The sequence below is a fragment of the Crinia signifera genome, chromosome 5 (genome assembly GCF_055691185.1).
Source record: "Crinia signifera chromosome 5, ASM5569118v1, whole genome shotgun sequence".
NCBI classification, from domain to species: Eukaryota; Metazoa; Chordata; class Amphibia; order Anura; family Myobatrachidae; genus Crinia; species Crinia signifera.
Window position 1 is genome coordinate 84179541 of NC_139221.1, and position 121896 is coordinate 84301436.

General features: G+C 45.0%; 1 protein-coding gene across 2 annotated transcripts; it reads right to left on the reverse strand.

Moving 5' to 3' along the window:
• Positions 1-8230: 8230 nt before the first annotated feature.
• Positions 8231-121453, reverse strand: LPIN2 (lipin 2). 2 transcript variants are annotated; one of them, XM_083187569.1, is made up of 20 exons: positions 121130-121453; positions 58098-58298; positions 55704-55799; positions 54971-55257; positions 48803-48910; positions 47256-47379; positions 46182-46494; positions 42762-42861; positions 41304-41494; positions 40587-40680; positions 38893-38962; positions 38708-38797; positions 38215-38291; positions 32965-33109; positions 26172-26320; positions 17476-17562; positions 16446-16598; positions 15300-15414; positions 12487-12590; positions 8231-10028 (listed from the first exon to the last, which is right to left on the reverse strand). In XM_083187569.1, exons 2-20 carry the CDS (start codon positions 58287-58289, stop codon positions 9884-9886), a joined length of 2640 nt encoding a protein of 879 aa, XP_083043695.1. In that variant the 5' UTR covers positions 58290-58298; positions 121130-121453; the 3' UTR covers positions 8231-9883. The 2 variants fall into 2 exon arrangements, with proteins under 2 accessions (XP_083043695.1, XP_083043694.1); XM_083187568.1 differs by lacking the exon at positions 121130-121453 and adding an exon at positions 100367-100508.
• Positions 121454-121896: the final 443 nt, after the last annotated feature.

Sequence of the window (121896 nt, forward strand, 5' to 3'; positions counted from 1 at the left end):
TAGCGCTTCTTAACCACCAACCACCTATCATTATCTGGACCTGGGACTATTGTGGACTTTGGACATTCAGCAGGAAGGACTCTGACCAGATCTAGACTGGATTGCCCTGCCGCTGACACTGCTCCGTGCCCTGCATTGCCCCGGGTTGTTGATATGCTTTTATACCCCCCCACAATTGTAAGTGTACATCTTTATTAAAACTGATCATTGTTTATCAGTCTGCACTATCTGTTTTTTTCTTTATATTGCATGGGACCGTTTGTGGAGGAGGAGTATACAATTGGACATTAGTACCTATCGCCCATGGAAAGGAATACATGGTGATATAACTTTGACATTCTATTCAATCACTTTTTTTTTTTTTTAACTTCAATAGTTTTTATTATATTTTTTCCAAGAAATGGGGTACAGAAAGAAAAAGGGGGGAGTCATTATCAAGGGGGGGGGGAGGGGTTGGGGAAGGGGGTAACAGACAAATATAAAATCACACACTTCGCTGCGTAGAGCGAACATTGCAGTTAAAATACAATTTATCCACTTAGTATTTATACAACACAATATTAGAATAACTTAGTCTAATCCGACAACAATACAATAAATGAGTCCAGTACCATAAATGAGAGGATGCTTGTAGCATCCCCCATACTGTGGTTAAACCCATTTATGTCTTTATTCTGGCTCTTCTGGTTCATTCAAACTAAACTGGCGGGGGTCTGATGTGTATGCGTGGGGGAACAATTTAGCTCCTTCACCCTCCGTCACATATGTGCGCCAAAGAGACCAGCTCTGGGAGGTATGAGGCGGTGGAGACATAGTAAAGGGGGGGCCATTCTCCATCAGAAAATGGTGGTTCGTCTTCAGGATCACTTGTAAAAGGACTGGAGGGGAGGGCTGCTTCCATTGTTGGGCCAAGTTGGCTCGTGCGGCTATAAGAATGTGACCTATTACTGATCTCTTCTCGGGGGGTATCTCCACGGGGAAAACGTGCAGTAAGGCTAGGGATGGGTCAGGCGCGACTGTGATATTGGTTACTGAGGATACTAGCTCGAACACCTCCACCCAGTATTTGAGGATTAGGGGACAGGTCCAGAAGATGTGGAATATGTCCCCTACCTGACCACACAGCCTCCAGCATTTGTTGGAACATGATGGCCAGAATGAGTGTAGGCGATCTGGAGTCATGTATATTCTATTTATGAGCTTGATATGCATCTCTGTGTGATTCAGGCAGCGGGACATACTATGGGAAGTGAGGAAGATTTGTCGCCATTGTGTGGGGGTGAACCGTCGGCCTAAGTCTGCCTCCCATTTCGCATGAGCGGAGGTCTTCGAGAAAACATGGGGCGTAACCAGCATTTTATACCAAAAGGAGATGTCACGTTTGGTGTGAGATAAGAAAGGTCTAGCAAAAACAGCCTGGAGTGTGGACTGAGGGGGGGGGGCAATATCGCTATGGTGGTTCTCCACCAGTGAGCTATTTGTGTATAATGCAAATATTCTGAGGCGGGGATGTGAAAGTTGTTCTGTAGAGAGGTAAAGGGCAAAAGGGTGTGCGAGTCCAGAATATCACCTAGGGTGGATATGCCTCGATCCCTCCAAACGTTGAGGTTTGGTATAAGTTTTGCTATGGTCTTTATGGAGACATCAGGTAAGTTGTTTGTAGTGGAGGGTAGGGTAGTTAGTAGTTTGTCCCAAGCTTGGAGGGATGCCTTGGTGGACGGGAGTAGATGGGGCTGGTGTGGGCGGACATGGTGGGGTAGTCTGACCAAGTCTGCCAGGGGTATGGATGGGGATAAAGCTTGTTCGATAGCAACCCAGCTCGTGGGGGAGTCAAGGACGGAATAGTTTTTAATTGGGGCCAGGAGGGAGGCCAAATGATATAAGGACAGGTCTGGTAGATCCAGGCCTCCGAATGCTCTGGGGAGGCACATTCTGGTTCGAGCTATCTTTGGGGGTTTGGAGGTCCATACATATTTTGTCATGATGGCTGAGCACAGCCGGAGGGATTTCTGTGGGAAGTTATAGGGGATAGTCCGAAATAGGTACATCAGTTTTGGCAAGAGTGACATTTTGAAAGCAGCCATTCGGCCCAACCAGGAGATATCGAATGCCGTCCAAGAGTTAGATAGGGCAGTTAGGGTCGCGAGCAGGGGGGTAAGGTTAGCATCAAAGACTCTGGATGTGTTGGCAGGGATATTGATCCCAAGGTATTTTATTGATTCTACTTGCCAGTTGTATTGGTAGCTCGAGTGTAGGTGGGGGATGGATGGGGAGAGGTTGATCGGGAGTGCATCCGTTTTGGTAGTATTCAGTTTGTAATAGGAGGCCCTGCTGTATAAGTCTAAGATATCGTGGAGGTGGGGGAGGGTAGTGGCGGGGTTGGTTATAAAAAGCAGGACATCGTCCGCAAAGAGGCTAAGTTTATGGTGATCTTGGCCTATAGTGAGACTGCCTATCCTGTTATCTTTGCGAATCTTAATGGCCAAAGGTTCGATTGAGAGGACAAAGATAAGCGGTGAAAGGGGACATCCCTGTCTAGTGCCGTTAGAGATAGTGAAAGTGTCTGAGAGGAATCCATTGCTGAGCACCCTGGCCGAAGGGGAGCTATAAAGAGTCAGTATAGACGTGAGAATGCGATCCTTAAAGCCAAAGCGACCTAGTACCTCCGTCATGTACTGCCAATTCAGCCTATCAAACGCTTTTTCTGCGTCTAGGGATAATAAGAGGAGGTCCTGTTCGCCCGATAGGGAGTCGATTAAATCGAACACCCGTCTAGTGTTATCGGAGGCCTGTCTTCCCGGGACAAACCCTGTCTGGTCAGGGTGCACCAGCAATGGCAGTACCTGGTTGATGCGTAGGGCCATCAACTTGGCAAACAATTTAATGTCACAGTTTAATAAAGCTATCGGCCTGTAATTTTGGCAGAGGGATGGGTCCTTCCCCGGTTTGGGGATAGTTACTATACGGGCTTCTAGTAGTTCTGATGGGGCAGATCCCGTAGAAGAAAGTTCATTAAATAGGTCCAACAATAGTGGGGCCAGTATATCCTTAAATGTTATATAGAAGTCAGTGATGAATCCGTCAGGGCCTGGGGCTTTGTTTCGGGGAAGGGATTTAATCGCTGCATATACTTCCGCTTGTGACCAGGGGGCGTTAAGGGCAGTGAGCTGTTCTGGGGTAACGGTTGGGAAATGAATACTATCTAGGAATGTCGAGATGGAGTCCGCAGATGGTTGGGGGGTGGAGGGGTCAGAGGACAGATTATACAGTTTTGAGTAGTATTGGGCAAATTGGTTCGCTATGTCTTTGGGGTTGATAATCTTGGCGTTGGTGAAAGTGGTTATATGTTTAATCTTGTTTCTGGCCTGTTGGGCTCTCAGTTTTCTAGCTAGCATTCTGCCTGATCTGTTACTAAACAGGTAGAATGTGTGGCGCATTCTATTCAGTGCCATTTGAGTGCGAGCAAGAAGGAGTTTCTGGATCTGACTACAAATTGCGGAGATCTCTTTTTTGAGAGCTCTGGATGGGGTTAGTTTATTTTGGGCCTCGAGTGCACTCAACTTGGCTTCCAGGTCTTGTTGGATCTTAACTGACCTCCGTTTAAGGGAGGCACCAGCTTGGATTGCGGCGCCCCTAGTGACTGCCTTAAAAGCACACCAGTGGGTCGTGATGGAGGTATCTTGGGGGGCGTTGTTTGTGAGATAATCTTTAATGGAAGTTAGGATCGTGGTCTTAGAGGTGGGGTCTTTAAGGAGATGTGGGAAAAGTCTCCAGGGGCTCGAGGGAGATTTGGGGGCGAGGGTATTCCACTTCCAGGTGACCGGGGCGTGGTCTGACCATGTGATGGGTAAAATATCCACATCCTTTGTGTGTTGCAGGGTCCGCTTGTCGCAAAGTATGTAATCTATCCTCGTGTATGAGTTATGAACCGGGGAGTAAAATGTGTATTCACGCCCGGAGGGGTAAGTGGTTCTCCATATGTCATAGAGGTCAAACTCCAAGAGGAGGTTTCGGAATGCTAGAGCTGGGCCTAATATATGCGAAGAAGAAGGAGGGGGAACGCGTGACTTATCGAGTTTTGGGTCGAGGGCTAGGTTGAAGTCACCTAGTATTATCGTATGGTCCTTTGGGAATTTTTGCAGTAGTAGAAATAGTTTACGCAGGAAGGGGACTTGGTTGGTGTTCGGTGCGTATAGGCATACAATAGTGGTCTGCTTGTCATTGAGCATGCCTGAGAGTATGATATATCTACCATTTTTATCTTGGGTCTGGGAATGTAGTACAAAGGTGGTATGTTTGCTAAACAGAATGGCAACCCCGTTACGCTTGGTGGGGCCATTGGCATAATAAACTGTGGGGAAATTCGCATCTTTAAACATTGGGGGGTTGGAGGAACTGAAATGTGTCTCCTGGACAGCAACCACGTCCATTTTCTGTTTATGGAAGGAGGATAGGGCTAGTCGTCTTTTGTTAGGGGAGTTCAACCCCTTCACATTCAAAGACATAAAGTTAAGCATTATATTTTAGGGGGGGTGGTGGCGGGGGCCATGTTTCAGCAAGTGGGTAAATTTGTGCCATAAACTGACACCTAGGTTGTCCGCAGGGAGTCTGTTAGGGGGGGCAAGAGGACAGGGGGGGAGGGGGTGGGCTATAACGACAGGAAGGGTACAGGGAAAGAAAAAACAAGAAGGCCCAGTGTATCAGGCCTGCATGACTACTGCAGGGGTAGAGGAAAAAAAGGAAGGTCTTGCAGTAGTGTGTGCAATCTCGGGGGTGGTGGCTTGGGTCTCACAGCGAGAAACCGCCACTCACTTTTAAACAGTATAACGACTATAAAGAGGCAAAGAAACATTGTAACATAATAAACAACTCTAAGTAAATGGGCCAAACCTAGGGTGCTCAAATGAGAATTATAGTTCTACTCCAACATCCCAATTGCCCAACATCCTGCACGCAGAAAAACAAAACAAGTAAATGTAATACTTAGCAAACACATCCCGTCCCGGTGGAAGGGATCACAGGAGCTTGGGCATCGGGTTCTTCAAACAGGGTAAACAATCTTCAGGGTCCGAGGTGAGATCTCAAGTAGTGGACCAGTTCTGTTGCAGGGTCTGCGGACCTCTTGTTTCCTGGGCGTTGGTGACCGAAATATCCCAGTCCATCAGGAGTTTAACTCCGGCGTCCAGAGATGATATGGTATAGGTGGAGTCCTCATAATACACTATCAGTTTGACCGGGAATCCCCACCGGTACCGGATATCATGGTTACGGAGTGCTGTAGTTATGGGGGCAAATGCTCATCTGTTGGCTATTGTAGCTGGAGAAAAGTCTTGGAAGATTTGAAGACCTCCTAGGGAATCTGTGTTTTTGGACTCCCGGGCGGCCCTCAGGATGCTCTCCTTAACAGTGTAGAAGTGTACGCGGAGGAGCGTATCTTTCGGTAGGTCCGAAGAGACTGTCTTGGGGCGTGGGAGGCGGTGGATGCGATCTATCATGAGATCTTTGGGGTCAGTGGAGGGGAGGAGTTTACGGAACAGGGTGATGGCATAATCTTCTAATTCTGCATTAGCAACTGAGTCAGGGATGCCTCTGATCTTTATATTGTTGCGTCTGGACCTGTCCTCCAGGTCTGCCAGCTTAGATTTAATTTGGTCGATATCTCGCTGTTGGCAATCATGGGATGTTATCAGGTCGTTGTGTGACGTTACAACCTCCTCCATTCTACGTTCTAGTTGATCTGTCCTGTCCCCAATGGCTACCAGTTCTGTCTTAACCTCATTAATAGCCGCCTTCAGATCTTTGGTCATCTCTGCCTGGAAGGCAGAGAAGACCTGGCATAGGGATTTCATTGTCACTGGTGCATCTGACTCCACATCGACCCCAGTTAGACCTGTTGCAGAAGGCGCCTCACTCAGCGCACCTCGGTAGTGGGAGGCCTGGCTGGAGGGGCTATGCTGAGCTATGGAGGGTAGTGGGGATTTCTTGGGGGGGAGGGGAATTTTTGAGGGGACGACTTGTTTTACCCTCTTGGAGGGCATGTTGGGAAGGAGAAGCACTCGTTATGGGGATAGCAGACTTCAAACAGACAAAGTAGGTAGTACCGGTGGGGAGAGTAATAGCACTGGTTTAATAAATCATATTCGCCTCAGACCGGGGTGCTTTTAGTGAGCAGCAGCGTGTCAGTGATTTTTCACATCTGGGGCCGTGAAGAAGAGGGCAGTACTGCTTTCAGGTAGCACCTTTAGTAGCCTGGAAGATAGAGGGGAGTGAGCAGCGGGGTGGAGGGCTGCTTCCAAAGGTCTGGTATGTGTGCTAGCTGACGCTGATGGAGTGGTTTGGGGCTGTATAGCAGCAGGGAGGGTCAGAGACCTGAGTGGGTGAATCGCCAGAGGATGGTGGACAGAGGGGTACCTCCAGGGCACGTTGTGGGGGAGCTTGGGTCTGGGGGTGGGAAGTGCCCCAGGCAAGAGCCCTGTCAGGGGTGGTTCACTCCGCGCGCTGGCGGGTGCTTGCTGCAGGATGACCCACTCGTGGTCCGCTGTTGTGCGGTACCAAGAGGCACTCACTTTGTCTGTGGGGCGTGCGTTTGCAGGTTCCTGGGCCGGGAGCAGCACCAATATCCTCTGCGGCGGTGGTCAGTGATGGCGGCGTCTCCGGTCTCGTGGCGTGCGTCTGCACGTTAGGCAGTGGGTGTCGGGCGGGATGACCGTTTCGCCGTTAGAGCTGGCTTGGGATGAGGAGAGGCGAGCAGAAGCTTCGTGGGGCCCCTTCAGCTCTTCCGTCCCCCGCTGCACGACCGCTTCGGCAACCGCGCCGCCTTCCGGACCAAAATCTAGGCCCCGGCTCCGGCCTCGCGCCTAGGCCGCAACCCGCAGAAGCGCTTAGAAGCGCTTCCCAGCTCCGCAGCAGGGGCTGCGTCCGACCGGAGCTCCAGGGGAGAGTAGAGAGTAGTCTGGGGGCACACTCCGGGGAGGGTTGCAGGTATTAAATGTGGTTTTGGCGTGTTTTAGGCAGGAGCTGAGCTCAGATGCGACCGCTCAGTCAGGCTGCCAAGCCACGCCCCCCCTATTCAATCACTTTTAAGGGTGATTGATACCACGAGAACCACCCTAGCGCTGGAAAACATTTCTTTTTTATTTCCTGTAGTGCCTGTGGTTGCCGTTACCCAGGAGAAGGAGGCTGTAGCTGGCAGTAGCCGTGCCCTTTGTTGGATCTCTGCCATGTGTGTGGTGCTCTCAGTCACACTCTGATGCCATTTATTCTCTTCTTGACACGCAAAATTTCATTAATGCAATGGAGATTTTGCATTATCCAGATATATATACAGCTGTCATGACTGACCCACATAGGACAATTATTAAAGGAGTTTTCACTATTTGCCTGATGAGTATATTGTCCAGTGACTGTTTACCGGAGATATAATTACGTGCCGCTGCAAGGACTGGTATATATTGTCTATATTTTCATTGGACTTAAATTTTATGTGATTTTTTGATAAACATTACTTTGTCTGCAATCATGGTTGTGCAGACTTCTAAATAAATAAATATCTGTAATCTCATCTGTTCACATGTACATTAAAGCCATCTTCCTGAACTGATACTTTTAATGTCAATAATAGTCTGTACTGAGCAACACCTGTATCTATTCATTCACTGCATATCATATTACATACATTTCAGTCAGCCATGCATCTCATTTCCTTGTATGGTGTATTTTACACATTGTAACCTTTGTGATGCACTCAGGTTGGCTGCCTCACCTGATATTCCTGTTGGGGGCATGAAAAATATCTGAAACAGAGCATCCTTTAAGGGCTCTGCCTCTAGCTGGAGTCCACTGCAACATCCTCATTTCATATAGTTTATTCTAGGCATTGCATAATCCACCCAGGGTAACCTATGTAGCGGCCCCTAAAATGCATGACTTGCCATATACCTTTTGTGGGCAGTTTTGTAACCTGTGGAATTTAATAACCAAGATGGCTGCACCAAACGTAAGCTTATTTGTCAGTTTATTTTTTTTGTGCTGTAAAACTAAACCTCTCTGCTGTATTTGATGCTTTTAAAGTGGGTAAATCCTGCTGGAGACAAGTGCTATATAAATAAAATTATTAGAATTATTATACTTAATAGTAAATAATGACAACAATTAATGTACCAGGCAGTCACACATCGCAGATGGACATCCAGCTGCGTCACATCACAGGACAAATCAAGCACCATGTACGTTTGAATTATATAAATATTTGAACGTTTTATTTGAATGGAGTTGAACAACATACCTACCACAATAAAATAGGTGTTCTGTCCCCAACGCTTTCATATTAAAAGGAGACTCATACCTTGTATACAACAAGTGCAAACTATTGGTCAGATTTCTATCTACAAAACAAATGCACAATGACTTACTGGATGTGCATGGAAGGCCAGTTACCAAATTCCAGCACCAGACAGGCAACTTGGTTTATAACTCTCTAACTGTAAAATGCAGTCTATGAAAAACTCAGTCATTGGCATTTTGGTGTAATATTTCCACAGAGTACTCCAGTTTTTACTCCACTAGTGATTATAAGGGACTATGCTAGCCCAGATACATTTATAGAATGGACAACTTTATTCCCTCTTCTGCAATAAGTCCATTTCAAAATACTTAAGGGTATGTATTTTCCAGAGAATAATAAGCGGCGTAGAAACCGCATTAAACAAGGATTCAGTATTTGTAATTATTGGATATGAAAGATGAATCAATTTAATAATTTGCTAGGACAAGGTGGTTTATTAAATCAACATTCTTTAAAGTACCAAATAAGCTATGGCAGCCTACGAGGCACTGGCATTCACTGTAGGACCTGGGCTAGGCAGATAATATGGTGGACTGGTTGTCGTGGTTACTGTACACATGTATCATTAGTAAACAAGCTTCAATATGTTTTAATTCAGTCACAGTCATGTAACTATAAAAAAAAACACATTTTTTTTAAAAAGGCTGAAATGTTGGAAGAGATGACCACAATTAAAATCTCCGGCCTCACTTCACAAATCACTTGCCAATAACATTACTAAAATGGCTTATGCACAAAAAAACTCATTGGCCAATACAATTTCATCTGCTGACTTTAGTGAAACTAGGAGGATTTCTTTTGCACTATGAAACTGAAATGTCGTTGTTAAGCATAGAGTTAACATTCATAAGTGAAACAAAAACATAAACAAAATCCAAAAAACAGCTGGACTTAGCCTTAAATAAACAGATTCCTAAAACAAAACTGCACAAACATATCTTAAACTGCATGTTTTAGTGGCTTGAAATCCATAACTACATGGAAAATAAATAATTGCACTGGTAAATCTATATATTTGGATTAAAGCATTTTTCACGGATGCTGAAATTAAACCACTCTTTTTTTCCTAGGAAATAAAACACACACATTGCGCTATTTCCACTATGTACTTCTGAAGTCTTCGTTGCTTGTGGGTCCTGCAGCGTATTGCCCTGCAATAGACACTGCTCCGTTGGCTCTTAAGAGGCACAGCATGATAAAGAAATACATTTATACTGGTCAGTTTGAATCAAGGTATGCTGAACACAAGCTAAATGTGTTTTATATCTTTCACAAAACAAAAAATAAAATGTACAGTGAATTAAGATATTGTAGTAAAATAAAATCAATTTCTTTTACATTTTCCCTGAATATAATCAATAATATACAATATCTCCACTAACAACAAATTACAAACTGACTGTAAGACAAAGTGGGGTAAAGGCATTGGAACCCAAAACAGAAATGTAGGCCTCCCACAGCAGTAATACTCCAGGTATACAATTGCTGACCAAAAAGATTAGAGGTCAACCAACAGTCTGAAAAAGTCCATGCCGTGATTTACGTCAAGTCTGCCATGTTTACTTCTGGGAGAGGAGCTCTCCAATAGCAAAATGAGCTGAACTCTGGGTATGTGAATGCAGAATTCTGTTCTTTGTTAAGCAGAGGAAAGACGTGTTCAACCAGCTCACTCAGCCTGCCATACCTGGGGAGAGAAGTATAAAACACAAAGATCCAAATCAATAAACCGAATGGACACTTCTTAAAGACATCGCTATTAGAAGCAGACATACAACTAATATTTGGAACTATGGATTCAATATGTATGGGATGTTTGCAAGATTATTACAAATTCTGATTCTCTAAAGTCAAGTCTTTTTATCTGAACCTAGATTATTACAAATTCTGATTCTCTAAAGTCAAGTCTTTTTATCTGAACCTAGAAGTGAACCTCGAGAAGTAACGTGAATGTTTATGAATCCTCTTTATCCTTATTGCAGTTATTTATATTCAATTTTGTACTTTATTTACAGATACTGGGAACTGCCATGGGCAGCAGATTTGCACCAAACTTTAGGCCTCATATCTGGAATAGCCAATTCAGAACTTGATGCTCTATGACAGATACATTGATAACCTGTGTAATTTGGGATTGGGGCTCTGCTTCTGTCTGTTTGTGTATCATTTTAGCACTAGCAAGGTTTAGGTTTTTTGACCTTTAGCACCTTCAAAATCAATATCATGATTATCATATTGGTTGATAAGAGTAACAGAAGCATTACAAAATAAGTGGACTATTATAAGCACCTTAATGATGAGAGGAATCATTAGAAAATATGGGAGTGAAAAATACTAGTTTCCATTTGGTTTCACAGTTCAAGGTTCCTTCAAGCAAAGAAACCTTTTCATTCATTGAGAGGTCATGCTGTCCTGAAAACTTATTAAAATAAGGCTTTATATGAAGTTTCTATAAAATCGACACAAGATCAAATAGATTGTTTTCACAACATAATCGTATGCAAGGAATATATAAAAAAAAAGTTTTCAATTATTAGTTAAAATTTGATTAGACCTCAGAACCATTTCAAACAGATTGAGGCCAGGTGGTCTTAGAAATCTAATTCAACAGGTTAAGCTCAGATGTTCCCAAATGTGGTCCTCAAAGCACCCCAATGGTCCAGGTTTTAGTTAGATCTACTGTATGCTTGTCACAGGTGACTTAACTAGTACCACAGTCAATATGCTTTAACCATCTGTGCTGAGCCTTGGGTTTACTTCAAACCTGGACCATTGGTGTGCCTTGAAGACACACTTGGGAACCTCTTGCTACCTCTTCCAGATTCTTTAAGGATGTGAAAAATAGAAACAAAAATAAAACCGAAGGTGTAAATGGTTACCATTGAAATCAAATATTGTAAAAAAAAAATTACAATTCTGTAGCGCTTCACAGAGAATATTTGACATAATTGGGAGCCAATTAACCTGACAGCATATTTTGGGATTGTGAGAAAAAAACAGAGTACCCGGAGGAAACCCCAGCAAGCAGAGGGAGAATATACAAACTCCACACAGTTAGGGCCATTTTTGGAATCAAAACCTTGACCTCAGTGTAGAACGTTATATATTTAAATCCATAGGACATTAAGTTTATTTTGTCTCTGTCCTTACAGTATATAACTTCATACTAAATTGTATTGTAATATACACTAAATATATTCTTTTATTGGGGGTTCATAGACCTTGCTTTATTAATCTTGAGACCGAGTTATCCCTTATATGTAGAAACCATACATGTGCTCAGTAACACAGACTATTTGATATTAAAGTTTATTTGTAGAACCTGATTGTACTTATTATGCTTTACATTGATTAGAATCAGGATAGGGAGCTTTTATATACTTGTACTTGCTGGTTCTATAAAGCGTGCTTAAAACAGAATATTAATAAAATATTACATTTGGATACATGAGCACATATTAGGCCTCATCGTTACAGCCCCGTGTAATGATATATGTTCTCACCTTGCACACAGCAGTGCTTGTTCTAAATTCTCTTTTACCACAAAATCAGTGGAATGACCTCATGTGGGAGGGCGTCGCCTAATAGGACACTAAATGGTGACTTAAAACCCAGCTAGCGCACACTGCTAACTACAGAGGTGTTCTTATAAACATTGTGGCAACATTGTTGTCCCTCTGTACAGAATTTCCCAACCCAAAGTCCACAATACTCCTCCAGAAAGTTGTGTTCTGAGCAACATGAAAGAATAAAAGCTCCATACGCACTAAACGAGTCCCCACCGACATTGGCGGTGGCATCGGGGACCTGGTGGGTTGCCCGCATCAGAAAGTGGATAAACACTTTCTGGTGCTGGGTGGGAAAAGGGATTGATTATGGGAGTAGTGATGATCATGCTGCGGCTTCAGCATGACCGTTGTTAACGAAGATTCCCTGGAGGATTTGTTAATAAAGCGCAGAGTTAACAATATTGAGTTTACACACTTGCCGATATTGTTGACAACATCGCTCAGAAAGGGCATTCTCAGCTATATTGTTAACAATATCGCCTAGTGTGTATGGGACTTAAGACCCAGCTTAACACAGCTGAAGCTTTATAACGTATACTAAATACTTTCCATGCTGCCAGATAAAAAAAGACTTACGATGTTTTGTTTCCTTTTGTCCTTTCCTGGATTAATTCACCTTTGGGATTGACAGTAAAAATTCGACAGTCTTGTAATCCAACTTTAACATAGGCAAACACATCCTACAATATAAATACAAATGCAATTACCACAAGTGAAACGCCACATTCAAAGTGCACAATGTCAGTAAGTAAGCAGCCGAGAAATAGTTAAACTAATAGTCAGTGATGAAGTAAAGAATTTTAAAGAGCGTCCAGATATAAACATTTCAACACAGAAGCTAAGCAGCGAGCCAGAAACCTGAGCTGCTATGGGCCTCAGGAATCACTGACTCATAGGGAAATGTTCCCATTGCAGCCATGCTCCAGGACAGCACACTTCCAGGGGGATCCCTTTGTTTGATAACCTTTTTGGATCTGTTCCACTTTTGTTCAGGGTAGAAGAGTGAAATAACCAACTCCCACAAAATACAACTTATGCTAACCTTCATGTAACAGACAAAAAAAACTTATAGAAAGCCATATGTGGGCATTTTATCCCAAATTCCAGCAATTCTATGTAATTATTTTTGCCGTTTGTGGGCTAACATGATGAGGTTTCTCCAAGTATATATCCTGAGATCAGAGAAACCTCTCAAAGCAAAGCATAACATTTTGGTTACCTTAAAGTGTATGATATGTAAGAAGGCAGAGGTCTACTGATCATGCTGCAAGTCTAGAACCTTGGATGTGGGAAAGACCATCACAGAAATATGCTAGCATGCAGTGGGAGCTTTGCTACATCTGGATGGCCCAGAAAGCATTTCGGATTGCTCCATTTGTGTCTGCTGCATCTAACTCCTACACAGTGGCTCCACTATATGGCAGAGTCTGGGCTTTTGGATCATCTGCTCTCACTACAAGCCCCAAAACAGTCATTTTAACTTTGCATTTAAATACCTTAAAAATATTCCACACACTTCCATCTGTGCATATCACCAAACCCACCTCCTGGAAGTAGTAGTACTTCCTCTGCCTTTAGTGAACAACCCTTGCTATATACAGCAGTATTGCAATAAATGCTAAGTATTGTAAGAAAGGGTTTGAAGTATATTGCCATCCTTTTTCTTAATTGTATAATTGTCGATTTGTCCCTAAAACATAGCAACTTCTTCATCCTTCCTTCTATCGCTAGCTTATTCCTTTCAACGTATTAACATTTAATTTACTCCAACACATGTATACAATAAAAATATAAATCTTTGCACATGTGCATTCAATTGACTACTAATATTATTGACGTCTCATTGTAGCAAACACACCAGGTCATCGCCTTGCACAGTTCCTGAAATTGCCACCCTATAGGGTGAATTGTGACATCTACAAATACTTTAAATTAATTGCACAAACTCCCCTGTTGATGTATTTCCCCATGAAATGGCAATGAGATATCCCTTGCGATAGCACTAGTATAATATGGTTCCACTGCAACACTGGAAACAAATCCGAAAAGGTGTGATTTAGGATCCATAATACAGAGATCACAAAATCAACATAAAGCCAGTTGTGATGTTAATAATTGGACAAGCCTTCCCATGGGAAGGTGGCCACCATATAGGATATGTTGGTAAATGGGCTGGCTCCATAATAATACTGTGTATACACCATAACTCATTATTTCAGGAGGGCCAAGCTGTGGTTCTCCAGCTGTTGTGAAACTAGGCCTGCTTTATGGAACCCTCATCTCACCATAAATAATGGGTATGAAGTAGATAGGTAGACAGTGTATAAGTCAACACCAAATGGTCAACACGCACAAGGTCAATATACACAAAAAGTCGACATATGAAAAGGCCTGAGTTTTTTGGGGACTTTATTATACTTCACCATCTATGTGGACTCAGATTGGGAACAGTTAAGTGAGCCAAGCGCACTGGCTTGGAGCATGGCGAGCTAAGTGAGTACGTGGTACACTAGTTTAGAGTCCAGATGATGAAATGTAAACATTGACACCAACAACATAAAAAACTGTAAACATTGACACCAACAACATAAAAAACTAATGTTGACCTTTTCATTTGCTGACCTTTTCGTATCGACCTAGTCACTGCCGACATAGACACGGTGTGCTACTTAGACCATAATCCAAAAATGTTGTGCTTGTTTGTAGTGGATAATATGGTAAACGATCTTGTGGGCTAGCACAGAGCAGTGTGATGTGCAGTTGTATGTACACAAGCTGTATTCCAGAGATTAGTTCTTGTCTGAATGCAAGGACATGCTAGCGCCAGGGGCGTAACTATAGCACCGCAGCCCCCGCCACCGCAGGGGGGGCGCTGTGCATGTGGGGGCGCCGGGGGCTGCGGTGCTATAGTTAAACCCCCCCTCAATCCCCCGCAGACTTACCTATCGCGCTGGTCCCGGCGGCTTCGTTCTTCTGCTGAGGACCACCACAAAATGGCCGCCCCCATATAGCACACAGTTCTCTGAAACTGTCTGCTGTATGGGGCGGCCATTTTCTGGTGGTCCTCAGCAGAAGAACGGAGCCGCCGGGACCAGTGAGATAGGTAAGGCTGTGGGGGATTGAGGGGGGTTTGCATGGGCGGCGGGGTAGGGGTGCTCGGCGGGGTGGGGGTGCTCGGCGGGGCGGGGGGAGCGCCCCCCCCTAACGGCGGGGGGGGGGGGGGGGGGACGGGACGCCCAAAACGTAGCTATGCCACTGGCTAGCGCTACTGAGATTTACAAGACACACAGACAAAAATAACGGATAGAAATGCGCATTAAACAAAAAGTAAACACATGCATATAAAAAGTCTTAGCTGGGGCTTTCTGAACAGGGGAAGCAGGACTTACATTAGGTCTGTTTCCAAAAGCAGCATAAAATGGTTCTCTGTGTGGACCAAACAGGTTTTTGATATCGTTGAGGCACTCTATCTTGAATTTCTCAGGTTTCTTTTCTATGACCTCCCTAAAATTAAAGTGCATCATGAATGTCTAAAAGATGAGACCTTTTATGATAATTTTAGTAATCTGTACATGAGATAGTCTGTTAGCTAAACACAGAAGAAACAAATGAACACAGCAAGCATTAACATTCCATGTTTGCTAGGTCTTGGATAGTTATTGGTAGATCAGGAATAAGCACCCTTCTTGTAAAGATCCACAGGATGTTGGAACAGTGAGTTATTTATACCCCTTTCACACCGCACAAATAACCCGGTCTGACCCGGGTCACTGGGCGGTGTAAAAGCACCAAAAGGAAAAATCTGGGTAAAGCAACCCGTCATTCCGACCTGGGTTAACAGAAGGGTTTTACTCAGGCTGGATCCAGGTTGCTGGGCATCATAAACAGCTAACACTGAGTCGAGGGACCCAGGTCCTATTTACACTATAGGTGTCAGCTCCAATTGCTGCCTCCTTCCTCTCCCCGACGATGACGCTCCTCCGCTGTACGGCGGCAGCGACCCGGCTTATTGCCAGGTGGCTGATGGTCGCTTCACCTTGCAAATTCCGGGTCACCCCCAGGACGGACCCATGTCAGAATGCGACCCAGCATTTGATATGTGAAAGTGGTATTAGTGAGCAGCAAGGGTACACACTTCTGCTTCATATATACTTCAGTGCACCGGTTTTCTAACCCTATCATCAAGGTCCACATATTGTTGAATAAATTGTAGGCTATATGATTTCTATACAGTACTTTCCATAAACCTTCTCTAATGCAAGTCATATGGACTTCTAGATTACAGATGGATCTGCACGCGGAGCACGTTGCATGCCTCCTGGTGCACAATGCCAAGTACTGGGGGAACTAGTAACTGCTAAACTCCACATAATGCCATTTAACAGGCAACATTATTCTAATAGGAACATGCACCATGGCTTACAGTAATTTAATGGAACTCACTGAAATGATTGGAAACACAGATTGCCTATATTTATAAGCTAGTGGCTGACATCATCATGTAGTGTTATTATGGTGAGAGAGAAAAGGCATACCTGTGGAACGCAGAGAATAAGCTGCTAGGAGACAGCATCAGTGGTCCTCTAGGAAGAATTGTGCCTCTGTCATTCACCCAGTGTAAGTAGCCTCTAGTCATGTCTGCCATGCCTATAGCACGGGCCGAGCAATACAGAAATTTGTACCCATTTCTAGAAAAGGGAAGAGCAAATTAAAAAAACGAAAACAAAACACTTACAATTCAATGTTAGAAATCTACAGAACGCATATTAGACAGAACTCCACATATAGAAGAACTGATGTAAAAGAAAACCTAATGAACAGGTACTTGGCTAAAACAGAAACAAAGCTTTAGCATTGCAGTGTCCACTGTAAATGTAATGATAAGGGCACAGGATATATAATCTGACTGGTGGAAAGAGCAAGTAAAGTACCTTCATTTCACAAAGAAAAACAATATGCATAAGTAATGTTAGGTGTAAATAGAGTATCACCTATCTATCTATATCTAGTGTCTGTCAATGAAACACTGCCATCTGTTGGCAGCAAGTAAAACTACATCTAGCTTTCGAAGCATTTGCTTCGAGTGGGCTTACACTGCCATCTGTTGGCAGCAAGTGAAACTACATCTAGCTTTTGAAGCTTACTAGTAGTAATAGCGGGTTTACTAGTAGTAAATAGCGGGTTTACTAGTAGTAAGTACTCTTGCACTAATATTACCCAGATAACTGCATTATACATTACTGGGTTTTCTGAACGGATTCCTTTGACACTACTTTAGTCACTGTAGTGGTCTGATCTCATATCTAAGGACCATCTGATCCATTATAATGATTCACCAGACATCTGATGAATGAATAATAAAACCTGGAGATACACTACAGCTGATGGAAATATGATATCACGCAGTTAAATGATATTCTCTCTAATCTCAAGGAAATTACTGTATCCACTGGAAAAATGATGACTCAAAAGGGCTCAGTATAGACTGATGAGTCTTCATAAACAGCATCATATGAAAAAATACATAATCAAATGCATACAGTTTGCTGGGACTCCGATACATACTCATGTATAGAATGGTAGAGTTTAGCAATGCCTTGATGTGTCCAATCTTTCCCGAGCTGAGGAAGAATCTGGCCTAAAGCATCTGACCTTAAAGTAAGAAGGACACCAGGATTTCATTAAAAAGCATTATCTAGAACTACATTAGCATATATTGAAACAAATGACGATATAGAGACCAGGGGTTTATTTACATAAAAATTCATGGTACTTGTGTATTTTGGCGGCGCCCATCGCATACCATAAGGCATTCGATGGGATATCGCGCGATATTGTACAATGCCATACAATGTTAAAATTGTATGGCATTGTATATGGCATACAATGCCATACGATGCGATGCGATTAAACATTGTATAAGCACCCTAATGGGTGCTTACAATGTTAAATGCACCCCCACGCCACCCCTCCACTATAAACGTGAACCCGAAGCGTGGCGAGCGCAGTGAGCCCGCGAGGGGCGGCGGTACGCGTCCTCCGACCTTTTCATACCCCCACTATCCACGTCGGCGTGGAGTTGAGAATAACAAATGTGGCGAGCGCAGCGAGCCACCGAGCCCGAAGCGTGGCGAGCGCAGCAAGCCCCGCGAGGGGACGCGGATACCTGTGAAGCCGCGAGGGGACTCCGATACCTGTGAAGGTATCCGCGTCCGCTCGCCTCGCTGCGCTCGCCACACTTTCTATTCTCAACTCCACGCCGACGTGGATAGTGGGGGTATGAAAAGGTCGGAGGACGCGTACCGCTGCGCTCGTCACGCTTCGGGTTCACGTTTATAGTGGGGGGGGTGGCGTGGGGGTGCATTTAACATTGTAAGCACCCATTATGGTACTTAAAAGAACCCTTTAGGGTGCTTATACAATCTTTCACCGTATAGGGGCCAAAAATCGCATCGCATCGCATGCCATCGGGTGCATGGCATGCGATGCGATTAAAACATTGCGCGATGGACCAAATTCATTAATAAAACCCGGCAGATCAAGTTTATATGTCTAATAATTAATAGGGCAATCACATTTGCTATCCATGCGTTGCTTGTAAAAGTGCTGCTCTTTTAAATACTGGGCTTAGTATCACAATTGGCAAATTTTACTACCTGACGCTTTGTAAATAACCCCCTGGAAGATATCACATTTTCAATGAAAAATGAGCACATTTCTGTTGGCAAACTGCAATCTATTAATATCATTACTGGAATGGCAAGTGACATGCTAAAAATATCAGCCATTCATTCAAATACCGTTCTAAAAATAGACATCACAGATGCCGCCCCCCTCCCCCCCCCCCCCCCCACTACCCACCAGAACATGTCAGTAGAAAGCAAAGCCATCCTTTTTTTTTTTTTTTTTTTTAAATGTGAAACTTTACAATCCTTTTGCTGAACAAAAAAGGGATTTTTGTAAGAACTTACCGTTCGAATCCCTTTCTCTGATATGGTCCTGGTGACACAGCTCAACACTGGGATGTAGGAGGGTCCGAAGGAGCCAGGCACCTATCCTAAAGTTTTAGAGGGTAGGCTCCTCCCCTACTGCATCCCTGGACTCTTCAGTTCATCTTTCAAAGCCACTGGAATACATTAACTCAGTACAAACGCCTGCACATATTATATGCACATTTTATAACAGAAAACTGTTAACTTTTAACCATTTTAACGTGAACATCATGAAACTTCTGGCATACTTACTGAGCGTAAGGGAGGGATCGCTGTGTCACCAGGACCATATCAGAGAAAGGGATTCGAACGGTAAGTTCTTACAAAAATCCCTTTTTCTCTTTCAATGGTCCTGGTGACACAGCTCAACACTGGGACGTTCCAGAGCCGGTCCTTTGGGAGGGTACGCTCAGGTCTGCAGCTCTCAGCACTGCTCGCCCGAATGATGCGTCCTCCGACGCGAACTCATGGAATCTATAGAATTTGGCAAATGTGTGAACAGATGACCAAGTGGCAGCTCTGCAAACCTGCTCAGCTGTGGCCCCATGTCGAACCGCCCAAGAGGTGGCAACTGACCTGGTGGTATGCGCATTTATTTTGGCCGGTACTGGTCTACCCACTTTGGTGTATGCAAAGGCTATCACAGACCGCAACCACCTAGCAATAGTCTGCTTAGATGCAGGCCAACCAATTTTGTGTACGTCATACAATACCAACAATGTGTCAGTCTTCCTGACACTCTTCACTCTGTCCACATATATGCGTAAGGCACGCACAACATCCAAAGTTCTCAACTTGTCCCTTTTCTTAGAACCCTCTGGGGGTTGAAACACAGGTAGAACTATCTCCTGATTTAAATGGAAGGTAGATACCACCTTCGGTAAAAACTGAGGCACTGTTCTTAAAACAGCCCTGTCATCATGAAAAATTAAGAAGGGAGATTTACATGACAAAGCTCCCAATTCTGAAACTCTTTTAGCAGATGCTACTGCTAACAAAAACCCTAGCTTCCACGTGAGAAACTTAAAGTCAGCCGACCTTAAAGGTTCAAAAGGTGCCTTTTGAAGGCATTCCAAAACCAGTGATAGATCCCAAGGTGCTACTGGTTGCTTGTATGGAGGTTTCAACCTGGATACTCCTTGTAAAAAGGTTTGAATCTCCGGCAAAATGGCTATCTTTTTCTGGAAATAGATGGACAAGGCCGAAATCTGCACCTTCAGTGACTGAAGGCTTAGGCCCGATGAAAAACCATCTTGTAAGAATTCCATCATTCTGGATAGCTTAAAATGAGATGTATGAGCCTTTCTTCTCTCACACCATCGAATGTAAGTCTTCCAGACTCTATAATAATTTGCCGAAGATACAGCTTTTCTGGCTTTTATCATAGTCTGTACTACTGCCTCAGAAAACCCTTTTCTTTTCAAAATGGTGGTTTCAATAGCCAGGCCGTCAAAATCAGTCGATCTGAATCCAGGTGATTGAATGGGCCTTGTCTTAGAAGGTCTGGTCTCAGAGGTAGACGCCATGAGTCCACAGACAACCTCTGAAGCCTCGAGTACCAGGATCTCCTTGGCCAATCTGGGGCCACTAAGATCACTGGAACCTTTTGCCCCTGTATTTTCTTCAGAAGTCTCGGTAACATTGGTACTGGTGGGAATGCATAAAGGAGATCTCCCTGCCAGTGAATAGTCATGGCATCCACTGCCTCCGCTAGTGGATCCCTTGTTCTGGCATAGAACCTGGGCACTTGACGGTTGATCCTGGATGCCATCAGGTCCACATCCGGAGTTCCCCACATCGAAGTGATTTGGTGAAACACCTGAGGGTGTAAGCTCCATTCCCCTTCCTTGAGCTCCTCCCTGCTCAGGAAGTCGGCTTCTATATTCTCTATTCCTGGGATGAATATAGCCGATACAGCTGGAACATTCTGTTCCGCCCATAGGAAGATTCTGGATACCTCCCACATGGCCAATCTGCTGCGTGTACCTCCCTGGTGATTCAGATACGCCACAGCTGTGGCATTGTCGGTCTGAATCCTCAAAGGGAGGTTCTGTAACCTGTCTCCCGCCAAGGAAATGACTTTCCAGACAGCTCTCAGCTCCAAGATGTTGATTGGTAACGCTGATTCCTCTGCCGTCCACAGGCCCTGAAGCCTGAGATCCAGGACTATTGCCCCCCAGCCCCTGAGACTGGCGTCGGTAGTTACTATCAACCAGTCCCAGGTCTGTAATGACCGACCCCACTGGAGGGAATCTACTTCTGTCCACCATTTCAAGGATTCTCGGGTGTCCGAAGACAGCACTATCATCTCGGATTTCATGGTCAATGTGTTTCGTGACCAAGCAGACAAAATGTTCCATTGGAACCTCCGAGAGTGGAACCTGGCAAATTGAAGCGTCTCGAATGACGCCACCATCTTCCCCAGGAGCTTGAGGCACCTCCATACTGAAATGCTCTGAGCCCTGAGAATCTCCTGGACTAGGGTGACCAGATCCCTGGCCTTTATCTCCGGGAGGAAAACCCGATGAAGATGGGTGTCCATTATAACTCCCAGGAATTGGAGTCTTTGTGACGGTACCAACTGAGATTTTTGCAAATTTAAAATCCAGCCGTGAGCCTGCAAAAAACTGATGGCCTCTGCCAAGTGACTCTGCAGCATGGCTGCTGACTCCGCTTTGAACAGGAGATCGTCCAAATAGGGTATTACTGTGATTCCCCTGAGCCTCAGCACCGCCGCCATCACTGACATTATCTTTGTGAATACCCTTGGCGCGGTTGCTAGCCCAAAGGGTAACGCCCGGAATTGTAAATGCAGGTCTCCTATGGCAAACCTCAACAAGGTCTGATGCTCCGGGTGTATAGGGACGTGCAGATATGCGTCCTGGACATCCATGGACGCCAAAAATTCTCCCTGGTCCAGACTCAGGAGTACTGACCGTAGAGACTCCATTTTGAAATGGTCTACCCATAAATGAACATTTAGAGACTTCAAATTTAGTATTGGTCTGAAAGACCCGTCTGGTTTGGGCACCAGGAACAGCGTGGAGTAAAAGCCTTTCTTCCACTCTGTCTTGGGGACTAGTGTAACCACCCCTTTTTCCAAAAGGGAGTGCGCTGCTCTCACAAGAGCTGTACGCAGCCGTGCCTCCTTTGGTAAGGATGTGGGAATGAACCTCTTCGGAGGTGGCCCTCTGAAAGGGATTTTGTAACCCTGTGTTATGATGTCTAGCACCCAGACATCCTGGCCTAGAGAAGCCCAAGCGTCCCTGAAGAGTGTGAGACGCCCGCCCACTTTTGTCACTGTCGGGCAAAGCCCCTGACAGTCATGCAGAGGGTTTATCCTCTCCTTTATTGGCAGGCTTCTTGTGAAAAGAGCCAAATTTTGACTTTTGTGTCTTGCCTCTAGAGGGCTGAAACCTTCCCCTGAAAGACTGTCCTCGAAAGGACGCACCACCTCTAGGGGAGGGCCGAAAGGACGGCTTAAAAGCAGAAAATCTGGACGTCTGCTTTGCTGAGGAGGCCGGCAGGAATGTACTTTTGCCGCCTGTGGCCTGTTTTATAATCTCCTCTAATTCGGTACCAAAGAGTACCTTTCCCTTGAAGGCTAATGTTTCCAGAGCCTTCTTGGACTCGTTGTCTGCTTCCCAGGCTTTAAGCCAAAGCACTCTCCTGGCATTAATGGAGACTGTGGACACTCTGGTTGCCATTTTAATAGCTTCCTCCTCTGCTTCAACTGCATATTCTGCTGCTGCCTTAATCTTTTCTGCAAGCAGTAATGCACCCGGGTCAGCCTGCAGCATGGTGCATAATTCACCAGCCCACTCTATCATGGCCTTAGAGACCCAGGCTGAAGCAATAAGGGGTCGTAAGGTAAACCCCACCCCTTCAAAGATAGCCTTGAGGTTTCCCTCCAGCTTTTTATCCACAGAATCTTTAAAAGCTGCACCGCCTTGTACTGGTAATACAGTAGCCTTGGACAAACGTGCCACTGAAGCGTCCACAACTGGGACCCTTTCCCAGAGCTCCGCATGAGACTCTGGCATGGGGTACAGATTAAGGAATCGTTTTGGCATCTGAAGCCTCTTATCAGGAGTTTTCCAAGCCCCTTCTAACAATTCCTGTAACCCCTCATCTGAAGGAAAAGTAACAGCCTCCTTCCGCTGTCGCTTAAAAACACCTTTAACAGGAGTCTTATCCTCCACAGTCAGCTTTAAAGCCTGCTTCACAGCTACAATGAGATCCTCTATACCAGCAGCAGAGTTCTCTTCCAAATCATCACCCTGATCCCAGGGGATGTCAGTATACTCTCCTTCCTCTTCATCTACCACAGTAGTTAAAGCATAAGACCTTCTAGGGGTCCCTGCCACATCATCCATTTTGTCCAGCATTTCACTGAACCTGTTAATCCCTTTTGCAGTATCCTGCATCACCTGGATAAGTGCAGGATCTGCCTGGGTAAGAGGCAAGGAGCCAGACGACTGCTGAGATGATGGCATAGGTCTCTGTGATTCTACCAGCCCATCACTCTGCCTGTCCAAAAGCTGCACCAAAGCGTTTACTGACCTGCCTAGGGCCCTGGCCCACGCAGGTTCCATCTGCTTTGCCCTATGGGGATCACTGCCCATGGGTCTCACATCAGCGCAAGTAATACATAAGCCCCCCTTGGCCATCTGCTCAGGGACAAACTTTTGTGTGCAAACATTGCACGCGCTCAGTGCATTAAGGGCTCCCTCCCCCAAAACCACAGCCTGATGCTCAGACATGATGCAAGTGATAAATGTATATCTATCAGTATACACAGTGCAAACAATGTACAAGCGTTTATACAGAGGCAATGCACCCAATCACTTATCTGTCTGTTGGTTTCAACTGCGGGGAAGCGATGCCCAGGAAATCCAAGTCACTCTGCCAGGATCAGTAAGCCAGCTCAGCTCCGCTGCAAGCGTTCTGAAAGGCGCCAAAGTCAGAGTGAAGGAAGAGACCACAGGTCCCTGCTGCTGCGGGGTCCGTGACCTTTTGGCGCCAACCACCCCCAGCAAGCCGCTCCTTAGGTAGGATTTCCTAGTTCCAGTGTCTCCCCCTCAAATGGGGATCACTTGGAACATGCCTGTCACAACGCTGCTGTCCTCTCATCTAGGAGCTCAGCGTGTAAGCTCCGCATAAAATGGCCGCCGCCATCACGGAGCGCCTGTCCCCCATGATCCCCACCTAAACGTGGAGCCGGTTTCAGGGTACTCCGGAGCCCAGGCAGCCTTTTAGAAAAGGCTATAAGCGCTGCACAGGGGGACCAGACAGTGTCTCCCCTGTGCACAGTGAGCTGACAGGACGCGCTTCTGTCAGCTCCTGCTGCGCAAGCAGTGTGAGGATTCACTATGAGAATCCTCACACTGTGCCTACCTAGCTAGGGTAAAAGTTAATAAAATAATAAAAATCCCCTAACTACTCTAATTCTTCGGCTGCTCCTGCAGCCCTTTAGAATAGCACCCACTCCAGTGGGCACCTAACACGAACTGAAGAGTCCAGGGATGCAGTAGGGGAGGAGCCTACCCTCTAAAACTTTAGGATAGGTGCCTGGCTCCTTCGGACCCTCCTACATCCCAGTGTTGAGCTGTGTCACCAGGACCATTGAAAGAGAAATAAAAACATTAAACTAAAAGACCGCTCTGTTGACACATTTCAAACACCATCTAAATCCCTATCTTGTTGGAATAATCCCTCACCAGTAAAGTGCTCTTGAAAGATCCCCCCTCTCAGATGGGATTAAAATGCCACTATTGTGTTCCTTCTGGAGCTGCAACCCACTGCTTAATATGAGACATATAACACCAACACAGAAACAAAGGAAGTAGTTGCGTGGGTGCACTGAAGTTCTTATTAAAGATCCTAAAATACAACCTTTATTATCTTTATTAAACCTATCCATCAGCTAGGCGAAATATAAAATCAAAACAGATTGTAAAATAAAGAGAAAAAAAAACGTGTCTCAAACTCTGTGGCTGCTGATTATGGCGCCTTTTACACTTGACCTCGGACCCGGGATATTGCCGGGTTGCTGAGGTAACAACGTAGGGCCACAAAAAATAAAAAGAAAAGAAAAGGTTGACACAGGAAAAGACTGCAAGTTTTCAGTTTTTGGTGTTAATGTCGACACCTGGGCACATTATTCTCTTCATATACCATGCTACTGTTCACAATAGTAGTGCATGTGGATTGTTAAGTATGAAAAAGTCCAAAAAATTAAGTAAAAACAAAATTATGAACAACTCATGTCAACCTTTTCAAATGTCGACCATAGCCACGTCGAACTTCTGTCTGCATCAACCATATGGTGCAGACCTATTGACTATCATCAGATCTCAAAGCTTGCTGGGTGGAACATTTTACCCCTTTTCACCCCCTTACGAGTTAAACTTTTAAAAATCCCTGCTTAGTGGGTGGCTGCAAATAACGGTCAAAGTTTACAGACCACCCAGCAAGTCCCATGTTCCAGGTCACCCAGCAGGTGCTCAGGGAGAGTTCACCAACTGACTGTCACATTTTCCAATGCACCCGTAATATGTAGCACCCAACCTCTCCTTAACCTCAGTGGTGTTTTTTTTAGGGAGCGCTCCCCACTGAGAGTTTTTTTCTGGGGAGGGCTCCCTAAAAAAAACAACCACTGCAACCCCCAGGTCCGGGCAGCGCCGCAGAACAGTCCATCAGCCGCTGCTTGGCCCTGCCCCCAGCAACCCGGCTGTGTGAGGCATGACGTTACAAGGTTTTTTTTTTTACTATTTAGTTCCTTCTGGGCTGAAAATTTTTATTACAAAAACACATGCATTGTATCTTACAGCACAATAACTCCATATATTACTGCATAGGAAATACTTTATTCTTATATGGTTTTCAAAGCAGAATCCCAGGTTTCCACAGGATTCCTAACAAAGGTTAATAAAGTTGAATCTAAAACTAACTGCCAACAGATTTACTCATGAGTCTAATTAACAAAATGAATGTACATGAATATAAAACCCACTGCTCCAACCCACATGATTTCACTTATGTGTAGGAGCTGGAAAATGTTACCACAGAAATGATTGTGTATGTGTGGGAAATTATGAGTGGACACTACAGGAAATGTAGTAAAGTCCACATTTGTACAATGACACACTGGGATTCCCAAACTGTACACAGACGTAGGTGACACGAAAGCGTAATGGCACACAAATAAACAATAAAAACATATTTATTTTCAGATCAAGCTTTGAATGGGAATAAAATGTAATTTACTTGGTAATGGTTCCATCAATATCTGAGATAATAATCTTGTCATTCCAATTCCACAGATAAATGGTGGCCTCACATCGGCACGTGCCTTGGTACTGAGTGGTTATGCTAAACACAATGTCATTTGGACCATCTCTAAGCTTCAGTTTTTTCTGAAAAAGAATAAAAACATAATAATTGACATCCTTATCTTATGTGGAGTAATAATTTCCTGTATATAGAATAATAAATTAACTTTCTCTATCATCCGGCAGGGGACACTGGCGTTCACGCTGGGTAATAGAGGTGGATGGCTGGGAACTGGCACACTGTAACTTTAAACAGCTGGCTCCTCCCCTCTAGTACCCACAATCCCCAGTTAGAAAAATTGTGCTCGGGAGCTGGCCACGCAGGAGTTCTCTCCTGTATTTGCATCTCTTTTGGGCATTCTTTTTCTGGCATTCCCTGCTAGGGAAGTTATCTCAGTTTCTGAGTGGTTTTGTGTTCCCTGTAAGGGAGCTTGGCGCGCTGGTTCAACCAGCACTGACTGTCAGGGTCTCTGCTAAAAGACGCCTGCCAGCCTACCTGTGTTCCTGCGGTCCCCCACCAAAGGGCTCTAATAAATGCAGTATAAATTCCATTTAGGATGGAGTACGGAGAGTAATTCTTGCTGTGGTCAGTGCACAGAGTAACCTACATCTGATACTACAGATATGTAACCTTTAACGGTGCCCACAACCGACGCATTTTGGGCTGGCGCACACATCACAATGCAAAGTACAAAAAGAATGTGTAGCACGTACTTTGCATCTAGGGGTTAATCTGGTTGATTCGCAAGGCTCCCAAACCCTGCCTTGTGAATGGTGGCTGGCCACCCCCAATTCGCAAGGCAAATTCTTACACAGCGCATGCTATTAGTGTTACACAGTAACATCCATTCACAGCCTGGTAGGATACGCCCACATCATTCGATGGTCGCCGACCCTACAGATGCGTGTCTGCTTGAAGGGAAGTCTGGAGATGTCAGCTGTCTGCCTCCAGCCTGTCCATCATACCTCATTAGCATGAGAACGCCCAGCGTACTCATGGGAACCCTCATGAAACGCTGGGCGTTCCCACATGGTGTTGCAGCAGCAGCTGCCCCAGGGCCCTTCTCTGCCACTCCGCCCGCAAGGTTGCTTGTGTGCACCCAGCAAACAATCTGTTCGACGTGGACGCACGCAACAAGCGCATGTGCAGAAACGCACATGCGTATAGAAGAAACATCGGTCCCAGTGCGAACAAGCCCCTTGTGCGAACAGACCTGAATAAGGGCCCTAGTTTAAAATGCACACTGCTTTACCATATCATATGCGGTTTGAAGTAGTTCAGAAGGCACGTATGTATGGGCACCTTTACATTTGTACTGTGCGTCAACAATTAGATCACTTCTCTAGTGACAAGAGGAGATGAACTCAGTGAACTATAAAGCATCAATGTAGCAGACAGTATCAAAAGGAGCATTAGAGGCTCTCTCTTACTACTGCAACTAGAGTACTAGAACTCACGGACCCAACACAAAAGCGAAGAAAAAAAGTGAGAATTTCCCTGGTGAACTCATTTAAGGCGCGCATAACACCAAGTCACATACTCCAGAGTTCCCAGCTGGCAGAGGCACAGAAGTTGTTTCTCAATGTGTAAGAAGCTCTCATATCAGTGCTCTCAGAGCTTCCCTGGAGAATGAAATGCTATGATAAAGTACAAGTATGGAAGTCACTAATCTAACAGGGAAATAAGAAACATGTCTCCAAGATACCCCCAGACTGGGCTCCGCTGGAACAATAGATGTACAACAGCAAACTTTGTGCTAAATGGGCAGGGTCATTTTTTAGCCTAGCTCACCAAGCACCAATTGCTCGGGGAAATAAAAAACTGCAAATATATACAATGTGTAGGGAGCATCCAAGATACAAAGGGAAAATAACTTATTTAGCAGTGCTCCTCACAGTGATGCTAGCATGTTTTTATGACAAAATCACAGAGCAGTAAAACATTAACATTTCCTTTACTATTTTGGGAATTTGCTGGATAGTGGTTTTACTACTAATTTAAGTATGATAAATACCAGATCTGTACTATGTTTTTACTAAAAAAAATATTTTAGTAATATTTGTTACCAAAACTAAATATATTAATTATAAACTGCAGTCCCAACAGGGATTCCATGCACTGGAAGGGAACAGAATCAGTAACTGTTGAAACATCTCTGAGACAGGGGTTAAAATGCTCACAAAGATACACAACCTAAAATACAGTTTGAGTCATATATGCGATCACATACTGTACAAGAGATTTTTGCAGCCACAATGTTGTGACTAATTGTGGGATCTGATTACACGGACTTGACCTGTAATCCATTTATTTTTTCCCCATAACAACCATCTCTGACTCCTACTCTGAACTCATCAGTCACTTTGTTCTTTCCACTGTGCACAACACACCTGGGTAATCGGGAAACAGAACAGCTGTTTTTGCATTTACAGAATAGTCCTACATTGCACTAACCCCATCTTATGAGTAAATAACCATTCATTTAATATAGACACTTGAACAGCTGTTCGGGTTATCATCAGACATTTCTCGGTTGACAAAGACTCTCTGCTACAAATGCAGCTAAATGGAAGACTAGAGCAAACTCCCCTTTTCTTACGGTTTTCTGCAGTGTAGGCGTGATTCTCTGGTGGTCATACATGGTCGCTACAGAATAGGTTCTCAGGAGCAGCAAAGTCTGAAACAGGGAATCCCACTCATGCAAATGAGGGTACTCCCTGGGTGCCAGAACTTCAGAGAGATGGCATGTGGTCTACACAAATCCCCTTGGTCCTTACAATGGTCTGTAGTGTAATGATGTTTTGCGGTGATAATATGTCCTACGTCTCCTACTGACAGGAACTAGTTGTGGCTGGCTTTTAGGTAATTTTCCCCCCTCTGTTATACAAATGTGTCCATATACATTTCTTTATGATTATTTACAGTTTTTTATATAGCACATCATATTCTGTTCCGCTTTACAATAGGAAACAACAGTGATAAAACAAACTGGGTAATAACAGACCGACAGTGGTAGGAGGGCCCTGCTCGCAAATTTACAATCTAAATGAATAGGAGGGATACACGAGGATAGGATTCCATTGCATGGCAGTCCCACCAGATTACAATACAGTCCTGATGGGATGCAATAAGATATTAATGCTACTGGAGGTTATGTGGGGGTTCCAGGATATGATAGGCTTGCCTGAAGAGGTGAGTTTTCAGGGAGCTCTTAAAAGTTTGGAGGCTAGAGGAGAGTTATTTTGTGTGGAAGGGCATTCCATAGGGTGAGTCACGGGGTTACTGCCTCTTATTATCTGTATCACATTGGTGTCTTGTGTCACTGATACACATTTTTTGTTTTATTTTCCTGCACTAACCCGAGGAAAACCATCACTATTGAACAAACCAGTCAAGAGCCATCAAAAGTCACTTTTGTTCGGGGCATAGGGTGGGTGCTGCCTGACCAAGTTCTGCAATTGTGAATGGGATCTAGTAATGAATACGGATGAGAGACGCAGATCTTATGCAGACCAGAGAGGGTGGGAATATATTTTGACATAAGCAAAGAGATGCATGTTGGTGTAGTCAGGATAATGGCTTTGTATGCGAGCAGTCATTTTTTTTTATTGAATTAGTTAAAAGACCATCAAAATGATGGCTTCTGCAATGCACTTTCACTTTGAGATGTGACAGTTTTTGGCCCACAAGCTCTTAACCCCACCCCAGTCCCTATCTGCATCTACCTCCACTTTCTCTATTCACAGCTCCCTTTCTCCATTTACACAAAGTTTGAAATAGATCAATGTCCCTGCAAAAATTGCTTTCACTTTCTGTTGTGACATCTTTTAGCAAACAAAATATTAATTTGGTCCGTCAAGTGAACTCTACTGGTCAGTGGCGGTACTTCAGCTCATAAGTTGAATATAGGCAACCAATGGGGGGACTGACAGAACGGATCAGCAGACCTTGAAGGTCTTGCTTGCATTCAAAATGGATTGTAGTGGTGAGAGTCTTTACTTACGAAGAGACTATTGCAATAACCAATGCGTGAGATAAACGAGTTCATGGTTTAGATATACATCTATACTTTGTGAGCTGCAAGTCTTGTTATACATTTTGAGCAAGCTCCCTGTAATTGTAGTTTCAGGCACCTGTTTGTTCAAATGTGTCTTATTCAAATAACTGAAAGGCAGTTCTAATGATTAAAATGATTTGCCGCATGCCTATATAGTGTGTGTTACCACCACTCTATTTGCAGCTTTCTTCCCACAAACTATATATATATATATATATATATATATATATATATATATATATATATATAGCACGAAAGGTGTAGAGGTGCGCTTCGATATGTTTCACCAACAATACATTAAAATCGAAAATGTTTATTTCAAACAATAAAACGTATAAAATACAACAAACAGTGGTTATCCAATGGTTGTCTTCACAGAGGTGTATAAATTCCTGATTTGACCAATGATATGGATGGTCTGAGATACCCTACGCGTTTCGTCCCTAAGGGACTTCTTCAGGGGTAATACACGTGATCAATCCGTTAAGGCAGTTTTCACTCGTGTAAGAGGGAAACTTCTCTGATGTTCAGATTAGAATAATGGTCGAAGCTGGTACTCGTAAGTCGTGATACAGCAGGGGTGATACAATAATAGAACAGCTCTCCGGCTGAGTCTTTTTCAATTCTGCGATACGCACAATATCAATGTGCAGTGGGGTGTCCGCAGTCCAGGTGGAGAGAAATGTCGGTATTATGACGTGTCATATTTTAATACCCCTTTCAGACATACGCGAAAATCCCGGGTTTTCACATGAACGCGCCCAAACCCGGGACTAGCGTATGTCTGAAAGGGTATACCCAGGATTTCACTCCTGGATACTGAGCACCTGCAATTGACCAGGGTTATGTCTGAATGGTATTACCCGGGTTTTTCAGTTTTAAACAACTGATGTGGCTTTTTTTTGCTGCCAAGGTGTCTTCTGATGAGGTCATCATCTGCAGCCGAGGAAGACGCCTCAGGCACATGTGCGGAGGCGCTTGCAGAGGCAGTGGCTGCGTGTTGCTCCTTTGCAGCAACAGAGTGCAGAGTCCTGTGGGAAGTCAGGTGGCATGGCACATCATTGGAAGGAAGAGGAGGCCAGGGAGCTGTTACATGTGCGTGGAGAAGAGGAGATCAAATCTCAAATCACAGGCACTGTGAAGGATGCCATAATGTGTGCACATATTGCAAAGGTCCTTGCTAGCAGAGGTGTGAGGAAGATTTTAATGATGAAACACTGAAATGCTTGAAAAGCCTGGCTTATGTGTGAAAAGGGTATACCCGGATTTTTCCCGGATCTGAGGTGTAGTGTGAAAGGGGGTCTGTTACTAAAATCCCTGGAGTGACCTGGGTTGAAAATCCCGAGTAAACCTGGCCAAAATCCCGGGTAGTATGTCTAAAAGGGGTATAAATGTCTGTATTTTGACCGTCAGGATTTTGATTGTAGGTAAAATGACTGCATCCCCTTAAAATACCTCATTGAAATATAAAAATATTTTGGAATATGGAATAATCCATTATCTAAACTGCTTCTTGCCCCAAGCATTTTGAATAAGGGATACTTACTCTGTATAAAGGTCTCAACCCTAAAGGCCCATACATGTTTAATCGGCTTTCAACTCAAAGCCACCCAATGTGTGTGCCCCGGCGATTAGCGGTGCTGCGCGCTCCCACACCATCGTCTGGAAAGCCGTTCATCTGCTTGTAATACCAGCAGATGAGCGGCTTTGAGGAAGGCTTTGCATAGCGCTGCGCTATTCAAAGCCACCCGCCCCCCCCCGCTGTCGGCACCGGGCAGGGGGAAAGCCACTCAGTGCATACACATTTCCCCCCCAAGCGATCATCGCTGTCCACACATGCTGGGCATAGTCGCCCAGTGTGTGTGGACTTTACGCCTCTTATCTATATTTCCACTCATGCCCACTCTGCTTGCCTTTCCTGCTCCCCAATTAGTAATTTCTATGCTCATCTTTAGGACTTAACCATACCATCCAAATGCACTGGAATGCCCTCCTATTAGCAGTTAAGGTACCCATACACGTTGCGATTTTAGCATGCGTTTTGAACTTTCAAAATGCATCGCATGTGGTTAGAATTGCACAGTGTACCTGCGGGGATGCAATGCGATGCGCGTCCCCGCGGGTACAATATTGTATAGCACAAAGTATGAGCAGGCAGTACTTTTTGTGCTACATCGCATCGCATCGCATCACTTTTGTAGTACGTGCGATGCAACAGCTAAAATCGTATTGCATCGCACCCACACAGTACATCGCATCCCCTACAAGTGCCAAAATCGCGCAGCACTTTCAAGTACAAAATGCAAAGCACAGAAAAATCTCAACGTGTATGGGCACCTTTAAACTGCTCTCAACCTCAAAGTCTTTAAAGAAGACTCAAAACTCACCTCATCATGAAAGCCTGCAGTCTCAATTCCCACATGCTGCATTGCACATGTCTACACCCCTCTTCCTCTGTGTCCGCCCATTCCCTAAGAGTCAATTCCCAAAATAATTTATGCTATATCAGCACTTTATGTATAAATGTAAGGTACATTAATGTATGTACTAGTATACACTTGCAAAATACTTTTCACCTTATGTGAGGTGCTACAGAGCTCTTGAGGCAAAATATAAACTAAAGACAAATATATGACAAAATCTTTTAAGATGCAAAATAATACTACTTACAATTTGTTCTGAAGATAGGCGCAGGGTCTTCCGGTAAGAAGTGGTACCACCATGGCTCAGATGCTGCACAGGGACAGCCTCCATGTTTATCTGTTTCAGTTCCAAGGAGTCCTCGTCACTTGAAGTATTGTCCTCTGTAGACGGCCTAATAAAACATAATAACAGATTATTCAGGAGGACATGTATACCATAATAAACGTCTCTGTCCCAAAGACATTTCAGGCTCGGAAATTAATTACCCAGTGAGCAAATAATGAAGTATCTTGAGAGGTCTACAACTATTTCATGCTACATTTAGTGCAAACTGAGTATAACAGAGCTATTCCCATGTGTACCATCAGGCATTTCTGGATTTCCTTAGGAAATAATAAAACCCTTAATGTATAGAAACAAGGCAAAGCAAACAGACACAAGGTTGGAAGCTGCTTGCAAAACATACAGAATGTACACTGTAATTGGCTGTTTGCACTTGTATATTATCCTGCACATTTGTAGGCACAAGATTACTTCCCAGGCTAATGTGTGTGCATCTAGTTCTGCGGCAGACAGAAAGATAGATATGCACTGTGTAACCGTAACATCACATTCCAGCGGCTTACTACCCTCTCTTGTTTTTCCTAGTGTATGGTTTAAATTAATGAAACATCAACTTCTTATTACATGTGGCCTTTTTCTATTGTTGTTTAACTATCCCCTCATACTTTTCTTATAGAAAGCCTCCTTGCCTGTAGATGCTTCTTGTATACGGACTGTGTGTCCCATTGGGTTCTCTTTGAATTGCAACTTCTTTGCATAGCTCAGGATCTTGTAGCCACTTACAATGGCAATCAGAATTGGTTTTAGTATGGTCTTCAGGGTGTATTGTGCCTCATTGAACACAATACTATATTACTATAATAAAAAAGTAGATTGAACTCCAGGAGGATTTCAACAAGAATATGTCACAGCTGGTAGCCACAACCTGGCCTTATATTTCACCTTAATTATACCCACTTTACACCCAATAACCAGGGTAATTGCCAAGGCAACCCGCATCAATGTTTGGTTTAAAAGGGTTTCTGAAATATAACCTGGGAACAGTTGTCTGGGAATTTCCAGGGTCAAACCTGCAAACCTGATCGTGTAAACGGGTGAACCTTCTTAATTTAAAAGCCTATGATGTCATCTCCAAGCTCCAGGAGCAGGAAGACCTGCCACTAACCTGGGTTCAACCCACAGTGCAAATGGACGCAAGCCTCTGTGACAGGTATTGAAACAGTGTTCAATTACCTGGGCTTTTTGTGGCAAAGGGGTAAATGATCACTACTAAGATTAGGATATTACTATTCTTCCATGTAAATCATTACACTAGCCTAATATCTCATATTAATGAGACTGCAAATGGCTGTAATATGGAGTTGTCAGACTCTTGTAATATAAAGGCAATTTGGATTTTTACATTTTGGGGATTTTTCCAGGAATTATATTTTAGCATATGTCAAATAATTTGGAAGATTATGGTCTAATACAATTATAAGAACATGAGAATTGGATGCTTATAACAACTTAAAGGCCCCCATACACTATGCGATTTTGGGACGATTTCATCCGATTTCGGCACTTTGTGCCGATAATCGGGTGAAATCGGCCCAAAATCGTATGTGTGTGATATCTGATCCGATCCGATGCGCGGTCCCGTGCGCATCGGACCGGATCAGGGAGGTCGGACGGTCTGTACATACGATCACGTCCGACCTCCCTGTATGCATATGCCTGCCACCTGACAGGCATATGCATGCAGACACCGGGGGAGCAGTGGGGCGGGCAGCGGGTCCCTGAGCGCCGGCGAGTGCTGCTGACTGACCTGGCCGGGCAGTGTACTTACACATAGCAGCAGCGGGGACGGGCAGCGCAGTGGCGGCTATTATATTTTTAAAACACTTGTCAAATGACCGGCCGCTCTCTGATTGGCTGAGAGCTCTCCGGCCAATCAGAGAGCGGCCGGTCATTTGACAAGTATTTTAAAAATGTAATAGCCGCCACTACGCGTCCCGTCCCCGCTGCTGCTATGTGTAAGTACACTGCCCGGCCAGGTCAGCAGCGCTCACCGCACCCTCCGCCCGCCCCCACCACCGCTGGCCGCCGCTGCCCGCCCCCACTACTGCCGCTGCCCGCCCCCACTACTCCTCACCGCCCTGCAGCTCCTCGGTTTTTTTTTACATGGGATAAATCGCATGCGATTTATCCCATGTAAAAAATGGCACATCAAGTGCCAAATTGTATGTGAGCCTCCCGGGGAGCTGCCGGGCGGCTCGCAGGTAAATTGGGTCCGACTTGTCCCTAGGACAAGTCGGCCTAATGTATGGGGGCCTTTAGAACTGCAGTTAGATAATGTACTGTATATAACTTTTCAAATCATTATGGATCAGATACAGCTGTGGTAGGAGTAGCTATCACTGCTGCCTATATGAAAGCAGCAGCAATAGCACTAATAATAATAATAATAATAATATCTTTATTTATATATCGCTCTTTCTCCAATAGGACTCAAGGCGCTTAACAGATAGAATGAATGTAATACAGTACAGAAACAATGAAGTACAGAAAAGCTTTTCATAAACAATACTTAAGGGACTGAAGGAAACGCTGGTACTTGTGTAGTTTCACAGCGCCACTAGATTGCATGCGATTTGACATCCGATATCGCATGCGATTTACTATCCATTTCATTACCCAACTATCCAAGTGGGCATAGAGTTGAATTTATATAGCGTGGCGAGCGCAGCGAGCCACCGGATGTTGTTTCAAAGCAACTGACGATATCGCATGCCATTTGCATGCAATTCCATCAAATACATTCCGTGTCCGCTCGCCACGCTTTGGGCTCAGTGGCTCGCTGCACTCGCCACGCTATATAAAATCAACTCTATGCCCACTTGGATAGTGGGGTAATGAAATGGATAGTAAATCGCATGCTATCTAGTGGCGCCGTGAAACTACACAAGTACCGAAACGCTTGAGTAAATAGGAAAGTCTTGAGCCTGTTTTTGAAGACTCAAGAGTGGGGGTCTCTCGAACTGTGAGGGGAAGTGAGTTCCATAAAGTCGGAGCTGAATGGCTAAAAGCTCGACCCCCAGATGAATTACGGGAGATCCTAGGTACTGCTAACAGCCCTTCATCTACAAACCGCAGTAATCGGGTGGGACAGTATGGAATCAGAAGCTGCTTCAGGTACCTTGGGCCTTGGTCATGTAGGGCGAAACTCAGTAGATTGATCTTGAAAATGATTCGCCATTTATGGGCAGCCAGTGAAGGGAGTAGAGAATGGGAGTAATGTGGCTAGAACGGGGCTGGTTAGTTAACAGCCTGGCAGCTGTGTTTTGTACCAGCTGTAATCAGTGCAGTTCTTTTGCTGGTAGACCAAGGTAAAGGGCATTGCAGTAATCCTAACGAGATGATACAAATGCATGTATGACTTTTGGCAGATCTTCAGATGGGATTAAGTGTTTGATTCTGACTATGTTCCTAATATAGTAATGCAGAAGGCATCACACATCTTTCATGCATTACTGATACGAGCTGCATCCTAGAACACAGTATCTGATCATCACCAACACCACTGGCCAGCTGCGTGACCCATGGAGCTTCCAAGAGGCAAGGAAATCTCAGTCCTCTGATGCCGTACTGTGTCTACCTTCGCAGACCCAACATAAGACACAGCATGGTGTATTTTATTGTGTTTTATGTATGGTTGGCCACCCTATCACAGCTGCTCAGATCTGATGTGTAGCAAGATATGTAACCAAGGTGAAAACATGCAAGTAAATCACTAGATTGCTAAACAAGGACCCAATTTATTCTGTTTAGCAGGATTCGCCCCATAAGACAACAATGGCCATGCCAGTACAGAAAACTATAATAACTGAAAACTTACTGTAAGCACAGAGCTGGTGTGGATCACTAGTAATGCTGTAAGACAGACAAACCATACTGCAAAACGGGTGGAGGATAGAGGAAAGTCTGTTGCTATTTTTATTATTTAATTTTTTTAAACACCACAAGTTGTCTTGTATGGCCACAGGCTAACAGAGAAACAGGCGTTCTCCCTACATGGCAGTAAGCAATATGCCAAGCGGTAACACAAAGCAGGTGCAAACAGAAAGTGCGAGCGTTCATTTACGGTTTACAGCTTCTCAGGTGTATGGAAGACCGCCAGGCATGAGGTTACGAGTGAGCTAATGAATCATAAGAGCCAATTAAACTCTATCCGTGACAGACTTTATTTTCATGGCTCCAAACAGGGCAATGAAGAATAGCTGTGTCCAGACTGTTTGCTTTCTTTGTCATGACCAAAGGTCTATTCAATAAATCATAAGAGCTTGGGAAGTCTGCCTAATAAAACGTCCTATTCACACAGCTTCACCGTATTAAAAGATCAAGTGCAGGAAATGATAAACTGGGGGTTGGATTACAATATTCTATCATTATAAAAGTGAAGTTATACTTCATAAAATATAGGGAACCCTGAGGAAACTGGGTATAATTAGAATGAACTGCTTCGCTCACTATACGCATATACTGTACTTCACAAAATATAACCACCCTACATAAAATAAAAAGCGCGCAATTAAGCATTTTTCCAGTCATAGTATAGGTCTATTCAATAAGTCTCCGAAATTCTGTGTAGCCACAAACCTCTCATTCTACACACTTACATGGAAAATTGCATCTCCGAGACCCTGCTGACTGATCACATAGGTTGTGAGGTTACACTGACTGAACCTGGCTATGAAATAAAATCATGTCACCACTACCCACGAGGTGACTCTTGTTACCAAGACCCATGGCCATGAAGTGAATCTCGTCACTACAACCCATGGCCATGAGGTGAATCGAGTCACCACCATGCCCTGCCATTTTGAACTCTGTTCTGGAATTTTCAGGAGGAGAGTTTCCAAAAGCAGGAAAATATGAGGGTAAAAAGTTTCATAATAAAGGATGAAGGGTAAGACCAAACACACATGTTAATGTTGGATTAGTGGGGGGATGTTTTTGTGAGTCTACGTGAGCCACTTGTTGAATGAAATGGCTAGCAAAGAACAAAAATAAAAGTATGTTTAGAACAAGAGCATATAATAAAAACAACATCACACATACAGTACTGTACATCGTGGGAAAGTAACAATAGATTCAAAGAACAATATTTGTGTATCATCAAAATCTACTTGTATTAGCAGGGTAATGCCATATAAAAAAAACCCGGAAAGTTACCGGATTTTTGGTGGTTCCTTTGTTTCTATTTGCTCACTGGACACTTCTGAATCAAGTTGCTTCTCTTTTGTGTCTGGCTTTAAAACAAAAACAACAAAAAAAAAAGATTAAAAAAATAACCACATCATAATTTGCAAAACTTCTCAGAGTAACAAACTCAATTTGTTAAATCTGAGCATTACCTAACATTTTGTAGCAATATATGGTAAAACATTCTTTGTATACTGTACAACAGGGCTGGCCAAACCAGTCCTTGACATCTACCAACAGTTCATGTTTTCCAGATCACCTAGCTGGTGCATAGGTGTGATCATTATTAACCGTCACGTTGACAAACACGTTCTGCTTTCATCCTTAACAGACACTTTATAGATCCACGGGTGGCCTGGAAAACAGGAACCTTTGGTAGATCTTGAGGACTGGTTTGGCCACCCCTGCTATAGAATATTGCCTGTGTACACCATAACATCTAAGTGTTGGAATGCATGTTTACCTGTTTGACCATGCTTTCTCTCTTCCGCCAGAACCACCACCTCCTGGATTGCTTTGGCATCTTCTCCTTTACCCATGATTCAATGGTATTCTGTAAAAGTATTAATGCAGAGAATGCTGAAAACATATTGCACACATTAATATATCTAAGGTGAGGTCAAATATATAGGTAAGCACTAAACAAACCTTCGGTAAGCTCTTATGAAACACTTGTAGACTCAGGATCATGGGAGCTGCCAGAACCCAGTTATAGTACCTAGACAACAAATGTTCAGTAAGTATCAGAACATAAAACAGAGCCACTAAAAGTGCTACCGAGAATAAACAGTTCATAGGGAATAAAACATATTTGCATCCTGCAATACATTGGTGCTTGCAAAGTGAACATGAAGTATTATATTCATATAGCAGCAGTATACTCTGCAGAACTTTATAATAATGTAGTCTGGTCTTCTACAGTAACAGTGCTAAGCTTACAATCTACAGGAAACAAGGAGCCATGCACAAAAGGGGATTCGGACTATAGGTTAACACCATATGGTCGATATCACATGGTCAACATGGCAAAACTGCCAACATGACAATTGCCGACACATGAAAAAGGTTGACTCAAAAAAAAAATGAGGGGATGCCGAACACTAATTTGGGGTCCATGCACTGAAATCTAAAAAATAACACCAGCAAAACTTTAAAAAAACAACACCAACTCATGTCGACCTTTTCATTTAAATTCTTTGGAATAGCTGTAATCAAACAGTACATTTGGTAATATTTAAGAAGCAGGATCCTTACAATAAATAAGAATCATGTTCTTTCAGGATTACCTGATCAATAACATAGAAAATGTATCTTTTGAATCATGTTCTTCTTTGACATTTTATATTTTAACAATATCATGATTACTGTATGTGGACAATGTATTTGTCTGATTTTCTGTAAAAGAACATCTGATTATAAATAAAATAAAGGACACTGTTTAAATGCACACGTTTTAAATGTTTTATACCTTCTGCCACACTTGATGCCATCTACTGGGTCTAAATTGAAGGATATTAAGTTGCTTTTCTTTTTAAATGACTCAATTGCAGAATTAATGTGAGACATATTGGTGAAGGTTGTGCTGCGTAGATCTACTGAGTACATGCACACATCAAAATGGACAAATTAAAAATTACATAATTTACAAACTAACAAACTTTTTCAACACATCTCATGTTCTGACAAAATGCCTGTAATTGGAAAGTCTCCACATGCTAGTGTCACCAGGAACTTCTAAATAGAATATGGTTTGTGGCAAAGATGGAATATATCACCATTCTTCAGAATAATCGGATTAAAAAATTCCACTCTATATGGCTTCCATGGTATTCCTTCCACAACACTCCCCGTCCTGGCGGGATACAGTCATTGGGTCTACAGCATGATGGTGGACAAGCACTGGGTCGACACCATTAGGTCGACATGGTTCTAGGTTGAAATGGGGCAAGGTCGACAGGTCATTAGGCCGACCTTTAGTTTCCCGCTCCCTACTGATAATTTTCAAATTTCTGTTTCTGTGAATTATTCACCGTTAACTGCTTTTTAATATCATTTTTTCTAGTGGATCTGTTTTATTGTTGCTATTTTCATTTTATCAATCTCAATAAGAATTCTGTGACAAGATCATGATAATTAAGATAAATGTATAGCGTGTCAGTTTTACTTGGCTTTTTGTACTGGTCTAAAATATATTTCAATCCAATTTCATGCTCAATAGATCTGTTATTATATCTTTTGCACATTCAATAAAAATTGTTGGAATAAAACATTTTTTTTAATATCATTTACTCAAAAGTTAATGGAGAACATTCAATTACACGGCACACTATATTCTCCTTTACCTATTATGGATCTTCACAACAAGATTATGATTGTCAATAATTCCTGGATTTTCTGCAAACTGTTGATATGTGATAATGTGCTCCATAAATTTTTCTGTAATAAATAAACAAAAATAAGAATAGAAGAATAATGCAAAAATTATTATTGGATTGTGTTCAGTATTAAGCAATTTTAATAATTGTGCGGTAACTGCAACTTGGGATGGGAACAATTGAATCAGAAGGTAGCAATATGTACTCAATGTGACAAACATACTGTGGAACTCCCAAGCAGCCAGATGCAGCATTACAGTAAGTGTGACATTACACAATCTGGTTACATTTCTCATCATACAAAAGCATGACCAGAAGAAAGCAAGCAAATAATAGGAGGAAGCAGAAAGTGTTGTGTTTAAGCCTTAGTGCTGGTCTCTAGGTCTTGCTGACATATTATGATTACAACTTAGAAGCACTCAGCTGCTGTATATATGTGTGTTCAGCAGCCAACACAATTATGTCATTTGGTCCCTGCGAGGTGTCCAGTTCCCTAATACTCAGCATATGTGTTTTCTTCACTAACAATGCATGCAGAAAAAAAAAAAAAAACAGTTTCAGGAAGCAAATGCAACACAAGCTTAAATGTTACTCCAACAGGCTGTTGCAATGAACTCCGGCTTAATGCATTTGCTGTTGTGGCCAAGCACCACCTAGTGGCCATGACCTGGATATAAAACTAACCTTTGGAGATCTCCCCATTCTCGCTCAAGCCTCCACAGAGAGACAGTGTGACATCTGGTAGGTCCATAGGAGAATCAGAAAGGCACTCTGTCCCACTGTCTGCAGCAGACGTAGACTCCACAGACTGCGGAGATTGAGAGCCTGACAATATGTCTGACTCAATCCACTGCCTGGAACCAGGATCAGAGTCACTGCAAAACAGGATTGTCACTTCATGGTTAATACATTATATCCAATTTGATAAAACGCTAATACAGTGGTTCCCAAACTGTATGCCTATATACCCTAGGGTGCTGTAATACACTTACAGGGGTTTCTTGGGTTGGTGGTCCAGGACAAAAACAAAATTATTTATGGTCAAAACCAGTACAAAATTATTTATGGTCAAAACCAGTACTCATGTCTGCCAATCATAACATATGTGGACAAATAGAACCACAACTATAACCACCACCACAACACTGAACCTAAATGGGTGTACACACGCTTCAATTTTGACAGTTTTTAGAGCCAAATTAAAATCGAAATCGAATGGTTTAAGGCACTTTTGATCTGCATTCGATTTGATGCACGCTCCCGTTTTCTCTAGATCAAAAAGAAAAATATAGAGTGTGCAGGCAAGGAAATATCAAATTTGATCCAGTAAATTGAATGTGTGCGCACTTGGCTTTGAATGCACATTGCATTTACATTGACTGTTTTTAGCTCAACAGATAAGTTAGTATGGGTAAAGGCCCATACACACTATAATATTATCTTTCCAATATAGCTGGTTAATGAAAATCCTGACATTTTTCGGAGCAAATGACAAATTGGTTACATCAATTTATGCAGATAATTGCTTTTGTCCATTTAGCAGCTTTTGAGAGCAAATGCTGGATTGTAATTTGTTCCCAGAAATTTCCAGAATTTTATTCCAACCGGCCATAGTGGAAAGAATCTTATAGTGTGTAGAGGATCCTTTGCACAAACTAAAGAACGTTTGAATGTGTTCTGTCTAGTTCTCCTCACAATCCATTAACGTCTAATTTTAACATAGAAAACTTACTGCTAGTTGTTTTTCCTGGACACTACCTTCTAGTTATAGATTCAGAAAAGAAACTTGAATTATACTTGTACTAACATACCAACCAACAATTAGCACTTTTACTAATTAAAGACTGACATTTTAATAAATAGGCAGGAGATGTATCAAGCAATGTATAGAACACAGAAGTGGGTAGATCTAGAAGCTGCCCATAACAACCAGACCGTTTGTACCTGTCATTTTACAGACTGTATGTGATACATGCTACCGCAAAGCTTATTGGTTGCAACTTCTCCACTATTTACACGGCTTGATGCACCTAAACCCTTAGGTTCCTGTATCTGCTAATGGGTGTGATCAAGAAATAAGCAAAGCTTACACCATATGCAGACACAAGATATAAACGGATATCTGCACACAAGCAAATGTACCTTTTAGGGAAATAAAGCGCTGCCACTTCTGGTTCCAAAACATTCAAATCATCCAGATAAATATCACCTGGACCCTGATGCTGGCTCCTCTTACGCACACCTGTGTGGATTGAAAGATAGGCATAAAGATATAAGAACATTTAGAATTCATAGGCCCGTTTTCAATGCGGCCGGCAAAGAGGTTAAATGGTAGAGATCGCAGAAAACAAGCGATCCTCGCGGTTTAACCCCCTCGCCGGCAGCTCACCCTATTCTATGTTCCGGGGGAATCCTCGCTGTGGCAGGACAGATTCCCCCAAACAGTGAGGCTTGCGGCTAAAGCAGGGAACCTGCTACATTTAGCCGCGAGTCTCACTGTTTCTGCGGCCGCATATGCCGATTCCCCTTCGTTCCAAAAAGCAGTATTGTGGAAAATGTCATTAGTAATATTACTTTGTATCACGTCAATGACACATGAGAACGCAATTTGCAGAATGAAACACAGTAGGCCATAGTAGCCGATTTTGATAAATCTAGCTTTTGAGGATTGGTTTCTGGAGTTTTACAGTCCAAAGCAAACAATCACAGATCATCTGAACAGCATCCACATGTCAGACTATTCTTCGGAGAGTAATTCCAATGTACTATACTTGCACAGAGATCATGTCATGTTACTACCCTAAATCTCTTAGGATTAGAACAGGTTTGCTCTAACTTAATGATGGATACTGCTTGGGACAAACATTGCGATGTGACATAAGTGTGGATGAATCATAGAAGCCTGAGTTAATTCAGCGCGATGTGATGCTGATCACTGCGATTAGGTCTGTATTTGCACATATTGACTATTATGGGGTTTCAAAACCACAAATCAATCCTCAGCTGATGAAAACGGAACACTCAGCAATTTGGTCGCTGAGCGATATATCGCTCAGTGACCATCGGCCCGTGTGTACGGAGCTTAAGCTATGCCAACATAATTGCACAAATACTCAACAAAATATGTCACATGTATTATGTAAGAATTGCAAGTTAATGATTTACAGGCATCTCTCTTTTCACAGCCAATGCCAGTATGTACGAGTTACAAGTCACTCAGGGACTGAAAACACTAGGTCTATAAGTGAGGTCACAAAAGCAGAAACCTAGAAATAACTGTAGTAGAGTACATACCATCCACCCACGTGATTGCTAGTCAGAATGTTATCACCAGCATGTTGCCATGTACTAAACATCCACATTTAACATGTCGGTATTCACAATGGCATCATTTTGGAATTGCCAGAATTCCATACTGCACATGTCGACATTCTGAATGTCGACAAAATATACCACATGGACAGATGAGGTTAAGTTACTTTGCAGCAATTCTAGAGATCTTCGGTGAACCACACGGCCTTGCAGAACTTCATGTCTAAACTATAGCCTGGTAGCGAAAGAGGTTGATATCCTGATATGTCAGAGCTGGCAGCTTGTCTCACCGAGTCAAACAAGCTTGCTCACTGTGCCAGTAATCACTTCAGGGCAGCTGTCAATAAGATGAAGCTTTACTGAAAATGGATCACACCGCAGAATGACTCGGGAGAAGAGGAGGAGTGTTTTGGAATAGCCATGCCAAAGAATTTAATTAGAATATCTCACTGTGTATGAATTGCTCTTATGAGCTGGTGCTTGAACTATGCACTATGCAAGTAACACACTTACACACACAACCAATGTAAAAGTGGAACCCATTGAATGTGTACTGTACTGTACTGTAGGTGTGTGGTGCCATAAGGCTTTCCTGGATGTCGCTTGTTCCCCCATCAGCATTTTTGCAGTATCATGCTGAAAAGTTGTCATGGATATAAATAGTGGTCAGCACATTGCCAATTTGTTTACCCACATCCAAAATGACAGTAATATGAATCAATTGGGTTAAAACCAGCATGTGCCACTGACATGAAAACAAAATGCTACCGTAAGTGCAACATATTCGCGCACCTACTCAGGGCATCACCCACAGCTGAATAAAACCCTACAGTATGTATAAGCAGATTGTCCTTAAGACGCACCTCACCGGTAGCCAATCAAACGCAAGTCTTTGTCATGATGCTGTGGGAAGTGTGTAACATTTCTGCAGATTATATGAAGGTCACTTGGATTAAAAATGACGGTCATTTTCTAAATAGCACAAGTAGTAAATCCTTGGATTACAGGAATGACTCCAAATGAATTACAAGAAGAATATATCACTGAAGTACAATAATATTTTCTTTCTAAATCAGTTTAAAATAAAATTGGTCACCATCTGTTTGATCAGGATTTTAGAATATTTTATTCAATAAATGTGATTGGGTTTTAGTTTCATTTCACTGCTCGTTTAATAAAATTGTTGTGGACCCCTTACCATTACACTGGAAGCATTGATGTAGCAAAGAAAGGAACAGCCGAAAGCCACAATGTTCGTCTCGCCATCTTTGAAAACCCATGCAGTTCCTCTTCCCTGCCTGGGGTGTCGCTGTCTGCTGTAGTGTTTCTAGCACAGTGTGGTCTGTATATCAGCATTGATATGCAAACCAGACCTGTGCTAGAAACACCACAGCAGACAGCGACACCCCAGGCAGGGAAGAGGAACTGCATGGGCTTTTAAATATGGTGGGTGCTAGAATGAACACTAGAAAAGCCCTAGAGCAGGCATGTCCAACGTTGGCCCTCCAGATGTGGTGAAACTACACATCCTAGCATGCTTTTGCAATAGTTTTAGCATTCTCTAATAGCAAAACTGTGGCAAAGCATGCTGGGATGTGTAGTTTCACAACATCTGGAGGGCCAACGTTGGACATGCCTGCCCTAGAGTCTGTCTAGATATTACGATAATTGGATGCCCCTCTAATACAAGGGGGATATCCAGCTCCAGGGGTGGTGGAAGATTGTTTATTTAGTGTATGAAGATTCTCCTCTACATTTCACTATGGAAATCAACGAGGACTCGTGGTGCATTCTGGGAGCACTTATAAACACATATGAACGTGGCATTAAATGGGTGGGACTAAACCAAAATGTAAGCATCCAAGCGTTTGACCACCATCCAATATAATAAGCACCCTATTGTTAATTCATTAAGGATATTGAAGTGATCTATATACACATAATAAAAGATAGAAATATAGAGAACACTCTAGTGACTGCTGTGTACCTTGGTAACCACTGCGTAACACCGTTTTCTAGTTACTAATATATAAAATACAGAGTATCCTAGTGGCTCACTAGGCCACACAGAAAGCGTTTGGCAGTACATAAGATTGCAGCGGTAACATCAGGATTTACTGCCATATGGAACGCTCAATGCAGGGGGCTGTCATTTTCAGTTTGCTGTAATCCAATTCATTACAGCGCGGTGCCAAGCAGAATTTAAAGGGTTATGATTAACAGTAGGCAGATTTGCAGTGTGATTTGTACCTTTCTTCTTGGATGGGGAGTCTGTTTTTACTGAAGTCTTCATATCAGACACGGTATCCAAAGCCTCGAGTGGAAGGATTTGCTCTGGGGAGCTCAGGGTGGTTTCAGCTGCTGGCAGCTGCTCCTCATCTACGTTAACACTGATAGAATGGGGTCGTGGTTCTGGTTTTAGCACAGTAAAGACAGAGTCCTCTATAGATGCTTCCTCAGCAGCCCCCGACAACGCCTCCGAGCTGATCACCCTAAAGTGTGTGTTCTCAGAGGGTGTAATTGTGGCTGTTCGCGGGTGGTCTGTTCTTTGCTTCTTGTAAACCTTGAAAGACAGGAATTCTGTTACTGGCAGTGTAAATCCTTGGAGGGGTGATAATTATTACATAATTGTTTAAGTAAAGGTTGTTAGGAGAGTATATGAAAAGTATCAAAGATAATTGGAGTGTATTTGACCCTTTCAAGGTCTAAAATGTGCAATGTACAATGTTATTCACAGAATGCTTTCTGAATATCACTCTAAGGAGCCACATAGCTAGTTTTGCATACACATGCTTTCACCAAAACTAAAGGTGCCCATACACTAGTAAGATTTATCTTCAGATCTAGCTGGTTGGAACAAAAACATGGTTATGTATGAGTGGCAGTTTGTCAGTTTTCCAGCATTTCCAAGCAAATGGTCAACTGTCATTTGCTCTCATCCATAACCATTTTTTTGTTCCAACCAGACAGATTTGAAGATAAATCTGCCTGTGTATGGCCACCTTTACTGTACAGGGACACAGAATAGGAAAAGTGCATCTTACAATTACTAGTAAGCTGCGATTCTAATAAATATATATTGCCCTTAAACACATAGCGATGTAGGGGCATTTTCTAAGCGATTTAGTCAAATTAAGTCAGCTCTCTTAGAAAATGCCTGAAATAGCCCCGCGTGTAGGCCCAATTATTCTTGTGCAAACCAACCATAGTTATATTTGTTTAAACATTGTGGCCTACAGCAATTGAAAACTCACTCCGCATTTATACACAGACACAACAGTGGCACAAATGCTGCCTGTGTCAAAACACAAAAACGCCATGTACCTTGGCAGACTCTGGGAAGCCTCCCCACGTCCACTCCATCTGAGGTTCTGCTCTGAGCAATGATTCTGCGGGCTTCACTTCCAACTCTGAATCACTCTTTGGGCCCAAGGAATGGGAATAGCCGCTGGGTGATCAGAAAAGAATGAATGTACTTTGTCATAGGATTCCGTTTCATACATTTTTATAAGAGATCTGCTCCTCAGCCTGCCTCCTCGGGCACATTACCCTCCCAATTCCAACTGGTTTACTTTTGCTGTAAGGTACAGAGCCACTAAAATATAAGCTTAATAAAGGGAAACTAAAAAATGACTTGTAGTCTTTATGAGAGGTCTATATACTATTCCTGGCCAAGACAAGCTAACAGGATATAAATGTTCCTTTATTTTCACATACTGTCACCTGTAACTTTAATTAGTAGTACTATTATAGAAGAACGTAGGAGTTACAGAGTTAGCTGCCATTTAAGATGAGAAACCCAATGACCGCATTATTTATGCTCCCTTTATCACTCCATCCTTTCCTATAGCGACACACTGGCCGGGGCTTATGTATGAAGAACTCTTAAATGAGACTTAAAATCTAAGCACATAGGCGAAGATGTATTAAGCCTGGTGAAGTAGAAGGTGATAACGCACCAGCCAATCAACTGTCATTTTTCAAACAGTTGATGCATTATCACCTTCTACTTTATCTCTTTCCCAGGATTAATACATCTGCTCCACAGGAACATGTATAACCTTCCTGGGTGTGCAAGCTATCTCATAGTGTGAAGCAGAGTAAAAGGATGGTGCAAATATGTTCTCCTACACTCAAAAAAAGGTGAAGACTACACATGTCTCTCTCTAAAACTATGAAGAGCTCCATTTTATAGTGGTACTTATTCCCAGCAGCATATTTAGTTTATACCCCTTTCAGACATACGGCAAAATCCCGGGATTTTTCACGTGCATGCGCACAATCCTGTGACTAGGGTATGTCTGAAAGGCTCTACCCGGGATTTTAGTCCTCTAAAATCCCGGGTCCTGCGCACCTGCAATGGACCCGGGATTTTTAAAATCCCGGGTTTGAACCGGGTCTAAAATCCCGGGTAGTATGTCTGAAAGGGTTATAAGTATTGCAGAGATACTAAAAAACATTTGGTTTCTGTTGGTATTAAACATTACTTTTATACAGCAGCGCCGCAGCCCTCCTCCCCTTTGTAGCTAGGGGCCTATTGCTACCAGCAATATACGTTGCTGTACCATGCGCAATGCCAGGAAGGCTTTGCTGCAGTACTGTATTACTACAGCCCTGTATAGATGGCATAAGCTGCATAGTAAACACAGAAAACAGGGTCCTCACAGCAGAGTCAAGTAATGTTAAATACTCAGTAACATTTCATTATTATCACTGTGATGCTATTAAGGTAAGATGTACTGCTACTAAATGGGGCTCTAAGGCAAGTGTTTTATTTTCCTGAACCCCAGAATACATGACAAATGTACTACACTAGTGTTACACCATTCATGGCTGGGGATTAAATGGTAGACGGAGATCTCATGAAATACCTGTCCTCTGGAGACCAGTCTCCATCAGATAAAGCATAGTGATCCGATGAGTTGTATATGAAAGACTCTCTGTAATTGTCATCCTTTACTGCAGAGCTTGACGTGGATCTGTAAAAATAAAGAAAGATTCAGCCTGTGATAGATTTAATATCATGTATGGCTAATAAAATAATGCAAAGTTCAGGAGCCAGCGCAGCCTTCTGTAGCGATCGGTGCACGCATTAAGAAACTACTCCCACATTTATGTGCCAGCTGTGATTTCTCCTGAGAATTGCACATCCATGGGATACCTCCTGATATTATTAGCAATGTGTAACAGTAAGTATAAGACAGGCAGAACTTCCATCTTATGTTCCTACTCAGTGTAACATTGGTTAGTTGTTGACATGTCTATCTGGGTATCTTTAGAGAATTCGGCTAAAATGCACAATACAGCTCTGATTCATATTGTGCATTAACACCTAACCTTCGTAGTAGTACAGTTAGCATTACCAGACTGTTAGCATGCTTCTGGAACAGGGCAATGGGCTAGAACGTTGTACAGTACGCATACACAGGAGTTCACTGGTCCCCTATACACAGTGGAGACAATCTCGTGTAACTAATATTTTTTGGCTATGTGGTGCCTGAGTGATGCCAGTTGTTCATAGTCCATTAATAGGTTGTATTCTAACAGTTGGGATTACAACATGCCTGTGGTTAGTAGACAGGTGCAGTTTAAAATGAAACAAAAAATGTAATCCAGATAACATTTACCTCCATACTAGATCTATGTAATATACACATCGTGCAGCACAACATAGCCAGCACAAAGACTGTTCTAACCACGTGGCTAAAATAGATAAAAAAGTTAAATTTGTCTTTATTCTGCAGTTAGTTCACAAAAACAAATAAAGCAGCTGTAGCTTTCTATGGGGGCATCAGTTACTATCCTATTAGTAACTGATGCCAACAGGAGGAGCTAACAGAAATCTGTGATAAGGGAAGCCTGCAGGCTTACCATGGGTTGCAACTGAATAGCCCCAGGTATGGCTATAAGCCCAAGGCTAATTGAATCCCTGTAAATGCTGTCATAATAAGGGCAACTAACATGCCTATAAGGCCCGGTGATTGAATAAAATGTTACAAATAAAAGCATATAAACTTGTACAACATACAATGAAGAGAAATCTGAAAACAGTTACAATTCCTTGTAATCCCCCCTGGTGCTGGCCCCATAGTCCTCTCTGCCTGCATGAACATGCCAATGTGCTTTGCACAAACTGAAAATCCAATAATCTCCTAATATACAACAGATCGGACAGCTAAATACTTTAGAGTCATTGGGGATTGGTGTACAAAATACCAACAAGCTAAAAGAATACATTTTATAGTATGATTTTGCAATGTTCTGCAAGTCAGCCTACTAATTTATGGTTTGCTCAATCCAACATGAAAGAACTGAAGGACACCAGAATGTGCTTATTATTTCCAGTGGAGTCTACAATGCGTGCCAATTTACAACACATTCTAGCAAGTTGCAATAGAAACGCTTTCAGGATGTTCATGCACCTCCGTACACAGCTATGCTCGCACACCCCAAATTCTGATGTTGCAGTGATGGGTCTTTACCTACAATCATTTGCCTCCAGGTACCTTGGGTTTTATGTATAAAAATGGTTTCAGCAATAAGGACTACTACCCAGTGAACCAAGTACAGCCTAGGGTTCACATCTTCTCAACACTATCTGTATCCCCTCCCTCTTGGTCTAATTTTAAAGAAAATGTAATATCACCAATATTCTAAAGATTTCGCTTTACAAAAAGGATTCTCCCTGACCGCTTTACTACATTTTAAAGAAAGAGCAATAAGTACAAAGATCCAGTACATTTTGCTATCTACCATGTATGGCGAAGGACATTTTTTCCTACAATTGCTGTTCTCAGAGAAAGATCTGCAGACTGAACACTTCATTTAAATGATCATATTTATCCTCATTTGTCTAAAATCATAGCTACAGCATGAGATAATCCTGCCCATTACCACAGTCAAAGAGAACGGGGTATTGACAAAGAAATAATAGCTTAGAATTTAACATTTACAGTTTCTACAATGGCACATACGCATGTGCACATACATGGTTGTTAATAATGTTTTCTTCTAGTTACAGTAGGAACACACTGTACCAGTATATGACAGGACAGCCAGGCATCTAAAAGTAGTGACATGTAGCCTAACACAAACATATATATGTACATACAATAGTGGAGTGGTGCCCTGAGTAGAAGAAAGTTCTTTAGATGATTCTGTAAATGTCACATATATAATTGACCCAAAAGTCCGTATCGATGGGTTTTCAGCTGGATAAAAACATGTTTAAGTTGTTTTTGTTGTACATTCATGAACGTGTTGTAACACCCAACACTGACCAATTCATTTACCGTATATACTCGAGTATAAGTCGACCCGAATATAAGCCGAGGCACCTAATTTTACAACAAAAAAAACTGGAAAAACGTATTGACTCAAGTGGGACCCTCACTCGAGTATAAGCCGAGGGGGGCTTTTTCAGCATAAAAAATATTCTGAAAAAGTAGGCTTATACTCGAGTATATATGGTATTTAAGGTCTTCCGACTACTAGTACCATAAATTTGTGATATTACTTCTATAACTTGTTCATCTGTTCCTCTATTTTTTTATCATGATTTATCATTCTTTGTCATCTGTATCCTTGTATCATCATTTCTTTGTGATTATGTACAAAAATGGATTTGAAGTCCTGCATTTGCTTATGGATTGTATATATCAGTACAGTAATTTCTGTATGCGTTTTGTAGTTTACATTGTGTTACAAACACATTCATGAACGTACAACAAAAATAACTTGAAAAGTTTTATCCAGCTGAAAGACTCAGTGAAGAGAAAGACAATCGATACGGACATTTGGGTCAATTATTTATGACATTCACACAATCGTCTAAAAAACTTTCTTATACTCAGTGCGCCACTACACTATTGTATATATAGATTCTGTATCCCTTCCATCGCCAACAGAGGTTTGTGGAAAAGGCTGCCTTGTATACTACAATTATATAACATGGATGGATCTATCTATTGATACACACACAGAAAGATTGGTGTCCGCCGGCATGCTATTCGCTGGTATCTGGCGGATGGCAATCCTTGCGCGTCCATTGCCGAGAATGGGGCCCGCAAGCATCTCAACATGCGCACTCCCCATTCAGAGCACCAGGAGCCGCTCGGATGAGAGCGGCTCTATCTGTATACATTATGGGTCTTTCACACAAGCCGGCCAAGGGTAGCAGCCTGATCTATCCACTGAAAAGGATGGCTTAACATGCCAGTGTGTGCACAGGGAGTTGGGCGCCACACACACTATAGGGGCCATGCAGCTTATCTTATATACTGTATAAATTCATTGCCCCAATCGTCTGTCTGGTTATGAATTTGGACACCACTTAGCCTTGGGGTGAAGCAAGCGCAAGGTGCTCCAGTTGGATCCTGGGCAGGTTTTAGGGAAGTTAAGGTTGCAGCTGGAACTCATGGCAGAATACGCTGAACTTTTCTTTGCTGCACAGAACTCTGAGCCCTTACCCTGAAGGAGAAATGCAGGACACAAGGGTGCAAGTCATGTGCAGGACCAGAATAGGTGGCCATACACTACTGCCATGTATCGCAGCAGTGTATGGCCATTCATCCCCCCCACTCTCACATGCGATGTATCACATGCAACCCGTGCCCCGCCGCCAAATTAAGGATCAGACAGCAGTACTGGCCTCTGGCTCAGGTCTGTTGCACACGGGACTGCATGCACATTCCACTTGAACCAATTTCTCGGCACCGATCTGTCAGGATTGGGTGAGATCGGCACAAATTGGACTAGTGTATGGTCACTTTAAGAATGCAACAGCAGTGAAAAAGAAATGGAACAGAGCCAACAGGGGCAATGAAAAACGAAGATGAAGAATAAAAACCAAGCAGGAAAGCTAAAACAAATTAGGGAGCTAAGGACAACAAAAAGCAAGCATGTAATACAACACAGACCTAGGCAGGGAAGGCTGCAGATAAGAAAAAAGCTGGTTCACAGATGAAAGATGTGAGAATACTTTGGATGAACTACTTTTGGAAACACTGCTGTACAGAACAGCTTTTAAAAATGTGCCATTGGTCTTAGGATGACATCTGCTGGTATACGTGGTGAATTACAACTCAAGAAGTATTTCATAGGTCATGTCACTTTGTCCGTGTCTCTCTCACTAAACATACAGGGGGAAATTTACTAAGATGTGTGTTCTACTTCACATGTGATGTTGCTCTGGGCAACCAATCAGAATCGACTTCTTATTTATTTAGCACCCTCTAGAAGACAGTAAACAGGGGTTGTGTTGCCCAGAGCAACATCACATGTGAAGTAGAACACACATCTTAGTAAATTTCCCCCATAGTCATTTTAAGTGGCAATACACGTGGAGTGTGATTTTCTCCACAAAGCCCAATGGCAAAAAGGGGAATAACAGAATATTCAGATATACAGTAAAGATTGGACAGGTTTGTGTCGTTTACGGACAATCCCTGCATTTATTAGGGATTGACAGAAAAGATTAGCCAGACCTACAAGTAAGCTATTGTGTTGTACAAGTGGAGTGCAGAGGCTCAGAAATACTAGAATACAGTAATTCCCCATACACATGGTTCAATGTGGTCTATTTTTCTATTCGATTTTGCTTAACTTATTTGCAAAAATACTTTCCTGTCCTTTGTTTCTGAACATAAGAGTTAGCCATTACAATTTACACCCTATTGTAACATTTTGCAGCAAGGATAATTCAGATTGTGGGGGTTTGTCACTTGTTGCTTACAACAGGTTATTTAATATGTAAAAATAATGGATTTAGACTTTAGCTCATTCTATTTATTCATATAATTTCAATATTCCTTTTCTTACAACTACCGGATTTTAACTGTTGCTATGAAAGTAAAAAAATAATTTACGGCCAATGCAAGAAAATGTTACCGTAGACATCAGGACATCTGTAGCGGATAGTGCCCTCATGTGGAGAAAATACTACACTGCAATATTTAGTGTATTAATGTGCCACATTATAGAAATGATTCTTTTTTCTGAAGCGCGAGAATAAAATGTTAAAAATTGTAAATTATTTTAATGAGCCCGGTTACATTAGGATATTATGCTGTGAAATGCCTGCTGTAGTGGAAGTAGAAGGGTGTGTGGATTCCGATAGACATTCACAGCCAGTTATTCATTTGTTTGCAAGCCCTGATCCCTACAAATTAAAAAGAAAAGGCTACTGGAGGATGGGAAATTAAACACCAAACCGTCAGCACATATTGATAATGTTTTTGCTAACAAAATAAAGGTTAGGTAGACGTAATAATTATGTAAGGAAGCTCATGGATATTACGTTGAAGGTTCAAACTAGAGACTGTGATGCCCTTATGTAGATCACTGTAGCAGAGGCGTAAGTTCCTCCCACTCCCCTGGAGGCAAGCTGAGGTTTGGTTACTCCCCTTAAAAAAAAATTGTGTGTGTACAGTATGTATGCGCTGTGTGACAATGGTCGGGGGACAGGGTCAGTCTGCTTAGATTCAGCTGTCAGCAGCATACAGAATCAGCATTCAACTGTGGGTCCCATATATGGGGGAAATTTACTAATATTGGATATCTATTTCACATGGGATGTTGCTATAGGCAACCAATAAGAATCTACTTATTTATTTAGCACCTTGTAGAAGATAACAGATAGTATTGGATTGGTTGCTCATAGCAACATCAGTTCTGAAATAGTAACCCCATCTTAATATATATCCCCCTAACAGTCCAGCAGCAGTGGCAGGTGCACCATTACAGGCTGAGCGGTACCAGGTGGGAGCTGTCCTGTCCTCTATTCTAGGTGTTATCAGTGCTCCTGGGATGGAGCCAATTGACTATGCAGCCGTAGGTGTGCAGTAGACTGTTGGAAGAGCAGAAGACGCACTTGGATCCCACTAGAACCACACAGGTGTTGTCATACATGCAGGTGCCCCTTCACCACTTTGGAACCACGGCAATTTTAGCTTCAGTTTAATAATACAGACTACAACTTGCATGCACACTGGTGGTGCTGTATCCCCTTATACCACAAAGCTTTCAGTTTGCCAGGTTACCTTGGAGGTGGAATTTGGCTTTCTTCATCAGAGTTTATTTCAATGTCAAAGATTTCATCCACGCCTGGAGGAGCAGGAACATCTTCCTTTTTCTCATGTTTTACTCTCCTTCGCTTCCTCTTTTTCTTCTTTACAGACCCTGTAATAACATTCTCAGGCTCCGTCATATGGGAAAATGGAGGTTGTTTTTCTTCTTCACCAGATTTTGGCAAATGGCTGTGGACATTCTTAAAGAAGTGGCCTTCTGTGGGTATTGGTGAGGTAGCCAAGTATGCAGGAACTTGTTCCTAAAGACAAGGAAGGAAAGGAGTGACTCATGCCAGCAAGTGCACAGGTACAGCTACTATTACTGTGGGCTTACTATGGGCTGTGACAAATATACACACACCTTTAGATTTTATTTCCACAAGAAGATTGCATTCAAATAATGCAGGGGCCAGTGGGTATGCTTAATTAATGCAGGGGCCAGTGGGTATGCTTAATTAATGCAGGAACCAAGTATGTGAGTTTTTGTACTTGGGTACCAATGTATGTTTGTTTTTTCCTCGGTGTGCTGCGAATTGAAAAATGTTGAAATTCACTGCTTTAAATATTACATCTACATAATGTTCTATGCTTTAGAAGACACTGTTCCATATAAAGCACTGACATGTGTTCTGCATCCCTGCGTTTGGGATGCTAGCATACATAAAAGTATTGCTGGGATTGTAAAACCCATGCACACAGCACTTACATTTTCTTCTTCAGTTTCTTCTACAAAAAATGCTTCACCGTTGTCCCCAAGTTTCATGTGCAAATCCACTGGTTCCCCATTGATTTCAATATCAATCTGAAACATAAAGGAAGCCACTGTAATAAATATATTGAAATATCCAACCGAAATGACAATCCAATCGAATCACAAAATAATGACTGGATTTATGACACATGCCTAAGACAATGACTATTACCAAAAATGTTATTAGAACCCATGTTTCTGAAAAGCTGTACTGACCAATGCATCGGAAAATATTAGGTCAGAGACCAGCAATGCATTTACTGTCCAACGTATCTGCCAGTCACAGTATCTTTTGGGTTCCATACCCTTTAACGTTGTAAGTTACACTTGCAGTACTTTCCGCTTAGTCCATGTAGGATGGAAGCCTAAGCAAAGACCCAGACATCTGTGGGAAGCGACAGGTCATTCAGCCATCACATACTCTTGAAACATAAGTAACTGGAAGTTACTATTGTTTACAATGGAAAAAGCATCAATGGAAACACTGTACAGCAGAAGCCTAGAGAGAGAGGGGTGCGCCAGTGGTTCAATTTAGGAATTTGTGCATTGTATTGAAAATAAAAGAATACCATGCAACATATCATTAGGTTTGAAGCACTGTGCCTTTATTACAGATGTGCAGTCAGGTCATTTACCCCCTTTTACACCCGGTATGGCAGCTTTTAAAAAAGGAATGTGGCTTTGCATGACGGCATGGCTACATATCCCTACTCCTGGTTCTGTCACTCTAGTGTGCCAGGAGATGTGGGCTGCAATGCCGACTCCTATACTGTGACAGGAGCCAGGTGCTGCACGTAATGTTACAGTGCCGCACCCACTCCTGTCACCTCTCAGTGAGCGACACCTGGGTGTGGCCTGCAACCCCCTTGTGATGCCATTGCAGATGTGTCCTGCTACGGCTTTGCAGGGTTTTCTCCTGTGATGCTCATAACAGATCAAGGGAGCGCTATACCATATGAGGCTGTGATCCATTTGCAGCTGCAGCTTTCCCATAGAAACTAATGGATCATGAGTGGTATATAAAAGGAAATAAACATTTTCAGTGTAATTAAAAAGGATAAGAATAGGTTAGAACCGAAGAATCCTGGGTTTATACTACTGGTATTAAGCTTTGGGATATTAAATTGCAATGCAAGACTTCATAGAATACAAGAACAGACATCGTTACTACACCCTATACATAAATATATAGTTATAAAAAAAGGTACTTGTGTATTATAGCGGCGCCCCCGATGAACATCGTACGATGAACGCGTCGCATCGCATGCCATGTACCGGATGGCATGCGATGCGACAGGATTTTGACCCCCTATACAATGAAAAATCGTATAAGCACCCTAAAGGGTGCTTTTGAGCACCCTAATGGGTGCTTACAATGTTAAATGCACCCCCACGCCACCCCCCCACTATAAACGTGAACCCGAAGCGTGGCGAGCGCAGCGGTACGCGTCCTACGACCTTTTCATACACCCACTATCCACGTCGGCGTGGAGTTGAGAATAGAATAGTGTGGCGAGCGCAGCGAGCCACCGAGCCGGAAGTGTGGCGAGCGGACGCGGATACCTGTGAAGCCCGCGAAGGGACGCGTTTACCTGTGAAGGTATCCGCGTCCCCTCGCGGGGCTCGCCACGCTTCGGGCTCGGTGGCTCGCTGCGCTCGCCACACTATTCTATTCTCAACTCCACGCCACTGAAGCGTGGCGAGCGCAGCGGTACGCGTCCTACGACCTTTTCATACACCCACTATCCACGTCGGCGTGGAGTTGAGAATAGAATAGTGTGGCGAGCGCAGCGAGCCACCGAGCCCGAAGCGTGGCGAGCCCCGCGAGGGGACGCGGATACCTTCACAGGTAAACGCGTCCCTTCGCGGGCTTCACAGGTATCCGCGTCCGCTCGCCACACTTCCGGCTCGGTGGCTCGCTGCGCTCGCCACACTATTCTATTCTCAACTCCACGCCGACGTGGATAGAGGGGGTATGAAAAGGTCGTAGGACGCGGGCTCGCTGCGCTCGCCACGCTTCGGGTTCACGTTTATAGTGGGGGGGTGGCGTGGGGGTGCATTTAACATTGTAAGCACCCATTAGGGTGCTTAACATTGTATAAGCACCCATTGCTTATACAATGTTTAATCGCATCGCATCGTATGGCATTGTATACCATCATATGCGTTATGGTATACGATGCGATGGGCGCCGCCAAAATACACAAGTACCTAAAAAAATAAATAAAAACAATGTTCCTCATATTTCCTAACAAATATGATGGTTCTTTACTTTTGGTAATAGTTTCTTGGTTTCAAATAGAATCGGACAGATGTGTATTTAGATGTGGTTAGATTGCATATACCTACCACTTTTTCCTTGGAACGAAGGACTCCTAACTTTCCAAATCGGACATGGAAAGGTGAGCACATGTAAGTGCCATCTTGCTGACAGACCACGATCACATCAATGCAGCCAGATAGGGTGGCCTGGTTAATACCTTTGTAGAGTTCTCGGACAGTAACCAGGACCTGCCCGGCAAGTTGTCCAACATAGTTCATAGTTTGAGACTAGAAAGAAAGAACAATGCATTAACAGAAGAACAACAAACGGTATAAATACAATGCAGCCATAACCACGGATTAGTACCATCAAAGTAAGAAAACGCACAAATGGGGTATGATTATATTCGACTACTAACCGCTCCATTAAATTCAGATTCCATTATCTCAAATTCCTATATACACAGCAAGCCCCATACTCCAAATACAGCAAGATAATCTTTGCTATTCACTGGAATAACGGCTAAGTAATTTAACCCACCTCACTTTCATTTGCCAAGAGTTCTTACCACCCTTATGGCTGTAACCCTCAGTCTATTTTCCCAAATAGTCTTACAGTAATTCTCCAAACATTAGTCAACACCACTAATCTGATGGCTGTAATGAGAGACAGCTCATCAGAGTTAAGCCGCCTTTAAGATGTGTATTTCTATGTTAAGCACCTTTTGCCCTATCCTAATTCGGTCAGGTTATAAATTCCAGGCACCACCCTCTTTTTTCAGAGCACCCTTTAAAAACACTGCAGAATGGATGCATTATCCCATGTGAGTTACGGGGGCCTATACCTGCTATATTTTGTACCGTGCAAAGTGATGTGCGCTTCCGTGCATCGCACAGTACAAAAAAGTATGTGCAGCCTGTACTTTTTGAACTAGATCGTATCGCATCTAGTTCACAACACGCGCTGTTATAGCGCATTGCATGCATTTTGAACTAGATGTGATGCGGTCTACATCAAAACGGTGCGGTGCGCATAGCACAGTGTATGGGCACCCTTAGTGTGTCTGGCTCCTAGATTGTTAAAAAAAAAATGGATGCTCACACACAGACACCCTCACACAAATCTACATAAAACAGGGTTGGGCTGCCTGGGTGATCGTGGGTGGGTGGTGGTAGGGTGCTGGGGGTTTGGAGATTGACTTCCCTACATGATCTCTGGGGGTTGGGGGGTGGGTTGTTAGTCTGGCTGCCAAGTGGCCGTGTGGAGTTCAGTGCTGCTGATCAGCATCATTGATCCTCTCCGCTGACAGAAATGGTGCCAGAAGTAGGCAGACACTACACATCCCAGTATGCCCTGCCACATTCTCACTGGGGCAGATGTATTAAGCCTCGTGAAGAGATAAACTGGAGATAAAGTGAAAGGAGATAATGCACCAGCCAATCAGATCCCAACTGTGATATTTCAAACACAGCTGATTGGCTGGTGCGTTATCTCTTCCAAGTTATCTCCACTTTATCTCCAGTTTATCTCTTCTCCAGGCTTAATACATCTGCCCCACTATCGGGGATCTGTAGCTCACTGCTTAAAGGCATACTTGATGGGGCATACTCTGTTGGTAGTCCATGTTTATTTCCTGAAGCCCATTTTCAAACTGGACAAAAAAACACCCATCAGATAATCAGAATCCTAGATGTATTAAGATAATTTCAGGTGTTTACAGGTCTTACTGGAGGCGGTGACTCATGTCCATTTAGGTTGGAGAACTGGGCTGCATTTTACAGGTACAGAATACAGATGGGTACGGTGGAAAGCCAGAAAGCAGGAGACTGAGCACTGGCTTTTGGAAGAGCAGGGTACCCAAACACCACTAATGTAAAACTGAAGCATTGAGAGTGATGTTCAAACACTAGAAACTAGAGAAACACACAGTTCAAGGGTAAGGGGGGGGGGGGGTGGATTATTAGACAATGCCTGGATAGACAGTCAATAGGTCTATCACAAAAGGTTGACAGGTTTAAAAGGTCAAAACTGGTAATGGCCAACAGGGTCACAATGTTGAAATGAAAGATGTAGACATAAAAGGTTAACAAGAGGGGTACTTGTGTATTTGCAGGGTGCCCAATTTACATGCATAGGGCACCGTAGGAAAATCGCATTGCATGCAATTTTTCTGTGCGTTGCGATTTTTCATTGTATAAGCACACATAACACGAGATGTCATGGTACTTCATTTTAAAAGCACCCATGCACACCTCCACTATCCACGCCACCCTGAAGCGTGGCAAGCCCCGCGAGGGGACACGGTTACGCGTCCTCCCAACCTTTTCATACCCCCACTAACCACGTCAGCGTGGAGTTGATTCTATAAAGTGTGGCGAGCGCAGCGAACCACCGAGCCCCGCGGATTACTTTACATGTATTACGTGTCCGCTCGCCACGCTTCGGGCTCGGTGGCTTGCCAGACTTTATAAAATCAACTCCACGCTGATGTGGATAGTGGGGGTATGAAAAGGTCGGGAGGACGCGTAACAGCGTCCGCTCGCCATGCTTCGGGGTGACGTGGATAGTGAGGGCGTGCATGGGTGCATTTAAAATGAAGTACCATCACATCTCATGTTATGGGTGCTTATACAATGAAAAATTGCATCGCATTGCACAGAAAAATTGCACGCGATACGATTTCACTACGCAGAATAGCCCACTAAGCAAATAGCTTAGTGGGCGCCCTGCTAATACACAACAACCACAAGAGGTTTCACATTTTTGAGTGTCAATGTAAACATGGACCCACAAAAAGTGTGCCCCTTCGCTTGCCATGCTTCACGCTCGGCACACTATTAAATTCTTCTTCTACACCAACATGGATGGTGAAGTACAAACAAGCAGGAAAAATAAATCAAGAAAAAGTCAAACTTGTCACGTATCAAACTTTTCGCAAGTCAGATGTCTTGTTCATCACCTATGACCCTGAAAGGCTGATATGGAGAGTGCAGAAATTCTGGCTGCAACCATACAAGTATCTGAGGAAGCTTCCATTAAAAATGTAGAAGCCTCCTGGATCTGTGGGTTTGATACGAAATCCAAGCATTCAAAATCCCGAAGCCGGAATCCCGACAAGGGGGGGCGGGGGTCACTGCGCTCGCAGTGGGCCCTGTGCCTCGCTACGCTCGGAAAACTAATTTATTCTCCCTCTATGGGTGTCGTGGACACCTATAGAGGGAGAAAGTGTCTGGATTTTGGCGGTCGGGATTCCGGCGTCGGGATTTTGAATGCCGGGATTATAACTGCATCCAGTCCTGTTAAACAAGTTGAACAATAGAGGCGGGGTCAGAACCCCTAATGAACTTCTGATGAAATCTGTGAGGCCCATACCACTTGAGACCATATTCACCCAGCATCCGACCTGAGCCGGACGCTTTAAAACACCAGCCGCAGAATTTTTTTTATTTTACGGTTACCTCTAACTTACGGTCCAAGGTGTCCTTAAGTGGGGTGGCCCCTGGGACCGGAAGGACCGTCTTTTTAGACCGTCAAGATACAGAAGAATCCACCATTGGTGGTATCTCCATCTTCCTTCTACCCTCAGGTTGAAGGGAGTAATTAGACAAAAACCTGCAAGGTACCTTAAAGTTGTTGTCTGGATGACACCAGGCCTGCAGCACATGTTCATCCAGCTCCTCAGCTGGAGGAAAAGTGGAAGATTGCTTTTGCTTCTTACCAAAAAAGAGAAGGACGGACAGGAATTTCAGTTTCCTCAGTCACATTACAAGTAATCTTTACCATCTCAATTAAATCTACCAAGCCCTGAGAGGCTTGTTCAGGTTCTTGCTTATCAAACGCTAAAACATCCTCCTCCTCCAGGGGAGCAAATTCACCCTCCTCAAGATCAGGCATATAATCATAATCACCTAAGTCCACAGACTGTGGAAGCAACCTCTTTCTTTGTAAAAGAGGGGGGTTTAATGCCCTTAAAGAGGATGCACCAGCCCTGGGGCCAGAGGTTTTATTAAGCCTTCTACAGCACAGGCTAAAGAGGACTACTGGTTTCTGGATGTCTCTATCTTTTTGAGCTGCTGAGAGCTCAGAAGATAACTGGGACATGACATCAGCAAGCTGTGATGCCCAAACAGGGTTATGCACAGGAGCCTGTGCTAAAGGGGGTTAAACAGTGCATTTATCACAAAGTAAAACTCCCTCTGTAGAAGGTGTAAATTTTTCATTACACTTCTTGCAAGCAACTCTTTTGGAGTTACCCCATGCCAGTGTAAACAATAATGTACACAGATATTACCACACACTACCACACTTAGACAGAGAGTACTGTAGGCATAGGTTTGCCAGTCAGAAGTACTGGAAGGGAGAGACAGTGAAAGAAAAGAGCAGTAACAGAGCCTAAACAGCGCTATCGTACATAATACAGGAAGCGCTATAGCCCTATTTGAAAGACAGCCCAAACCCCACTGTAACTCACAAACTGGGTAGAGCTTTCAGCAGGACGGTCACCAAGAGAATCGCCCAACTGTAGTCTTTGATGGACTACATCAAAGACTACAGCGCAACAAGGAGCCTCCAGCAGAGTGTTCAGCGGCGCCAAAGTACAAAGAAAATGGTCGCCGTGACATGCAAGAACGCCGGGGCTGCTAGGAGCACCGTGCAGTGACTCCGCCTCCATAATGGCGCTAGATTTCAAATAAATCCTCTGCTGCACCGCCGCTTGTGTTCCCTGACCTCTGCTCTAACAGGGAGGCAGGGTAATACTTTCAGTGCTGCGGCACTGCCGTTGGCGGTGGGGGGTTGTGGCAGGCGCCTCGTATGAGAGGTGCCCGTTACATCTCCAGAGACGGTCTCTTTAAACCAGGAAGCCGGGCGCATACTGTGGCAGTAGCCGGCTCCCTCTGGCAGGCTCCCGCGACACAGGCAGATAGTAGCAGCAACTATCTGCCTGTCCGCAATGGCAAATCTTGCTGCTTTATGCCCTAATTACAAAAAAGCCCAGGAGTGAGCTAAATGTCACCTGCTCCTTTTCGGGCACAATCTAATGGCCCCCATACACTAGGGCGACTTGTCCTTAGGACAAGTCGCCCCCGACTTCCCCCTGAGCTTCCCCGGCTGCTCCCCGGGGGAGCTTGATTAGATTGGCACTTGATGTGCCATTTTTTACATGTGATAAATCGTCTCGATTTATCACATGTAAAAAACCCGGGGAGCAGGGGGGGGGGGGGGGCTACAGAGGTGGGAGCTGGTGGGAGCAGGGGGGCTGGGGACGCTGCGGGGGACACGTCTGTGTCCCCCCGCTGCTGGGGACGCTGCGGGGGACAGCGTCTGTGCGGCGAGGCGGTAGAGGGAGCAGGGGGGGCTGGGGACGCTGCGGGGGACACAGGCGGCATAGAGCCGGGCAGGGGGAGCCGGCGGGAGCTGTCAGTGCTAGAAAAAAAAAGCCTATACAATGAATGGGCAGCCTGTGATTGGCTGAGCGCTCTCTCAGCCAATTGCTGACTGGCTGAGAGAGCGCTCAGCCAATCACAGGCCGCCCATGCATTGTATGGGCTTTTTTTTTTTTATTCAATACTGACAGCTCCCGCCGGCTCCCCCTGCCCGGCTCTATGCCGCCTGTGTCCCCCGCAGCGTCCCCAGCCCCCCCTGCTCCCTCTACCGCCTCGCCGCCCCACTAGGTCCCAAGTCGGGTGGTCGGACGTGCAGCAGGTCCGACCACCCGACGCAGATCCGATGCGCACGGGACTGCGCATCGGATCTGAGGGGACATCAAAACTAGCCGATTTTGGTCCGATTTCGGCCAGATCCGACTGATCTGGCTGAAATCTGACCAAAATCGGCTAGTGTATGGGGGCCTTAAGACTGCCTGGGAGAAGTAGAAGGGGAGGAGTTGGTCACACTAATAAAGGGATTTTTGTAAGAACTTACCGTTCGAATCCCTTTCTCTGATATGGTCCTGGTGACACAGCTTCACATTGGGATGTAGGAGGGTCCGCAGGAGCCAGGCACCTATCCTAAAGCTTTTGGAGGGTAGGCTCCTCCCCTACTGCATCCCAGATTCCTCAGTTCAATCTTTCAAAGCCACTGGAATACATTAACTCAGTACAACGCCTGCACATATCATATGCACAATTTTAAATTTAACTTTTCAACCAATTATAACATGAAACATCATGAACACTGGCATACTTACTGAGCGTAAGGGAGGGATCGCTGTGTCACCAGGACCATATCAGAGAAAGGGATTCGAACGGTAAGTTCTTACAAAAATCCCTTTTTCTCTTTCAATGGTCCTGGTGACACAGCTTCACATTGGGACGTTCCAGAGCCGGTCCTTTTGGGTGGGTACGCTCAGGTCTGCAGTTCTCATCACTGCTCGCCCGAATGATGCGTCCACCGACGCGAACTCATGGAACCTATTGAATTTGGCAAAAGTATGAACAGATGACCAAATGGCAGCCCTGCAAACCTGCTCAGCTGTTGCCCCAAGTCGAACCACCCAAGAGGTGGTAACCGACCTGGTGGTATGCGCATTAATCCTGGCCGGTACAGGCCTACCAACTTTAGCATATGCAAACGCAATAACAGAGCGCAACCACCTAGCAATGGTCTGCTTAGAAGCAGCCCAACCAATTTTGTGAATGTCATACAAAACCATTAAAGTATCAGTCTTTCTGACACTCTTAACTCTGTCCACCTAAACGCGCAAGACGCGCACAACATCCAAATTCCTCAATTTGTCCCTTTTCCTAGAACCCTCTGGGGGTTGAAACACAGGCAGAACCATCTCCTGATTTAGATGAAAAAGCAGAGACTACTTTTGGTAAAAATCTTGGGGTACTGTCCGAAAGACAGCCCTATCATCATGACATATAAGTGAGGGAGACTTGTAGAACAAAGCTCCCAACTCCAATACTCTTTTTTGCTGACGCCACCGCCAACAAAATACCAGCTTCCCTGTAAGGAAACTAAGGTCAGCCAACCTTAACGGTTCAAAAGGCGCCTTTTTAAGGTACTCCAGAATCAGAGATAATTCCCCTGGCGCTACTGGTTGCTTGTAGGGAGGGTTCAATAGAGAAAACCCCCTGCAGGAAGGTCTGACTTCCAGTATTAATGCAACCCTTCTTCGGAAAGAAATTGACAAGGCCGAGATATGTACTTTGAGTTACAGAAGGCTTAACCCAGAGGAAAGTCCATTCTGTAAAAAACTCCAACAATTTTAGCCACTTTAAATCGGGATGTGTGTGATTTCTATCTTTCACACCATCGAATATAGGTCTTCCAGACCCTATAATAATTTTCAGAAGACTCTCTGGCTTTAATCCTCGTGTTAACCCCCCACTCTGAGCATCCTATATTCCTCAAAATGGCGGTTTCAACTGCCAGGCCATCAAAATTAATCAAGCTGAATCCAGATAGTTAAACGGTCCTTGTCTTAGACGGTCTGACCTCAGAGGTAGACGCCATGAGTCCACAGAGAATTTCTGAAGCCTCGAGTACTAGGACCTCCTTGGCCAATCTGGGACCACTAAAATTACTGGAATTGTCAGGGCCTGTATCTTTTTCAACACTCTTGCCAGCATTGGAACTGGTGGAAAAACATAAAGAGAATTCCCCTCCCAGGGGATAGACATGGCATCCACCGCTTCTGCCAGTGGATCCCTCATCCTGGCATAAAACCTGGGTACCTGATGGATGAATCTGGATGCCATCAGGTCCCCCTCCAAGGTTCCCCACCTCCATGTAATCTGGTGGAATACTTGTGGGTTCAGGCTCCATTTCCCTTCCATCAGCTCCTTCCTGCTCAGGAAGTCGGCCTCTATATTCTCCATTCCTGGTATAAATATTGCTGATAATGCTGGAACATTCTGTTCCGCCCACAAGAAGATTCGGGACACCTCCCACATAGCCAGCTTGCTGCGTGTGCCTCCCTGGTGGTTCAGATAAGCCACAGCTGTGGCGTTGTCGGTCTGAATCCTTAAAGGGAGCCTCTGCAACCTGTCTCCCGCTAGAGAAAACACTTTCCACACAGCTCTCAGTTTCAAGATACTGATCGGTAAGGCAGATTCCTATGGAGTCCACAAACTCTGCAGACGCAGGTCCAAGACTACTGCCCCCCCAGCCCCTGAGACTGGCGTCGGTAGTGACTACCAGCTAGCTCCAGGACTGCAGTGACCAACCCCGCTGAAGGGAGTCCACGTCTGTCCACCATTTCAGGGAGGCTCGAGTTTCCGAAGACAGCACTCTCTGTTCAGATTTCATGGTCTGTGTGATTCCTGACCAAGCCTTCAAAATATTCCACTGGAACACCCGAGAGTGGAACCTGGCAAACTGCCGCGTCTCGAAAGACGCCACCATCTTCCCCAGCAGCTTGAGGCACCTCCATACTGATGTGCTCCGAGAGCTGAGAATCTCCTGGACTAAGGCAACCAGATCCCTGGCCTTTGCCTCCAGTAAAAATACCCGATGTAGATGGGTAACCCGAATGACCCCCAAGAATTGGAGTCTCTGTGACGGCACTAACTGAGACTTTTGTAAGTTTAAAAACCAGCCGTGAGCCTGCCAAAAACCCAATGGCTTTTGCCAAGTGACTCTTCAACATGTCTGCTGACTCCGCTCTGAACAGCAGGTCGTCCAAATATGGGATCACGGTGTTTCCCCTCAGTCGAAGCACAGCCGCCATTACAGACATTATCTTGGTGAATACCCTTGGCGCTGAGGCCAGGCCGAAGTGCAACGCCTGGAATTGCAAGTGTATGGTCTCCTATCTCAATAGGGCCTGATGTCCTGGGTGAACAGGAACATGAAGGTACGCGTCCTGGACATCCATGAACGCCAAAAATTCTCCCTGGTCCAGACTTCACAGCACTGACCATAGAGACTCCATTTTGAAATGGTCTACCCACAAATGGATAATTAACGACTTTAAATTGAGAATCGGTCTGAAAGACCCGTCTGATTTGGACACCCGACACAGTGGAATAAAAGCCTTTTTTCCATTCCGCTCTGGGGACCGGGATCACCACATCCTTCTCTAAAAAAGAATGAGCCGCTCCCAAGGGAGCTGTACGGAGCCGAGCCCCTTTTGGAATTGGCGTGGGAATGAATCTTCTTGGAAGAAGACCCTTGAAGGGAATTCTGTAACCCTGGGTTATAATTTCTAACACCCAAGAATCCCGGTCTAACAATGCCCATGCGTCTTTGAACAGTGTCAGATGTCCCCCCATCTAGACCACCGCCGGGCAAAACCCTTGGCAGTCATGCAGATGGTTTGTCCTCTCCTTTATGTTTGGTTTCTTATTTTTTTAAAAGGAACCAAATTTAGACTTTAGGACCTTTCCCCTGAAGGGCTGCCCTCAGAAAGACGCACCTCCTCTAATGGAGGGCCGCAAGGCTGGCCTGAAAGCAGAAAACCTTGATGTCTGCTTGGCTGCAGGGACTGGCAGGAAAGTACTTTTGCCACCTGTGGCCCGCTTAATAATCTCTTCCAGTTCAGAAGCAAATAACAGCTTTCCTTTAAAAGCTATTTTCTCTAAGGCTTTCTTAGACACATTATCTGCCTCCCAAGCCTTAAGCCAGAGCACTCTCCTGGCATTTACAGACCCTGTGGAAACTCTGGCAGCTATTTTGAGAGCTTCCTCTCAGACTCCAATACATGCTCTGCAGCCGTTTTTAAGCTTCTCTGCAAGCAATAACACACAAGGGTCAGCGTGTAAAATAGTGCACAAATTACTGGCCCACACGATCATGGCCTTAGAGACCCAGGCTGAAATCATCAGAGGGCGTAGGGTGTATCCCACCCCTTAAAATAATGCTTTGAGGTTACCCTCCAGCTTTTAGTCTGCGGGGTCCTTAAACGCTGCTACCCCTTGTACTGGTAGCACAGTGGCTCCACCTGAGGTCTTGATACACGTGCCACAGAAGCATCTACCACTGGGACTTTTTTCCCGAGGTCAGCATGCGCCTCAGGCATGGGGTACAGGCTTAGAAATCTTTTAAGTATCTGAAGCCTTTTATCAGGGGTTTTTTAGGCCCCTTAGCAGGGAGATATCAGAATCTTTACGCTGTCTCATAAAAAACAACCTTTGCAGGAGTTTATCCTTCACAGACAAATTTAATGCCTGTTTAACAGCAGTAATAAAATCCTCTACCCCTGAGGCTGAGGACTCTTCAGAAATATCACCCTGGTTTGTGTACTCTCCTACCTCATCAGCAGCTAATAATGGCCCTGAATAAGACCTTTTAGGTGTCCCCACAGAATAACCATAAAACTTGTGCAACAAGCAATTTAAACCTGCTGATTCCCATAGCAGTATCCTGCATGATCAGTAATAAATCAGGATCTGTCTGGGTCCGAGGCACAGAGCTAGGGACTGCTGAGAGAATGGCAATGGTCTATGGAAGTTACCAGCCATCACTCTGCCTGTCCAGTAATGCACCAAAGCATTTTCAGACCTGCCTAGGGCTTGGCCCATGCAAGTTCCGATGTACTACCCTCTGGAGTTCACTCCCCATGGGTTTCACAGCAGCGCATATAAATACATAAGCCCCCCTCAGGGACAATTCTCAGTGTACAACCACTGCAAGCGCTCAATGCATTTAAGGCTCCCTCCCCCAAGACCACAGGCTGTTGCTCAGACCTGATGTTCTCAATTAACACAGTCCCAGCATTAAATGTACAAACATTATATACAGAACCAATATACTCAGTTCACTTAGCTTTCTGTAGTCTTCAGAATGGGGAAAGCGATGCCCAGGAAATCCAATCACTCTGTCAGGATCTGTAAGCCAGCTCAGCTCCGCTGCAAGCGTTCTGAATGGCGCCAAAACAGAGTGAGGGAAGGGATCAAGTCCCTGCTGCTGCGGGGTCTGTGACTTTTGGCGCCAACTACCCCCAGACAGCCGCTCCCATTGTAGGATCTCCTTGTTCCAGTATCTCCCCCTCAGCTGGGGACCACTCGGAACATGCCTGTAACAACACTGCTGTCCTCTCATATCAGGAGCTCAGTGTGTAAGCTCCGCATAAAATGGCCGCCGCCATCACGGAGCGCCTGTCCCCCATGATCCCCACCTAGCGTGAAGCCGGTTTCAGAGCGCTCCGGAGCCCAGGCAGCTTCTTAAAAGAAGCTGTAAGCGCTGCACAGGGAGGCCAGACAGCGTCTCCCTCGTGCACAGTGAGCTGACAGGACGCGCTTCTGTCAGCTCCTGCTGCGCTAGCAGTGTGAGGATTCACTAATGAGAATCCTCACACTGTGCCTACCTAGCTAGTGTAAAAGTTAATAAAATAATAAAAACCCTAACTAGCTCTACTCCTTCGGCTGCTCCGGCAGCCCTTTAGAATAGCACCCACTCCAGTGGGCACCTAACACGAACTGAGGAATCTGGGATGCAGTAGGGGAGGAGCCTACCCTCCAAAAGCTTTAGGATAGGTGCCTGGCTCCTGCGGACCCTCCTACATCCCAATGTGAAGCTGTGTCACCAGGATCATTGAAAGAGAAATATATTTAAAGTGCCCATGCTTCTATTCCCCAGTGTAACTCCAGTGACACCTAGTGGATGAAGGAGAAAATAGAAATATACACAAAGTACATCAGATCCTTCCATGCACTTAGCTGACAACCAGTGCAAAAATATTTTAGATGTCACACACTGACATTTAGGGGGAAATTTACTAAAGGAAATTTGTAAAAAATAGGTATATTTGTATCCAGAAATACACTTATTTTTGACATTTACTATCCCGAAAATACGGCAATTTGTAGTCGTATTGATAGCACATCAATACGACTACGAATTGCCGTATTTTCGGGATAGTAAATGTCAAAAATAAGTGTTTTTCTGGATACAAATACACCTATTTTTTACAAATTTCCTTTAGTAAATTTCCCCCTTAGTCTCTACTTTTGGTTAAAAGTTTTATTTACAACTGTACATGTTGCTTCTTCCTATTTAAAGGCCATGAAGGGGTGCTAGCTGACTTAAAACACACAGCATTTCCTACTCAGGAAAGTTCTGTGGACATCTCCCCCCTGTCACAATTCACATCCTGTCCCTTGCTGGAGTGTCAGATAAGTCTCTCAAACTGCTAACTCAGGACTTGTTGCGTGGTCAATCTAGCTATCAGGCATTTCCTGCACTTCTACTGTGCACTCCGTGAACCTGCTCATATTCTCAGCCGCTTATCTAAGAATTCCAGTGTCCGATCAAGCCGCAACTGCTATAGTGCAGAACGGCAAAAGTAACAACATATTATATCAACAACATGCAATAAACACACCACCACTGCTTTAGTAAATGATGGTCTCCACAACATAGTCATTTAAATATAACCTATCCCAGCAGCGATGCTCAGGCAGATTAATGCAGCAGGCAGGGTTCAGAAAAAGAACAGCAAGAACTTCTTTAAGCCATTTATTTATTATTTTGCAATAATGTTGTAATGAAGACTTATGCTTATATTAATACGGTGAAACTATTGATGAACCATGGACCATCTAGCTACAAATTTGCAGGTCGGGCAATCATCAATTGACTGCGCATGCATGCAGCCCTTAGTACACACATGCAAAAGCCTGCCGCCTCTTTTTTTTTTATTGCTGGTCGTTTGCAAGGTGATTGACATGAAGCTGGCATTTGGGGGTGGTAACCGGCCATTTTCTGGGAGTGTCAGGGAGTCTTTTTAGGGGGAAGTCATGTGACGTCAGCTCCGTCCCCGAACAGCCTCTCATGGCAGTCATCAATAAGTCTCGCACAGATTGCACACAGTGGAAAAATAGGAATTTAATACCTACCGGTAATTCCTTTTCACGTAGTCCTTATGGGATACTGGGAATGGTCTTAAGACATTGGGTATTAGAGGGTATCCGCAGGAGACAGGCACATCTATAACTTTGAAGCTGGGTGTACTGGCTCCTCCCCTCTGATTCCCCTCCCAGGAACCAGTTAATGGAAAAACTGTGCCCGAAGGAGAATGTACATATGAGAGGAATAACATATATGTCACCTATGTAAACATAAGTGTGAATAGTGTGGTGAGATTTATGCCAGCACACCCGCATTCATACAAAACAATAAACAACTATAATACCACCAACTGGGTGGATTTTCTTTAACAAGGTCACTGAACTAGACCCTTGAACCAGAAGACCATAAGGTGAACTTCTGAACTTAAACAGCAGAATAAGCTGCAGCCAGACCCCCGCACGGGGCGGGCGCCCAGTATCCCATAAGGACTACGTGAAAAGGAATTACCGGTAGGTATTAAATTCCTATTTTCACTAACGTCCTTGATGGGATACTGGGAATGGTCTTAAGACATTGGGGATGTCCCAAAGCTTCCAGAAAGGGAGGGTACGTGCGGAGACTGCTGCAGTACTGCCTGCCCAAACTGGGTATCTTCTTGGGCCAAGGCATCAAACTTGTAAAATTTTACAAAGGTGTGTTGCCCCGACCATGTAGCAGCTCTACAGAGTTGCAGAGCTGACACACCCCGAGCAGCCGCCCAGGATGCGCCCACCGATCTGGTGGAATGAGCCTTTAAAACCGGAGGGGTCGGCATGCCTGCCGTCACATAGGCTTGTTGAATTGTAGTCCTAATCCATCTAGCAATGGACTGCTTAGATGCAGGGTGTCCCTTCTTTTGTGCGTCATACAGAATAAATAGACAATCTGTCTTCCTGATTCTTAACGTCCTCTGGACATACACACGCAAGACACGCACCACATCCAGGGATACCGGAATATCCGGCGAACCAGATGCAGACGGGACCACAATTGGCTGATTTAGGTGAAAGGAAGAAATCACCTTGGGAAGAAAACGCGGGTTTGTTCTCAACTCCGCTCTATCTGAGTGGAAAATCAGATAAGGACTTTTACAGGAAAGGGCTCCCAATTCCGACACTCTCCTAGCCGAGGCTAGGGCCAAAAGGACCACTGCCTTCCAGGTGATATACCTCAACTCAATTGACTCCAATGGTTCAAACCAGGAGGATTGAAGGAAGTTTAGAACAACGTCCAAACTCCAAGGAGGTGTAGGAGGTACAAAAGGAGGCTGGATGTGAACCACTCCCTGAAGGAAGGTCTGTACTTCCGGGATGACAGCCAATTTTCTTTGGAAGAATATGGACAGGGCCGAAATCTGTACTTTTAGTGAGCCCAGACGAAGACCCAAATCCAATCCCGCTTGTAAGAAGCACAACAACCTATTCAGGTTGAATTTTGCAGGGGGAACCTTCTGTTCCTCACACCAACCCACGTACTTTCTCCAGATCTTGTAGTAGTGCGTGTTTGTCACCGGCTTTCAGGCCTGAATCATCGTGGTGATAACTGATGAATGCAGACCCTTCTGAGCTAAGATTTTCCGCTCAGCCTCCACGCCGACAAACGTAGCCGCCCTAAATCTTGGAAGACGCAAGGGCCCTGTGTGAGAAGATCTCTCCTTAGAGGCAGAGGCCAAGGATCCTCGATCAGCAGGCTCTGTAGGTCCGAGAACCAAGCCCTTCTTGGCCAGTCCGGAGCCACAAGAATGGCTTCCACTCCCTGACTTCGAACCCTTTTTAGAACTCTTGTCAGCAGTGGTATGGGTGGAAACAGGTACACCAAGGGAAACACCCATGGAATTGTCAGGGCGTCTATTGCCACTGCGCTGGGATCCCTGGTCCTTGTGCAGTACATGGGGACTTTGTGGTTTAACCGGGATGCCATCAGATCTATCGATGGCTGGCCCCAACGGTCCACAATTGCTGCAAACACCTGTGAATTCAGGCTCCATTCCCCGGGGTGGAGGGCGTGACGACTTAGGAAGTCCGCCTCCCAATTGTCCACACCCGGGATAAAGATGGCCGACAGAGCCACCACGTACGTTTCCGCCCAGGTGAGGATCTTGGAAGCTTCCTTCCTGCAAGTCCTGCTTTTTGTGCCTCCCTGGCGATTTATGTAGGCCACAGTTGTGGCATTGTCGGACTGTATCTGGAGCGCCCGACCTTGGAGGAGATCCTGGGCTTGTAACACTGCATAGTATACAGCTCTCAGCTCCAGGATATTGATGTGGAGTCTCGCTTCCCACCGAGTCCACTGACCTTGAAAGGTTCTGTCCATGGTCACAGCACCCCATCCCTGCAGACTCGCATCTGTCGTGAGTCGCACCCAATCCTGGATGCCAAATCTCCGACCTGCAAGCAGGTTCGACTCCTGAGTCCACCATAGAAGGGACTGCCGGGACTGATGAGACAGAGAAATCCTCTTGTACATCAGGAGATGAGAGCCCGACCATTTTGCCAACAGATCCAGTTGGAACACCCTGGTGTGAAAGCGTCCGAACTGAATGGCCTCGAATGTGGCCACCATCCTGCCCAATAGCTGGATGCATTGGTGAACCGACACCTGAGGCTTTGCCAAAATCACCATCACCAGGGATTGTATGGCTTCCATCTTCTCCCGAGGGAGGAAAATCCTTTTCAACTCTGTATCCAGGAACATTCCTAGAAAGAGGATACGACGCGACGGCGTCAGGGAGGACTTGGGGATATTTAGGATCCACCCATGCTCGGATAAAATCTGCCTGGTCTTTGCTATATCCTGCAGCAGGACCTGTTCCGACCTTGCTTTGATCAGCAAGTCGTCCAGGTAAGGGATAATGTTGACACCCGACCTCCTGAGCAGTACCATCATTTCTGCCATCACCTTCGTGAACACACGCGGCGCTGATGACAGGCCGAATGGCAGCGCTCTGAATTGAAAGTGCAGATCTTTCAGCGCAAACCTCAGGAAAGCCTGATGTGGACCCCAAATTGGTATGTGGAGGTAGGCGTCCTTTACATCCAGCGATGCTAAGAACTCTCCCTCCTCCAGGGTTGCTATTACTGCCCGGAGGGACTCCATCTTGAATTTGTAAACCCTTAAAAAAGGGTTTAGAGACTTTAAATTTAAAATGGGGCGCACCGAGCCGTCCGGCTTCGGCACGAGGAACAGATTGGAGTAGTAACCCCTTCCTTGTTCCTGCAATGGGACAGGTGTGATAACCCGTGACGTCAGCAGGCGTTGTATTGCCTGCTGCAGGTTCACTCGGTCTGCCTGTAGAGCCGGCAGACCTGATTTGAAGAACCTGTGAGGGGGAGGTTTTTCGAATTCCAGCCTGTAGCCGTTGGTAATAAGATCTCTCACCCAGGAATCCAGGTGAGAGACTGACCATACTTGGCTGAAAGCTGACAGGCGACCCCCCACCTCGCAAGTGACTCCAGGGTCGGAACCCGAGTCATGCTGCCGGCTTAGAGGCGGAGGCATTAGCGGCACGATCCTGAGATCCTGTGCTGGCGGGCTTCCTGAACCTGCCACGGCCCCCTCTGGTGGCCGAGCTGGAGCCTCTCGCCCTCTGCCTGGGCCTGGAAGGCCGAAAGGACTGAGAAGCCTGAAAGGACTGGGACGTATGGCCCTGAAAGGGACGTTTTGCGTGAGTGGAAGCCGTCGGCAGAAAAGTCGACTTGCCGGCTGTAGCCTTGGATATAAGGTCGTCAAGTTCGCTACCAAATAACTTTTCTCCCTTAAAAGGCAAACTTTCCACGCTACGTTTAGACTCTGGATCAGCTACCCACTGTCTTAACCAGAGGGCCCTGCGGCCTGAAACCGCCATTGCGGAAGAGCGAGCATTTATAGCTCCAAGCTCCTTCTGCGTGTCACACAGGATCTTTGCAGTATCCTGGATATGGCGAAGTCTCTCTCCGACCTGCGCCATTGACATATCGGCCAGCATGCCTTCCTGGATTTGAGAAGCCCATGTATAAATGGACTTGGCCATCCAACAACTGGCGAGGACAGGTCTCTGAGACGCCCCACTCGCAGTGTACATGGACTTAAGGGTAGTATCCAGTTTTTTGTCTGTACTATCCTTGAGTGTTGCTGCCCCTGGGACGGGGAGAACCACCTTCTTGGACAGTCTGGACACTGATGCATCCACAACCGGAGGCTCTTCCCACACCGCTCTAGTGGCGGGATCAAAGGGAAAATTGGACTTAAACCTTTTAGACAGTTGGAAACGCTTTTCAGGTTGTTTCCAAGCCTCCTTAAACGTCTCATCAAGGTCAACTTGTTCAGGATAAACAATTTGCTGTTTCCTTTGGGACCCAAAGAACGGGTCACCTTCCTGCATGTCAGCTAAAGGAAGGTCTAACACTTCTCTTATTGCTGTAATAAGAGGTTCTGGGCCTCTAAGAGATGACTGTGAATCAGGGATCAGAGCCCCGTCGTCCACATTATCATCTGTGTCGTCACCCGCCTGTAGATCATCATCTGAATCAGGCAACATGGCGGTCGCAGCACGCTTCCGTGACTGGCCCGTGGTGGTGCTTATATTATCCACCCGTGCGGCTAAAACTGTTAAGTCCTGCTGCACCTGTTTGGTCTGCATTGTATTTGCAGCCAATTGTGTTGACACTGCCTGCAGCATGGTTTTAATGCCTGCCGCCCATTCAGGCTCCTGTGAGTCTGATTGAGGATTAATCTGGGATGAACCCCCTGTCCCACTCGTTTGAGTGGACATGCATTCCTCACAAGTAATTTGTGAGGTGGATTTAGGCACAAACTTGCTGCTGCAAATGAGACAGGTTAACTTCCTCACCATGTTGAAGGAATGAGTAACCTTTCTTCCACAAACACACCACAATCACAATGAAATAAATATGTATATATTCAGTGTGCAGTGTATAGTAGCTATATATGTGTGAGCTCTATCACTGGAAGTGTGTAGCTTAACAAGCACGTGGGGGAGCGCTCAGATTACACTGAGGAGACCAGCACACCCTGTACAACCTGAACTCCTATTTAGGAGTTGGTAACACGCATAAACACAGAACAGTGTGATCAATTAAGCGATCTTAGCGCTAAATACACTTGCTGTTTTCTGCAGATTTCCTCTGTCCAACACCTCACCGCTGAGGAGTGTATCTGGAGACAGTAATGGCGCCCAGGGAGAAGCAGGAAGTAGTGTATGCGCGCTCAGAGCTCTGGCCTCGCTCCGCTGAAGCCCCGCCCCCCTGTGATGGCGCAGGGGCTTCACTGATCTTTATACTGGCGCTGGCTGTCAGTTTTAATGGCGCCCTTACACTGAACAGCGTTTTATAGTGGGATCTGCCCTGGTAGCCCAGGGACTGTCACCCGCAGCCAGTTTGTGACAGGGGGTCTGCGCAGCCCCTGTGCAGGGTACCGCGTCTGCCGCCATCTTGCCGCACAATGAGCCGGGGTACCCCACTGTGGGGACCCCGGTTTCTACTCACCACAGACGTCTTCGGACTGTGTCAGGAGTGTGCGGCATGCTGGGGGTGAGTATCACTGCAGCGCAATGCCCGTGAGTACAAACACCCTCTCAGGACAGTGGTCCTGCAGCAGGGACAGCTCGGTACCTTAAGAGGCCTGCAGCTGAACCCTCCTCAACTGACTCCCACGAAGCAGGGATACTGTGAAGTCCAACACAGTAACCCCAAAATAATAAAAGAAAATAAACTGAAGACAAACTCTCTGGAGCTCCAGCAGTGTGCATCCTCTCCTGAGGGCACATTTTTCTAAACTGGTTCCTGGGAGGGGAATCAGAGGGGAGGAGCCAGTACACCCAGCTTCAAAGTTATAGATGTGCCTGTCTCCTGCGGATACCCTCTAATACCCAATGTCTTAAGACCATTCCCAGTATCCCATCAAGGACGTTAGTGAAATTACCTTGTGCATGTCACCCTACTGACTGCTGATCTTTCATCTAGCTCCCTTGATTACCAGTGAGACCCCTTTTACACCACTGCAAAATCCCAGGTTTTTACCTCTTTGACCCAGGTCAGTGGTGGTGTAAATGGGGTAGCTGGAAAAAAAAAACCCTGACCAGGGGGGAAACCGGGTGGCGGGGCAGTGTAATCACCGGGCTCCCATTTACACCAATGGGGTAGCCCACCCTCCTGACCGCAGCATCCTGTGGTCAATGTAGAGGTTTGGCAGGGAGTGCACACAGCCTCCACTGCTGTCTGCTGTACTGTGTAGACAGCAGCAGAGCCGGAGAGGAGGGGAACGGATGCCTGTGTGCGGCATCCATTCACCTCATGGATGGAGGCTGGGGGAAGCCCCGCAGCTTACCTCTGTGCTGGACTTGCCCCAGCGAGGCAATCACCAGTCCCAGTGCTTGTAGAGGCGTGCAGTGTAAATGGTTCCGGCCTGGGAATATTCCGGGTCAGCACTGCACTGTAAACAGGGCAAATCCCGTATCAGACCCGGATTGGAACAGTGTTCCAAATACTGGGTCAGATCCGGGACTTTGGTGTAAAAGTGGTATGAGTGCAGGAGGAAACACTGATCATTGAGCAACAGCAATAAGTTTCAAAATCAGGCCTCTGAATAAAAGAGCATATTGGGTGACAAGATATTTCAAATATCTACCACCCATCCAAATATCAAGACCTAAGACAGGCATGTCCAACTTAGGCCCTCCAGCTGTTGTGAAACTACACCTCCCATCATGCCTTGCCACAGTTTTTCTATTAGGGAATGCTAAAACTAGTGCACGGCATGCTGGGATGTGTAGTTTCACAACAGCTGGAGGACCAATGTTGGGCATGCCTGACCTAAGCTGAAAGTGCTTGTACCCATAGTGAATGCAGCCTGAGTGGTGACCCAATGAACATTCTGTGAACCGTTGCTCATATAGCACCAGCATGACGCTGTGCTTTACAATAGGCAACAGAACAGTAATGACCGACAAAGAGGTAAGAGGGCCCTGCTTCCAATCTACAGCACAGGTCTTACAATTATACAAGGAAATGACAGAGCTGAGTCAATGCCAGCATTATTATGTTGGATACCAGCGAGGGCACCCTTCATCGCACCAATATTTCCCCCTCCCTAAATGGGATTACCATACACAAATTATGGGCAGCAATAAGTGTGGCTGAACTGCGCAAAGCAGCACTAATACCACTTTCACACAGAAAACCAAAAATTACCGGGTGAAACAGTTCTACCCAGTAATTTGCCATTCAACACAGGTCCTTTTTTGAAAGGGTCAACCTGGGTAGTAAATCTGGGATACGGTCAATAAGTATTAGCTCGACACAAGCATTATGTCGACATGGGATTTTTTGTTCACTTTTTTGAGCAGACATGTGCCGACAGGGCGGGAGAATAAGTGCAGAGTGGCGAGGCGCGGCACTGTGTCGACATTCGGGACAAAAAAAGTGAAAAAACACGTCAACCTTTTCACTGTCGACCTCCAGTCATGTCAACCTAATGTAGGTCTATCCAATGATCCCATTCAGTAAATCTCAGGTCTCCGACCCTGGAATTTACCAGAGTCAAGGATCCGGGACTGTGGAACGCACACGTACCACAAATGGGATGAACAAGCCAGATCTCAATATTGATTTCACGACCGAGGAAATAACATTGAGGCTCAGCAAAATCAAAACAAACCAATTACCAGGGCCAGATGGGATTCATCCTAGGGTATTACATTATAGGGTATATGCAATCTGCCGCCGCTATTTCCGACGTGGGAAATAGCAGCGGCTCCCTATTCAATGCTGTCATTAACGACAGCATTGATGAGGGATGATGGCAGAACGGGCCCAACTTTGAATCCCGTCTGTCGTTATGCGGTCGATCTGACCGCAAACAGGCCTGGATCACGGCTGTCGGCGGGTATCGACAGCCGTGATCCAACATTGCATACCCCCCTAAATCTTTGATAATTCACGATCATCAGGTAAGGTACCAAAAGACTGGAGAATAGCAGAGGTAGTGCCAATATTAAAAAAAGGAAAAAAGGAGGATCCCGCTTATTACAGACCTGTTAGTTTAACATCAATAGTGGGTAAACCCTTTAAAGGATTTTTAAGGGATGGTATCCAGGAATATTTAGACCTTCATAGTTTACTCAGTATTAACCAGCATGGGTTTGTGAAAAATCGTTCATGCCAAACTAATCTACTAGGTTTCTATGAGGAGGTTAGCAAAAACCTTGATAGGATGTAGATGTCATTTTCCTAGATTTTGCTAGAGCTTTCGATACAGTACCACACAAGAGGTTGAGAAATAAAATGGAGGACCTGGGATTAGGGGCAAATATCTGTAGATGGGTAGGGAACTGGCTGTGTAATAGAGAACAAACAGTGGTTGTGAACAGTGCCGTATCAAATATGATACCAGTACTAAATGGAGTGCCACAGGGTTCGGGTCTAGGGCCCATTTTATTTAACATTTTTATTAACGGTATTGGGAAGGGGTTACTCAGCAATGTATCCATCTTTGCAGATAATACAAAACTGAGCAGAGTTATTAAATCATCAGAAGACGTCACCACGCTTCAAAATGATCTTGACAATCTAGATGAGTGGGCAAAGAAGTGGAAGATGAGGTTCAATGTGGACAAATGCAAGGTCATGCACCTTGGGAGACATAACCAGTGTGCTAGTTATAACCTAAGCGGGGAGTAATTGGGTAATTCAGTACTCGAAAAGGATCTAGGAGTCCAAATAGACAACAAACTGGGGTGTAGTGCTCAATGTAATAAAGCAACAAAAAAGGCCAAAAACATTCTAGCATGTATTAAAAGGGGCATCAAAACTATGGACTCAAAAGTAATTATGCCACTGTACAAAGCATTGGTTAGACCTCACCTCGAATACGGAGTACAATTCTGGGCCCCACACTATAAAAACGACATCATAGAATTAGAAAAAATCCAAAGAAAAGCAACTAAGCTTATAAGGGGAATGGAGAATTTAAGCTACGAGGAGAGATTAATCAATTTGGGACTATTTACACTAGAGAAGAGATCTTTAAGGGGGGACATGTTCAACATGTACAAATATATCAGGGGCCAATATAAGGATCTGTCAAACAACCTTTTTTCTGCGAGAAAGGAATCTAGGACAAGAGGGCACGAGTTTAGATTAGAAGAAAAAAATTCTTTACGGTCAGAGCAGTCAAACTTTGGAACCCTCTTCCTGTCGGCAGACAATAAATACGTTTAGAAAAAGTTTGGATAAACTTTTATTGGTTAAAAACATCCATGGGTACAAATAAGAAACAAACTGTCTTTAAAATATCAGAACATACTATACAACAAGGGATAAACTATTATAAACCTAGGTTATTCAGCATCACCTACTATGTAACTCGGGTTGACCCTTTCACACAAGAAATACCCTTGTTATTCAGCAAATTACTAGTTTGAAATTTTTAACCCAGTAATTTGCGGTTCAGAGTGAAAGTGGGTCATGCCACATATGGGAAAAATAGCTGGCACACTAAAAGCCAGGTAATTGCTGGGTCATATGTCTGAAAGGGATAGAATAGAATCAACCATATAAAAAGGTGACAAATTCCAATTGCATATTTCAAGCAAGAAAAAAACATTTAATACAGAGAAGAAAAGTTTCCATAACAAAATAAAAGGTACTTGTTTCCTAGCACGGCCACACCGATTTCCATCGGGGTGGTCGTGTCGGAAAAATCGCATCGATCGCATGCGATTTGGTCGCATGCGATGCGATCGACGCGACCGACCCGATTTTTTAATTGAATCAAATGTGAATAGGGTCCCTGGGACCCGATTTTACATTGGATTCAATGTAAAATATTCCCTAGACCCCCAAATTTTACAACGTAAACCCCACCCCACGATAGACGCCAACCCGAAGCGTGGCGAGCGCAGCGAGCCCGTGAGGGGCGGCGGTGCGCGTCCTCCGACCTTTTCATTCCCCTACTATCCACGTCGGCGTGGAGTTGAGAAAATATAGTGTGGCGAGCGCAGCGAGTCACCGAGCCCGAAGCGTGGCGAGCGTAGCGCGCCCCGCGAGGGGACGCGCATAACTTCACAGGTATACGTGTGCGCTCGCCATATTCTCAACTCCACGCCGACGTGGATAGTAGGGGAATGAAAAGGTCAGAGGACGCGCACCGCCGCCCCTCGCGGGCTCGCTGCACTCGCCACGCTTCGGGTTGGCGTCTACCGTGGGGTGACGACGGGGCCATTTTTAATGTGAAATGGGTCATATTGGCCCATTTCACATTTTTTCCTATGTGAGATGGACTTAATCAAGTCCATCTCATCTTGTGCCATTATAATGGCACAAGACTGACGCGATGCTCCCGATTTCAATGTTAAAAAATATTTTAACATTGAAGCCTATGGCAAAATCGGGGGCATCGCGTCGGGACCAATGTTAATGGTCCCGACCGACGCAATGCCGATTTTTCCTTTGCCGGCAAAATGGACCTGATTTCAAAGTAAATCGGGTCCAACGCGGGGATCGTGTACCTTAACTTAAAGGTACACGATCCCAAAGATTGTGGCCGTGCAAGGAAACAAGTACCAAATAAAAAGTACAATAGTTCATAATATTCAACATAATACATAACTTTCTTGCAAAACAGACACACAAAACAAAGACAGGAATGTTTCAAAGTCCAAGAAAATACAGTACCGTACACAACCCTGGCTGATAACTGCTAGACAAAGGTAATGTGACTGAGGGCACAACAGCAGGATTTGCTGCACTTGTTGAACTGTAAATGAGACTAAAAAACTATACCCATAATTATACATTCCTGTACAAGCCAATCATTTAGTGTGTACTTTAATTAAAGAGCACGCAGAGCAGTTGACTTAACGATTTAAGTAAACCAATAACTGCAGAGACCCAGAGGGCTGAAATACCTACATGGGCGACACTGCCTTAGATTTTATTTCAGCAATGCTGCATAAATCATATTCTAAATCACAATGGCAAATAGCTCAAATCTATCGCTTAAAATCAGGGATGCCAATCCCGGGGCATTTTTTTCAATCTTGGAATTCGGGATTGAAAAATAACCCAATCCCGGCATTCCCGGGATTGGCTTCCCTAATGCATCCTGGCCACCCGCATATTTACTTACAGGTGCGGTGTGGCCGGGCAGATGCAGCCTGGGCGTGTAGGTCGGATGATGCAGCCTGGGCGGTTGGACGTCGGCCGATGGTATGGGGGGTCAGCCTCGGTGGGTGGGCGGTCTCGGAGGTGGCAGGAGGTCAGCGCACAGGAGTCAGACTGTCAGGCTGTTGTATGGCCTGCGCAGCGTGACCTCTGTCGTCATGCTGCGCAGAGCCGCACTGCCTGGGATGGGAGAAGCCGGGCAGCGTCTGAGTACTAGCTCAGACGCTGCCCGGCATGCGCAGTCTAATCCCAAAATCCTGGGATTGGTCACCCCATTTAAAATGTATAAAGATAAAATAGCTCTAATTAGTACAATTACTGCATGTTTAGAAAACAATTTGAAAGTAAGCATGCTAGACTGAGAACTAACTAACATACGTAGCCATTTTTGCCTATTTTCTAAGCGATTTTACTAGATTTGAGTAGATCGTTTAGAAATTAAGCACATTTCGCTGTGTGTAGGGCCCCTGGCGATGGCGATATGTGATCCAGCACGTCACTATTGCCTAACTAGATTTATACTGCATGCAGTATGAATCTAGTCATTGCCGGTGTTCACTCTATTAAGAACACAGGCAGTGACAGATTGTGCAGCACTGTTTGTAGACCTCTTAAGAATTGCCATCTCTGGTAATGCATATGTGAGCCCAGTGCTAGCCAATACCATGTAACGAAAATCAGACTAGATATCTGTAGGTGGATACACATCTGAAGACTTCTGTCTAATCTGTGTGGTGGGAAGAAAAATCTGGTAACTAAAGGTGCGTCCACACACAGATTTATATGTCAATCTATCTGGTCAGTGGCAAACGCAGGATTTTCAGAAGGGGGTTTCCAGAGGGGCGGAGCAAAGCACGGAGATAGACATTTAGGTGACCCAGTATATGCCGGGTCAGTTAAAGTATTATAGATAGACCAAATGTATATAAATAATAATAATAATATACATACATACATACATACATGGGTGTCAACAGCAGTTTAGACCCCTGGGCATAACAATGTATTGGGGCACCTACCGATCCTCCAGCTGTAGGGGTGGGGGAAGCTTTGATGTCCCCCGGGTGGTAGGGGGTAGTGTATCAACCACTCAGCATGTAGGGCCTGGATCAGTAATTTCCACTAATTACCCCTTTACTGCACAGATGGTGGGAGAAGGGGGCATTGGGCTGAATGAAGGGGCCCTGATACATAACTTCCAGGGTGATAGAGGATGTTTAATATGCAGAGCAGGGGTGTATAGTGGAGTGGGCTTATTATTCATAATTTTGGTGGGAGGACAGCTTGCTTGACTGCAGATATCTCCAGTTCCCAGAAATAGATTTCTTAGATTTTAATGGAATTAAAAACTAGAGAATCCAACCTACCAAATGGTATTGGGACTAGGGGATCAGAGTTCAGGAGGCAGAGCAATCTGCCAATGAGAATATAAAACTACATACCAGGTGTCTGGAGCTGGAGCAGTAACCACCTGCTGGAAGGCTGATATATCTGGTTCTGGGAACAGTAGAGACAAGCTTCTAGTGTCCATCAATGGGGGAGAGTCCCAGCTTTTGGAATATACCCTCAGAAAAACTTTAAGTCAGACAGAACCTGAAATATCTGACTGGGAAGAGCAATTAACAGGCTTGGATGGGGCTCCTGCTTTAAAGTCCGATATCTCCGGTTCCCTAGGGCCGATTTTTAAAATTCTTGTACCCATGGAAAGAGGGGACCCTCAGCTTTCAGCCTAAGGCCCTTAGACTCCTGGGGGGGTTTCTGTGTACTCAGAAACCCCCCCTGCGTGCGCTACTGCTGGTGGGGAACAAAAACCTGGAAATGTATGGGAGCATATGAAAATCAAAAAATTTCCACCCAAATGTAGGAAAACAGAAAAAAAATATATGCTTTGATAAATTTGTTACATCAGAATGATTTAAACAATTTGTCTGAATGATCTCTGTGTTTTCAAGCGTTTGGGAACAATTTCTTGATTGTCATTTGCTCCCATACATTTCAAGGTTTTTGTTCCCACCAGATAGATTGGACATGTAAATCTGTACTCATCTAAATATTTCCAAATAATAATTTAGTTTTCTAGCATTTGGGAGCAAAATGGTGGTCTTTTGCTCCCATACATTAACGTAATTAATGTATTAACGTAGGGGGTAGCCAACTCCAGTCCTCAAGAGCTACCAACAGTTCACGTTTTCCAGCTCACCTCACCTCACAGGTACACAGGTGCACTCATTACTGACTAACACATTTTAACACATTTTGAAAGATCCACAGGTGGAGCCAAGTACTTCACTTGTGATTCTGTGAGAAGACATGGAAAACGTTAACTGTTGGTAGCGCTTGAGGACTGGAGATGGCTATCCCTGTATTAACGCAACCCATCTATCCAGCTTCTTTGCCATGGTAAAATAATTCCAGCCAGACATTCATCATGGGTGGCATGAGTACATGGATAGGAGATGCTGGTATTTTATCTGGTAAAATAACAAGCATCTGTACTGTTACATCATCATATCCACTTATAAATGGACAGGACACATTTATCATGATAGTTATACTTGTCAGCTCTGCATAAAAACATGAAATGATTAACAACAGGACATGGAAGACATAAGCCAGGGGTCTTCAACCCATGGCCCGCAGGCCACGAGTGGCCCACGGAGCTGATCTCAGTGGCCCTCTGCCCACCGGCCAGCCATACACAGAATTTTTTTTTTAAGTAAAAGAAAACGCTGCCGAGGGAGGCAGGGTAATGGAGTCCCCCCGGGTGCCGCCTACCCGATTTTTCATTGGCTGCAGGCAGGGCAGAGGAGTGGATCCAGCGCGACTGAGGGAGGAGGAGGCACGTCTGGTGGGAGCTGGGGAGTTGGGACCCGGCGAAGCTGCGGGAGGAGGCGACACAGCTGGCGGGAGCAGGGGACCTGGCGCAGGAACTGCAGGAGGAGGAGGCACAGCTGGCGGAGGGGACCCGGCGAAACTGCAGGAGGAGGCATGGATGGTGACCCGGCAAAGCTGCAGGATGAGGAGGTACAGCTGGCTGGAGCAGGGGACCTGGCAAAGCTGCAGGCATTACTGGGGGCATTGTTTGTGGGGCATTACTGGGGGCATTGTGTGTGAGGGGCACTGCTGGGGCATTGTGTGTGAGGGGCACTGCTGGGGCATTGTGTGTGAGGGGCACTGCTGGGGCATTGTGTGTGAGGGGCACTGCTGGGGCATTGGTTGAGGGGCACTGCTGGGGCATCATATGTAAAAGCAGGAGTACTGCTGGCATTATGGTCTGTGGCATAATGGGCATCAGTGTGGGGCATAATGTGCAATGGGCATAATTTTGTGTGGATTAATGTGTAATGGGCATCACGGTGTGCGGCATAATGTGTAATGGGCATTACGGTGTATGACATAATGTACAACAGGTATTATGGTGTGTGGCATAATGTCTAATGGACACTATGGTGTGATGCACAATGTGTAATGGGCATTACGGATAAACAGTGTAAGAGTTTATATTGATTTAAGTAGCCTTTCATTGTTTGGGCTTGATCTGTGAGGCATACTAGTTCACTGTGTTGGGCCTTCATGCTTATATGTCACTGTGCAGCCTTCAGTCAACTTAAGCGTGTGAGGACAAAGACCATTCCTGCGGTAACCAATGTTTGGTCATGCAGGTTGCAAAAGAGGTGTCAGGTAATTGTTTTCCTGCTAGTTCACACCCTTTAAAATTAGACCACGCCCTTATAATTAGGCCACACCCCTTTTTGGGAGCGCGCCTACGGCGCGTGCAATTTATTCAATATCAAATTATATATGGAGGGGCCACATATTTCACTGTTTGCACTGGATCCCAAATTGGCTGCTGATGACTATTGGGGTGTGTGTGTGTGTGTGTGGGGGGGGGGTTTGTGCTGAGTATGGGCGGCTGTGCCAACTATCTATGAAGGACTGTGCTGATGTTATAGGGGAGCTGTGATTCTATGGGGCTGTCCGAAATACCGCAGTAGAGTTTAGTGGCCCTCGGGCTTCACTGGATTTTTTTAGGTGGCCCACGTTGTCTTAAAGGCTGAAGACCCCTGACATAAGCTATGGCAGTGACAACTCATAACTATGTTTTGCCTATTATACATATCATTGCCACTCATGCAATAATCACAGAGGTCATGTGTACATGACAAACTACAGGGTGTTTCATTAGCTATAGGCCCCAAAGGTTTTACAGTAATTTACATAATTGAGTGAAATTTGACACAGACATACCCTGGTCTAGGAGAAACCTGAGGAAGTTATATAGTAAGTGTTGGAAGTGTACACCATTAGCATCCAGTTGGTGCGGTCACCTGTTTGAACTTTGAACTGCGCTTCAGCTCCACCTCTATGTTGGTTAAAACCTTCCATAACATGGAGTGATACGTTCAAGCTTGCCTGGATGCTAATGGTGAACACAACACTTTGGGCCTACGGAGAGTCAAACACCCTGTACAAAGTATGTGAATTCCCTTAACCCCTTCAGTGGTGGGGGGTTTTTTTGGGAGCGCTCCCCACTGGGCGAGTTTTTTATGGGGAGCGCTCCCTTTAAAAAAAACCCACCACTACCCCCCTGGGTCCGGGCAGCGCCGCTGAAGTGTCAATCAGCGGCTGCCCGGACCTGCGCCCCCCGCGCCGCATCGCTGTCCCCGGCAGCCGGCTTGTCATAAGCCGGCGCCGGGGACTTCTATTGAACACCCGGAGGGGAGGGGGGAGGAGGAGGCGACGCCGCAGAGGGGAGGGAGCCGGGCAGCGCGACGCTGCCTGAGATCAGAGTGAACTCAGCAGCGCTGCCCGGCTCCAAACAGTGGCAATCCCGAGAATTTTCCGGGCTTGCCAGACTGGGCACTGAGGCACAGCCCGGAAAATTCTCGGGACTGCCACTGAAGAGGTTAATGACTATGCAACAATTTAGTTAAAAGAGAAATACATACAGTACTGTACTACGGAATCAGAAAAAAAAAATATTCAAAAGAAAGTATGGCATCATGCCACCTAAAATCTACAAAATACTTCATTAAACATGAATCACATATATATACCTTTAGGTCTCAAATGCCTATACAGAAAGCATTTCCACAAGTACATCAAGAGTGTAAAGGCCCATACACACTGGTCGACTTTGAGCTGAAACAGCATGTTTGAGCGTCTTTCAGCGCAAAGCTGTCCAGTGTGTATGCCCCGGCAATGAGTGGTGCTGCGTGCTCGCACATCATCGCCAGGAAAGCCATTCATCTGCTGGTATTGGGTGTGGTATGACACACTGACAGTCGGAATTCCGACAGTCATTTCTCCGACGTCGGAATCCTGACTGCACAGCGGGGGGGAGCGCAATGAAGCCCCCTGCGGGCTCACTGCGCTCGCCACGCTGTGGGCTCACTGCGCTCGCCACGCTGCGGGCAAGGTGGCGAGCAGCGCTCGCCACCTATTTTATTCTCCCTCCGGACCCCCACAAGGGAGCAGTCGGGATTCCGACGTCGGAGTAATGACTGTCGGAATCCCGACTGTCGGGGAGTCGTCCGGCAACCGCTGCTATTACTAGCAGATGAGTGGCTTTGAGGATGGCTTTGCATAGCGCTGCGCTATGCAAAGCCATCCTCTCCCTGCTGACGGCGGCGGGCAGGGGGAAAACCGCTCAGTGTGAATGCACTGAGCGGCTTTCCCCCCAGTGATGATCGCTGTCTATACACACTGGGCATAGTCACCCAGTGTGTATGGACCTTAAGATTCTAAATATTTCAAGTTTCTAAAAATGAAAAGTGCTGATGTTGCCTATAGCAACCAATGAGTGTATAGCTATCATTTCTCTGTTGCAACTATGTCCTCAGGACCCCACACACTTCCTGTTCTCCAGGTCACCTGTGGATTTTTACAATGTGGAATACAGTGCTCCTGCCAGGAGACATGGAAAATGTGATCTGTGTGGAATCCTGAGGACCGGGTTTCTTGTCTGGTTTAGAATCATTAGTAAATCTAACCCTTAAATAGTAAATATTTTATTCACCTGTATATACATTTCTGGGTGTGGATTATTAGACAGTCAATAAACCAGCCACTATTGGTCGACATGGTCAAAAAGTTGACACAATCAAAATCATGAGTTTTCCTCAAGTTTTTTATTTCAATGTCAACATGGACCCCAAATTAGTGTAACAAGTACACTCACTCGCCATGCTTCGTGCCTGGTGGCTGGATTCACTCTGCACACTACGGTTCTCAATTGTGATCCAAGTGAATGGTAAAGTAGGAAAATAGTCCAAAAAATAAAAATAACAAAATGTGAAAAACTCACGTTGACCTCTTCATGTGTCAACCTTTTGGCCATGTTGTCCTACTGCATGTCAAACTATTAACTGGTCTATCTAGGTCACCCAAATTAAAATAAATTAAATCCACTACTGCGACTTCTCCAAGGGGAGAAATCGCAGCCGATCCCCCTAGAGCCGCCCGGGACAGATCACATGCGATATATCATATGCGGTCCTTTTGCATGCACTTTATCACATGCAATCCCATTCCGCTACAGGATCAGATGGATCTTTGGTGCAGGACTGCCAATCTCCGGCTCCAATCTGATGCACACAAGACCACCCATCCGATCGGAATCGGGAGGTTAAGCACATGCTATTTGGGCCCTTTTCATAGGATTCCTTGGCCTGATGCCTCAGAAATTAGATGAAAAAGGCCAATATCACACAAGTGGACGGGGGCCTTAAGACATGATAACACTAGGGGGCAGATGTATCAAGCTTCTCAAAGTGATAAAGAGGAGTGATAAACAACCAGCTCCTACTTGTCATTTTTCAAACCCAGCCTCTAACATGACAGGTAGGAGCTGATTGGCTGGCTGTGTATAACTCTCCCTTTTATCACTTTGTGAAGCTTGATACATCTGGCTCTAGGAGTGTATATTTACTAACCAGAGGGTCATCAAAGCTGCTGACCATCCATAGATTTAGAATGGCAATAGAAATAAAATGCTAAGCAGTCCTGATTTAACAATTATTTATAAATCAATGTCTTAAATCCATTGGTGGAAGATGCAGATGATCTGCGGCTGGTTATAGAATATACTGTACCTCGCTTGTTATAGAATATACTGTACCTCGCAAGACGGCTCACATGAAGAATTCAGCTACATCACATTTACACATTACATGTACTGCTATGCAGGATGCGCAATACATAATTAATCATTATCATTTTAACAGGTAAAACTCTTGCTTAAACGGTTACTAAGAAACTTGAAAATCTACTGCAGTATTATATGTCTCAATATTGTCTATGTGAAACACCCCAGATCACACAATAACATAATTTGTTTTGTTAGCACTTTAACACCGCACAACAGTGCTACATTCCTCAGCTTGTATATTTTGCATTGTATGCCTGTCTGCTGTGGTGTGTTTATTTTGTATTGAAGTTGATGTATCATGCATTACATAATTATTTAAGATAGATGGTAGTTAGCTATTTAAAAAATTACTTTTAAGAACATTTTTCTCACACTGACAGAAAGGAAGTAGCTGAACGAAATTCGATCTTTTAAGAACACACAAGATTTTCGAACATTGAAAAGAAATACAGCACACCTTGGGAAAATCCCATCATACTCTGGGAAGAGAGTCCTACAGAGAATGCATAAAAAGTTACTACTTAGGTAAATATTTTGGGTACTTGTTTCCTAGCAAGGCGCGATCGACCCAATTTTTACATTGGAATCAATGTAAAATGGTCCCCGAGACCCGATTTTACATTGTTAACGCCACCCGACTATTGACGCCAACCCGAAGCTTGGCGAGCGCAGGTACGCGTCCTCCGACCTTTCATACCCCTACTATCCACGTCGGCGTGGAGTTGATTTGATAAAGTGCGGCGAGCGCAGCGAGCCCCGCGAATACCTTCACAGGTATCCGCGTCCGCTCGCCACGCTTCGGGCTCGCCACACTTTATAAATTCAACTGCACGCCGACGTGGATAGTAGGGGTATGAAAAGGTCGAAGGATGCGTACCGCAGCGCAAATTAGCTGGTGATTGACAGAAAATCGGGTCCATCGCATTGATTATATGCCTTAAACTTAAGGCATACAATCAACGAGATGGGCGCCGTGCTAGGAAACAAGTACCATATTTTGTTTAATTCCAAATTAAGAAAATCTTATGCCCTGTAGGATTCAGTGTTACTTTCGATTCGATTTGGACTATATATAGTCCAAAATGAATCAAAAGTGACCATGAATCGCACAGTGTTAGCCACATTCGATGCAGATTCCATCACGATGCCGCACATCTATCTGTCCAATCTATCTGGAGGGAATAAAAACCTGGAAATGTATAGAAACAAATGACAATCAAAACAATGATAGATCAAAAGGAGGGCCATGCTGCTTAATGCATTATGGCCCCATTCCTGCATTTAACAGCATGGCCCTCCTTGGGCCATGTACAGTTGTGCTCATAAGTTTACCCTAGAGGAATGTGATTTTCTGGCCATTTGTCAGAGAATATGAATGATAACTCACAAACTTTTCTTTCACTCATGGTTAGTGGTTGGGTGAAGCCATTTATTGTCAAACAACTGTGTTTACTCTTTTTAACTCATAATGACAACAGAACTACCCAAATGACCCTGATCAAAAGTTTACATACCCTGGATATTTTGGCGTGATACAAGTTGCCACAAACGGGTTTGAATGGCTACTAACGTTAACCATCCTCACCTGTGATCTGTTTGCTTGTAAATCAGTGTGTGTGTGTGTGTGTGTGTGTGTGTGTGTGTGTGTGTGTGTGTGTGTGTGTGTGTAAAAAAAGGTCAGTGAGTTTCTGGTCTCCTGAAAGACCCTTTCATCCAGTGCTGCACTGACGTTTCTGGATTCTGAGTCATGGAGAAAGCAAAATAATTGTCAAATGATCTGCTGGAAAAGGTAATTGAACTGTATAAAACAGGAAAGGGATATAAAAAGATATCCAAGCAATTGAGACTGCCAATCAGCAGTGTTCAAACTGTAAAGCGGTGTACACACAGGGGCAATATATTGCTTAGTGTCTCCTTTTCATCAGCGACCTTTTCATCAGCGATAATGGTCCCTGATGAAAGGGAACCTCTGCCGGGGGAGCCGCAGAGGGAATCAGCTGGTCGCAGCTCCTGCGACCAGCGATCATAAGGGGGCTAAAAACGGGAGCATATTGCCAGTGATAAATGCCCATGTGAACGCACCTTTACAAGTGGAAAATGAGGGATTCTGTGGAAACCAAATCACGTTGAGGTAGACCAACTAAAATTTCAGCCAGAACAGCCAGGAAAATAGTTTGGGATGCAAAGAAAAATCCACAGATTACTTCAGCTGAAATGCAGGACTCTGAAACAAAAGTGTTGTGGTTGTTTCAAGATACACAATAAAGAGGCATTTGAAGAAAAATGGGCATGGTGATGTTGCCGGGTGAGGTCGCCGGGAGGGTGGGCATGAAGCCAGGAGGGGTCGCCGGGAGCAGGGTGGGTAGGCGGGTTCGGACCAGAGCAAGCCGGGTGGGGGAGAGTGTTCTCAGTGAGCCGGGTGGGTAGGCGGGGTCTCCGGGAGCCAGCACGTTCTTCAGAATCTTCTTCTTAGCTGTCTGTGCGGCCTGCGCAGCGTGACCTATGACCTCGTCACGCTGCGCAGGGCCGCACTGCCGGGAACAGGGGAAGTCGGGCAGCGTCTGAGCGATGCTCAGGCGCTGCCCGGCATTAGACTGCGCATGCGCAGTCTAATCCCGAAATCTTGGGATTGGATACACCAATTCCGGGATTGGCCACCCTACCCGTAACCAAACAAAGTTATGTACAATGGCAATGTACATATCTGGATTTAATAATGAACAAATTATTCTTTGGACATTTGCTAAGATTTGCTACAAACCAACAAGAATACCATAATGCAGTGGTTCCCAAACTGTGTGCCTAGGCACCCTGGGGTTGGTGGACCAGGATCAATTCATATTATTTATGGTCAATGTACCAGGCAAATCCAGTGCTTGTGGCTGCCAATTATAATATATGGGGACAAACAGAAGCAAATCCTGTCCCTCACCAGGTAACTGTGACATATACACACTATGCACTTCATTTAATAATTTTTTTTTCTGAATGTCTCGATAAGAAGCATTTGGCCTAGGGGTGCCTAGAAAAAATTTTGATGCTCTAGGGCGCCGTGATTCAAAAAAGTTTGGGAACCACTGCCATAATGCATAATGTCCAGGTCACCTGGCAGGTGCACTCATTCACTGACACATTTTAACAGATCACAGGTGGAGCCAATTATTTCACCTGTGATTCTGTGTGGAGACCTGGAAAACATGCACTGTTGGGGAGTCCTTGAGGACCAAGGTTGAGAACCACTGACCTTTTCTAGTGAATAGACAGGCAGTGGCATAAACAGGGGCTAGGGTGAGAGCTTAAAAAGACTGTTGGGGAAGGTTTGACAGATCACCATAATGACAATGGAGCCCAATGTTTTTCATGTGAACTTTTACACCTCCATGTGGTTTTAGGGTGGGGGGGAGGGGTGCTTGTGCGCAAAAAAAAAATCAACTTCTCAAAACACAAAAAAAACTTATTTGAGGCCACATAAAACAGCTTTAAAATGCAGCAGTTCCGTCCCTTAATGTGAAAGTAAAAGCTAGATATTTTTATTTTTAGTTTCAGAATGAATAGAAGCTAGCCGTAGCTACGTGACACAAAACCTATTCACAGTACACAGCTAAATGGGCTAATGCTGGCTCAGATTAACACAGATACCAAAAACAAAACTTTGCATAACTGGGAGAAAGAGAACAAGTGGGTAAACAAATGTTTGGATGTGCAATTGTATCCTGCTAATAGTCAAAACACTCATACCCCTTTCACATTGTTGCTATATTTATTTATTTATTTATTAACAGTTTCTTATATAGCGCATACAGATTCCGCAGCGCTGTACAGAGTATAGTTGTTCATTCACATCAGTCCCTGCCCCAGTGGAGTTTACAATCTATATTCCCTACCACATGTAAACACACACGCAGACATTCTAGGGTTAATTTTTTTTGTTGGGAGCCAATTAGCCTACCAGTATATTTTTGGATTGTGGGAGGAAACCGGAGTACCCGGAGGAAACCCACGCAAACACGGGGAGAATATACAAACTCCGCACAGTTAGAGCCATGGTGGGTATTGAACCCATGACCTCAGCGCTGTGAGGCAGTAATGCTAACCATTACACCATCCGTGCTGCCCTAACACAGTTGCCAATTTTTAAGTGTTTCAAACCGGTTCTAGCTGCAGTGTGAAAGCGCCACTGTGAATTTACCGGGGACAAAAACCCAGTATTTCAAAACGAGTAAAAAGAAGGATACTACACGGTTCTGAGCCGTTTCATTGTGCAGTGTGAAAGGCTCAGACTCGGGTTTTACATGACTGTGCCGCAGAAGGTTATAGGCTATCTCCCTGCGTGATGTCACCAGGCAGAAATGGGAAATAACAGGAGGAATCACATGCAGAGTGGGTTTAGATGGACTATGGGGGTGACTAGGGGGACACCTGGGCGTCTAGGTTCAGACGGGGGTGATTGGTGCTGCAAGTACTGGCCCGTCACATGTGTGAGCCAGAAAAGTCTATTCAAAATGACTTCAACCAGCGAAGCATTTTCATATATGATCCCGACCATGCTGGTTTCTTAATAAATGTATGAGCCACATCTACAGAATCAATGGTTTTTAACATTATCATGTGTCCCTTACCTAGCCAAGCAATTTTATTAACAATACATGTATGTTAGCTGCCAAAGAACACCAACAGTGCCCACAAAACCAATGAATAAATGAACCATTTCTCCATGTCTCCAGCAGTGTGATGATTATGGCCTATTCGGTACTCTTTACCTAGCACGGCGCCCACGATCTTGATCGTGGGCATCGTGAGGTAAAAAATCGCGTCGGTCGCGTCGTATGCGGGCTAAAGATGCCCGGACGCGACGCGACCGACGCGATGTCCACGATTTCCCCATTGAAAACCATGTTAAACATGGACATCGCGTCGGTCGCGTCGCGGCCGGCCATAAATGTGCACACGATGGCCGCGACGCGATGCCCACGATTTGCCATAGGAATCAATGTTAAAAGGCCCGATGGACACGATTTTCATGTTAAATGGCTGAATGGACCCGATTTTACCATAGGAAACAATGTTAAATGGGCCTTAGAGCCCAAATAGTTACCCTGAACTCTGAAATGGCCCCCCCAATTGTTTACGCCACCCCACGATCAACGTCAACCCGAAGCGTGGCGAGCGCAGCGAGCCCGCGAGGGGCGGCGGTACGCGTCCTCCGACCTTTTCATACCCCCACTATCCACGTCGGCGTGGAGTTGAGAATAGAATAGTGTGGCGAGCGCAGCGAGCCACCGAGCCCGAAGAGTGGCGAGCGCAGCGAGCCCCGCGGATACCTTCACAGGTAAACGCGTCCCTTCGCGGGCTTCACAGGTGTCCGCGTCGCCATGGACACCTGTGAAGCCCGCGAGGGGACGCGTATAGCTGTGAAGGTATCCGCGTCCCCTCGCTGCGCTCGCCACACTATTCTATTCTCAACTCCACGCCGACGTGGATAGTGGGGGTATGAAAAGGTCGGAGGACGCGTACCGCCGCCGCTCGCCACGCTTCGGGTTGACGTTGATCGTGGGGTGGCGTAAACAATTGGGGGGGCCATTTCAGAGTTCAGGGTAACTATTTGGGCTCTAAGGCCCATTTAACATTGTTTCCTATGGCCACATCGGGTCCATTGAGGCATTTAACAGTAAAATCGCGTCGGTCGGGCCATTTAACATTGATTGCTATGGGAAATCGGGAGCGTCGCGGGCATCGCGGGTACATTTATGGCCGGCCGCGACGCGATTTCCATGTTTAACATGGGTTTCAATGGGAAATCGCGGGCATCGCGTCGGTCGCGTCGCGGCCAGACATAAATGTACCCGCGATGGGCGCCGTGATAGGTAAAGAGTACCGCCTAATTCTCCAGACTAGGCTATCACTGACTGGCAGGGTGCATTCATGGTGAAAGTTGGGAGCGTATTGCTGCTGCTGTTTTCACTTGTCACTTATCTGTTTGGTCTAAAACAGGAGCAGATTATGTCCACAGAGGCGCAGCTGGCGCTCATAAAGTGAATATGATATAGAATGCACAGTTGGGATGATTGCTACAACGACTATTCCTAAACCCCAATACATATGGATTGAAAATTTAGAATATACCATAAAGCAAGGGGTGCCGGATGACGCTCTGACAGTGGGGATCCCGACAGTCAGATCCCGATGTCGGGATCCTGACTGCCGATGCGCCGACAAGAGGGATCCCGACTCACAGGGGCTATTCTCCAATGTGGAGGTCCATGACCCCCATAGAGGGAGAATAGAACCTGGGCCGAGCACAGCGATCACGCAAGGGGCTTCCTTGCTATCGCCCCCCTGTCCGAGCACCGGCAGTTGGGATCACGACTGTCGGGATCCCCATACTACACCCAAAGCAGGAACCTGACCATTTAAATAATGCTAATTAAAAACATTTTGCATGGAAGCCTTGGATAATAAGATTTGGTTTTTAGGACATTGTTCACATTTGAGACATGAAATAAAGTATAAAAGGTGATCAAAATAACAGAGAATTCAGAATCCAGCAGGATTGTACAAGATTAAGATGCTTACATGAGTAGACATGGGCCCTAAAATATAAGCAGCAACAATAAGATTATTAGGCAAACTGAGTTTTGTAGAGGTCAGCTACATTATTACCATAATAATAAGGTACTTGAAAGAGAACACGTACTTGCAGATAGGAAATAACTTATCTCCATTTACATTCATTTAAGAATGTTTAATGTATCCCACAAAACACATACAAGTGCTGGAATCTAGAAAATGTATCCCACAAAAAAGTTTGGGAGCCCCTGCCATAATGCATAAATTAGATGGCTTGGTTATACAATGAATCATTGTTTATTAAAGGTTATTAGCGCCAATACCCAAATGCTTCACAATTGAATAATGTACAGGCCAGTTCATTTGTTATTCTTGGTCAGTACTTACGCCGCATACAGAAATCCTGAAGACCTGTTGCTGATATTTAATGGAATGGATATGAACCCTAAAAGACATTTGTCAACTCGCATTCCCAGCATACATAAAAGACCACTTACAATTATTAAGTGGTAGTCTCATTTTTGTAAAAAAAAAAAAAAAGTTTTTATTGCCACCCAATAATTGTCTTTTGTCAGCTTCAATAGCATGTACCAAGCGGAGCAATCAGCAGATGACTATGAACATAGTATTGGATTACATATTCTCTCTCGGTATTTCATGGTGTATTATTGATTATACCACGGTTTACTTTAAGATAATCCACAGCATATATACGTCAACATATTTTAGTCATTCCGCTAGGATGCGAGCAGATTGAAGGGTTCAGAAAGCATGCTGTGCATGCTAAAAAAGGGGGGGTTAGGCCTGCAGGGGAGTGAGTGTGGCCCAGCCACCATCACTATTTGGGGAGAGGAGGCCTTGGCTGCGTCAACATTGGGGCATGCCAGGCCGCTAAAGTCACCGATAGTGGAGTGTACCCTGCAGCTCTGGAGCTGCTGAGCTTCCCACAGGCTCGCCACTTAATGTGCATGGCATCTACCCACTCAGCGACATCATGGCATGGGAAGGCAATTCTGGAAAGTCTTCGGGTGTGGTGGCCTGTTAAAACAGCCTAGCGTGAAGATTAATACTTCTAGGGAAATTTTGTGGCAAGTGATCAGATTATCCATGATTACCTACTCCAGTGGTTTTCAACCTCTGTCCTCACGGACCCCCAACAGTGCACGTTGTCCAGGTCACCTGGCAGGTGCACTCATTCACTGACACATTTTAACAGATCACAGGTAGAGCCAATTATTTCACCTGTGATTCTGTGTGGAGACCTGGAAAACATGCACTGTTGGGGGGTCCTTGAGGACCAAGGTTGAGAACCACTGACCTTTTCTAGTGAATAGACAGGCAGTGTCATAAACAGGGGCTAGGGTGAGAGCTTAAAAAGACTGTTGGGGAAGGTTTGACAGATCACCACAATGACAATGGAGCCCAATGTTTTTCATGTGAACTTTTACACCTCTATGTGGTTTTAGGGTGGGGGGGAGGGGTGCTTGTGCGCAAAAAAAAAAATCAACTTCTCAAAACACAAAAACTTATTTGAGGCCACATAAAACAGCTTTAAAATGCAGCAGTTCCGTCCCTTAATGTGAAAGTAAAAGCTAGATATTTTTAGTTTCAGAATGAATAGAAGCTAGCCGTAGCTACGTGACACAAAACCTATTCACAGTACACAGCTAAATGGGCTATTGCTGGCTCAGATTAACACAGATACCAAAAACAAAACTTTGCATAACTGGGAGAAAGAGAACATGTGGGTAAACAAATGTTTGGATGTGCAATCGTATCCTGCTAATAGTCAAAACACTCATACCCCTTTCACACTGTTGCTAGAACACAGTTGCCAATTTTTAAGTGTTTCAAACCGGTTCTAGCTGCAGTGTGAAAGCGCCACTGTGAATTTACCGGGCACAAAAACCCAGTATTTCACAAAAAGGAGTACAAAGAAGGATACTACACGGTTCTGAGCCGTTTCATTGTGCAGTGTGAAAGGCTCAGACTCGGGTTTTACATGACTGTGCCGCAGAAGGTTATAGGCTATCTCCCTGCGTGATGTCACCAGGCAGAAATGGGAAATAACAGGAGGAATCACATGCAGAGTGGGTTTAGATGGACTATGGGGGTGACTAGGGGGACACCTGGGCGTCTAGGTTCAGACGGGGGTGATTGTTGCTGCAAGTACTGGCCCGTCACATGTGTGAGCCAGAAAAGTCTACCGTATATACTCGAGTATAAGCCGAGTTTTTCAGCCTTCTTTTTAGCTGAAAAAGCCCCCACTCGGCTTATACTCGAGTCAGTGCGTCCAGCCATCCATTTCAATGCCCCGGCTCCACTTTGAACACAGGCGCGGCTACGGCAACATGGCCGCTGGCCTCCTACACTATACATGTCCTCAGTGCAGGAGGCCGGCGGCCATGTTGCCGTAGCCGCGCCTTTGTTCAAAGTGGAGCCGGGCAGCGAAGTGGACGGCAGGGCAATGGCGGCGGCCGTGTACCAGTGGAGCAGTCAGCGGCGCACACCAAACCCCCTGGAATCGGAAGCTGGAGGAGGTAAGGGGAGGTTGCTCCCTCCCCCCTCCGTGTGTGGTGTCCCAGGGGTGAGCAGGGGGATCAGCCTGTGGTGTCCCAGCCTGAGCAGCCTGTGTTGTCCCAGCCTGAGGTGTATTGTGCAGGGGGAGCCACCTGGGGTGTCCTGCTATTAGGCAGGGGGAGCTGCCTGTGGTGTCCCAGCCTGAGCAGCCTGTGTTGTCCCAAGGTGTATTGTGCAGGGGGAGCCACCTGTGGTGTCCTGCTATTAGGCAGGGGGAGCTGCCTGTGGTGTCCTGCTATTAGGCAGGGGGAGCAGCCTGTGGTGTCCTGCTATTAGGCAGGGGGAGCAGCCTGTGGTGTCCTGCTATTAGGCAGGGGGAGCAGCCTGTGGTGTCCTGCTATTAGGCAGGGGGAGCAGCCTGTGGTGTACTGCTATTAGGCAGGGGGAGCAGCCTGTGGTGTACTGCTATTAGGCAGGGGGAGCAGCCTGTGGTGTCCTGCTATTAGGCAGGGGGAGCAGCCTGTGGTGTCCTGCTATTAGGCAGGGGGAGCAGCCTGTGGTGTCCTGCTATTAGGCAGGGGGAGCAGCCTGTGGTGTCCTGCTATTAGGCAGGGGGAGCAGCCTGTGGTGTCCTGCTATTAGGCAGGGGGAGCAGCCTGTGGTGTCATGCTATTATTATACAGGGAAATGTACCATTGCTGCATTTCCCACCCTAGGCTTATACTCGGGTCAATAAGTTTTCCCAGCTTTTTGTGGTAAAATTAGGTGCCTCGGCTTATATTCGGGTCGGCTTATACTCGAGTATATACGGTATTTAAAATGACTTCAACCAGCGAAGCATTTTCATATATGATCCCGACCATGCTGGTTTCTTAATAAATGTATGAGCCACATCTACAGAATCAATGGTTTTTAACATTATCATGTGTCCCTTACCTAGCCAAGCAATTTTATTAACAATACATGTATGTTAGCTGCCAAAGAACACCAACAGTGCCACAAAACCAATGAATAAATGAACCATTTCTCCATGTCTCCAGCAGTGTGATGATTATGGCCTATTCTCCAGACTAGGCTATCACTGACTGGCAGGGGGCATTCATGGTGAAAGTTGGGAGCGTATTGCTGCTGCTGTTATCACTTGTCACTTATCTGTTTGGTCTAAAACAGGAGCAGATTATGTCCACAGAGGCGCAGCTGGCGCCTCTGTGGACATAATCTGCTCCTGTTTTAGACCAAATATTGATTGCTACAACGACTATTCCTAAACCCCAATACATATGGATTGAAAATTTAGAATATACCATAAAGCAAGGGGTGCCGGATGACGCTCTGACAGTGGGGATCCCGACAGTCAGGATCCCGATGTTGGGATCCTGACTGCCGATGCGCCGACAAGAGGGATCCCGACTCACCTCCAATGTGGAGGTCCATGACCCCCATAGAGGGAGAATAGAACCTGGGCCGAGCACAGCGATCACGCAAGGGGCTTCCTTGCTATCGCCCCCCCTGTCAGAGCACCGGCAGTTGGGATCACGACTGTCGGGATACCCATACTACACCCAAAGCAGGAACCTGACCATTTATATAATGCTAATTAAAAACATTTTGCATGGATAATAAGATTTGGTTTTTAGGACATTGTTCACATTTGAGACATGAAATAAAGTATAAAAGGTGATCAAAATAACAGAGAATTCAGAATCCAGCAGGATTGTACAAGATTAAGATGCTTACATGAGTAGACATGGGCCCTAAACTATAAGCAGCAACAATAAGATTATTAGGCAAACTGAGTTTTGTAGAGGTCAGCTACATTACTACCATAATAATAATAATAATAATAATAATAAGGTACTTGAAAGAGAACACGTATTTGCAGATAGGAAATAACTTATCTCCATTTACATTCATTTAAGAATGGTTAATGTATCAAACAAAACACATACAAGTGCTGGAATATAGAAAATGTATCCCACAAAACACCTACAAAGTTTGGACTATGGAAAATGCACATGATTTGCATAAGGTGTAAAGGTGCCCATACACGTACCAATTGCCCAGTACTTTTTGTGCTAAAATAGCATTGCATCCCATGCACAACGATGCTATTTTAGCACAAAAAGTACCGGGTAATTGGTACATGTATGGGCACCTTTAGACATAAGGCAACCGAACTTACCAGCATGCTAAAGGAGCTCAGCCGATGCATTACCAGATCTTCATCGCTGGAGTCATCTTCATCGCTGCTACCTAACTGATACATTGCGTATTCTGTCTCTTCCCAGTGCTCTTCTACAGCACTGTGCATTTTAGTGAGACATTATACCACATATGTATATATCTATCTATATTTATATATAGCACTTCCTTCAGTCCAACATAAACTTGCTGTACGTGTTCTCCCTCTTGTGAAGCAGTCGGTCACAGCTCTGTTTTTCACAGTGGTGTGGTTGTAAAAGGAAATTACTTTCGTATTTAGGTAATTCATCATCCCGGTCCTAGAGACCAATAGTTTCAGTTTGAAAACCAGGCTCCTCTATATGTGTGTGGAGACAATAACCTGAATAAACTCCTAGATAAAGGGCATGGCCTTGTACTCAGTCACCTGCTGCGTGCTAGCACTTCTCAGAAGAGAGATTAAGTTAATGATTCCTTTGCACTATAGGTCTCCCATTATTACAATAAAAAATTGCGTTAACAATCTCACTTCACTATTACTAGTACGTCAAAATGACGCAACAGAATAGAATAGAATGTCGGCAACGGCGGCTGTACAAAGCAACACTTGAACTGTTCCGTTGGAGGTCATCTAGTAGCTGCCAGCATGCAAAACATGTGAATACATTACCAACATAGAAGTGAGAAGCGGGGTTAGCCTTTTATATATAAAATTTCTGCTTTAAACACGATTTGTAACAGCTGTCAAGTTATTGTATAAGACCGAGTAGCAGCTGCCTAATAATAGCTCTTAGCCAATCAGAGGGCCTGTCAAGTCTTTTGAAAGGTTTTTTCAAATTCTGCCGCTGGCCACCAGCTCCGCCAATTACCGCCACCCTTATGCCACCAGCTCCGCTACACCTCTGCAGATCTCATTGCGAGTGATCGCACATGCAATGCAATAGATATTAAGTGCAGCACATAATATCTGGCAACACAAGATTTGACCTGCAGGCCCGCGCATCGTGACAGGTGACACATGCGTTTGGTCACAGCCATTTTTCTTTTAAATCGCATGCAATATCTCACAGGTGAATGGAGACCATTACAAGCCTCCTCAAACCCACAGAGATATTTGCAAGATTCATGTTTAACCAACTGCTGACACTAAATACTACATTCACTTTTTCAGAGATTGCTTTATCACACCTTATCCAATCTCTGGAAATAGCCATCAATGCAGTGGCAGAGTAACTAGAGACCTGCAAAAACACTCATATAAAGAAAGTAGGGGTGTGGATCGTATTGTCGACTTGACTTCGGTCGACAGTCATTAGGTCTACACCGTTGAGTCGACAGGCAACAAGGTTGACAGGGTTCTAGGTGGACAGGTGTCTGGGTCGACATGGGACAAGGTCGACATGGGTTTAGGTCGACAAATGTGTTAGGTCGACATGGGTTTTTTCACTGTTTTTTTACCCGAATGTCGACAGACACAGTTGGAAGTCAAAAGCTTCTAATGCCAAGCAACTTTTTAAATAAATTTATTGTGTGTGGGTACCAATGTGCTCTGACCATCAGGGTGGGAAAAAGGAAGGGTGTGTGTATGCCAGCGATGTGATCTTTGTGGGAGGGGGGGGGGGGGTTATGTGCAGATGCCAGAATCTAGGAGAGCAGAATGAGATATATTCTATTACACTGTCTAGATCACATCTCATGGCAGTGCTCAGGTATTCCCCACTTATACATTACTCCTACTTTTCCTTTTGAACACCACATAAAGATATCTTATTAAATTGGACCTTAAAGGATAAACTATCAGATCATCCGGAGTGGTGTTCAAAATATCTAGAACTTTGAAAAAAAGATTTATGTCCAAGAGAATTACCAATGCTCTTTCCTCCCTGACAAGGTTTCCTCTAGCCCAGGGGTTCCCAATCTTTTTATAATCACGGCACCCTAGAGTATAAGAATTTTTCCACGGCACCCCATAGGCCCCAAAATATATATATCAAATTAAGTAGATTGTGTTTATATGTGCTTCTTAGGTTCAGTTATGTGGTAAAGGGCAGGATTTGGTTCTGATTGTACACATTTTATGATTGGCAGCCACCAGCACTGGTTTTGTCCAGAAATAATTGATCATAAATAATTTGAATTGGTCCTGGACGACAAACCCGAGGCACCCCTGCAAGTGTCCTGAGGCACCCCAGGGAGCCTAGGCGCACAGTTTGGGAACCACTGCTCTAGCCTCTCATTTGAAGAGGTTCCATCCTTGTGGGAAGTGTATAATGTGTACACATGGTTTAAAAGGTACAAAAAGTGTCAAAGAAAATTAGAAAGGGAAGAAGTTTAAAATGCTATTAATTGTAATAGTACATATGTGGTATACTTACTTATATGTAAATGTGGGAAAAGGTATGTGGGGAACACAAAGATCTTGCTTAAAGCTACGCATTTTAGAAAATTTTAGGATGATTAAAAATAAACTTGTCATAGTGTTCCTCTACACTACACAATCTGTCAAAACAGTAATCCAGAATCAATGAGATTTCTGGGTTTAGAACATATAGGGCGGTATTCGATCGCGGGTCACAACTGTCGGGCCGGCCCGACAGTTGTGACCCGGTCCTGTTCCTAGGCCCGCTCGACTGAATCCTGGCAGTCGCGATTCAATGTCCAGCCTGTAAAATGGGGCAGGCGTGGCCATGATAAACAGCCATGGATCGCCGAAATCCGTCCGTGAGCTTGACAATCCATGGCCCTCCTCAGCAAAATGAGCCCGACTGCTTTTAAAGTTGGGCTTGTTTTGCCGAGATGTCTGTTCAATGCTGTCGGGAAAAACAGCATTGAATAGGTGCCTGCCGCTATTTCTCCCATCAGAAATAGCGGTGGGGGATTGAATAACCCCCATAGTACTGGAATCACGTGGGAGGAGATAGAGATAATATGCTGGGTAGAAGAGAAACGTTCTGAATAACATTAAATACGCTACTGCCAGCAGTTCTAAATGAAGCAATAGATAGAACTCCCTTCTTGAAAAAAAAAAGGGAAATATAGAATACAGAAGTTGATGTGTGCAGGACAGTGGTTTCTGAGTATATTCATCCTGCTATAATGAGACGACTGTACCTTCCGCTGTAGCTTTATCTCTTAAAAATTACCTGAGTGCACTCTTTTTAATAGTTAATTTGCTCTTTATGTATGAAATGTTTTTATGAAATGTTTTATCATTTGATATTTAACACAAAATGTTGATGCTTTAACAGGTTCTAAAACTTGTAAAATTATGGAACCAGAAATTTCCCGATATCATCTAGGTCAGGGATTCTCAAACTCAGTCCTCAGGACCCACACAGTTCATGTTTACCAGGTTATCCGACAGGTGCACTCACTACTCATAAGCCCTGTACACATGGGGGGAGATATATTGCTCAGCAATATATTGCTCAGTCTCTCGACCAGAGATGGTCGCTGATGAAAAGGAACCTCTGCCGGTGGAGCCACAGAGGTAAATCAGCTGGTCGCAGGAGCTTGTGATTAGAATGGGGCTGAAAACGGGAGAGCGCAACCGGCGATTTATCGCCGGGGCACACTCCCATCACTGGCAATATGGTTGTAAGCGACCATATTTCCAGCGATTATAGCCCATATCGCTGCCGTGTGTACACGGCTATAGACACATTTGAAAATATCCACAGGTGGAGCTTATTATTTCACTTGTGATTCTGTGAGGAGACCTGCAAAACATGCACTGGGTCTTGAGGATCGAGTTTGAGAATCTAGGTTCAAACAATAAAAGGTGTTTATATTAACAATTAGGACAAGAAATAGTCCTTTAACCATATGTGAACATGATATTGGCTCTGTGGTAAAGGCAAGTTTGGTGTCTGAATTAATGTAATAAAAATTTGATGTAGTTTTTACAAGTTGTACTGTGTATTTTGAATTCCTTGTACATATGAATAATTGGCTCAGATATGTTCTATATTTATGTGGGCCTCACTACACACGAACTGATTACAGCCATAGAGTCTGTGAGCTGCTAAAAGCTCACAGCTGTAGAGGCTAAATGAATAGCCAGGTATAAAAGAAGTGACCATCCGAATGTAAGGCCAGCCCTCTGACGAAGCCCCACCTAGATTAATATATTTCCTATGTCATGGTAGTTCCGTGCAGTGTCACTGCACACAGGCTACGGTATATTAACCCTTTGAGTGTCAACATCTGAGGGATGTGCAAAATATCCCCTAAAAATACCAGCTTCGCTTTGTTTTATAAATTCAAATAAAAAATGTTGTGAAAAAACAAAGGATTATATTTCCTATAAGGAAAACATTACAAGGTGCATCCCTTTAAGCAGTACTTCATTTAAAATCAATCATTCTCAGTGATCTGCAGCATGTCTGAAAAAAAATCCCAAACTTTAACAGAACAAACATTATGCCCTACACCCCCGACTTTATCATGCACACCCTCAAACGCCTACACATAGACAATGGCGCTTATATACACATAATTTCAGATGTGTTTTGGTTTAACTGACATTCACTGAAAGTCTGTAAATGTGGGAGAAAATCTTTGTGGAATAATCTTAAGGCCCCAATACACTAGTAAAATTTGGCCTGATTACGCCCGAGCTGAGAAATCGGGTGAAATCGTGCCGCATTGCTTTGTTTGACATCTGTTCCGACCCGTTGCGGTCCCATGCGCATGGAGTCAGATGGCGGACATGCGCAGCGGCACATCGTGGTTGCATTGTAGCACCCGCAATGTATTGCATCCGACTTTCCTTGAACTCCTATTGTATGGTGGCCACAAAGGATGATATTTCTGAACTTCCCAGTACAATAGGGGATTTAATGAGAGGACAGACAAATATACTAATGATACCACAAGTACATGGGGCAGTGTGTTAGCCATATGGGCATAACCACTGAAACACCCCACTGTTTAAATGATGACCAAAGTCCAGGCAAAAGGAGATATTAAAACAGCTTATTTATGTTCCACCCACCAATGCATCCATAGCTGGTTTCTGTGGGCATGGATAGAGTTGGAAACAAGACACTATCCATGCCCCGCACTACTATCTCTCCCCATACTGTTAAGTATAGAGAACTTTGCCCAGACACACCTTCTGAGCAAACGCAGACTAGGGATACTCATCTCACACCAGCGCACTACTACGTGACAGCGCCGCACAGGCTAGATATAAAATCACAGTTATGAAATAACAAAGGAACAAAAATGAAAAACATGGATTGATTTGTCTCAGAACTGAGATTTTACTACCAGGAATCAACCTGGCTGACTGTGCGCTCCTGCTGATTCAGAGTCTAGATAGATATGGGTCACTTTAGGTTATGTAGGACACCTGAATCACCTGCTGTGATTGCGAGACTATTGCAAAAACAAATGGATTTTTTATAACTCATAATTGACTACAAGAGGAAATGCCTTGTCACACAGAGCACACTCCACTGGCATTAAACTACATATAATAGCTTTAACAGTGTGAGAAACAGGAGTGTGAGCAGTTGATCATTCGTTGGCGATGAAGTCACATTTGGAAGCTGATTCACACATACAAGTGAGGTAAAATTGTATATGTGATGTAACATAACAAGCAGAACACAACAGCAATCAGGGCTCGTGACTGTGGAACAGGAACAACATAGTCAGACACGCTGTTCTGCCCAAGCAAACAAAATGTTACAACGGGTGCGTCATCTTCTGATACATTTCTATTTTAACAATAAAAAAAAAAAAAAAAAAATATAAAAATAAAAAATAAAAAAAAAAATATATATATATATATATATATATATATATATATATATATATATATATATATATATATATATATATATATATATATATATATATATATATATATATATATATATAATATACACACACACGTTTTAGAATTCAAAGGCAAAGATCTGCATATAATTAAAATACATAGATAGGAGCTCTATAAAAGAGGTACACACCAGAATGACCATGATCGTGCAATGATTTCCTTGCAGTGCAGCAGTATGTAGTTTTACATATAATCTGTCGAAATTGCATCAAAATTTGGGGAGTTTATCCCAAATCATTCTGGTGTGTACCCAGCATTAAGCTGGCTACACATCAGACGACACCGAAAACAATACGATGTTGCTCATGATTTCCCCTTAACGTCTGGCCAAAAGTAGTTGCACAAACATTGAGCGATTTTACAAACAATATCGTCAGTGGCCACATCAAGGAGTATATCCGTCACTGACCATATCCTCAGATTGAGTAGCATGTACTACAACAGAGGACATCGCTAACCGGGATGCAGTCAAAATCCCAAATGGGTCAAAATACCGACAAGAAAGGAAAGTCATGTTGACTGTTTCACCTGTACATTCTATATGTCGCTATTTTAACCATGGCGGGATTTTAAATGTCAGGATTTTGTCCTTGTTGGGATTGTGACCGTCGGGATTTCATACCGAATCCCGCTAACCACCCACGGGAGCATTGTTAACGATAAAGTGTGTCCACGCCAGACTACATACACAAAAATGTTGTTATGACTGTCCATTATAATGCATATAAAATCGAATATCATCTAATGTGTACACAGCTTAACCTGCTGCTTTCTCTCACTCCCAGAGGCATGAATGCAGACAAGACTTTTCTATTTATCTTATAGTGGAAGAAAGCTCTGTGGCCACTTGAGAGTGCATTGTACGGAGAGACACACAATTCTACATTATAGAGACAGCCTAGGGCACATTTGTTATCATTAATGAGAACAAATGCCGTAATGCTGACTGCAGTTGTAGGTTATTTCCATAGCTCACTGCCATGTTTGTAGAAATAGCTTGAAAGGACTTATGATTTGTGACCCAGAGCCTTCCTATTGGAAGCAGCCATTAGAAGATTGGTAGGCTGTGGCCATAAATGGATGGATATGGTAAGCAACAATACTCGGGTAAACTATGGTTTTTAAGGAAAAAATTGGCTTCCGCTCCTGATTGGCTGCCGAGTCTCAAGCTCTGATTGGCCTGCAAGCCAGTTCAAGTTTAGAAATAGCGGCGGCCCTGCTCTGACACAGCCGGCTGGGTTGTCCACCGCGCATGGGAATAGTAGAGAGAGGGAGGGAAGAGGAGGAGGGGTAATCCCTTACGGTAACAAGCATGCAACCCCTGGCAAAGAGCATGCAACCTATTACTGCAAGTGCACCTTGCAAATCTGGTCCCAGGTAGCAGAATCTGGTCGCCATAGCTGCCCGGCCCCTGAAATTTGTCAAGTCCTGGCTAAGCCGGACCAGAGTATTCCTGCTCGCACCCCTCAAGAGGTGCGAGCATAAATTTGACTACTGCAGCAATGCTGTTTTCTCAGAGCAGTGTATACAGCATTGCAGAAGAGAATGCTTGTTATTGCGACTAATCATCCAGATTAAGGCGCAGTAACCAGCATTTGCGTGAAGGGGGCTACTTATATCATGCTGAATTTAATAGAGCCCTGCGTTACTAAATATGTACTTCAACCGCTAAAACCTGCTGATTGATTTTCATCAATTTCCAAACAATAAAAATCGATCTCAACCCTTAGTAAATAAACTCCCTAGTTTGCATTTAGTGGTCACCACTCCCAAGTGTCCCAGCTCACAATATGCAGAATTTTACAGGTGCGTAGACACTATATTTACATGGCATACTATCAGGAACAGAATTAGGTGCACTTACACTGTATGGCCTGAATGTTTAACAATCTCCCACAATTATTTTACTCAAAATTATTACTCTTTGTTTAAAAAGCCAAGCCGAATCAAAATGTGTGTTGAAAATGCATATAGACTTTTCCTACCTGGCCTAATCTGCAGTAAGCTAGTCGCAAAGTAAAGGATTCATTAAGAAATATACATATATATTTTTACAATATTATGGTGTATTTGTTACAGATATAAAGCAACAATTCTGCATTACCCAGAGGATTTAAGAGTTTACTGGGGCAATTGCAGATACATTCGTAGACTAGAAAAGTCTGTACAGTAATTGGGAACACAGGGATTCAGCATCACTCAGAGCCATATACATGAGAATATATATATATAGATAGATATATCTACAGCATCGGGGTATCCTATTCTTGTGCTTTAACACTAGAAAGAATAACTGGTATTGTGTTCTACTTTGAAATATTGAGTTCTATTATGGAGTATCAGTTGCAGCGATCTCTTGTGAGACTTTTCTCAGTCACACACACTGGTGATATCGGACACAATGGAGTGGTTTCTCTTCTTTTGAGCACTGTTGTCCGGGATTTTATACACGGGTAAATTGAGAAGTGCTGATTGGTCAATCCAGGGGGCTGGCTGCTGATGAATCATTTCTTAATGACAACCACAGATTTTGCTGGGCTAAGGTGAAGTGAAAACAGGGTCTAAGCCAGGTACAAAGCAACAAAATCCCGGGTACAAATTCTGGGACAGACCCGAGATACTGGTAGAAAAGGGGTATTAAATTGAAGTTTATTTCTTTTGAGCATCCAGTTAGTGTGAGTACAGAGACAAATTGATGCATGAAGAGAGGTGGCGTTGCTGCTGTTTTGGGAGTGTAGTGGGCATGTCTCTGAAAGTGGCTGCATACAGATACACCCAGGGCTATTTTTGTGCAGGCTCTAGCAGGAACTGTGGCCCTTATTCTAGCTCACTCTTTCTGACAAAATATTTCTTAGATGGACAAAACCATGTGCACTGCAGGTGAGGCAGAAGTAAAACCCCACCCAAATCTAATTATCTCTGCACAAGTAACACCTGCCTCACCTGCAGTGCTCATGGTTTTGTCCATCTAAGAAATATTTTGTCAGAAAGAGTGAGCTAGAATAAGGGCCACAGTTCCTGCTAGAGCCTGCACAAAAATAGCCCTGGATACACCTATCAAAGGGCTGGTGCAATTTTGATGCGGTGTCAAATTAGTATTTCAGAATCTATAGATAACAACAGTGGGCATCTAAATTCCTGCACATTCGGATGCACAAATGTACTCCATGGAAGGGCTTTGTAGTGGCATTTGCATGAAGTTGCAGACGGGAGACTACCAACAGAAACATACAATTTGACGGCAGAGAGAAAACACTCGGGCATCTTGCCATTTACACATTATAGTTCATTTTTGTCAGGAGCCAATGAACCTAACGGTATATTTTTGGATTGTTTCATGAAAGGGAGTTGGTGATTCCGCACTGATCTGCTATTTCCATTCTTTATTTTGGGTTCCTGAACCTCTAATCTCCCCTTTTAATTATGTCCCAGGGGGGTGGCTGATTTGTGGTCAAAGAAGAAAAGATGGGATCTGTGGGTGCTCTCCAGGACCCTTCTTATAAATCCAAGAGTGCATCCACGGATCTCTTCTCTTTTTGACCACATATTTTTGGATTGTGGAAGGAAAGTGCTGGGAGAATATAGAAACTCCACACAGGCCAATGACGGCAATCGAACAGAAATTAAGACCTCTATCATTTTGGATACATACTATTTTTTTCTTTTTTTTTTTAATCCCCACAAAAAAAATGCAAACCAGCAATTTCCATTCCACTGCTTGCTTCTATAGGAAACAGAAACGTTCCAGCCATAGACTAGGAATCTTATTGGCATTTAACAGGAGCAAATGAACTTAAAGAGGTTTTGTCCAGACACAGGGCTGGCATGGTGGGATTCTCAGTTTACATTTCCCACTACTGCTGAACACTGGAAACTACACATTCAACATTCATACAAGAACAATTAGCTCTTTGTCAGCATCGTCAAAAAAAAAAAAAAAAAAAAAAAAAAAAAAAACAACTACAGAAAAAAGAGATTTCCCACTTTGGCAATAAGTCCGCACTCACAGCAAACACAAGTTCTGACTTCTAGCTCAGCAGCCTCCACGCAGAGCGTTCAAAAGTGCCAGACGCAGGAAATGCAATGTGAACTAAAGGAAGCTTGTAATTGTTGTGCAGCTCTGCAGTAAGGCAACCAATAGAAACAATTTCACCCCAGCAATATTTATCAATCATCCAAATCAAAGCAGTCACGTGTGCTTTATAATGCCTCAGGAACTTTTGTTTTCCCCACGATAAAGGATCACACAGAAATGTAGCTTTAAATGCTCTCAATGTGACATTGGACATTCCTGTCATGCATTTGTCCATAAAGAAAACATGTTCTGTATCTCTTATCATTTCTAATTGTAGCTCTGAACAACTGCTAGGTACAAACATCACCCAGAGAAAGTGGCTGGCATTGGCAGTTATCTGCACTGCAAATGGGAACCCGTAGTGAAAATAATCTTTCTATGGCCATCCCAATGGTGCTCATTTTATTAATTGTAGTCTTTATTTTAATTATGGGTACTAAAATAAATTGCATAAAAAGAGGAATTTGGTACCTACCGGTAATTCCGTTTCTCTGAATCCGCAGGGGACACTGGCGTTCACGCTGGGTAATAGAGGTGGATGGCTGGGAACTGGCACACTGTAACTTTAAACAGCTGGCTCCTCCCCTCTAGTACCCACAATCCCCAGTTAGGAAAATTGGAACGAGAGGAAGGACACCAGGCTTACCATTAAACTGTTCACAACATATATACAAACATATACATATATACAGACCACAAAAACTGTACACACTTGAGAACAATGACCAGCAGGCGACCAGAGTAGGGAGGGAGGCCAGTGTCCCCTGCGGATTCAGAGAAACGGAATTACCGGTAGGTACCAAATTCCTCTTTTCTCTATCATCCGGCAGGGGACACTGGCGTTCACGCTGGGGAGGTTCCAAAGATTCCCCCTTGGGCGGGAGAACTCGGAGGAGCCTGCAAAACCAACCGACCAAAATCCGCCGCTGAAGAGGCGAACGTGTCGAACCTATAAAACTTAATGAAGGTGTGAGAGGACGACCATGTAGCCGCTCTACATAGTTGAACTGAAGACGCGCCTCGACGCGCCGCCCACGAAGTACCCACCGAACGGGTGGAATGAGCTGTGATAGAGGGAGGCGGAGCCCTACCCTCAGCCAAATAGGCCTGCCTAATAGTGAGCTTGATCCATCGAGCTATGGTCTGCTTAGACGCCGGCCAACCCCGTTTAAGGGCGTCGTACAAGACAAATAGGCCGTCTGATTTCCTCAATGACGCTGTTCTAGACACATAAACTCGCAAGGCTCGGACCACATCAAGGGAGACCGATTGCGGGTCGGAATCCGTAAAGGCAGGGATGACAATCGGTTGATTCACATGGAATGAAGTAACCACCTTAGGCAGAAAGGATGCTCTTGTACGAAGCTCCGCCCTGTCCGAATGAAAAACAAGAAAAGGTGCCCGGCAAGACAGAGCACCCAACTCTGAGACCCTCCTTGCCGAAGCCAGAGCCAATAGTGTAACTGTCTTCCATGTCAAGAATTTTAAATCTACCTGCTCCAAGGGCTCAAAAGTATCGGACTGTAGGAAACGCAGAACTAAAGGCAGATCCCACGGTGGTGTAGGAGGAACGAAGGGGGGCTGGACTCTGGCCACCCCTTGTAAAAACGTCTTGATTTCTGACAATGAGGCCAGCTTCTTCTGGAACAGGATGGACAGCGAAGAAACTTGTACCTTCAGGGAGGCTAGACGAAGTCCTGAGTCTAACCCCGACTGCAGAAATCGAAGTATCCTAGGCAGATGGAAACTCCTGAACGGGTAACCCCGAGCGGAACACCAAGTGGAATATGCACGCCATATCCGATGATAATGCTTAGCAGATACCGGCTTACGGGCCGCCATCATCGTAGGGATTACCGACGCCGGTATCCCCTTCTTCCTTAAGATGTCTTCTTCAATAGCCATGCCGTTAAACGGAGAGGCTTCAGCGCCGGGTGCAGGAATGGTCCCTGCTGGAGGAGATCCGGCCTGTCCGGAAGTGTCCAAGGCTGGTCTATGAGTAGCGACTGAATCTCGGCGAACCAAGTGCGTCTGGGCCAGAACGGGGCAATCAACACGGCTCGGACCCCTTCCCTTCTTATCTTTTTGAGGATCCTTCCTAGGAGCGGAATCGGAGGAAACAGGTAGACGAAGTTGAAGGGCCACCGAACCTCCAGAGCGTCCACTGCCCAAGCTCCTTCGTCCCTTGTTCGTGAGACATAACGAGGAAGTTGATGGTTCTGCCTGGAGGCCATGAGATCTATCTGAGGTAGACCCCATCTCCTGACCAGCTCCTGAAACACGTCGGGATGCAGAGACCACTCTCCCGGATGGAACTTCTGCCTGCTCAGAAAGTCGGCCTCCCAATTGTCGACTCCTGGAAGGTATACTGCCGACAGAATCACTTCGTGTCTCTCCGCCCAGTCTAGGATCCTTGCGGCCTCCTTCATGGCGCCCCTGCTCTTGGTGCCTCCTTGTCTGTTGAGATACGCGACAGCCGTCGCGTTGTCCGACTGGACCTTGACTGTCTTGCCCTGAACAATGTCTGGAACAGCCAGTAGAGCGTTGTGAATCGCCCTGAGCTCCAGGATGTTTATGGGCAGACTTGTTTCCCACTGACTCCAGAGGCCTTGCAGTCGACGATCCAGAATGACTGCGCCCCAGCCTGTGAGACTTGCGTCTGTTGTCAGAACTAGCCAGTCCCATATGGCGAACCGGCGGCCCCGAGTCAAATTCTGTCTGTGTAGCCACCACAGCAGTGATGACCTTGCTCGACTGGATAGTTGTACCCTCCGATGTATGAACAGGTGAGAACCTGACCATTGACGAAGCAAGTCCAACTGAAGGGTTCGAGAGTGGAATCTCCCGAATTGAAGCGCCGGAAAGGCTGCCACCATCTTCCCTATCAGCCGAATGCAAAGTAGGATCTGAACTCTCTTGTGGAGTAGAATCTGACGCACCAACAATCGGATGGAGGCAATCTTGTCCTCTGGTAGGAATATTCTCTGTGCTCTGGTATCTAGCAACAGGCCCAGGAATTGTAGGCGTTGGGACGGCACTAACGATGACTTTGGATAGTTCATTATCCACCCGTGCTGCGTCAGGAACAGAATTGTTTTGTGAGCATGCTCCTGCAGAAGAGACGGAGATGTTGCCTTTATCAGTAGGTCGTCCAAGTACGGCACAATATTGATGCCCTGAAGCCTCAGACAGGCTAGCAGGACTGACAATAGTTTCGTAAAAACTCGAGGGGCTGAGGACAGCCCGAACGGAAGGGCGCGGAACTGGAAATGCTCCAGACCAACAGCGAACCTGAGAAAAGATTGATGGTGAATCCATATAGGGACGTGGAGGTACGCATCCTTTATGTCCAAAGAAAGCAAGAACTCCTGAGGCTCCAGAGAGGCTATAACAGAGTGTACTGACTCCATCTTGAAAGGATGGTACTGGACGTACAAATTGAGTGCCTTGAGGTTTAAGATGGGTCTCGCGGATCCATCCGGCTTGGGAACCGTGAATAGATTTGAGTAAAATCCTCTTTCCCTCTCCTCGAACGGCACCGGCATAATCACTCTGGATTTCAAGAGCTTCTCCATAGCGCCTTGCAACTGTATTCTCTTCTCTTGCTCGCGTGGCAGAGCAGTTGTGAAAAATCTTGAAGGTGGGGGACCCGCAAACTGAATCCTGTATCCGTCTGAAATGAGCAGACGGACCCAAGGATCCGACGTGGTGGCAAGCCACTGTTGTCGAAACTCCAAAAGACGGGCCCCAACCTGGGAATCCCCCAGCATGGCTGGAGGATAGTCACGCTGCAGGCTTCTCCTGGGGCTTGGGCAACTGGGCCCTGGCCGCAGGCTGACCTCTTGTCTTTCCACGGGACCCACGAAAGGAAGAGGACGAACCTCTTCCCCTGCCGCGAAAGGACTGCTGCGGGCGAAAGGAATTGAACGAGGGCCCCGCGTACTGACGTCTCGCCGGAGGAGGAGCAGATGGCAGAAAAGCCGACTTACCTCCCGTGGCCTGGGAAATCCATTTGTCCAACTCAGGGCCGAACAACATGTCCCCAGTAAAAGGCAAAGCTTCTACCGCCTTCTTTGACTCCATGTCCGCCTGCCAGGACCTCAACCACAAGGCTCTTCTGGCGGCGATAGAGTTGGCCGATACCCTGGTAGCAACCGTAGTGATGTCCTTGGATGCGTCTGTAAGAAAATCTGCCGACTCGCGGATATGTTCCGCCAGTACCTTCAGTTCCTGGCGGGGAACACCCGCATCCAGACCCTGAACTAGCTGGTCAGCCCATTTAGAAATGGCCTTACTTACCCAGGCTGACACCACCGCTGGTCGCAACTGGGTTCCTGCTGCCACATAGATGGCCTTCAGCGTATTTTCCAGCTTCCTATCCGCAGGGTCCTTTAAGGACGTAGCCCCCGGAACCGGCAGGGTAGTCTTCTTGGACAACCTCGAAAAGGAGGCATCCACAGGAGGAGGCGTCACCCACTGCGCTAGCGCAGACGGTTGAAACGGGTATAAGGAAAGAAATTTCTTCGGAACCTGGAACCGTTTATCCGGGTTCTGCCATGGTGAATTAAGTTGTTCCTGTTTAGGAAAAGGAAAAACCACCAGCTGCTTAGGACGTACCTCAAACAGCTCTAAATCCTGGGACACGGGTTCCGGCTCCTCCGGGAAGTTAAGGACCCGTTTAACAGCAACTATAAGCGCCTCCACCCCTGCCGGGGCTTGTTCTGGCTCAGCTGCAGGCTGGACCTGATCATCATCCTGGTCCGGATCTATGTCGTCTGCTAGAAACTCCTGTTCCTCCGCGGAATCATCAGAGTCCCGCAGAAGTAACGGCCGTTTTGGCCGCCTCTGTTGTAGAGAAGGAACAGACATAGAAGAAACAAATGAATCCATGGATCTAGTTAGAGAAGAGACCCAGGCTGGCTGAGCCACTCTGGATTCAGCCAGTTCAGAGGAAAGCTGAGACATGGCCCCCACTAATGTGGAAGCCCATGCAGGAGGAGCAACAGGGACCTCAGAAGGACCCTGTGATATGCCCCTGCATGTTTCACAAGTAGTAGCTTTACCCTCAGCAGAGGACTGTGTAAACTTTACACCACAAGCGATGCATATGAAGGCTTTCTGAGCAGCCTTAGTGGATGCCTTGCCAGTCATGTTTTCAAAGCACTTACACACACCTCACACACAGATAAGACAGGGAGGGGTGTAAGGACCCAGGGACTGTAGGTACCAGAGGGAAGACTAAGCCTCCTTGATAGCAACCCAAAAAAACCTTCCCCCCACACAAAGCTATAAAGCCACCAGAGGGGATACAAGGGTTAACGTCCCACTGTCTTGTACACCTAAGCAGGAGAGAGGTGACAAGCAGAACAATGCCTCAGAATATAGCTAGACACAGCAATATTCCCACATTTGTAAAACTAAGCACTGCCAAGTCCCCCTCACCGCGGCATTACATTTAAAATGGCGCCCGCCGCGTGCGGTACCGCGTCTGAACAGCCTCACACAGCGATATACCGCTATATCCCCGCTACGCTGAGCCTCCCAGCCAGCAAGGTTTTAACCCCTCTGCACCTGCTGGGAGACGCGACAGCGGGTTAACACGCGGCGCGCTGCGTGAAACACAAACAGCACGCCCCGCTGAAAGGGTACTCACTGTTAGTGACTGTGTCCTGGGGCTCTCCGGCGTCACAGGCAGGCAGAAGGTGTCTGACGGTCCCTTTGGTGGGGGACCGCAGGAACACAGTTAGGCTGGCAGGCGTCTTTTAGCAGAGACCCTGACAGTCAGTGCTGGCTAACCAGCGCGCCAAGCTCCCTAGCAGGGATGCGAAAAATACTCAGAAACTGAGATAAATTCCCTAGCAGGGAAAATGCCAGAAAAAAATGCCCAAAAGAGATGCAAATACAGGAGAGAACTCCTGCGTGGCCAGCTCCCGAGCACAATTTTTCTAACTGGGGATTGTGGGTACTAGAGGGGAGGAGCCAGCTGTTTAAAGTTACAGTGTGCCAGTTCCCAGCCATCCACCTCTATTACCCAGCGTGAACGCCAGTGTCCCCTGCCGGATGATAGAGAAAGGATTTTTATACAGTGTGTCAGAGGTGGCCAAACAGTGGGTCACAATCTGCCAGTAAATGCCCATACACACTGGGCGACTTTTTGCTGAAAGCAGCTCAGTTTTCTTGTTTGAGCCTCTTTTAGCTCAAAAGTCGCCCAGTGTGTATGGGCCAGCGATGAGCACTGAAATACTGACCTTAACTGTGTTAGAATCACCACAGCAGAGAGTGACAGCCCAGGCAGGTAGACGGAACTGTGCGGGTTTTGGAAGATGCAGGCTGCTAGAATGGCCACTGCGTTTTCAGAAAACCAATTAATCCACCAATATGTTTTTGATTGTGGGAGGAAACGGACTACCCAGAAGAAACCAACACAAACCGATATATAACATGCAAACTGCACCCACATATGGTCCCTGCTAAAACCTAACCCAATTCTAATGACAGCACTACCATGATTTCCCCTCAAAATAGACTTTGGGGGCCGATTCAGACTCACTAGTAGCAGGCCAAACTCGGCCCCGTCCCCGATGGTCAGGGTTTGCGCATATGCAAACCCCAGGAGCGAACAGCTTTGGCGAGTTTCAAATTCGCCAGGGCATTTGCTCCAGGAGGGCCGGGAAAGGGGCGGCAGAAGGGGAACACCCATCGTTTTATGGGCAAGCCCATTAAAACCCTGGGCGTAGCCCTGCAGTTGCAGGTGTGCTGATGCCTGCTTGGGGTGGACGTCAGTAGTAAGCGCCGCTGGACATCCCCGTGATGTTGGCTGCACAATTATATGCAACTTACAGTAGGGCTGACATCACAAGATTTCCCTGCTCTTTATTGCATGTTGGGTCCAACAATTTGAATTGCATCATCCCCTATATTTGCTGGTACGATACATTTTATTTGCCTGGCTAACTTATGTATAAACATTACATACAATGGTAGGTCTCAAAAGATTTTTGTAAAGTAGATCACAAGCAATGTATTATTGAGGAACTGCCTGCTGGGTACAGTTTACTTTGCTGTAGACTGCAATAAACTAGAGATGAGCATAACAGGAACAAGCTATTTAAACAACACAATATAACAGACTATATTGGCCGAGATGTTCTATGCGCCGTTAAATGTTATGTTTCTATTTTAATCAGTCCTGCTTCTGCATTACCATACCACAGAGCTGTGACTACAGTATAATTCATTCTGTCTGTTGGCATAGTACTGAAGGCAGTCAGGGTCAAATTCTACCAGCAAAACAATGCTGATGTTTCACAGGACAATTTGAATTGAGCTGGTAAGTGTATAGCATCTAACCTGCTGTTCACCTGCAGCCCTTTCCCCCTTGTGTCACATGAACATGATCTGGCCGTCCCTGGTGCCAAGGGCAATTTATCACCTTTTAGGCAGGCATGTCAAAACTGTGGCACTGCAGCTGTTGTGAAACTACACATCCCAGCATGCCTTGGCATAGTTTTAGCATTCTCTAATAGCTAAACTGTGGCAAAGCATGATGGGACTTCTGGTTTCACAACAGCTGGAGGGCCATAGTTTGGACATGCCTGTTTAGGGTCAGACCATAGAGGGGGACTTTTCCTTGAGCTGAAGAGATGTGAGGAAACATCTGCAATAAAAGGCAGCATCTGGTATTTAACTCCAGGGGAACCCACCAAATCCCCATTTTACCCATAATCAATGAATTAGCACAGGTTAACCTAAAATTACCACACAGGGAAAAAACCTTTTAAGGAATAGATTTGGCCATTAAACCCGGAGCTATTCCCCACACAGCAAATAACTGATAACTGGATTCCCGACTAAATGTGTACCAACAGATGACCAAGTCTACGCGACATGACACATTAATGTAAAAAATATTATTGGAGAGACAGGGGTGTCACTCACCCATATTTCTTAACCTACCCCAGTTGCACATATAATACATATGACCGCACATTGTTGGAGCATAAGCAGTGTGACTAGAAGGAAGATACCCTCCATAAATAGGTGTATGCATACAGTACCTCTGCATTAGGCCCTTACCGTGGTGCCCATCAAGGAAGCATTTAAATGGACATGAAATTAAAACCATGCCTACTGGTCTTGTAATTACCTTAATGCAGGGGTGTCCAAACTTTTTGCAAAGAGGGCCAGTTTTGGTGAGGTGAAAATGTGGGGGGCCGACCATTCAGCCTGACATTCTTTGAATCATTAATCGCATCAGAATGGTCCCCCACTCAACTTCCATTCACTTTATGTCCCCCAGCCTGCCCTTTCACTGTATATTCCCTAGACTGCCCCCCCTTCTCTGTATTTCCTCCAGCTTGCCCCCATTCACTGTATATTCCCCTGCCTGACCATATTTCTCTGTATGTAAACCAAGCCTGCTCCTCCTTCACTGTATGTCCACTATTCACTGTATGTTCCCCAATCTGCACCCATTCACTCTGTCCCCCAGCCTGTCCCCCTCCTCTGAATGTCCATCACTGCATGTCCCAAAGCCTGACCCTCCATTCACTGTATGTCCCAAAGCCTGACCCTCCTTCACTGTATATCCCCCAATCTGCCCCCATTCACTGTAGGACTCCCATTCACTATGTCCCACAGCCTGCCCCCGCTTCACTGTATGTCCCCCTGCCTGTCCCCTCCCTTCTCTGTATGTTTCCCAGCCCCTTGTGTGAGCCAAAGGACGGAGAGTCAGGTACTGCAAGGACAGGAGATGCTTAGGCTCCCGCTGCGGCCCTCCTCCACTCTGCATGTTACAGGAGCAAGCTTCCCCCTTGCTGCACCCCACACACTGCTGTCACTGTGATTGCAGGGTGATATATAATTGCAGCTGCAGGGGTTGGATGCATACTCACCCGAAAGACGCCAAATAAATCTCACTGTGGTGGCCGGCACCTCCTCACTGCTGCAGACAGCAAGGTAAACGCACACTCGCCGGAGCACCACCATTAGTGCTGTGTGTCCCGCATCTGATGCTCCACCTGCTTCTGGCTGGAGGCTGCTTGAAATTACAGCACGGGCCACAAATGGCCCCCGGGCCTGACTTTGGACATGCCTGCCTTAATTTAAACTTCTGACAGTTGAATATCCTTCCTGACCATCGTGTCGGCTGTTGTCCTATCTATATACCATATACTGGGGCAGGGACTTAAACCCTGTTAGCTGTCCTTCATACCACCAAAAATGTGTGTTTTTATCACCTCGAATACAAGTCGAATACAAGTATGCTTATGCAATTCACACTTCTCCTTTCATTAAATAGCCCAATTTGTACTGTACTACATTCAAGGCTGGATCATAAGCATCTACATGGCATCTTGCCACCAGACTGAAGCCTACGTAAAACATATACGAGACAAAATACAGCTACTACTGTACATGCAGGGATGAAACGCCCATGTGTCCTCAGGTTCAGCTTAAAGTTCTGTGCAAGCAAATGGATTAATCACTTTGTATAAACACGATAATACTGCGTCTTTAAGAGGCGCATGATACAGCTCAAACTGCAGGAGCATTAGGAGGAAACGTCTGGTGACACTATGTGGAAAGGTGTATTACCAGCACTCGAGAGCATGTAGAGCTGACCCTGTGGTCACAGCACAAACTGCTTCTGTTTTATTAAATCTGTTTTATATCAGGCAATTTAAAGGCACAGACAGCACTATTATATCTAATCGGTTTGCGATCCCTGGGTCAACGACTAATGGTCAACAGTGATTAGGTCAGCACCTAAGATCTGTCGACACAAGCTTAAGTTCAACATGCGTTTTTCACCTTTTGGGGGGGGGGGGGGGGGGGGGTGGGGGTTTTCATACTTTGCTATGCAAGTTGGGATAATTGTGAGAATTTAATAATGTGTCTAGCAAAATGAGGCACCAAGCTGGAAGCATGGTGAACGCAGCGAGCCATGCGGTACATTTATATGGTGTACATGTCGGTCAACAGACACCAAAAAAAAAAAAAGAAGAAGAGGGAAGAACACATATTGATCATCTTCTTCATGTCGACAATGTCAAACTACAGCTTGTGTTGACCTGTCAATGTTGACCCTGGCATGTCAATCATTCTTAAGTGTCAACCTAGTCACTGTCATCCATTACTGGTAGACCTAAACATTGTCTACCATCCGTACCGTAACCTATTTACTCATAGCTGTCAAAAAAGTTAAAACATTATCCATGAAACAACTATTTGCTCCTGTACAACAAGCTGAGGCATTTGGCAGCGAATACACTAAGCAATCATTTATATGAGTCACATGCACAAAGTGCTACCAAACAGTGCAATTAGGAAGTTTAGTAACGGACAGAGAACACCAATTGTGCAACAAAACAACAGGCCAAAGAGCGACTGTCCCTTCCAGTCACCATTAGCCAGTGTCCATGTTGCACCTTGGTGGAGGTGGCTTTGGTGAAGAGAGGCTGTTGGGTGCCAGCTGCAATCCCCTCATCCTAAAATAAGGAAGGGACATTGCTCTGTGCACACCTAGCTGCACTAGTGCCACCATTCTCCTCTCATTCCCATACAGTACCCCCCCCCCCCCAACATGCATGCTCACACTGCAGCTCTATACATACTATATATGGTCCATTCCAAGAGATACACCCTCACATAGGTGCTGGCAGGGAGAGGAGGATGGGGGCTGTACAGCCAATGCTCAGGGTGTCCAGGATAGAATAGATAGATAGATAGATAGATAGATAGATAGATAGATAGATAGATAGATAGACGACGCTATGTACACAGGACGCACACACCGGTATCGCACAGGACACGGTGGCGGGGCCCCGGTGACCTCTCACCTCCTCAGGCGCTGGTGATGTAGATAATGCCGGCAGCTGCTGCTGGGTCTCCGATCACCGGCGGCTGCTCTTGCTCTCCCGCGGGCTCCCGGTGAATGAATGGAAGGCAGCGACGTCCGGTTCCGGATGTCTGGCTCCTTCTCTGCCAGTAGCTCCAGACGGTGCGGTACGGCGGAGTGTTTCTGAGACGGGAGCCGAACCGAGCGCTGTTCCAGCAGCGGCAGGGTGGAGGAGGCGGGCCGCCGGGTGATGTCACGGCCGCCGCGCTGTGCTGGATGTGAGCCGCGTCCTGCCTCCTCCCCCTCTCCCAGTCTCACTCTCTCCTGTGCAGCAGCAGCAGTAGACAGTAGTACGTACGTACCGTACTAGTGGGTGGCATGGTGGCTGTGCACTATAGCACAGGTGCTGCTGCTCCTCTCGGGGCAGAGACTCGGCCATCACTCGTTGCTGTGGGTTACCACATAGCTCTAGCGTAGAGGGTACCCGGCTGCTCCAGCCCCCTATATCTAATTAGCTGTATAGATGGCAGACCTGTGTGAGGCACGCTCTGGCCTGCAGAGCCCGGCAGTGTACTACAGTTGAGCCAGGGTTTCCCCACATAAACAGTAGGAATTATCACTGCCATGTACAGAAATATCTGCTTAATATACAGCATGTTGGCAATTTCTCTGTTATCCTCTGCGTCTGTTATCTAAAAATAATAGAAATGATCATTTTAAAAAATCCCATTTAATGGTGGGGGTGGTGGTGGTGGTGTGGTGTCTGCA

Coding starts and splice junctions, on each gene's coding strand:
- LPIN2 (XM_083187568.1), bottom strand. CDS start 100,495: ATGCACAGTGCTGTAGAAGAGCACTGGGAAGAGACAGAATACGCAATG. Junction 47,380..48,802: donor GACTGGTCTCCAGAGGACAG/GTATTTCATGAG, acceptor CTGATCACCCAG/CGGCTATTCCCATTCCTTGG. Junction 33,110..38,214: donor AAGGAACCACCAAAAATCCG/GTAACTTTCCGG, acceptor ATGTTTTATTAG/GCCGTCTACAGAGGACAATA.